General features: G+C 44.0%; 1 protein-coding gene and 1 non-coding gene across 8 annotated transcripts; one reads left to right on the top strand and one right to left on the bottom strand.

The window, feature by feature from the left end:
• Positions 1-12,814: 12,814 nt before the first annotated feature.
• GPATCH2L (G-patch domain containing 2 like) lies at positions 12,815-74,146 on the bottom strand. Of its 7 annotated transcripts, XR_011465760.1 has the most exons (12): positions 74,063-74,129; positions 73,326-73,698; positions 71,229-71,904; positions 56,170-56,234; positions 49,243-49,419; positions 47,207-47,286; positions 44,451-44,518; positions 43,233-43,287; positions 41,259-41,344; positions 24,469-24,563; positions 20,785-22,620; positions 18,085-18,217 (listed from the first exon to the last, which is right to left on the bottom strand). XR_011465760.1 is itself a non-coding variant. In XM_070378463.1 (11 exons), the coding sequence occupies exons 2-11, from the start codon at positions 73,696-73,698 to the stop codon at positions 18,057-18,059; spliced, it is 1,758 nt and encodes a 585-aa protein (XP_070234564.1). In that variant the 5' UTR covers positions 74,063-74,129; the 3' UTR covers positions 12,815-18,056. The 7 variants fall into 7 exon arrangements, 4 of the variants coding, with proteins under 4 accessions (XP_070234564.1, XP_070234562.1, XP_070234563.1 ...); XM_070378463.1 differs by lacking the exon at positions 20,785-22,620 and having other exon boundaries at positions 12,815-18,217; positions 73,404-73,698; XM_070378461.1 differs by lacking the exon at positions 20,785-22,620 and having other exon boundaries at positions 12,815-18,217.
• Positions 74,147-114,607: 40,461 nt separating this feature from the next.
• TRNAW-CCA (transfer RNA tryptophan (anticodon CCA)) lies at positions 114,608-114,680 on the top strand. The gene has a single exon. It is a non-coding gene; the product is annotated as a tRNA-Trp (tRNA).
• The last annotated feature ends 27,543 nt before the right edge of the window (positions 114,681-142,223 follow it).

Genomic DNA, 142,223 nt, shown 5'->3' on the forward strand with positions numbered 1-142,223 from the left:
TTGTTTTTCCATATGAATCTGAGAATCAGCCTGTGTAAATCTTTTTATTTTTAATCCTATTGGTATTGCTATTGGGTATCACGTAGATTAAAAAGAGGTGACATCTTTATGATACTGACTGTTCCTACTCAAGAACATGGGATGTCTTTCCATTTATTCAGGTCTTGTTTTATGTCCCTCATTAGCATTTTAAAGTTTCCTATAAAGTAATGTTTCTTAAGTTTATTCCCAAGTATTTTATATCTTATGTTTTTGGCTATTATAAAATGACCTTTTCTTTCCTTAGAGAATGTAATTGGACATTGTTCATACAAAGGCTATTTACTGAAAATTAATTTTGTATCAATTTATTAAATTCTGATTTTTTGGTTGGTCTTCCTTTAGTTCCTAAGTAAACAACCCAGGCATATCATCTACAAATTACAAGCCTGTCCTCTCTTCCTTTCTAATTTCTATACCTTTAACTTCTTTGGTCTAATTGTTTTGTCTAAGTCCTAGCGAACAATTTTAAATGATGGTAATGATTAGTAAATGTCTTTGTCTTATTTCTGACTTTAATGAAATTGGTTCTCTAATTCTCATTTAAGCATGATGCTGGCTTTGGGTTGAGATAAATATATTTTATCATATTAAGGAAACACTCGGTTAGTCTTAATATTAAATGAGCCTTGTTTTCCTGAAATAAGCCTCATTTTGTCATGGTGAACTACTCCTGGCTAGAGCCAGCTTGATTGGGTTCAAATTCTACCACCATTATGGGAAGTTGAGCATTTATTAGGACATTTGATCTCTTTTTGACTCAGTTTTATTGTCTGTAAAGTACGGATGTTAAGAATATCCACTTCACTCACTATGTTGCTATGAAACTCAAATAACTATGGCAAGTTGAGCATTTTTTCAAGTGCTTAAGGGGCATTTGCATTTTTTTCTGTGAACTGTTCATACCCTTTCTGTATTTTTCCATAGGATCTCCTCTATTTTTAGAAGCTCTTTATAAATTAGAGGGGTTTCCCTAGTGGCTCTGGTAAAGAATCTGCCTGCAATGAGGAAGACCTGGTTCGATCCCTAGGTTGGGAAGATCCCCTGGAGAAGGGAACAGCTACCCAATCAAGAATTCTGGCCTGGAGAATTCCATGGACTGTATTGTCCATGGGGTTGCAAAGAGTCAGACAGGACTGAGCGTCAGTTTAGCTATAAATTAGAGACTAGCCCTTAATCTTAATCAAGGAGAAGGCAATGGTAACCCACTCCAGTACTCTTGCCTGGACAATCCCATGGACGGAGGAGCCTAGTAGGCTGCAGTCCATGGGGTCGCACAGAGTTGGACACAACTGAAGTGACTTAGCAGTAGCAGCAGCCCTTAATCTGTGAAATAAATTGATGATGTTTTCCTAGTTATCACTTGTAGTTTATTTTACTTTGGTATATTTGAGATGCAAAAGGAATATTTTTGTTTTTGTTTTTTAGCATAGCCAAATATATCTCTGTTGTATCTAGATTTTTAAGTTATCCTTAGTTTGGAGGATACAGTAGCCCCAATTCTTCACCCTTTATCTGTATCCCCATGCTTTACCGTGTGAATTTACAATTCCTTCCACCAGATGGGTGGAGAATATTTTCCTACTGGTCCAAGGAGACTGAAAGACATGTAGTGTTATTACGCAATAACTAATCAGTACTGTTAGGAAAGTTTCCTCACTCCCAGGTTATAGAGCAGGGATGACAACTTTTAAAAAATATTTAAGTAAATATTTTAGAGTTTACAACCAGATATATTCATGTATTTTTCCTTCTCCTCATTAAACCCTTCAAAAGTGAAAAAAAAAAAAAAATTCTTACTTAGCTTTCAACAGTCCAAAAATAGTCTCGCAGATTTGGACCGGCCTGTCTACTGAGAAATTCATCTTATTTTTTCCAGTATGTCTTAATATTGTACAACTGAATCTCTGATCAATTTCAAAATTATTCTGGCACATAGTATGAGAAATAGATCAGTTTTCATTTTCATATGACTATTGAGTTATGCCAATACCTTTCATTTCTATAGTTCATCTTTCCTCCCCACTGACTTAAGGTACCACCTTTTATTTTCTTTTTTATTGTATAAAAAAATAAGTATAGTTGACTTACAAAATTATATTCCAGTGTACAGCACAGTGATTCAATATTTTTATAGATTATATTCCATTTAAAATTGTTACAAAATAAGGGCTACACTTTGCTGTTCTGAACAATATATCCTTGTTGCTTATCTATTCAATACATAGTATCTTTTAATCCCATCTGTTTTGAGCTCCTTCCCTCTTCTCTCTCTCCACTGGTATTAAATAGTTTGTTTTCTATATCTGTGAGTCTGTTTTGTTATATACATTTTTTTTAGATTCCACATATAAGTATAATATTTTCTAGGTCCATCCACATTGTTGCAAATGGCAGAATTTCATTCCTTTTTATGGCTGAATAATTTTCTTGTTTTTCAGTTGGTTGGTCGTGTCTGACTCTTTGCAACCCCATGGACTACAGCACACCAGGCTTTCCTATTCTTCACTATCTCCCGGAGTTTGCTCAAACTCATGTCCATTGGCTCAGTGATGCCATCCAACCATCTCATCCTCTGTCGCCACCTTCTCCTCCCGCCTTCAATCTTTCGTAGCATCAGGGTCTTTTCCAATGAGTCAGTTCTTTGCATCAGATGGCCAAAGTATTGCAGCTTCAGCATCAGTCCTTCCAACGAGTATTCAGGGTTGATTTCCTTTAGGGTTGACTGGTTTGATCTCCTTGCAGTCCAGAGGACTTTCAAGAGTCTTCTTCAGGACCACAATTAGAAAGCATCAATTCTTAGGGTCCCAGCCTTCTTTATGGTCCAACTCTCACATCCATATATGACTACTAGAAAAACCATAGCTTTGACTATATAGACCTTTGCTGGCAAAGTGATGTCTCTGCTCTTTAATACTCTGTCTAGTTTTGTTCATAGCTTTTTCCCCAAGGCTTCCCTGATAGCTCAGTTGGTAAAGAATCCACCTGCAATGCAGGACATACTGGTTTGATTCCTGGGTCAGGAAGATCTGCTGGAGAAGGGAAAGGCTACCCACTTCAGTATTCTGGCCTGGAGGATTCCACAGACTGTATAGTCACAGGGTTGCAAAGAGTAGGACATGACTGAGTGACTTGCACTTTCACTTTCTTCCAAGGAGCAAGTGTCTTTTAACTTCATGGCTGCAGTCACCATTCACAGTGAGTTTGGAGCCCAAGAAAATAAAGTCTGTCACTGTTTCCATTTTTTCCCCCATCTATTTGCCATGAAGTGATGGGACCAGATGCCATGATCTTCTGTTTTTGAATGTTGAGTTTTAAGTTAGATTTTTCATTCTCCTCTTTCACCTTCATCAACAGGCTCTTTAGTTCCTCTTCACTTTCTGCCGTAAGGGTGGTGTCATCTGCATATCTGAGCTTATTGAGTCTCAAGATTCTCCTGGCAATCTTGATTCCAGCTTGTGCTCCATCCAGCCCAGCATTTTGCATGATGTACTCTGCATATAAGTTAAATAAGCAGGGTGACAATATATAGCCTTGATGTACTCCTTTCCCAATTTTGAACCAGTTCATTGTTCCATGTTGGTTCTAACTGCTGCTTCTTGACCTGTGTACAGGTTTCTCAGGAGGCAGGTAAGGTGATCTGCTAGTCCCATCTCTTTAAGAATTTTCCAGTTTGTTGTGATCCACACAGTCAAAGGCTTTAGTATAGGCTGAGCAATACTCCATTGTATACATACAGAGAGCTACACATAGAGAGAGCTATAGATATAGACGGAGAAGGCAATGGCACCCCACTCCAGTACTCTTGCCTGGAAAATCCCATGGACGGAGGAGCCTGGTGGGCTGCCGTCTATGGGGTCGCACAGAGTTGGACACGACTGAGTGACTTCACTTTCACTTTTCACTTTCATGCATTGGAGAAGGAAATGGCAACCCACTCCAGTGTTCTTGCCTGGAGAGTCCCAGGGATGGGGGAGTCTGGTGGGCTGCCGTCTATGGGGTCGCACAGAGTTGGACACGACTGAAGTGATGCAGCAGATAGATACAGATATGCAACACATCTTTATCCATTCATCTGCTGATGGATGCTTGGATTGCTTCCATATCTTGGCTATTGTAAATAATGCAAGTATCATTTCAAATTAGTATTTTGGGGTTTTTTTGTTTTCAATAAATACCCAGGAGTGGAACTGCTGAACCATATGGTAGTTGTATTTTTAGTTTTTAGAGGAACCTCCATACTGTTTTTTTCAATTGAGGCATTGTAGATGTACAATATTAAGTTGCAAGTGTATAGTACATTCACAATTTCTAAAGGTTATAATCCACTTATAGTTATTATAAAATATATTCCCCATATTGTATAATATATCCTTGTAGCTTATTTATTTTATATAGAATACTTGGTATCTCTTCATCTCTTGTCCCTAACTTGCCCCTCCTCCTTTCTATCTCCCCACCGGTAACCACCAGTTGTTTTTTTAATAATTTTATATTTACTTTTGATTGTCCTGGCTCTGTCCCTGCATGCGGCTTTCCCCAGTTTGCAGCGAGTGGGAGATCCTCTCTAGTTCAGTGTGCGGGCTTCTCATTGTGGTGGCTTCCCTTGTTGCAGAGCATGGGCGCTTGGCTGCCTAGGCTTCAGTAGCTGTGGCGCACAGGCTTGGTTGCCCCAGAGCATGTGGGATTTTCCTGGACCAGGGATCGAACCTGAGTCCTCTGCATTGGCAGATGGCTTCTTGACCACTGGACTACCAGGGAAGTCCAACCACTAGTTTGTTCTCTATTATCTGTGAGTCTTTCTTTTTCGTTATATTTACTTGATGTTATATTTTTTTAGTTCCACAAATATAGTATTTGTCTGTGACTTAGTTCACTTATCATAATTGCAAATAGAAAAATGTCACTCTTTTTTTATGGCTTAGCAGTAGTAATAGTTCATTGTGTATATATACCACATCTTCTTTATCCATTTATCTGCTGATAAACACTTAGGCTGCATCCTTATCTTGGCAATTATAAATAATTTACACTTTACTGGTATATTTACTACTATATTTGAATCCTTTTACCATCTTGTATACTTTTTATTTTTCTTAACTTTCTATTTTCTTGTTTTACCTTTTATCCATTATTAGTTTAAATGCTATATTCTTTATATTTATTCTTTTAATAGTTACTCCAAATATTTTAACATATCTACTTACTAAAGTCCCAAATTAATAAGACTCTTTAGTCCCCTCTTGAACAATTCAAGGGCAGTACGACATGTTACCTCTCATCAACTCCTTTCAAAAGTATATGCTTTTGTTACCTGGTGTTTCAAGCCTCTCTTTGACTTCCTGAAATATATTTAAAACATGTTTAACATGTTTATATTTCATGCTAATAAATATCTAGGTTGTTTGTGAGTATGATTCTCCTGTATACTGTTTCTGATGATTTGATCTCACGATATCTTATTTCCCTCTTGGGTTTGTGGTTTTTAAGTGTGAGCTACCCGATAATCTTTGTGATTTTATCTGTGGAAATTCTTTTGGTACCTAGATTGGAGTTTCACTCTTCCAGAAGAGTGTGTGTTTGCTTCTGCCAGTCATCTGGGGTCACCACCTACCTTGGTCCACTGTAAATTAAATTCCTACTTGCAGTATTTTGGACCACCCAATTAGTATAAATTTGGGCCAGAAACCTCTATAAGGGACAACTTGTTAAATATTTTTAGGTTAAATTAAAAGTCCTTCCTCCATCCAGGGCTAAGGCCAAGAAAGGTATGTTCCCTTGCTGTTATTTCTGCTTGGTGTATTTATTTGGTATTCACCCTTACACTGCAAGTGTAGCACTTCCGAGGTCCTCACTCTGGGAGATCTCAGATCTTTCTCCCTTGAGCAGGCCCTCCTCTACCTCCTGCACTCATCAGAGTCATCAAGAAAGAGACTCAAGGAGACCAAGTCTCAGCAGACACCTGCAGGGTGGAAGATGGCTTCTGTCTTACTTGACTCCCAAGTTTTGAGCTTTCACATCCCTTTTGACCTCTACATATTCTTTCGTTTCTTGCCTCTGCTCTGTGCATGTAGAAAGCTATTTTTGACCCTCAATGATAAAGCTAACCCCAAAAGTACTAGGTAAGTTAGCAGGATAAAAAATTAGCATATAATAATCAACAGCCTTCATATATAAGAACAATAACCAAGTAGAAGACATAATGGCAGAGAGAACCCCACTTACTAGCAACAAAGATTAAATATGTAGGGAATAACCTTAACAAGAAGCACACTGAAGCTATTCAAGGAAAATTTTAAAGCCGTCCTTAAAAGGCACACAGATAGACTCGAAGAGTAGAAATACACCCCCTGTTCTTGGATAAGATGATTCAACATTGTAAAGATGTCAGTTTTCCCTGTTAGTTAATAAATGTAACATGATATAAAAAATACCAACACATTATTTTTATGGCGTAACATGGGTTGATACTAAAGTTTATATAGAAAAACAAACATGTAAGATTAGGAAAACACTGAAAAATTATGACGGGACTAGCTCTCCCTGTGCTGTAAGTTTTCCATAATTGAAACAGTGTGGGACTGCGCTCAAGTAGACAAACAGACCAGTGGAACAGAAGAGAAAGTTCAGAAAGAGACACAGATGCATGCAGATCCTGGGCTGAACCCTTAACCAGAGAAAGAACGCTATTGGCAAAAGTGGTGAAATTCAATGAAGTATGCTGCTTAGTTAATAGGGTTGTGTCGATGTTCATTCCCTGGTTTTGATACTCGTATCTTGCCTACGTAACATTAGAAACTGGGAGAAGGGCATACGTCAATTCTTTGTCCTATTCTTGCAATTTTCCTTCAGTCCAAAATTATTTAAAAATAAAACGTGTGTTTTTTAAGGTTTTGAATCCCGGACCTGAGAATATAGAGAGAAGACTGAGTCACAGTAACGTGGCACACTACAAAAGGGCCACTGGCCACCACTGTTGGCCAGAAGCACTTAACTGGCTTTGCTGTACACAGTTCCAAAGGGTTCAGCTCCCTTGATTTGCTTATAGCATGCTATCAGTAAGATGAAAATTACAGATCAGCACTTAAGTGTGGGCCAGATGTGTTGTTTCATCCTGTGGATGTTTTCTACAGCCTTGAAACTGCAAAGATTGTGAAGGTCCCTGATCTAAAAAGTGGGACAGGATCAACACATTTACTGTCACTACTGAGAAATAAAGCCTCAAATGCATAACTGGTGGTTGACAGCAACGACTCTTACTGAGGAACAGTACTAGGAATTAAGACCATCACATTGTGCTTTAAATTCTACCAAGATAAAATTTAAGTTGACTCAAGTTGAATAACTTCGGACCGGTATCACCAACAGAACAAGTAAGGGAACTGGACAGCCATGGTATAAATTGGTATTTCCAATTAGGTTCAGTCCTAAGTATGTCAGTAGCTCTTACAAATAGGGGGACCTGAACATATTTCCCAGAAGATTAATTAAGGAGGTGCAAAGCAGTTTGTATCTCAGTCCCAGTGCTTTGCTCACACAGTGGGCCCGGTGCTGCAGGGTTTCCATGACTGCACAGAGGACCATCACAGCTCTCCAAATCAACAAGCAAGCCCGTGTCCACAGAGCTTGCTTTTCTGTCTCCTGCCTACTGTTCCCTGCTCCTCTGTATGCTTTATATGTCAGCCTTGCCAAAATACTTGCAGTGCTCTCTACCTTTGGATGGCCTCATCCTCTCTTAACACTTCCTTATCCTTCAAGATCTGTTACAGTATTTTTTTAATCCTCCCTCTGTTCATTTTGAGTTGAGTCACTTGCTCCTTGCTGCCAAAATACCTTAATATTCTTATCTCAAAGTCACTCCACATTGTAGTATTTGCTTTCCTTGTCTCTCTTTCAGAAGACCACGAACTTCATAACAGCAGAAATGCCTTCCCTCTTTGCTCCCAGCAGAATGGTTGGCATACAATGTGTTCTATACACATCTATGGGGCTTCCCAGGTGGGCCTTAGTGGTAAAGAACCCACCTGCCAATGCAGGAGACGTAAGAGACAAGGGTTCGATCCCTGGGTCAGGAAGATCCCCTGGAAGAGGGCATGGCAACCCACTCCTGTATTCTTGCTGGAGAATCCCATGGACAAAGGAGCCTGGTGGGCTATAGTCCATAGGGTTGCAGAGTCAGACATGACTGAAGCGACTCAGCAGGCAGCAGGCAGGAATACACATCTACTGATTGAAAGGACGTGTATGAAGGCCAAGACTTTAAAGACAGCTATTTGACCAGCAGTTCCATAAGGTTAGCAAGATGTTACAGTCCCCCACTGCCTTTAACAACTCAAAGCCGTGCTCTCCTGGCTTAGGGATCAGTTTCGCTCTGGCACACACGGGACAGTACCTTTTTATAGCCATTGGTTTGTTAGGTTTTATTGACTTGTGCTCCTGTCACTTTCAAAAACAAAAGTAGGTCAGTGTAGGAGGTGCCACAGAAGCTGGCTGTCTTCTTTCAGGGTCATAAGCACAGAGGTTAGACCAGCTCGTGTACAGTTGCTCTCACAGAGGAACAGCCCACCAGAAGCAACACATAAGTGAAGTAAAGGAATCTCACCAGACACCCAGCCCTGGGCCCAGAGGCACAAAGTTTATTTCAGATGTACATGCCCACAGTTCATTGGTATTGAAAAAAGGGGCAGCATAGGGTATTGGTTGGGAATAGAACCTCTAGCACAAACAGACTTAAATTTGAATTCTGGCTGATACTTAACCAGTTATGTGACTGAGTAAGTTAATTAGAACTGTAAGTGTATTTTGCTGCTTTAAAACAGAGATAAAAGTCCCTGTCTTAGAGTTGCTGAGGATTAAGGAAGATGCTGTTTACAAATAGCACATAATACTCAGTAAACAGTCACCATTATTAGGAGGAGGGGGACAATGGGCTCTGAATAGTAGTCTACTGGTTTCCAGCAGAGTGTCCAAGGGACCCAGAATGTCCTGCTTTGTGGCAGCCACCCTCTTCTCCAAGAAGTCCCTGACGAAGCAGGCTTAGTGAGTTCTCAGTAATGATCGGTTCTATCAGAGAACAGGGCAATGATTCTAGTGGGCCTCTGTCATTCCTATCAGCTGTTCAGTATCTAACCTGCCCTCCTGTGTTTGGGGGATTCATTCATACTCAACAAAAGCTAAACATTGCAGATAATTTCATTCTCCCTTCCTGCAGTCAGGACACAGGCACCTGGCGACTCATCAGACCTACCTGTCCCAGACTTTAAATCAGAAGCTAGTGATATGAAGAAGCCAGAAACATACAGAGTCCCTTCTGGTGAGGGAGGAACCCCTGCACAGAGATCCAGAGGCATCACGCAGTGATGTGGAAAATCAAGTTCCACTTCCTCATTAGTAAGGATAATGCCTGAGACTCCAAAAAGTTGTTCTCTGAGAAAGGAAGCTCCAACAAGGCACCCAAGGTCAAAAAGAGGTGACGAAATGAGTCTGTCTCATCCCTGAAACTCAAACTAAAATCTTACCAACAGCAGCAGTAAAAATAGACACCTTGAGATGGCTTTCCTTATGGATGGTAATTATCACTGAAAGAACGTGCGTCCCTCCTATCAGTGCTTTAAGCCAGCACATTAAGGTGGCTTGGCAAAGGAAGTCATCAGCACATGACTATTCCTCAAGTAAAGGAGGTAAGGGCAGAGGCAGACTTTGAGTCTGTGTTGGATTGACCTACCGACCAGTCTGCCCGTCTGTGGAGGCTGAGACAGTACAGAAGTAGGAGAAAGATCAGGAGAGCAGGGTCAGAAAAGGCAGAATTCCAGAAAGGAAGCAGTTACGTGGTATCAAGACATCAAGAATGTCTCTTCACATGTACCCCAGCGTTCATTACAACACTGTTTCCAATAGCTAGGACATGGAAGCAACCTAGATGTCCATCAGCAGATGAATGGATAAGGAAGTTGTGGTACATATACACAATGGGATATTACTCAGCTATACTATACAGAGTGAAGTAAGTCAGGAAGAGAAACACCAGTACGGTATAGTAACACACATACACATATGGAATTTAGAAAGATGGTAACAAGGATTCTATATGCAAGGCAGCGAAAGAGACACAGATGTAAAGAACAGGCTATTATTGGACTATGCGGAAGAAGGCAAGGGTGGGCTGATATGAGAGAACAGCGTTGAAACATGTATTCTACCATATGTAAAACAGATGAACAGCCCAAGTTTGATGCATGAAGCTGAACACTCAAAGCTGGTGCTCTGGGACAACCTAGAGGGATGCGGTGGGGAGGGAAGTGGGAGGGGGTGTTTGGGATGGGGGAGGGGGTGCGGGTACTCCCGTGGCTGAGTCGTGTTGATGAGTGGCAGGGGCCACCTGAGTCACGTGAAGTGATTGTCCTCCAATTAAAATTGTTTTTAAAAAAGCGTCTCTTATGTCTCCTGCATTGGCAGGCGGGTTCTTAACCACTAGCACCACTCGGGAAGCCCAAAGATCAACCTAAGGACTAAATTTTGGCAACTAGAGGTCATTGGTGAACCAGGCAAGAACAATTAGAACTGTTCAACTGGTGAGGGTGGCAGCCAGGTTTTAACATGTTTGCTCTTAGCCCCAGGGGCACGTTGGCAGCACAACCTTGTTTTAAAAAGACTGTCCCACCACCACCCCATTCCTGTGTAACTGGCCTGTGTTTCAGTTGAGGGAATTAGGGTTTTTTTTTTTTTTTTTAATCTCCCCAGATGATCCCAGTGTGCAGCCAGGGTTAAAAACTACTGCTTCAGTGGATTGAGAATTAACAGAAAGTGCAGGAAAGGGCAGTACTTTTAGTGCTAGTCAAGAGGTTCAAAGAGTTGAGGAAAGGTATTTTTGTTTGAAGGGGAAGTCTTTGAAGGTGTTTAAATGCAAAGCTGTACGTGTCAGGAGTGAGAAGTTGTACTGAGCAAGGCATTTGATCTAGGGAGAGGCCCTGAGTGTAGGAGAAGGGATTCTTAGGGGCAGGACAGGCATTTCCAAGACAAAGAGGAGGTGAGGAAGGGTGTATGCGAAGGTGTGTAAGTGGCCTTTCCCCCTCTAATGCTCTACTATCTCTTAGGGGAAGGTGAGATTCCCAGCTGGGAGTGAAAGGTGGGAACTCAAAGGGTTTAAAATGGTCAGTTTGTGAGAGCTAGTGACAACAGGTGGGAGACTGAGTAAGACAAATATTTAGAGCAGTTCAAGTTGTCACCATGATTTGGCGGTGACAGATGTTTCATGGAGAAATACATGGCCCACTGTGGGCAGTGGTGGGGGGCGGGGAGGGGAGGTGCAGGGAGCAAGGTGTAGAATCTATACCCAGTGAAATGAGTTGACTTTCGTCATCAAGGCCGTTGGTAAGTTCTTGGATAATTCCTTTCCTTTTTCAATTAAACATTTGCATGAGGGATCTGCAAGGGTCAGAACTCACTTCTAGGGAAAGAAAACATTGATTTTCATAACTTTTTATGTCTTTAAAAATTTTTATACTCCAATACCTTGATAAAATCTAGTAAAACTACCATGTTTAGCCAGAGGTGCTTTTTAACTAGTTTTCAAGATGGAAAAAGAAAAATTATGTGATGCTTTAAAACACTACAAAAATTGAAAGGCGAGCTAAACAGTCTATTATGCATGTGTATTAATCGTGTTTTTTATTTTCTATGTATTATGATGTTTTGACATCTTAAACAAGGTTTCTGGATGGGGAGACTGCCCCTCCCAGGGCTGGCCAGTTCTTAGACCCAGCAAGGGACTCAGCATGCGTCTGATGTGCAAACTAACCAGGTCCATGGAGACATACCTCCTCCCTTTGACCTGCACATCTCAGGCTGCAATCATCCCAGGCCAGGCATCCAGCAACTGGAGCCTACAATGTAGCCTTAAGGACGGGGAATTATTGGGAATTATTCACTAGCCATTCCTAAACTGTTCTCCCTGCCCTGCTTTGCCTTTCCCAAGAAAACCCCCATCAAGGCCCTGGCCTAAAACTATCACTTGCTCCCATCCTCTGCTTCTGACCCAAACTTGGTCAGAAGTTTTGGTGTGGCCCTGCCTGGCAAACCATGCCTCTTGTTTCTAGGGAAACTAACATTAGACTTTTCTTTCAGTGGCACTGACCTCTCTCCATGTCATCACTCAGTTGCATTTATAAAGATCCAGGCACAAAACAGGAGCATCAGAGGAAATAGAGAACTCCTCCATAGCTACACATCTTCCCAGAAAGAACTCTGGTTCACAGGCTTTAGTAATAAAAGTCAGACCAAGGCCAATTCAAAGAAATAAAATCTAAAGAAAAAATGGCCATGATTTCATTTCAAAGCTTTAAGATTACCGTCTTCGGAAACACTGACTAGAAGTCAGCCAAAGAAAACATATAACACGCTGTTCCTACTGGTCCCCAAGCCCTGTGGAATCACTAGATGAAATGTAAAACAAAGACAACAGAGTGTGATTAACTGGGATCACTGAAAATTGATTTTTACATGCTCTGAAGTACTGAGATTAATTCCCAGCAAAAGACAACCAATAACCCAACAGGTATTTATTACACAATAGCTATGTATTAGAGGTGGATCCCCCCCTTTTTTTTCATTTTTGTGAGCCACACTTTAAAGGCTTCTTCATTATGATGCTGGAAAATACATGACATTTTCCCATGAAACCAAGATGTAATGAACAGGTATCATAAAATCATGGGTGGCACTATCTTACACAAATGTTTTACTGTCAATGGCGAAAAACAACTTATCACTCACAGACTAAAAATCCAGTTGTATTTTAATCCACTTTTTAAAAGAGCTGTTTTCCATCCATCTAAAAACGACCTCAATGACATTTTTCTCCACATCATCCTATCTCAGTATTTCCAGATCTTTTAGGACCTTGAGGGGAAAAGTATGGTAAATAAAGACATTTAATAGTTTCTGCAAAGAACCATACACAAAACATTTCTATACTTATGGAGGAAAGTATAAGAGCACCTCAGAGCTTAGGGGGGATACCAGTATATTAAAACACTTCTTTCCAACTACGGCAAAGCCTGCAGTTCTAACACATCATGTGGAATCCCCTGGAGGGTTGGGCCTCACCCTCAGCTTCTGATTCAGCCGATCTGGTTGGCAGAGAATGTGTGGGTGCTGTTGGTCTCAGGGTCCTAGTCCGCTTACCCCATGCGTCTCCTTCTCTTCTCCTCACCTTCTCACTCTGGATCTTGCCAATATCCTTTTCCTTGGTGAACATCTTCAGGACCTGCCCCACTCTTCAAATACTGTGCTTAAAAAATGTATTCCTCACATTTGGCAGTTTTACCTAGTGCAGTGGCAGGAAAATGTCTTCTTCGGGCCATCGAGTTTGTTTTGCTGAGCTTCTTACAAACTTGATAATCCACACTCTTCAGCCAAGATTATTTGATATCCTTGTTTCTTTTCAACGTTGCTATCTGTAGGCATTTGATGTTCATGTTTTGTGACCTCAACGTAGATGAAGGCATCACTGGACCACTTGTGTTCAGTGCTAACAGCTGCTGCTGCTGCTGAGTCACTTCAGTCGTGTCCGACTCTGTGCGACCCCACAGACAGCAGCCCACCAGGCTCCGCCATCCCTGGGATTCTCCAGGCAAGAACACTGGAGTGGGTTGCCATTTCCTTCTCCAATGCATGAAAGGGAAAAGTGAAAGTGAAGTCGCTCAGTCGTGTCTGACTCTTTGTGACCCCATGGACTGCAGCCCACGAGGCTCCTCCATCCATGGGATTTTCCAGGCAAGAGTACTGGAGTGGGTGGCCACTGCCTTCTCCAAGTGCTAACAGCAGAATCCACCAGCTTCCTCACCTTCCCACTCTGTGCCAGTTTTCTAATGGGGTAGAAACCCAACCCGAATGCTGTCATGTTGGTCACTCCACTCACTGTCATGACTACAGTGGGAGATCAGGAGATAAGGAAATACTGACAACTAAAATGGGCAGTAACCAAGGAAGCAGCTGACAGTAAGAGCAATCTGCTTCCACCACCCCTCCCACCATCATACGGACCATGATACAGTCTATAAACTACGCCCCAAATAGAATGTAGCCACAGCTGCCGGAGAACGTCACTCTGCTCTCATCCCAGCTCAAGGTAAGGTTCACCAAATATAGAATGCTGAATACGGATTCTAACACTGAGATTTTTACCTAGCCTGATCCCCAGGAAACAAAAGCTTGTGGCTCAGAATCATGTAGTAAAAGCCAAAATAAAGCAAAGACTTGACACGAATCATGCATCACCAGGAGACTTTGCCTTAAGCCAAAGTGGGGAACCCATCACACCAGCCATGACAGTGCTCACCTGGCTTCCTTGCTCAACACTGTGATTTGTTCGACTCTAGACGACTTCTGTGATAACTCTGCTCCTGTACTTGGAGCATCAAAACTTGCTGTGCTGTGGTCTAGACTGTACTTCTGGTTCCAAAATGCAGCGATATCTCAGATTCATCCATTTGGGATTCAGAAATAGTTTAATTACCTGTCCAAGGTGTTGAGCTGCACTTAGCAAAGGATGCCATAAACATCACCGATTAAGAATCTTTATTTCAGCTTTTGGTCATTTTGTTGCCAAAACAGGTCTTTTTGCAGCCTGTCTGTACAGCCCAGCAAAACAATGTCACCTGAAATTTCCAATTATGCTTGATTTCTATAGAATTCAAGGCCTATTTATCAAGAACACACCACTCAACAAAGATCATACTCTGCTCCTCCAAATTTGGCACCAAAAACCAGCTACTAATTTCTTCTGAATAGTTATCAAAATGCAACAAAACTTCGGATGCAAATGAAGTTGTTCCCTTTAAAACACTGAATCTGAAATATAATCTTAAATTCCCTTGAACCTGTAAGCAGAACTATCCTTTATGAAAGATGCTCAGGCAAGTAGACAATGTCTTGACTTTCGTCCATTGTGAAAAATACCCAAGACTAGGACCTAGACAGGCAGACTATAGCATGCTGGGATAAATCCGAAACCTGAAATAAGGAGGAACTGGGGAACTCTGCTTCAGTTATTACTTTTGAGCAGATCATACATATGTGGGCTCAAAAATTATCCTCAAAGGAAGTCAAGCTATTATCTGGTTTTCTTCCAAGAGATTACAAAACTTGATTTTGAAATTATTTTTTTGTTGAAAGGTAACAGATTTTTCTTAATTTGTAACATTACACACTTTGTTGTATAAAAAGGAAATTCAAAGCTTAAGATTCAAAATACACTTGATTCTAAGGTTAGTCCTCTGGAATGGACTCATACAAAAAACAAGCAGAGTAAATCAGTGAGTCTTCTATAAGCATGCTCATGCAGCAGCTTTAAAGAAGGAGCACAATTTACAACCCTGTGTTGGAATGTATTTGTGTGCTTAATGGCTATTCTCTTAGGCAATTAATTTTCTTTTCTGCTTATTACATAAAGGTAGATATGGCATTTTGGGACTTCCTGGTAGATCAGCTGGTAAAGAATCTGCCTGCAATGCAAGAGACCCCCGGTTCAATTCCTAAGTCGGGAAGATCCCCTGGAGAAGGGATAGGCTACCCAGTCTAGTATTCATGGGCTTCCCTGGTGGCTCAGACAGTAAAGAATTCAGCCACAATGTGGGAGACCTGGGTTCGATCCCTGGGTTAGGAAGATCCCCTAGAAGAAGGCATGGCAACTCACTCCAGTATTCTGGCCTGGAGTATCCCCATGGACAGAGGAGCCTGGTGGGCTACAATCCATGGGGTTGCAAAGAGTTGGACATGACTGAGCAGCTAAGCACAGCACAGCATGGCATTTTGGGGTGCTCCCTGCTGAAAGTATTCAAAATATTCAGGAAAGATTGATCAAGAAAGAGGATATACAGCTTGTCTGGCATACTGTTTCAAAAATATGAGTCTCAGAGTGACTCAGTTCTATTAATGAAAAACAAAAGATTATAACCCAGGACTAAGAAAGTCTGAAAGTCTGGGATTTTAGTCTTGGCTTGATTATGTGATTTGGGGCAAGTCACGAAGTTCTGTGACTATTCTTAACCCTATAAAATGTAAAAGTAGTAATCACCTACCTTTTCGTCACAGAAATATTTAAAATGTAAGTAAAGCTGTTCATATAAATTACTTTTAATCATAGGTAAAAAGGAGAATTATTAGGTTATGTGTCATGAAGACAAAGATGCTACCCAAACTACAGAGGTCTCAATAGGCCATTATCGCAAGACTGATCTCTGCATGAGCCATGGAGCTTACTGCAAAGAAAATACAAGTATTATGTTCGTGGATTTCTCCCCGAAATCCAACAAATTCCATTAGAGATGTGTGCCTCAGGACACTACTGGGACTAAGTAAGAATGCACATATGACAACAAAAAGCTACCTTCATCACTGAAACAACAGAGTAGAACCACTTTATAGTCAACAGACATTGTTCCCTATACTGATGGGTGCAGCCTAATGGCAAGGAAGTACACGCGCCACCACAAGGGCACCTGGGCGGCTCCCAGGGAAGCTGGGCTGGCTTGAGCACTACTCCTCACTCCAATCTCCACCTGCCCCTCGCTCCGCAGGATCCCTTGTTACGGACAACGGCCAGGTTCTCAGTCTTCGATAAAGTGCTGCGTAAACAGCTTCCGGTCCCCCTTTCCCACCAGATTCACACCCACCACACTGATATGGCCATTCTGTAGCTACCACTGGTGAGGAGGACAGTTTTCAAAGGACTACGAGAGCGCGGCCCACCCTTACGTTCTGTGTGAGAAGAGGCACAATGGCGCTTCCGGGAGAGGAGGCTCTGTCCCGCCAGGTGCCGGAGTGCGCGCTGCTCCAGAGCGCCACCAGAGCAGTGGGCACTTGAGAACGGCTCCTGCGTACTGCAGAATAAAAGCACTCAATTTGTACCGAAAAAGAGCCCTTCTGCCAACCAGGTCCCAGGATGACAGACACTCTTGATGATACTTTTTTAGAAAGGGTGGCTTTTCTCCAGTAGCTGTAGGCAGTCACGTATTCCTCATTTTGACAAAGGATCATCCAACTTCAGGCATGGCTGTATATATAACTCCACAGGCAGCTAAGCCGTCATAAACACGCCAAGTATAAAGTCATGTTGAAAAGACATTTTTCCTCCCCAATGTATGGCCCCAAGAAGCCATTATTATAATAGAGTATGAATTTCTGCTACAGGTTATTGACCTATAATACTAACAGTAAAAGTCTCGTTTAGTACATAAAGGCTTACACCATGACATGAAGTATTTAGACACAATCCACCGACTATTTTAAATTCGCTGTACACCTAAAGGACCTTCTTCATTACACCCATCTGTATGTATATGTATAGAGGTCCTCTTTGGGTAGAACACAGACTTTGGAGATGAGGCAACATACAGTGCAGCTGCTGGCGATGCCAACAGGCCATCTAGAAAAACAGAGTAAGTTCCCAAGGCCCGTGCTGCTGGTGGCTCTTCTGAGGCTTCAAGTTAAGAACTTTCTGGATTTATCTTATTGGCACTCTGCTTGAATAAAGACCAAGCTCAAAGGCAAGCCTTATCTCCTGCAAATTAATTCCACACACAGGTCTTAACTCTGTGTTTGGAACTGACTGCAAATTTAGAACTTCCTCAAATGGTATTAAAAGCACTACACAAAAAATACGCAAAAGCAGGTACTGGTTTTTCAAGAAAAACAGGACATATCTGCAAAAAATCAACAGCTCTGTAAACAGAGCTGTAGGTAACTGTTGGGACAACAACAGCAATTTAACATATACAGCATTGGATGGCCTTTTTTAAAAAAACTGCTGTCTCAATCCTTTATAATAATAATAAAAAAAAAGATTTGCACAACATGATTTTCTAAGAGAAAGAGTTCACTTCTTTGTTTGAAGAGGAGTCAGTCTGATGGTGAAAGGGCTGGGAATGTCAATTAAGATATGCAAGACAATATAATACAAAGTCTGATATTTGTTTCAACAACATCCAGTCAGCTCCTGGTGGGTGAAATACTGCGTTCTAGCTGTATCCAGGGCTCTTTTCCTGTGGCATTTTAAAAGACGTAGCTGCAGCTGAGTCAGTGGCTTTCTCTGCCGCAGAGGTCCTGACCAGCCACTCCGAGTCTGGAGGTCTGGGGGCCTGTGACGCTGCTGTAGCTGACTCCACTGCATCCATGTGAACTGGTAAGGGTGTTACGGTTAAAGTAAGGAGGAAAAAAGTCAGAGAGACAAATTAGAACAAGAGGCATGTCAACACAAAACTTTCGTAATCCTCATATTTTATGTCCTATTAAACCAAGCAGCTACATAGGGTTTTTTTTTTTTTTTTTTAACCAAAAACTAAAGGCAAGATTTAAGTATGATAAGTATTTCTCCACATCAAGAAATAGGTTTAACTGAACAAATGAATAAATTCAGGACTACAAATTCTTAATGTACTAATAACCACTTATGAAGCATTTATATGCCAGGAAGTATACTATATAAATACTGTATACTTACAATCTTATTTCTTAATGCAAACTCTTAGAAATAGGTATTGCCATTTCCCTTTTTTGGGTCAGAAAACTGAGGCATAGAGAAAGCAGATAATTCATTCAGAGACACGGCTGTTTAAGCAGCAAGACTCAAACTCATATACTAGACTCCAAGCCCTCTGCTCTTTTTATAATGTTCCATGCCTCCAATATGACAGAGTCACCAATGAACACTGAACAGTAAGGCAAATGGTAGAAAAATTACACAGCCGGGCCCTGTTTTCAGCACGGACATTAAGACATTCTGGACAGGATGACACTGCTTGTGCAGGGCTGTCCTATTTCTTTTAGGACACCTACCCTTCCGGACCCTGTCCTTGAATGCTCAAAGCATTCCCAGTCACTGTGACAACCCAACACTGCCCCCACATTTGCAAATGCCCCCTGAGCAGAGGAGTACAAACCACCATTACTCTACTGAAAACAAATATACACTAAAATAAAGCAAAATATTAAAAATTTTCATTTTTATCCTGTCACAATAATTCTACTCCCAGGAATATAATCTAGAAAAGTAATTTTCAAATTATGGGTCACAAAACCAATGTAGTAGGTCATGACAAATACTTTTTTTTCCCCCCTTAATGAAAAAGAACAGAAAATATCAGAGGGAACCCAAAGGTTTATTTCAGATTTTACAGGTACACCCAATATATATTCAAACAAATTTCTTACTGTGAGTTACCAAGAAAAAAAATCGAAAGCTATTACTCTATGGCACATATACAAGTTTTTTAGAGGGCAGTAGTTTTCAAACATTTCAGAACCTCAACCCCAGGAGCAAGAAATACATATGACATCACCACCCAAATCTCTCTTTTTCACACACAAGTACGCATGCTCATTCACTCTTATTTAAGTGAAAATAAATTTCATAAAAACTGTACCTACCATTACCCCAAGGTCATCAACCACAGGGGAAAAACTATCTGAGGAAAACTTTTTGTGTTGGCTACATATATATTTTTTTATTATGGCAAAATACACACAAAATATACCATTCTAATAATTTCTAAGCATACTCCCCAGTAGCATTCAGTACATCCACACTGTTGCACAACCATCACCACCACCCATGTCCAGAACTTTTTCTTCATCCCAAATGGAAATTCTCTACTCATTGAACAATAACTCCCCATTCTCCTCCTCCCCCAGCCCTTGGCAACCACCATTTGTTTTATTTTCTAAGAATTTGATTTGTTTTAGGTACCCCTTATAAGCAGAATCAAATCGTATTCATCCTTTTGTGTCTGGCTTATTTTCCTTAACACACTGCCTTCATTCATATTATAATGTGTGTCATAATTTCATTCTGATAATGAAAGTTTTCAGGTTGAATAATAACTTGTTGAATGTATAGATCACATCTTGGTTGTCCACTCATCCGGGGATGAACATTTGGGTTGCTTCTACTTTTGGACTGCTGTGAGTAACGTTGCTATGAACAATGTTGCTATGAACACAGGTGTACAAATACCTATTTAAATCCTTGCTTTCAATTCTTTTGGGTGATGTATATCCAGAAACAGAACTGCTGGATCACAGGGTAGTTTTATGTCTAAACTTTTGAGGAACCACGAGATCTTTACAGTGGCTGCACTATTTATATTCCCACCAGCAATACACAAGCTTTCCAATTCCTCCACATTCTTCAAACAACGCATGCTGTTTTTTGTCTCTGTTTGCTTGTTTTGATACAGCCATCATAAGAACTGAGAAATGGCCAAGAAAAACTTTTGCGTATGTTCGCCCACAGAATGGTGCAATACTTTCCCCAGTAGCACAAACCAGCATGAGAATAAGAATCTGATTACGATTATCATAAGAATATGATTGAAATGTTTATCAAGAATGACTAACTGTAATATATTCATCATGCTCAGAAATGGAATACTATACATATGGCAATAATGAATGGATTCTGGTAGGATAAAATGTGAATGGAATCAAGAACTAGGTGAAACTTGTAACATATAATATGACATTCCACTTACAGAAGCTTCAAAAACATGTAAAACTAGACAATATACTGCTTAGAGATACATGTATCTGTTGTCAAAACTATTTGAAAACAACCAAGAATGACAAATAATTAACCAAAAATATATATTAGGAAAATATATTCCCACTCTCCTTCATAGAGTGGGAAGAAAATTTTTTAAAAAGACATTCTTTTTTTTCCTAAGGGAATCTTCCTGTTTGAATACTTACTTACTTGACTGCGCCAGGTCTTGGTTATGGTACTTGGGATCTTGGGTCTTTGCTGCAGCATGCAGTATCTTAGTTGCAGCATGTGAGATCTTAGTTGCAGCATGCGAACTCTTGCAGTTGTGGCATAAAAGATCTGGTTCCCTGACCAAGGACTGAATCCAGGTGGAGTCTCAGCCACTGCACCACCAGAGAAGTCCTGATGCTCTTTTTTGTAAAGTAGATGGTGGGTACATGGATACTTGTTGTATTGTTTTTCTTTACACCACGTATATATTCTATAAACGTTCTTTTGCGGACATTCAATATTTATCTTCAAAAACATTTTTAACTTTAAAAAATATTTAAACCTAATTAAAAGGCATAGTAGGCAATAAGAATCTGCCCCATGACTCCTGAGACAAGGGCCAATCTAAAATGGAAGTACTGAATCCAATCCCAGGGTTAGAATAATATTGAGAATAACTCTGTTTTAAAGATTCTATTCACTTAATTCATACATTAAATATCTAATGAGATTGTTCTATGTGTGGAGTGCTGTTTTTTAGATGCTGGGGGTACAGCAGTGAGTAAGACAGGTGAAACTTCCTGCCCTGGTGAATGCACTGCTGGCATGGCTGGCCTGGTATCTGAAATCTTAGACAACTAATTAACAGGTTAACTGTTGGGTACCCTTTCAAGGACACATATCCTATCCCAAGAAGGTCAAAAAAAGGCTCTTGGAAGGGCCAATGTAGTCAGGGCTTTAGGGACTTCCCTGGCAGTCCAGTGGTTAGGACTCTGCACTTCCACTGCAGGGAGCACAGTTGGGAAATTAAGATCCCACCCCTCCCCTCACCCCCACAAAAAAATAAGTCAGGACTCTCAACAGAACATCTTGTCATCCCAATTCTCCTTTACCTAAAGCTATATGTTTACTTTTTGGGAAAAAAAAAAAAAAAAGGAATTTGCACACCCAAAGCTCTGATTTGCCACTCTAACAAAGAAAATCATCACAAGAAAAAGAAGTCTTGTTTCCATCTAAGTTCCTTATGCTTCTTATAACTACTTAGTCTCTCAAATTTTCAAGAAAATAACCCTTTTTTCTTTTCCAGTTGCATTCTTTAAGAACATACACAATAGCTGGTTCACTTCAGCATGGGGCAGACAGTACTAGAAGTCCCTGTTCTGGTGTATCAACCTTAAAAGCAGGTTAATACTCTTACTCACTAGGATCCAGGGTGGATCCCTGTGCACTAAGCACAAGCATGTTTTAAAGCCACAGAGGGAAGGGGAGTGGAGATGGATCTAACCAACGACCCCATGACAAGGTCCTTCTCCCTGGTCTTTGTTAGTATTAATACAAAAAGACAGGAAGGCACGTTTTTCCTTTTTGTTCTTCACCTTTCTAGTCTTATTAATATCTTTAAATCCAGTCAATTTCAACTCAAAACTTTCCACTAATGGGGGAGGGGGAAAGGGAAAAGATTTGTGGCTGCATGTTTAAGAAAGAAGCTGAATTCATCACGGTGACAGGGGAGAGTGTTGGCAGAGATCTGAGCTATTTATTCTTTTAGGAAAATCCTATAAAGAATGACACAAGGAAGCCTCTATCTGCAGTCTTGTTCATCACACTGGTGAAGAGTCCGATAACAGATGTATGCAGGAGCGTGATTTAGTGCCAGGAGCTGGCCCCTGATGTGTATTAATACAGCGGCAAAGCGGAACGCACCTCTCTTCATCACTCATTTCTATAAAAGAGGTGGAATCCGAGATGGCCCGATGTTAGGCAGAGCAAGCCCATTTGTTCTACTGACTGATGGCGCGGGCTTGGGCTATGTCCTTCACCTCCATGGGGCACTCAGGTTGTGGATAGGAAAAAAAAAAGAAAATATTCAGTGAAGCAGGCCTTAGTCAACAAGTGAGAGGAGCTGGGCTTAGCAGGGGAAATGTTTAAGGCTCAAGTCTTCTTAACACCTCCCAGTACTTTCCTGATTTGAATATGGAGTACGGATTGTGAACTCTTCTCAGCAGTTCTGCTCTTATCAGCAATTAAAAGTTAAAAACATAAGCTAGACATTAAGGGGGAAAAAAAGAGCAACAACAAAAAAAAGAACAAAAAAGAGGGGAGACTACATTTCACTGTCTCTACTAATTCCACAGACTGGATGAAGACCTGGGTTTTGACGTGGAGTCATGGTTTGGAAGCAATCCTGTCATATATAAGACCAAACGCCTGCAGTGTTTAAGAGGGCAGCTTGAGAGTCATAGGGAAACTGGACTGAATCTTGGTCTACAATTTATGAACCATGTAACCTCAGTGACTATTTTAACCTCTCTAAGCCTCAATTTTCCCGTGTGTAAATTGGGAATAAAAAACAGCATCTCCCTTATTAAGTTGTTGCAAAGATTAAGTGAAATAATTCAGACAAAATGTTCAGTTCATGGCATGGCCATGTGAAAACTCGCTTAAAAAAAAATCTTCCTACAACCATCAGAACTGTGATTGAGACTATTCAGTATGAACCACTATCAAGTAGCCATCCAAACAGAAGCTCACACAGGTCAGTTTCAGAGTATGCTGAAACTTACTAAGTTAGAGAGAGAGCAGTTTCTATCTGTCTGAGGTCTACTCTTTTACTCAGGTATCAAGTGCTCTGATCTATATATTATTGGGCTGGACAAAAAGTTCGCTCGGGTTTTCCCTTAAGCGATAATGGAAAAATTGGAATGAACTTTTTGGCCAACCCAATATCTATTTTCTGAAGAGAATAAAATAATTTATGATATACTCAATTCCCTCAGAGTGAATTCACCACCAGCAAGAAAATAACCATAAGTACTTCTGATAGGTCCTATAAGCAGATACGCTCTTTTTAACCAGAGTAATTTATCCTAAAATGTATTACAATGTATAAAGTATTTCCAATGATTACTAATTACATTTAATTATCTTAACTCCAAAGAAAAATATCTACAGACACCCAATATTCTTGATGATATAAATGATGATATAAATATATAATCATCTCCCTTTTTTCATCTAAGGATAACATACATACAGAGCACCTAAATCAATGAATCTTTATATGTGCATATACTCATGTAATCCCCACCAAGTTCATGGTATAAAGCATTTCCAGCATTGCAAAAAATTTTTTTATGTCATCCTCTGGTCCCTACCCTACACTGACCGTAACTACTATTTTGGTTTCTATAACTAGTTTTGCCCAGAAAACTTTTAAGTTTTAACTTGAAAACTTAATTAGGAATTTCATGACTAGAAAAATACGAGCACTCTACTAGACATTAGAACAGTGATACGTATTGTACTGTACACAAACATGAAAGTAAAAAACCCGTGCGGCTCCTTTACTACTGATTAAGCTGCCACCCTGCCAGGGTTTTCATTACCACACATCTAACTTCCTGTCTGTGCTGCAGCAGAAGTGCAGATGACTCCAGATTGCCGACGGTGAAACACAGGCATTCAAACTCAAGAAAGCAGAAGACAGTGAAAAAGAACAGACTTTAGGGTCAGAGAGACTTCAAGCAAATTACTTTTCACATTCTCAGTTTTCCCATAGAAAATGGGAATAAAATGACCTACTTTCTCATAAAGGTGACATGAGAAGGTGTACAGAACATATAATTTAGTGCCTGACACACAGCAGGTGGTCAATGAAGGATAACTACATATCTAATTACCGGCATTTGGGCTGGACAGCGATGCCGTGGCCACAGGTTTCCGTTTCCTCTTGATGTCACGTGAACATGGGGGCCCCAGGTGTATGTTTGCCTGTCTGCAGATACGAGGAAGAAAAAATACTGCTTAAGACATTATGTTCAGCCCAGATGAAACCCCTCACCCACTACACACATACACTAACAAAATGGGCACCACCCTTTGCCATCAAGTGTCAGTACAAGATTCAGAATTAATCCTAACTTATTCTTTACACACAATATATACCCATTTTAAACTTATTACCTGAATTCAGAACAGACATTCAAGATTAATTTCAATAAATATGTGCTTCATTACATGCTGGTTTTGTACAATTATTTTTCATAAAAACCACAATTGTTCTAAACTTGTTAATGAAATACTTACTCCCAAGTGGTAATATATTGAAAAGTTTAATGCTGCATGAACACAGATATTTGCATAGAATTTCAATAGCAGGTTTAACCCTTCTATCAGTATAAATCTGGATTTCTAATAGTGACTGTATCACAAAATTAGTTTCTGTGATTTTTAAAAATAATAATTTATGTGCTAATAATAGGTTCCCTGAAATAAATATTCAGCTTGTTTAAAAAAGAAAACAGTAAGAACTTCAAAGCTAGAAAAGCAAAAGATTCTCTGAAAGGCAGTGGACTTAACACTGAAATTTTTGGCAGGTTATTTTATATAATTTTTATTTTATATTGGAGTATAGTTGATTTAATATCTGTCAAGATGGCGCCCACCAGAGCAAGACCCAGTTTTACTCACAGCCAGTCCCTCCCACCAGGAAGTGTCTACAAGCCTCTTATCCTCATCCATCAGAGGGCATACAGAATGAAAATCACAATCACAGAAAACTAATCAAACTGATCATATGGATCACAACCTTGTCTAACTCAATGAAACTATGAGCCATGCTGTGTAGGGCCACCCAAGACAGACGGGTCATGGTGGAGAGGTCTGACAAAACGTGGCCCACTGGAGAAGGGAATAGCAACCACTTCAGCATTCTTGCCTTGAGAACCCCATGAACAGTATGCAAAGGCAAAAAGATGACACTGAAAGATGAACTCCCCAGGTCAATAGATGCTCAATATGCTGCTAGAGAAGAGCAGAGAGATAGCTCCAGAAGGAATGAAGAGGCTGAGCCAAAGCAAAAACAATGCCCAACTGTGGATATGCATGGTGGTGAAAGTAAAGTCCAATGCTGTGAAGAGCAATACTGCATAGGAAGCTGGAATGTCAGGTCCATGCATCAAGGTAAATTGGAAGTAGTCAAACAGGAGATGGCAAGAGAGAACATTGACATTTTAGGAATCTGAACTAAAATGGACCAGAACGGGCAAATTTAATTCAAATGACCATTATATCCACTACGTGGGCAAGAATCCCTTAGAAAAAATAGAGTAGCTCTCATAGTCAACAAAAGAGCCCGAACTACAATACTTGGATGTAATCTCAAAAAGGACAGAATGATCTCTATTTGTTTCCAAGGCAAACCATTCAATATCACAGTAATTCAAGTTTATGCCCCGACCACTAATGCCAAAGAAGCTGAAGTTGAACAGTTCTGTGAAGACCTACAAGACTTTCTAGAACTAACACCAAAGATGTCCTTTTTCATCATGCAAAATTAGGAAGTCAAGAGATACCTGGAGTATCAAGCAAGTTTGGTTTTGGAGTACAAAATAAAGCAGGGCAAAGGCTAACCGTTTTGCCAAGATTATGCCCTGGTTATAGCAAACATCCTCTTACAACAATACAAGAGATGACTCTACACATGGACATCACCAGATGGTCAATACTGAAATCAGACTGAATATATTCTTTGCAGCCAAAGATGGAGAAGCTCTATACAGTCAGCAAAATCAAGACTGGGAGCTGACTGTGGCTAAGATCATGAACTCCTTATTGCAAAATTCAGACTTAAATTGAAGAAAGAAGGGAAAACCACTAAGCCATTAAGGTACGACCTAAATCAAATCCCTTACGATTATACAGTAGAAGTGACAAATAGATTCAAAGGAGTAGATCTGATAGACAGAGTGCCTGAAGAACTATGAACAGAGGTAAATGACATTGTACAGGAGGCGGTGATCAAAACCATCCCCAAGAACAAGAAACACAAACAGGCAAAATGGCTGTCTGAGGAGGGCTTACAAATAGCTGAGAAAAGGAGAGAAGCAAAAGGCAAAGGAGAAAAGGAAAGATATACCCATCTAAATGCAGAGTTCCAAAGAACAGCAAGGAGAGATAAGAAAGCCTTCCTAAGTGATCAATGCAAAGAGATAGAGGAAAACAATAGAATGGGAAAGACTAGAGATCTTTTCAAGAAAATTAGACATACTAAGGGAACATTTCATGCAAAGATGGGCACAATAAAGAACTGAAATGGAATGGATCTAACAGAAGCAGAAAATATTAAAAAGAGGTAGCAATAATACATAGAAGGACTATTAAAAAAAAGATATTAATGAACCAGATAACCATGACGGTGTGATCACTCACCTAGAGCCAGACATTCTGGAGTGTGAAGTCAAGTGGGCCTTAGGAAGCATCATGATGAACAAAGCTAGTGGAGGTGATGGGATTCCAGCTTGAGCTATTTCAAATCCTAAAAGATGACGCTGTGAAAGTGTTGCACTCAATAGGCCAGCAAATCTGGAAAACTCAGCAGTGGCCACAGGTCTGCAAAAGGTCAGTTTTCATTCCAATCCCAAAGAACGGCAATGCCAAAGAATGTTCAAGCTACCAAACAATTGCACTCTTTTCACATGCTAGCAAGGTAATGCTCAAATTCTCCAAGCCAGGCTTCAACAGTCTGTGAACTAAGAACTTTGAGATGGTCAACCTAGTTTTAGAAAAGGCAGTGGAACCAGAGATCAAACTGCTGACATCTGCTGGATCATAGAAAAAGCAAGAGAATTCCAGAAAAACATCTGCTTCACTGACTACGCTAAAGCCTTTGACTTTGTGGATCATAACAAACTGTGGAAAATTCTTAAAGAGATGGGAATACCAGACCACCCTACCTGCCTCTTGAGAAACCTGTATGCAGGTCAAGAAGCAACAGTTGGAACTGGATATGGAACAACAGACTGGTTCCAAATTGGGAAAAGGAGTACGTCAAGGCTGTATATTGTCACCCTGCTTATTTAACTTCGATGCAGAGTACATCATGCAAAATGGTTGGCTGGATGAAGCACAAGCTGGAACCAAGACTGCCAGGAGAAATATAAATAACCTCAGATATGCATATGACACCACCCTTATAGCAGACAGAGAAGAACTAAGGAGCCTCTTGATGAGGGTGAAAGAGGAGTGTGAAAAAGCTTAAAACTCAACACTCAAAAAACGAAGATCACGGCATCCGGTCCCATCACTTCATGGCAAATAGATGGGGGAATAATGGAAACAGTGACAGACTTCATTTTCTGGGGCTGCAAGATCACTGCAGATGGTGACTGCAGCCATGAAATAAAAAGACACTTGCTTCCTGGAAGAAAAGCAATGACAAACCTAGACACTGTATTAAAAAGCAAAGGCACTACACTTAGCCAATAAAGGTCCATACAGCCAAAGCTATGGTTTTTCCAGTAGTCATGTATGGATGTGAGAGTTAGACCACAAAGAAGGCTGAGCGCCCAAGAATTGATGCTTTTGAGCTGAGGTGTTGGAGAAGACTCAGAGTCCCTTGGACTGCAAGGATATCAAACCAGTCAATCCTAAAGGAAATCAACCCTGAATATTCATTGGAAGGACTGATGCTGAAGTTCCAATAATTTGGCCACCTGATGCAAAGAGCAGACTCATTTGAAAAGACCCTGATGATGGGAAAGACTGAAGGCAGGAGGAGAAGGGGATGACAGAGGATGAGATGGGATAGCATCACCGACTCAATGGATGTGAGTTTGAGCAAGCTCCGGGCGATGGTGAAGGACAGGGTAGCCTGGTGTGCTGCAGTCCATGGGGTTGCAAAAAGTTGGACACGACTGAGTCACTGAACAAGAAATAGTTGATTTACAATACTGTGTTAATTTCAGGTGTACAGCAAAGTGATTCAGTTATACATATACATGTATGCATTCTTTTTCAGATTTTTTCCATATGGCTTATTATAGAATATTGAATTCTCTGTGCTATACAGTAGATCCTTGTTGATTATTTTATATACAGCAGTGTTTATATGTTAATCCCTAACTCTTAATTTATCCCTCCCCCCAACCTTTCCCCTTTGGTAACCGTAAGTTTGTTTTCTATGTCTGTGAGTCTGTTTCTGTTGTATAAGAATAGTTCATTTCCATCGTACTTTAGAGTCCATATATAAGTGGTATCATATATTTGTCTTTCTCTGACTTGACTCAGTATGATAATCTCTAGGCCTATCTAGAGATTATGAAATTATGAAATTATGAAATAATGCCTGCTACAAATGGCATTATTTCATTTTTTACGGCTCAGTAATACTCATTGTGTGTGTGTGTGTGTGTGTGTGTACTGCTTTGTGGCGCAGTACACACACACCTTCTTTATCCATTCCTCTACTGATATACATTGAGGTTGCCTCCATGTCTTGGCTATTGTAAATAGTGCTGCAAACAGTGCTGAACACTGGGGTGCATATCTTTTCAAATTATGGTTTTCTGCCCAGGAATGGGATTGCTGGACCATATGGTAATTCTATTTTTAGTTTTCTGAGAAACCTCCATACTCTTTTTCAGTGGCTGCAATAAGTTACATTCCCACCAACAGTGTTAAGAAGTTTCCCTTTTCTGCATGCCCTCTCCAGCATCTGTTATCTGTAGACTTTCTAATGATGGGCATTCTGACTGGTGTGAGGTGGTATTTCACTGTACTTTCGATTTGCATTTCTCTAATTATTAGTGATGTTGAGCATCTTTTCATATGCTTTTTGGCCATCTGTATGTCTTCTTCAGAGAAATATTTATTTAGATCTTCTGCTGATTTTTTGACTGGGTTGTTTATTTTTTTGATATTGAGCTGCATAAGCTGTTTGTATATTTTGGAGATTAATTGCTTGTTGGTCACTTCACTTGCAAATATTTTCTCCTGTTCTATGGGCTGTCCTTTCATTTTGTTTATGGTTCTCTATGGTATGCAAAAGCTTTTAAGTTGAATTAAGTTCCACTTGTTTATTTTTGGTTTTATTTTCATTACTCAAGGAGGTGGACCCAAAAATATATTGCTGTGATTTAAGCCAGAGTTTTCTATGTTTTCCTCAGAGTTTTAGAGCATCAATATCTTACATTTAGGTTTATAATCCATTCTGAGTTTATTTTTGTGTATGGTGTTGGAGGATGTTCTAACTGTACACGTAGTTGCCTAGCTTTCCCCACACAACTTATGGAAGAGACTGTCTTTTCTCCATCGTATATTCCTGCCTCCTTTTATCACAGGTTGATCACAGATGTGGATTTGTTTCTGGGCTTTTTATCCTGTTCCACTGATCTGTATTTCTGTTTTTGTGCCAGTACCAATACCGTTTTGATGAGTGTAGTTTTGTAGTATAGTCTGAAGTCAAGGAACCCAATTCCTTCAGCACTCTTTATCTTTTTCAGGATTGCTTTGGCTACTTGGGGGTCTTCTGTAATTCCATACAAACTAAAATTTTTTGTTCTAGTTCTGCAAAAATGCCATTGGTAATTTGATAGGGATTGCACTGAATCTATAGACTGCTTTGGGTATACAGTGTTTTGACAACATTGCTTCTTAAGAACATGCATATCTTTCCATTTGTTGTGTGTCATCTTTGATTTCTTTCATCAGTATCTTATAGTTTTCAGAGTACAGGTCTTTTGTCTCCTTAGGTAGGTTTATTCAGAAGTATTTTCTTTTTGATGTGATGGTAAATGGGATTGTTTCCTTAATTTCTCTTTCTAGTCTTCTGTTGTTAGTATATAGAAATTCAAGAGATTTCTATGTATTAATTTTGTATCCTGCAACTTTACTGAATTCCCTGATGAGCTCTACTAGTTTCCTGGTAGCCTCTTTAGAATTTTCTATGTATAGTGTATGTCATTTCCAATTTGGATTCCTTTTATTACTTTTTCTTCTCTGATTGCCATGGCTAGGAGGCTGGTATGCTATTTCATTTCCCTGCTTCCACCTTCCTCTCAACCTAGACAGATCCTATCCCTGATTAAAGGACCAAGCTGAGTCAGTCTCACATCTGCACACAGCTTTCCTTGAACACTCTAGGCCTCATCAGCCATGAATCATTATTTAACTGGTGTATATGTATCTGGTTTCTCTAAAGAGGCTAACATCCTTGGGAACAGGGACGCTGTTTACATTTATTTCATAATTTTCCAGTGACCTACCAACTTCAGCACAAGGCACACAGCTGACCCCCACTAAGTATCTGTTGACTAAAACAGATATGAATGAATAAAAGTTTAAAAAAAAACTTCTCAATTGTACACTTACGGGGGATTCAAACAGTAATTTTTTTTAGCCATGCCGCACAGTTTGCAGGATCTTAGTCCCCTGACCAGGGACCAAACTCTGGGCTATGGCAGTGGAAGCACTGAGTCCTAACCACTGCACCACCAGGTATTCCCTAAACGGCAAATTTTATGTTATGATATTTTAATACAACTTTAAAAAACACAGCCAGAGTACAAAGCATATACAAAAGACTCCAATAAAATTATATCAGATGAACTCCTAATTGGTAGTCCTAGCTGGGGAATCAAGTCTCATGGCTTAACAGCCTTAAAAATGAAACCTCACTCAAATCTAAGAGAATCTAGTTAGCAAGGCAACAAGACTACTGTTGAATAGGCAAATTTTCCTATCCAGAGGTCCCCAATCTGGCAACTTCCACAGTTTAAAAACATATGGGCATGTGCACCCACATGCTTCCCTCTCGCCCTCACACACACATGTATACTCTCTCTCTTTAAAACAGCAAAAGCTTAAGAGTCAATTCAACTTATAAACAAGAAAAAATAAGAATTTGACTGAAACCATAAGAAATACTTTAGAATGCAAAGAACTCTACAAAAGGCAGATATTTGCAATATAAAGCCTATGGTCCAAAAAATTCCACCTAAGTCACCTTTTATTGATCATTCGCATCTATATGGCAAAAGACTATAAGTTAGGTACTCCATGAATAATTAATCCTGAAACCCCAAGTGAAAGGAAAGTATAAATGTGTAAAATAGCAGAAATGATCCATTTTTTATACCTTATGGAGTTCTGGGAATAAGTCTAAATCAGCATGCCGATTTAATAATAAGAAACACATAAGACAGAATGTCAGAGGTAGACAGGTCTAAATGTAGACATATCAATTGCCTTTGAAGTCAAAGACACAGGCAGAAAAGAAAGTGACACTACAAATTTTGTTTCTCCTCAAAACAGAGAAGTGTACAGAACAGAGCTTCTATTTTTCCCACAAGCAAGGTGCTTGAGTAAATACTATCCAAGCCCTTTGTTCTAGTTCAATCAAAAGTGAAAGCGAAAGTCGCTCAGTCTTATCTGACTCTTTGCAACCCCACGGATAGCCCGTGGACTTCTCCAGGCCAGAATACTGGAGAGGGTAGCCGTTCCCTTCTCCAGGGGATGTTCCCAACCCAGGGATCGAACCCAAGTCTCCCACATTGAAGGCAGATTCTTTACTAGCCGAGCCACCGGCGAAGCCCAGCTCAATTGTGCTTCTCCTAAAGAGCCAGAGAAAGGGAAAAGTCAAGCAAAGGGAAACAGTTTACAGCCATGCTCCTTTCTTCTTTACCTTAAGCTCACTGAAGGACTCACTAAAATGTTTCAGATTAAACATTAACCCCATTTCTTCAAACTAAACAATGTTATTAGACATCAAGACAGTGGCTACCCTTGAGCTGTGGCTAGTGGAAGAGGGACAGCCACTAGAAAAGGCTCAGGCAACTTGCGGGATTCTTTCTGGGAATGTTCCATTTCTGGATCTAGATGCTGGGTTACTAGGATGTGGCTTCATGAAAATTCATCAGGTGTGTATTTCTTCGTACACTTCTCTGTACGTATATTATCCTTCAATAAAAACTTTTTTAATTAAACTTTTTTAAATTAAAAACTATTGCTTCTTCAAGGTCAATGTTTATGAAATGCTAAGTTTTGACAGATACAAAATAACAATGATAAGAAAAACACTCAAAAGGGCTTTAAGGTAGTAATTCTCAAAGTATCAACTTGAGCTAAACAAAGCAAATACTGCCTTTTATTTACACACCGTCCATCGTTTCACAGCTCTGTGTGCTTGATACATGTCAAGAAGATGGCTGAGGGCACGTATTATCACTCTTTATGGGCCTAGTCAGTAACATTTATCCCATATTTTCAAGGAATGACACATTTTGGAATAAAATTCTTTACATTTTAAACCATTTTAAATGGAAATGCAATGGTTTTTTAAATGCTTATTTTAGTAAAAATGAAAATAAGTATTACTTGCCTACTGTTCCGGAGAAGGCAATGGCACCCTACTCCAGTACTCTTGCCTGGAGAATCCTATGGATGGAGAGCCTGGTAGGCTGCAGTCCATGGGGTGGCTAAGAGTCGGACACGACTGAGCGACTTCACTTTCACTTTTCACTTTCATGCATTGGAGAAGGAAATGGCAACCCACTCCAGTGTTCTTGCCTAGAGAATCCCAGGGATGGGAGAGCCTGGCGGGCTGCTGTCTATGGGGTCGCATAGAGTCGGACACGACTGAAGTGACTTAGCAGCAGCAGCAGCCTACTGTTCTACACATAGTTATCCCCTGCAGTATATAGTGCAACATCCTGAGGAGGCCGCTGTGTGCTCAAGGTGGTCCTTGCAACACCTGCCCCCTGGGCCTTGCTTCCTGGATCCCCCACTGGTCTCTGCTCAGCGATGTTGAGGGCTTCGGGGTTAACTGTCCCTACGTTAGTTAAATGACTTCCGACTGCTAAAGCCTTCACCCTGTCACTTCTCTGCAGTAAACGGTCTACTTCTACCATCTCATTCCCACTCCTAATTGTTATACCTTCAAAATTCATAAATTCCTCTTAGGAAAGAACTGGAGGCTTTCTGAAACCAGACAACACAACTTATTTTGTCATAAAAGTATGTAGTTCTGTGTGGACTGTTTCCTTTCTACTCAGGAGGGGAGTTTTGCTCCTTTCACTGTTCACTGAGTTTCTACCTGGTGGGGGAGATGATATGGTGGTGAATGAAACAGTCTCTTCCCTAATGGACTTTATAGCCTGGGCCCACTTCCAGAAGCACAGCTTTCCCAGTTACAGAACCTGTATAGAAAGGAACTGAGGCAGCCCTAAAGAGACGTCACGCTCACTCCTAAAATTCAGGTTAGTGCTCCTTCCCTCTTAAAACATTTCTCTTAAGGCCATTTCCAGGTGGGAGAGTCATTTCATAAGAGGCAGAATAACTTCACAACTTAGGGCTGAGTAACAACAACAAAAATTGTGTTGTTTTCACTCTGACAACGTCGCTGTCTCCCAAAACAGGGACTGAAGAGGGCCAACACTCAGGTGAGGAGGCATCACAGAGGGCCAGGGAGCAGCAGGGGCTTCCCCTTCTCCTGGCACGCAGACCCCGATCCTTATCCACTGAGTGGCAGAAAATTTAACTACATTTCTTTTTTTAATTTTAACTCTTTTTTTCCTTTTAAAGAGCAGTGCAAGTTGCTTTTGTATGGTGAACCATGTCCTGTGCAAGGAGGGAGGGAATCTTTCAATTATGCAGAGGCAAAAAAAGGCTAAGTACTAGTTAAGCTAAAGCCACCACCAAGTTAAAACTCCCTTCTCAACTGAAGTGATATATGGTTATGTAAGAAGCTTTTACAAAATACACATCTCCCACCACGCAGGGATGGAAGAAGAATCTGTAATATGTTTATTTTGAAATTCTACCTCAGGTAATTCTGATAAGCTTCTACCTACTGTGAAAATTACTGAGCTAAAAAAAAAAAAAAAAAACCTCCCAAGGCCAAGCTAGTCCATAAAATAGATCTAAATATTTAACTTAAAGAATAAGAGAGTGATTAAATGAATATAAATGTAGATGAAAAATATATTTATTATTCCCCAGTATGCAAGCAATTAACCCAGAGGAAAGACAGGCCACGTTCGCTCTATTCGTCTGATCTGGGCCTCAGTGTTCCGGGCACTGCTTCTTTCACAGCATGAGTGCTGGGTCAGAACTTCTCCTAAAAGCATCACATTCAGCAGCATTTGCTGAAAAGCTCTGGGGGTGGTGTGGGTGGAACGAACATTAAAAACATTAAATGCACTCTTTAAAAATTCTTACTTCAGGAAAAAAAATCACTAAATTCACATTGTAACTGTGAAGGTGAATGCTGAAGATTAAAAATTAATTGAAAGAGTATTCTGTATATTCACACGTAAACACAACACGTCTATTTTATTTTTTACTGCAGGTAACTGAAAAGATCAGGTGAGTTGTTAAAACTGCAGTGTTACTTAGGAAACTGGGCAGGTCACTATGTCCTTGGGGCAGGAATGTACTTTTAGGGGAAGAAAAACTTACTTTGAGAAATACATGCATGTTTAATAGAACCAATGTTGGCAAAAAATAAATAAATAACTGAAGTGACTGCTTTAGATTTAGAACAAAGAGGTTTAAAGTCATTCCTAAGGAAAGAGAACAGTCTTCTGTCAACAGCAAGCTAATTTTTAAGGAATGGTTCACCTTCAAAAAGCACTCATTTTAAAAACTCACTGAAAAGTTCACGTTTTGGTATGAAATAAAAATAAAATTTATTTTAAAAAGATATTTATTTGCTGTACTTCTCCTTTAAAAACACACAAATAAGTAACATCAGGAAAAAACTATTGATATTTCTAATGACCAAAGGTCATATACATCATATATTCCAATTATTCTCCTCAATTACTAATCTATTCACCTCAATTATTTTTAACAAAAATTTATGAAGGCCTACACTGTGCTGGGTACAGAGGTTACACACAAAATGACTGAGCCAAGGGCCCGTCCACCAGGAGCTCACAGCAGAGGGAGGGAGGCCGACGCATAAGGCGATACGAGACACTGAGCTGTAATCAAGGAGCAAGGAAAGTGAGAGGGGAGAATGAGGGAGAAGAGGAGGAAACCTCAGGAGTACAGACCCCTCCTCACATGTGATTTTACCTTCAGGGTTACGTGACATTTATTAGACACCCAGTCGGGGAAATATATCTTCACAGACTTGCACATTTGACAGGACCCAGGCCTATGACACTAGAAACAGGAGTGTCGCAGTGAGGAGAGAAAACCACCTCCCGATCAGAGGACACAAAGGAGGTTTTAGGAAGAGATCCTGGCAATCCCACTCATGTTTTCACTCAAACCAAACCCTCAGCAGTTTGTGACAAACTGCTCGCCAGCACCTGAACATTCTCTGTAATCTACTTACTTCCCTTTGCTGGGCGAAGGCTGGCATCTCATGCCACCCACAGGAGTAGAACAGTTCCATATCCATTGGAAGGATGGGTATATTACAGTAGCAAAACAAGAGAGAGAGAAAATGCTTTCATCATTCCATACCTGGCAGTAAGATGCCAGCTGGCTGAGAGCTGCTATAAACAAGACAGTTCAACAGAGGACAAAAGATTCCAGAAGTGTTCACTACAGAATTCGAAGTCCCGGTAGGAGCGGGCAGCCGTGTGGACAACGTCACAGCACAAACACTTCCTAACACAGGACTGAAACCAAGCGCTGAAGAGGTGAGCGAGAGCTACTGTGCACCACAGCATCCCCAGCAGAGAGAGGACTAATAAAAGGTTCTTTCCCCTAAGCCCCGAGGTAAAACCTGAGGCTGTTTACTATGGCTCCAAAGGTCAAAATTAATAGCATGAATTGAGTCTTCTTTTTGCTCTTTGAAACTCCTTGTCAAGTGGCACAGCCAGCTGGGCACACAACTCTGATATGCAGATCATAGCGTTTTTGAACAGATAAAATGAATTACAATGAGTGCAGACTATCATATTTCAACTAACAGGAAGGTCTCTCTCTCTTTCACCCAAGCACTGTCCAAATGCCTTCTCTTATAGTCCACTTGGGGTCATTTTAAACACCTCAAGAATCTATACTAAATATTCATTAGCAAATGACTCTGGAAACCAACTCAAGGTTTGTAAAACTGCAGTTATCCTTAGAACAGGGTAGTGTAGTTAACTATATAACAAAAATAAGTATTAGCTACCAGTATGCTAAATATTCAAGTATATTATTTCATTTTGATCCCGACCAGCCCCCAAAATATTGATATTTTCATTTTCAAGGTGAGGAAATTGAAGTATGGGGAGGTTAATTCTTTTGCCCAGGTAAAAGCCAAGACTCCTATCTGAGTCTGCCTCAAACTAATATGAGATTAAAAACTTAAAAGAAAGAATAAAAGAAATGGTGATACACTACAAAGTGATCACCCAAAATAGAGGAAAGATCAGGAAAGTCAAAGAAACTCAAAACTGCCTCAAGATATTCAAAAACTACAACCGGCGACTTGTGCATCATACAAAGAGATGTAGCAATTTATAAGTTCCAGTTATGGTTCTCTAAGACAATAATGGTTTTAAAAAAAAACTACCTTTCAATCAATAAATCTCTCATTTTGGAAAAAGCTGCCTACAGCACTAGTTCCTTATTACCATTCTGGGACTGTGTCCTTGACAGCAAAACCAGCGCTTCTACCAGAACACCAATCACACCATCTGCTGTTTGAGCAGCAGCAATTCTTAGCACCGGCCCCCGGTCTTACTACTTTAATAGCAACAGCCCAATACCAGCAACCAAAGCAACCAAACCCAAACAGCTGGCTTACGAATTTTATCTATATACACCCTGCCCACGATCCAGCTACCCACACACTCACCCATCAACTCTGCCCATTTGCCCACCAGTAAGTGCTGGACCCTACTGCTCTCCTCCTCACCTGCAGCAGTTCTCCAATGCTAAGAGAACCCAGCATTGTCCCTTCCGTACAGAACTGTGCTCACAACACCCAAGCACAGGACAATTGTGAAATGGGCTTTCCTGTTAAGTAAATTACAAAGCATCGGTCGTAAAACCATATGCATCTCGGGCAACAGTTCCCAAGCCTGGCTGCATGTTAGAGACACCTGGGAGCTCCAAAGCACTGCCAGTGCCCGGCCTCATCCCAGGCCAATTGGATCAGGATCGTGCCAAGTGGGGACCAGCCTAGATAGACTTTTTTTTTTAAGCTTCTCAGGTAATTCAAAAGTACAGCCAGGGCTGAACACCAGAAAACTTCAGTATTTCTAGGGCAGTATTTCTGAAAACCTCTTAGCCCACAAATGAATCAGTGGTACAAAGACCACACAGGTTCGCTCTCACTGCACCCGCCATCTGGGTGGTATTAAAATGACACATTGATCACATTTCTCTTAAAATCACCTCCCCATTATGTCTTGTTTATGGCAATGGAAAGCTAACAAGAGAGTACCTTGAGGTCACTCACTGTCCCCCAGCAGCCCCCAGGCCTCACTTGGAGAAGGTGAGGAGGTGCTTGAGGAACCCTCCCTCTCTTGCAGCTGAGTGTTTGGGGGGAGTTGAACTGGTCCCATCCAGGCAGGAAGCAGCCTCAGCTCAGTAACCTGACAGGAGGAAACCTGCACAGTTCAGGCATGATCATCAAACTCTTTGTGCTCTTACAGGAGAGTAATTATAGGCATGTGAAAAAAGGGAAGCACTCCCCGAGGAACTCTTCCTCACATGCTTCCCAAGAGGCAGTAGGGCCATTAAAAATTCCATGATGAAGAGGAAAAACAGCCTGGGAACAGCCAGGAGGCAATACAGCAAATTAATACACCAGGCCTCCTCGGGGAAAGCTGTGATAAAACAGGAAACACTTCTCTCTTCGCAAAATAAAATTATACCGCTAATGATAACATAGTCACCACACACACACGCACAAATCGTTCTAATGATGGGTGTGAAATTCCCAATGCTGCCCAGATGCTTTGAAAGGAATCTTTACAGCAAATAAGATGAAACAAGAAAAAGACAAAATTTCCATTCGAAACAATTTTTAATGTGGTCACTCACCTGCCTCTTTCCTGCCACCACTGCTCTTTAACATCCTTCCCTAGGTGCCAGGTTTTGTTAAATGGTCCACTCTTTGCAAAGCCCACCATCCATTTCTGAATCTGATAGCACCCGTCAGCCACACTGGAGCTAGGCTGCTCCTTCTCTGCTGACCCCTTGCCAGGCAGGGACCTTGCTGTTAAGGAAAACAGGGAGCCCCGTGGGAAGTGACTCATCACCCACATTTCCTAAAACCTGTGGAGGTCACTTGTGCTGACCATTTCCCACAGATCGGGGGTTCCCAAACTTTATTGCTCGTGCGCCCTCAGTAAAAAAAATCTGAACACTCCTTATATATGTAATACATACACATAAAAATATGTGCTGCTAGACTAATATATGTATAACTTAAAAAAAATTTTAAAGCATAAGATAATAAATAAATGTAAGTTTAAAAATGTTCTTCCCGTGCCCCAAAGAACCTTCATGTTTGCAACCCCACTTTGTATCCACTGACCCAGGAATGATGCCAGGCAGGACAAGCATGAGCTGTAAGTGTCCACACTCTCTCATCCTGCTTTCAGCAATAGTCTGAAGCAATAAGCACTATTTCCACAGAGCTGAGTGCACCAGAAACACAGCCTCGGCTTCCTTATGTTTCCAAGTCTGCACGGCTTGGAAGAGAACCACAAGCACGGCCGGTAAGAGAACAAAGATAATGATGTGGATAATGAGATGCACAAAGAAACACGAAGCTCACACCCACTCCAACCAGGATGAGGCCTTAGAGGCAATAGGAGGCCTGACAAAGGCATGGATACACCAATCTCAGCACAGCTCAAGGCAGCAGAAGTCGGGGGAGGAGGACAAATAGTCCACTTTCAGTATCTGACATGACATGGTTTTACTCACAGAGTCTTCCTGAAGAGCACACGTGGACATTATTTTATTTGGTATTAAAACAAGTAGCTGGAGGGCTGCTTTCCTATGGACTGAAATTTCATCTTCCAAGACAGCCTGAGCACTACCACCTCTAAGAAAAGCTCCCTGAGCCTGAGTGAGGAGCTGCTCTTCTGAGTTGCTATCACTCTGGTGCACACAATACCTGTCATTCCTAACTGTAGTTGTCCATTTCTACACCTGACCCTCCCATGAGGATATAAGCTCCTTTAGGATAGTATTAAATATTTAAACAAAGTACCTGGCACATAATAAAGTGTAAGGAAGTGAAAGTGTACTCAGTTGTGACTGACTCTTTGCGACCCCAGGGACTGTAGCCCACCAGGCTCCTTTGTCTATGGGATTTTCCAGGCAAGGATACTGGAGTGGGTTGCCATTCCCTTCTCCAGGGAATCTGTCCCACCCAGGGATTGAACCCGGATCTCCTGCATTACAGGCAGATTCTTTACCATCTAACCCACCAAGGAAGGCTTCCAAGGAAGGCTTCCCAGGAAGGCACATAGTAAGGACTCAGCAAATGAATGAATGAATGATGGCTAAATAGCATGCGACTAAGAAAAGGCCTTACAGTAGTTTACTAATATCCCCTAATTTTCCAAGCTCTTACTTAACACCATGCGTGATAGTCTCTTTTTTCAAAAGATTTTTCCTACTGAAATACTACTTTTCCAGTAAGAGGTCAGGCAGGCGGTTATAGTGCAGAGTTCATTATTATAGGCCATAGCAAATATCCTAACTATATCCATGAAAAAAATCATTTCTTTGTGCAGCCTGCCCCCCAAATCTATGAATATATCCACTTAACAATGTGTTAGGAAGAATAAAGAAAAAAAAATCATTGGAACCTTGGGAAGAAATTCTTTGTGCCACGAGAAATAATAAAAGTTCTATGGTTCAGCCTATTAGCTGCTCCTTATGCACAATAACCCACTAGGGCATGCCATCATAGAAACCATATTTACTCTGCATTCACCCAACTTGAGAGAATGTATATTCAGAGGCACTGATCTCATTCTGCTATCCAAGTGCAGGATTTATCCTGACAAATTCATACTGAATGCCCTGTAAGCGCCAGACACTGTGTTAGGCGTGGGGGCCGGACGTATCAGGGAACAAGACAAGGTCCCAGCGCTCTGAAGCTTATAGTCTAGTGAGAGACAAGGGGAAAAGTAAGAAGAAAAACAAAACAACAATAAAGTCATTAGAGACTGTAATTAAAGCTCTAAAGCAAAGAGAGAACGAGCGGTGAGAGGTGCAGGCAGGCACTTTTACACAGGATAGCCGGAGGGGGTCCTCCCAGAGGAGGCGGCCCCAGCTGGGGTGAGAAAGAGCCAACCACAGGAAAAGCTCTAAGACGGCAGTCCAGCAGAGGGAACACGTGTCGAAGGTTCAGCGGCAGGAAAGAGTTGTGAATCTGAAGAATAAAACAGAGCTCCCAGGCACAGCTGGATCTCTCTCTCAGTGAGGAGGAAGCAGTCTATGAAAGGAGGCTGGACAAGAAGGCAGGAGTCAGATCACAGAAGATGAGTCAGAACTTAGGTCAAAGCTGAGGTTTTAAATCATACAGTAAGCCATGGGACCACAGGAAAGATAACTTCAACACTCTGCCTCAGTTTCTGCCTCTCTAGAACAACTCCTGACCTCAAAAAGTTGTTGAGAGATCAAAGTGGACAGTATACACTAACATACTTTAATCTGAAAAGGCTTATAAAAGGACAATAGTATCATCTAGAAAAGACAGTCACTAGGACACAATTACCTGGCAGAGCAGTGCGCTGGTGAACACCTTCGGTGAGAAGCGTCAGCAAGAACATCCAGGGAGTAAAGGGGAGAGAGAGGATTAAACTGCAGAATAAATGAGATTATTTCAGTAAGGCTTACATGAAACAGACCTGATCCTAAAGGGCTACCTGCTACTTGCTTACTTTTCCCCTTTGATTATTCAACTCTCCTGTCACACCACAGACACCGTTCAATCAATCTGTGCACAGTCAACAGTGTACCCACAAATGTAGCGTAACTAATCTAGCCAGCCTCAAAAACAGGCTAGTCCTTGGTAAGCAGCAATTTTTCAAAAACTTCTGATACATAATAATTACTTAAGCGGCAGAATACAGTACTTTCTAACTGACATAAAGGGAACTTATGCCTACTGATTTGCAGCCCTTGTTCCCAAGAATACTAGCATGAAATTACCTTGTCCTTATCCTGGCAGATGTTTCCAGTGAATAACTGGTTAGCACAAACCAGCAGCAGTGTAGTGGAAACAGAACTAGATTAAGAATTAGAATATCCAGCGTTTAGTTCCAGCCTACCACTGAGTTGTCATATACTAAAAACTACAAAATCTCTTTGGGCTTTACCATCCTCATCTGTAAAACAGATGTATCACTATCTGTCTTACCTATTTCATGGGATTACTGTGAGGGCTACATAAAATATTACTTTTGGTTTAAAGTAATTTCAGTTTCTCATCTGTAAAACACCTATTCACCTCAAAAGGGGGTTGTAAGGATCAACTGGGAACTACATAAAAGTACATCACTTTATGTCGGCTAGCCTTCTTTGGATTTTTTTCTACAGTAAATACTCCCCCCGCCCCCACATTTCAGAAATAAATATATATGAATACCAGAAGAACAGTGAATGGTGTTAATCATCTCAAAAGAACTTAAAAAGTACACAAATTAAGCAACTGTCTGTCAGAGGTTCCAGTTCCAGTGCTGTATGACTTTGGGCAAACGGTTTAAACCTCGTTTGTACATAATCCATCTCATCTGTAATTAACAGATCTGGATGAGATGATCATCATAGGTCTCTCTGCCTTTAGATTCTGATGCAAACACAATTAATACTCTAGCGTAGCAGTTTCCAAACTGTAGTCTCTCACATTCCACCTTAATGACTATCTACCAATCACCTGCTCTACTACTTATTTCATATTTTCCTGCATATTAAGCTTTACTCAGCATTGTCATCACTATATTTCTGTGAAATAACAAGTTTGATAAAATGATTACATTTTTCTAATATAAATTATTGTAACTAAAGTAAAAACTGTGGATCCACATGCCATCTAAAATTATATAAATTCATACCAGTTAGGTCTAACACTGTTCTAGTTCATTTTGAAATAGTAACTTCAAGGCGAAAATGCCAAGTCTAAAAAGTATTACCAACTTATTAACAAGATAATAAGCAGAAAAACCAAAAAACCTATCAGTATTCGTCTATTTTACAACTAATCATCAAGATGAAACAAACTCTCTCGCAACAAAACACAAAAGGCTAGGACATTAAAGGAACACACTGAGAGCCACTGTCAGCAATTTTAAAATCAGGACCCTTATAAAGGCCTAGATACGCCGAGGGCCCCTCAGGAGTAGCCAGAGAAAAGAGTAAGAGGCTCTAAGGCCTCAACCCCATTTCAGCCAAAGCAGCTCTACCTTCCTCTGCTTCAAGTGTTTAGGATTCAACATTGCATTTCTCAGCATGGGATGCTAATACTGAACTAAAAAATAGGCAAATGAAGTTCATTCTGATTTTTTACTGCAAAGTTCAAAACCAGAATAAAAACTGGATTCCTATGAAATACGTCACACGTAATAAACGGAAGACCACAGCTGAACCTAAAAAGGTGAAGGGACTCTTGTTCCTACTAGTGGATACTAAGATACTTGTGGAAAACAGTTCTCCAAGAAAATCAGAATAACATACGGAACACGAGCCTTACCTCATGTGCACAAGCAGAAATGTGAGGAAAACCAGAAGCCAAGGCTTTATTCTTTCTAAAGAAAAGGAAATCAAATGATGACAAAGAAAAATAATCTTACCTGATTTCGTTCTCTTTTCCCAGCTGATGGTAACCAGAAACTACAGAGAGGGAGAGAATAAGAGGAAAGAAAACAATAAAAGAAGTGGTGAGTGAAGTTGCTCAGTCGTGTCCGACTCTGCGACCCCATGGACAGTAGCCAACCAGGCTCCTCTGTCCATGGGATTTTCCAGGCAAGAATACTGGAGCGGGTTGCCATTTCCTTCTCCAGGGGATCTTCCCGACCCAGGGATCGAACCCGGGTCTCCCGCACTGTAGGCAGATGCCACCAGGGAAGTCAGAGAAGTGGTACGAACATTATTAGAGACGAGAAGATAAAAAAGATATTGGATTAATGAAGTGAAGAAAAAAGAAATGAGGGGGAAAAAAGGAATCAGAGGAGAAAAGGAGACATTAAATGTGTATGAACTTTTTTTTTTTTGCAGAAAATGACTCTTCAAAGTAAAAAGTCAGGATACAGAAGACTGGACACTAAAACAACTCAAGGCGATGGTGTGAAACCAATGCACTCTCAGCTGTGCGGTGAGAACAGGATCCCAGTTCAACAAGGGCACAGACCACAGCTTGTCAATTTTATAACAAACAACCAGGCTGGAACGATACAGGATCACAATTGGACACTGACCATGACACAAACTAGAGACACCAAAGAGCCAACTGTGTTAGGGGGTAAGGCTGTCACAAGAAAAGGCAGAACGCTACACACAGGCTCTCCAGTAGCACGTATCACAGTAGTTAGAACAAAAAGATATTTCTTTGTCTAGACGCCTAAACATGGGAAGTGCATACAGAAGAGAATACAGAAGCAATCACACATTTTGAACAAAAAAATTTTAAGAGATGGAAAAAGTGATTTAAAATACAACATTCTCATTAGAGGCTACTTTTACAATGTAGCACCTAGAGACATAAAATGCAAAGAAATAAAAACTAGTCTAGAAAGGAAAAACTAATCACTCTCATGAACTCAGCATGTTAGCCATGTTATAAAGTACCAATCTTTAAGATGACCTCATTCAGCTCTACAACAGAATTTCCAGGTTTCTTCATAAAATGTTCTTCTGCGCTCTCCTCCAAGGAACAGGCTAGGAGAGGACCGGTAAATACAGAAGCACTTACTCTTTCTGCCGAGGGTCACTAATAAGGTGGCCTATCCTCTCAGTACCCAGATTACTTATGCTGGACTCCTGAAAAGGCAAAGAAGGTAAAACAATCATTAAGTATGATCTGTCACCAAACTCACCCTTTCCCATGATTATACCAGCAACCCCAAAGCACATGTCAGATGTCAATCTTAAAATCCAATAGCAACTAGACAGCTTTTTGTGGAACTGTATTGTAAAAGTATTGCATGGTATTCTAGACTTAGTTTTCTTTAGTGCTCAGAAAAAGTCTTTTTTTTAAACTATGTATAGTATTTTAATATACCTCCTGGACTTACTAAAAAATGTCAAAATAGAAACAGTTTTTAAAAAAATCCAACAGCAGCCAATTTTTAACAGGCCAGCACACCAAATCCCTAGAGTCATTCACTTATAGCCTCAACAGCCTTCATAATGCGACATTTGTGAAGTCCTCACTAGGAACACCTAAGTATCTACTGACTGTATACAGGTCAAAAGATTTTTGTAACTTACAAAAATTGTCATCCTGTATTTTGTCTGTTAAACATCATCTCCTAAAGTAAAAATACAAGTTGTATAAACTGGTTCTTAAATTAGTGGTTCTCAAGATTGTAATACAAAATCATACCCATACCACCACAAGCAATTCAGAAACTAATCTCAAAAAAACTGGAAAATGGCAGAAGGCACTCACCCTTCATTTAACTTGAGTACACTTACAGTGAGTATCTATCACAGAACTTGGGCAAGCGTATTGACAGTACATGAGCAAGAGTTACACGCGTGTGAGGACGTGTTAAGATGAAAGAGCATAAGTCATGGGCATGAATGTCAAAAATGTCAAGCCTGTTACTCAAACACATTTGTTTCTGGGCAAACACTATTATCTGTACTCATCTGTGTGTGGATTAGCCTAAACATGAGGGTACACATTTTAGCAGAACTGACTGTAGAAAAATTAACTTGGAGGTCAGATTTTGGGTGGGAGTGGAGCTAAATGAAAAGGGTTCCCATACTGTATTCTTCCTATTTTTCACTCCTTACACCTACGCCTCTTGGTCACAGACACAACCATGGCAATGGGGCCACGAGAAAAGATAGGTGAAAAATGAGCTATTTGTTACAGCAGAAAAATTATTAACTTAAAGTGCCGTAATGTTTAAATTTACAGTTTATTACTGTGTAAATTACAAGCAGTACTTTGCGTAATTAGCAGCTCGCTGGCAGGGAGCTGTGAATGAAACTCATTATTTATGATTACAATTTAGAAAAAGAGGAGAGAGATAGGGGAGGGAGAAGAAGGGGGGCAGAACAGTGACCTCTGCTAGAAATGACAAATATCCCTTTAAGGTGATGAAGATGAATTAACCAAGTAAATATTATCCTATTCATTTGAAATCATTACAGACACATCCAACAGGCCCAGTTTTCCTTCCAGGCAAGCTAAAGGGGGTTCTCCAGGATGAAATTATTTACTTCCATGGGGTGGAAGGCTCTTATTCTATAGGAGCTGAAACAAAATAAGGTAGGTGTTAGGGAGAACACCATGTGTCAAGCCTAACCAATAAAGAAGAAAAGTCAAACCATTGCTCTCTTCCCCACTCCCAACATCCTGGGGCCTCCCTCCACTCCATGTATTCCTACCTGCTAGCTGTCCTGTTAGAATAAGCTCCCACAATAGAAAATGCAGCACTGTGTTGCCTATAAAATGAGTAATCCAGAAGAAAAGGTATTCTTCCAATAATCAAATATTTTTCTAATTAGAGATATGAAATAGAATTTAAAGACAGATAAAAATATGACTTCATCTCAAAATAAACAGACTCACTTCTTTTGCAGCTCCCTTAAGGCAGGAAGACTGTGGCTCTGATCACTGCATACCTGGCCGGGCACAGGGCCTGCCACACTCAGGCAGTCTAGATACTTACTGAGTGAACAAACATATTAATGCTCTAAAAATGCCTCTCCCACCCTTATTCTTTCTCCACCACAATCTTCTCTGACTGGTATTGAGCCTCAGCCTTATTTTCAATCTCAAAGCCAGAGTGAAAAGTAAGTAATTAATTAAATTTAAATTTTAAAAAGATAAAAGAGAAGTAGACCTGGGTTCAATTCTCTGTGTTTTGCCACTTCTATCTGGATAACATCAGACATTCGTTAACACCTTTGAACCCATTTTCCTCATCCTTTAAAGAAAATATCACCTTTTTAACAAGAGTTTTGGGAGGAATAAATGAACTGAGTACCTAGCAGAGTCCCTGGCAAAGGCAGAACTGAGTAAACGGTAGACAGTCCTCTCCTATGGCCAAGGAGGGACTTTTGGAATTTGATAACAGGTCTTGCTTCCCATTTTTTTTTTAATGAATTAGAATAAAAGACCAAAGTTAGAACAAAAGAAGCATTCGTGAATTCAAGAGGAGTCATAAAGAAGCCAAGAGCATTTCAACTTATACAATAATAATATAATCAAAAGAGTAGAAGGGACAGAGAGCGGGCCTCTAGGTTTACAGACCACCAACACTGTCATGACAGTGTTTGCTTTGTCAGAACTTCTGTATGAATCAAGCTTCAGCTTTCATGTATGTATCCACTCATGTCCTATATAATGTTCACTCTTGTGAATGTGCAAAATACATCTGGTTTAATTAACCCCAGGGAGTTCTTCAGCACCTTTGATTACCAATAGGATACAAATCTCTTGGGGAATAAATTATCCTCCCAGGGAGCCTAGGAAACAGTGAGAGCTATCACCTTCCCCACAAGCCTTCTTCGCCCTTTTCTGAGGCATCGAGCTGCAGCTCCAGGCAGACGATTAAAGCGAGCGTGGTACCCTAAATAAAAAAGAAGACAGACCTCAGTAACTGAATGCACAAGATTCATTAGCAGTGATATGCTTTTAGTACACAAAGGCCTTCCACCTGGGATCTTACTAGATTGATCCTTAAACCAGTATCATTAGGCTATTTGCCAAGGATTTACTATTCCTTTGTCTTTGTCACCAGTGGTATGATCTTAGGCATGTCATTTACCTGTGACCTAGGCATCCTTGTTTAAAAAGGGAACAATCGTTTGCTCAGTCCGCTTTTACAGGACTTCAAGACTCCATGAAACAGCACATGGAAGGTACTTTATAAACTGAAAACACTACACAAACATAAGGTATTATCAACAATTTCTAATTACAAATTAAATGTTAGCTATCATCTCAAAAACATTCTAACTCAGGGGCTTCCCTGGTGGCTCAGCGGTAAAAGAAATCGCTTGCCGGTGCAAGAGACACGGGTTCAATCCCTGGTCCAGGAAGATCCCATGGGCTGTGCAGCAACTGAGCCTATGTGTCACAACTACTGAACCTGAGCTCGAGAGCCCACGATCTGCAAATACTGAGCTCACGTGCCACAAGAACTGAGGCCGGCGTGCCCTAAAGCCCATGTTCTGCAACAGGACAAGAGAAGCCACAGCAATGAGAAGTCTGTGCGCCACAATGAAGAGTAGCCCTTGCTCACCGCAACTAGAGAAAAGCCCGCACAGCAAGGAAGACCCAGCGCAGCCAAGAAATAAACAAACAAAAGTATTTAAAAAAAATTTTAAAGACATTCTAATTCACGAAACAGGTTAAAAAAAAATAGCATGTATAATATAACCCCATTTTTCTAACTGCAGCATATGTTCTATGCACAGAGGAGACTACTGGGAGAATCCACATGAAAATATTATCAGCAACTCTGGCTGTGGGATTACAGGCCATGTAAAGCTTCTTCTTTCTAGTCTTGCTTATTTGTATGTACTTTAAGTGGTGCATAAAGAACTTTTAGAAATGGTCATTGACGTGTTTATGAAAACTATTAAGGTATCAAATGACGTGCCTCGGCCAGGCATCCTTACCAAGAACAGACTGCTTTGAGAAGGCGTTTCAATCACCCAAATTCATAATGAAACACTGCAGGACAGGAATTCACAACTCTTAGTGCAATGCTGCACCCACAGATGCTCAACATACACTTGGAAACTGGATGATTTTTGGTTTCTGGGGATCTTTTCATCACAAATTTACAGAGCTAAAAGAAACCTCTGAAACAACATTGTTCAATGTCACAATATCCTAAGTCATCACTCTGATGCCCCAAGGAAATGAAGTTACTACCAGTCACAGAGCTAGGAAGACCGCACCAGAGAGTATTCCCACATTTCCTTCCCCCGTCCTAGGCTCCACTCACTCCACTTTGTTACATCATAGTCAGTGGAAAAGCACAGGGAAAGAATACACATTTGTGTTAAAGCCCACAATAACAGAATTACTAAAATAAAATTTTTTTTTAATATTTTAAAATCACCCATTTAAAAATGTCATTACGCCTGTTGTTGTTATGAATGTTGTTACTGAAATCTGTTCTCTTCCAAGATCCACTACTTCAGGCTTCCACTGGGCACTCAGGAGCCCATCGGTTTCACAGGACAGGCAGCAGTGACACACTGCTGGGCTTCTTTGATCTGGCACAGATGGCAACTGCAAGCTGAAGGGATGCCCTGCTAATATAAATCCCAGGAGTCTCCGTGATCCCTGCTAATATAAATCCCGGGAGTCTCCGTGGATTGATTCAGGTAAGAATGGAGAAAACCTCAAGCTTTGAGACTGACCGTTGAACCTTCTGGACAACTCCCTGGCCTAGTTCTAAAATTCAGACAGTCAATGCATGCTTACAGGCATGAGTAGGCTGGCCATGGGCGGACTCCCCCCAGAGAGAACATAAAAGTATGAAGTATGTTTTGGTTTCCTCAGAACTCACCTCTTTGAGCTGGTCGAGAAGGTAAAAGGAATGTGGAATCGGAAAGTTTATCCAGTCCAGAATCCATTCTCTCTACCTCGGAGCAGTGGTCAGGAGCCCACTTGGGCAGCAGATTAGGGACAGTGAATCCTGGGACGCATTCTCCTTCATAGAACCAATCACTCTGCTCATCGTCCCCTAAAGGAAAGAGATTCTGTCATGGCTAGAATTTTTAACGTGCTCTAAGAGAAGCCAAGTGGGAAGATGATGTCTCAGTGATATGGGTCTGATTATATTTTTTTAAATAAAGTCAAAGTACAAAAAAAAAACGTTTGCTACTTCTTGATCCATATTATGACAAAAACCGGGACATCAGACTAGTTCCACATAAATGTCACACTGAAACTGGGAAGCTTTTGATAGTCAAAACTAACAAAGTTACCGCTTATAAGTCCTGTCCACCTACCAGAATCCATGCTAAAAAATCTGTAAATTTGTTATCTCTTCCAAACATTACACTAACTTCAACTTATCATTTAGGCAACTAAAGCCCAGAAAAATCAAGACAGAGTTAGTAACGGTGAAGCCACGGTACGCCTGAATGACCCCAAAGCCTTTCACATAAAAAAGAACCGCCGCTCGTGCACCATTCTAAGCGGCATAGATGAACCTGGAGGTTAAACCCACAAATACTACTCAATTCGAAACTGGCTATTTTTGCAGGATTTCTTGCTGTTATTTCTTGTACTAGGTGAGTAGAGAATGTATACTCGTCCCTTGTTTCTTCCTTGATATCTCATTGATGGGACAGAAAATCATCTTGACAGTAGCAACCCAAGCTACCAGAAAAAAAACTAACCACAAAGACAAGGTAACCCCAAGGCTTGTCGAGAAGCTACACCATTTGCCCGAGGCCATACTCAATTACTGACAAAGTCAAGACTAGAACCATACAGCCAGACTCTTGGTTCAAACTTCTTTCTACCAGCTACTATAATAGCATCTCAATTTCCAGAAGAGCTTATTCCTGCCCACAAAGAGTAAGATGGATAACTTTCTGTCTGCTACCTCTCACCCTTTTCAAAACAGCAAGGATGAAGGAAATTATTACTAGAACATCTAAAGAGTTCACATTGCATTCATTCTGATGGGCACTGGATCTCAGGGAAGCTGCTCAGACCTGTTAATCACAAGAAGTATCAGATTCATGGATCACTAAGGATAACTCTTAAATCACTGCAGAGATCTTTAAAAGGAAAAAGAAGCCACTAAAGAAGCTGCTCCAAATATTCTCTTATAAAAACACAACATCAACAGCTGTCTTTCAGAACAGTGGTTCTCAACCTTTAGTGTGCTTCAGAAGGATGGGGAAGGACTACCAGAACACACACTGCTAGGCTGCACTGCCCAAACTTCTGCTTCTGGCCTAAACAGGACCAAGAACGCACATTTCTAACAAGTCCCCTGGTGAAGCTAAACTGGTCTGGAGACCACATTTGGAGAACCATTACTCTAAAAGCATCTAACCTAACCAGGTATAAGAATGAATAAAAGATAGGCATCAGAATTAACGATGATTAGTTTCACTCCAAGTCAATACAGTGATTCCTTCCTATTCATAAGCATTCCTTGGGCCCTTTATTAATTAGTATATCATAATTTTCTAATAACAAATGGCAGATTAATAGGGAATTTTTTTTGTTTGTTTTGGTTCTCAAGCATTGACTCCAGATTTTCGATAATACAAGAAAGGACTCACTGAACTGGAAGGACCCTTGTGACATCATTTAGACCAGTAGTCTTCAACCCTGGTTCACTAGGATGCCTGATGCAGGAGCTCCTCAAAAGAGGGCTGCCAGAGAATAAGGGAGAGGCTGAGTGCGTCAGGCTCTGACCTCCTGCTCCTCTAGGAGCTTGCTTTAACCAGAGTGAGTTTAGTTGTTTTATAATTTGAGGTTCTGTGTACAATTTTGTTTCAGGAAGAGAAAGGAGAATTTCCCCCTTATCTGTGTTCCCCAATAATTATTAAGAGCTTATTATATGCCAGATAATGTGTTACTACTGTGGTAAAAAATAAAAAACAACAACAAAAAACTCCTGCCTCTGAAAAGCTTCCATGGAAAAGGCATGCATCTGTTACCAATAAAGTAATATGGTCAGTAAATAAAACAGTAAGTTCAGGGAAAGAAAAAGAGTTAAGGGTTCTAGGAGATGATGTGTACACTGACTGTATTAGAATCCCTTTAGGAAATATGTACATTTAAATGGGGTATTTGAGACTTCAGTGATTATTTACAAACATGTAAGCAGTATTAAGAGAAGCCAAAGGGATGCTGAAGCATCCCGGAGCCAGCAGAGCAGTGAGTCTTTACCATTCCTAGACCTGAAGAAGCAAGGGGAAATAATGCTTACCAGAACGTGGAGAACTGTGGTTATAGGAGAAGGGTCCAAACAGGGGTGGTAGCCTTCAGCAGAAGAGCACAAACAGGAGCAACCAGGAGAAGGGAGTCAGGGACGGTTCTAATCCAATGCGGTACCCTGCGTTATTGTTTCCATCTCTTCACTGCCTCCCCATAACAGAATGATACATTCACACCCTTTGCCCTTTGCCCTGGGATTCCACAGAGCCTACCCCTTGAGGAAGAGCACACTTTTTCATCCCACAGACATGGGGCTTACTCATCTGACTGGCTTCAGGTAGAACATTAGCAGATATGATTCAAGCAAAAGCTTTAAATATTCATATATGTTCTGGCTTGGTCACTTGGCATTCACGTCCTCTGCCCTGAGAAGTCCATGAAACGCAGAGCCATTGCTCCTTTAGCCTAGGTCCCAGAATAAGAAAAAAATGAGTAGATACAAACCTAACTTGAAGCTTGGAGACAGGCTGAGCCCAGGCAAGAGCAGCTGAACCACAGCCAAGCCCCAGCCCCACAGCAAGAAATTAATGTACTGGATTGACCACACAGTTTGTTTGAGTTTTCCCATAGCATCTTACAGCAAAACCTGAACGGACCGTGGCCAACCCAACAATAAACCACTGAAAGCTAGGGCTGCTAAACAGTATTATCATAATAAAAACTTGATACAACCAATCTCATTCACCTCCCCTGCCACACACACTTCCACTGCTGCCTCCTAAACAGCCAAACCCAACCAGAAGTTGAGAGCAAAAAAACCCATGGATGTAGTCCATAAATATGCCCCAGAGGAGCAAAATGAGCACAGTCTTGGAGGATGACCAGCCATTCAAGGCAAGGTAAAGACGAGAAATTCTGAAAGAGATGGGAATACCAGACCACCTGACCTGCCTTTTGAGAAACCTGTATGCAGGTCAGGAAGCAACAGTTAGAACTAGACATGAAACAACAGACTGGTTCCAAATAGGAAAAGGAGTACGTCAAGGCTGTATACTGTCACCCTGCTTATTTAACTTATATGCAGACTACATCATGAGAAACGCTGGGCTGGAAGAAGCACAAGCTGGAATCAAGATTGCCGGGAGAAATATCAATAACCTCAGATATGTAGATGACACCACCCTTTGGCAGAAAGTGAAGAGGAACTCAAAAGCCTCTTGATGAAAGTGAAAGAGGAGAGTGAAAAAGTTGGCTTAAAGCTCAACATTCAGAAAACAAAGATCATGGCATCTGGTCCCATCACTTCATGGGAATTAGCTGGGGAAACAATGCAAACAGTGTCAGACTTTATTTTTCTGGGCTCCAAAATCACTGCAGATGGTGACTGCAGCCATGAAATTAAAAGACGCTTACTCCTTGGAAGGAAAGTTATGACCAACCTAGATAGTATATTCAAAAGCAGAGACATTACTTTGCCAACAAAGGTCCGTCTTGTCAAGGCTATGGTTTTTCCAGTGGTCATGTATGGATGTGAGAGTTGGACTGTGAAGAAAGCTGAGCACCGAAGAATTTATGCTTTTGAACTGTGATGCTGGAGAAGACTCTTGAGAGTCCCTTGGACTGCAAGGAGATACAACCAGTCCATTCTAAAGGAGATCAGTCCTGGGTGTTCTTTGGAAAGAATGATGCTGAAGCTGCAACTCCAATACTTTGGCCACCTCATGCGAAGAGTTGACTCATTGGAAAAGACTCTGATGCTGGGAGGGATTGGGGGCAGGAGGAGAGGGGGACAACAGAGGATGAGATGGCTGGATGGCATCACCGACTCGATGGACATGAGTTTGGGTGAACTCTGGGAGTTGGTGATGGACAGGGAGGTCTGGCGTGCAATTCATGGGGTCACAAAGAGTCGGACGTGACTGACCGACTGAACTGAACTGAACTGAACTGAAAGATGAGATTTAAGGCAGAGAGACCAACATAAGGAAAGACACAGAAGCAGGAAGAAACATACCTTTGTGCTGAGAACTCTAAGCAATTAAATATCACCAGAATGTGCAAAGTTGATGCAGAGACAAAGGGCAAGGCTGGGGCTATAAAATATTCTATGACCTTCCATAATATACCAAGGATTTCTTGTCATTGGAAGGCTTTCCAAAGGCCCAAAACTTAATCTGTTGTAGTAACTCCACACTTTCTTACACCTCTGTATACACAGCATAACCTTTGAAAGATGCATTATGATACTATAGTAAAAGCAAAGAAAAAGAGCAAATATTAATATTAGTAATTCTGAATGTATGCTCCAGTTCATTTATGAAAGACCAAACTTTCCTGGTATGAGATAAGAGAATCAAAACCCTAGCTACAGACAATGCAGGAGTATATACGCACAGTCTCTAATGACACCTAGCTCCCTCAGAACCAGAAAGGGATAGGAACGCATTCACAGCAGCCTCCATTAGAGTGGGAAGCTCAACAACTCCACTTGTACCCACAACTCTGAGGCATGGGTGAGACACCTCCCCATGGTCTCTTTACAAAATTAGGATTTAGAACCTAAGTCTCACAGTCCTGGGATCCCTTCAGTTACTAAGGAGCCAATCTGGATCACCTAGACATATAGCCACCGTGCTTCTAGCCTTCAATCACTTAACCCTCGGAGAAAAATCACTGAATTTCAGAAGGGACTTTAGACATCTACAAATCACTCACTTAGATTAAGAAAACCACAGTCTACCCTTTATAAAATTACATTCTCAAACCAGTCAATCCTAAAGGAAATCAACCTGAAATATTCACTGGAAGAACTGATGCTGAAGCTGGGCCACCTGATACGAAGAGTCTATTCACTGGAAGACTCTGATGCTGGGAAAGATTGAAGGCAAAAAGGAGAAGGGAGCAGCAAAGGATGAGATGGTTAGATATCATCACCGACTCAATGGACATGAATTTGAGCAAACTCCGGGAGAGAGTGGAGGACAGGGAAGCCTGGCATCCTGCAGTCCATGGGGTCGCAAAGAGTCGGACACAACTGAGCAACTGAACTGAACTAGCAATAAAAGGGAACAAATTACTCATAAATGAAAATATCACAGATAAATCTTACATACTTTAGATGAGGAGGAAAAGAAGCCAAACACAAAGAAATGAACATTCTGTAATTCCATTTATGAAGTTCTCCAATTGGCAAAACTAATCTAAAGTGGAAAATAAAATCAGAACATTAATCGCCAGGGCAGGGAATGACAAAGAAGGAACACAAAAGAAATCCCTGGACAGATAGCAATGTTCTATGAGTTGGGAGGTTACAAGACTTCATTTGTTTGTCAAAATCATGTAGCTAAGATACGCACATTTCAATTCATATAAATTATAACAAAAAAAATGATAAAAATAATAAATGGAATGTGGGGTGGAGCGTGGGTGGAAACAAATGAAATAACAGCAGAAAGCTGGTAAGTGTTGAAACTATCTGACTGGCTCATGAGGTTCATTATTGTATTTTGTTTACTTTCCATACGATTGATATTTGTTTAGAATTAAAAACTTAATATATGTAAACAAATAAATAAATTGCCTTATACCTGACTTCTGGAAAAGATTAAAAAAAAAAGAAAACCACAATCTAAGGGAGCTATAAAAAATTCTTACTGTTACACACTTAGTGTAGCACAAAAGTGTATAGGACAAGATCAAACTACTGTTTAAATAGTAAAAAATAAAGAACTGATAATTAACACACACAAGCCTTCCTCACAAGAAGTTTCTACTAAACTTCAGAAAACAAGATCTTTTCTATCGTCTCTTCACCCAGAACACTACGATCATCTATTGTTGCTGTTTACTCACCCATCAAGTCCGACTCTTTGCAACCCCACAGACTGCAGCACGCCAGGCCTCCCTGTCCCTCCCCATCCCCTGGAGTCTGCCCAGGCTCCTGTTTATTGTATCAGTGATGCCCCCTTCATGGATCACCGCCCTGTCATGGCAAGGGGGCTTGCATAACTCAATGAAGCTGTGAGTCATGTCATGCAGGGCCACCCAAGATGTATGAGTCATAGCAGAGTTCTGACAAAACGTGATCCACTGGAGGAGAGAACAGCAAACCACCCCAGTATACTTGTCAGGAGAACCTCATGAACTATATAAATGGTCACTTATAAATAAGGTTAGAAAAGTATATTCTCTCCATGTGAAAATAAGAATGTCTTACCATCCACTAATACAATGTTACAAAATAACCTTATTGTTATTTTTTGGTTTTAATAAAAAGCAACTTTCCAAAGTTCTATCCTTGATACTGTAACACCCCTGGATCAATGATCCTCAAATTCTGAACTACCTGCATTAAAAAAAAATCACCACAGGTACTTATGGAAAATGCAGACTCCAGGGGCTAACTCCAGACCAATCTGAGGAGCTCAGGAACTTGCAGTTTTAACAGTTCCCCACATGGTTTTTATGCCCTAAAGTTTGAGAACCACTTTCACAGACAACCATCATACTCCCAGTAAGGCACTCCTAGAACCATCCAAATCCTCCCAGAAACGCTGAACCAACGTCCCAAAGCTAGGATCATGATTACCTTGCCGGCCTTCATCGTTGGTAAAGAGCCCCGTGTCGCTGCTGCTACACACACTGCTGGTTTCACTGAAAAAAAGAGTAAAACACAAGAGAACACATCAGGTCCAGTCAACACGAAGCTGTCCATTCATCTGCTGGTTTTCAAGTCGAAAGATCCCAAGTTTCCCTCATTTCATTCTAACTCATCAGAAATACAAATTTCACAGTTAAGTGTAGGGGTAAATTCATTTTCCCCCAAACAAAAGAAATGTAAGAAGAGGAGAATTGTAAAACTTTTACTTATATTTTATAGTATTTTCAAAAGATTGCAAGTCACTTTGTTAGTTTACCAAGAGGAAGTTATTTATAGACGCTCACAGAAGTAAATTTCAACCTGCTTTGGTATATTAAACAACACAAATTTATCAACCAATTTTATTTTTAAATATTGTCAACTATCAGTTTCAAATGAAGCCGTGCAACTTAAAAGATAGCCAACATGTTTCAAGTTTTCCCATTTACAAAGCAGCAAACAAAAATCCAGAAAAAAAAAAATCAGTATGACAAAAATTATATTTTCTAAATTTAATGTCTCTTGATATCAAGTGGATACAACAAAATTCACTTTAAAAATAAGGTTAAAAATGAAAACGTAAAAACAAATTCCATTTGAATTCACCAAAATAAAAACTCTGGCTCCACAGAATGCTGTCCAAGTCAGCTTCATCCTGAGCTACTTCCAACAACTGATTCTGCCTCTTCGGATGCTGCGTTTCTCCCACCTAATCATCAAATTTGATTTATCTGGCGCAAGAAAAATTTCTCTATTCTTTATAATACTAGCCATTTCCTTGATGGGGATGTTTCCTTCCAAGCTAGTCAAGTTCGTTCACGTGCTCTAGAAGACAGAAGAAGCATCCTCACCCTGCTGCATAAAGAACAGGCTTGGCAAAACCCCAGTCTGCATTTCTGGATCCAAACTCTGAAAATATTTTGTATTTTGCAACATTTCCAAATGTCTTGCCAGCACTAAATCCTAAAAATGCCAGTTAAATTATGTAGCAGTGTTTCCTCACTTAAGCTTGTCTCTGGGTAACAGATCCAGGAAATCTGTTGCAGTGAGAGCCAATAAAACATACCTGATTTCTTTAAAGTTTCTTTCATTTTCCTCTGCATTTATAAATGGGAACATTCTCCGGTGTCATTATGAGAAATGTCTCACAAAACTTAGCACCACTGGATTCTGATGGATTTAGATTCTTCAAAGCGCTCTGCAGTTAAATCCAGAAGACATCCTCACAGGGTACTGCATTCTTCCTACTTCTGAGTTTAAGGAACGGTGCCTGCTAAATTTATGGTGCTGTTTTTGTTTTTAGCAAGTTCCTGAGAGCATTAGTGGTATACTCTAAGTCCACTGAGTCTTACTACACATCCTCTCATATCAACTATTTTATTACTATCATCTTACCTCAAAGGTAAACCATATTTTATTTATTTTTTAGCTCCTCTACATGTTAAGGAGGGCTTAAAAAGCACATCAGACCATAAAACAAACATTCTCCTCCACCACTGTGTTATATGCATTCTTGGTTAGCATATCACTGAGATGTAAGGGTCATCAAACAACAGCCTGTCAACTATTTTTGTGTAGGCTGTGAGCTAAGAATGGTTTTTACAGTTTTAAATCACCAGGTAGAGGGGCAGATCAAAAGGAGACTATTTCGTGACATACAGACATGACACAAAATTCAAATTTCGGTGTCCATAAATAAAGTTTTATTGGAACAAAAAGTTCCTATACAGTTTTGCTCATTCGTTGACTATTATAGATTTTGGCTTCTTTCACACTACAACTGCAGAGTTGAGGAGTTGCAATAGAGAACATATATTACCCACGAAGCCCCCAAATACTTGCTAGCTGGCTTTTTACCAAGGAAATTTGCTGTTTCCTGCTCTATGGGTGTTTCAAGTTCTACCCTGCAATGTCTATGGGCTCCTCTATTTGAATATTTCCAATTAAGAAATTAAAACTAAGGCCTTATTACAAAGTCTGTGGATTCTGCCCCCATTTATCTCCGGCCACCTGTAAGCACTACAAGATACCATGTTTCTTTCATCCTTTTTTGCATGGATTCCATTATCTCCTCAGACTCTAAATAAAGGGAGTGATCTGCTGGATCCAGGAAGGTATGGGTAACCTAAAACCTTCCTGTCTTGTATATTTTCTATTTCTGTCAACAGTATTTAAAGAGACTCACTGTTCTTGAAAGAGCTTGCACTAAACTTGTCTGTAAGTTTTCTATATATAGTTAATTAGAGTAACGGCAATGATGTCATAGAAATACCACCAGGATTTTAAGACTGTGTTCTAGGGAGATATGTATTTTCTTCATTAAGAAAATAATGTGTGCCTTACAGAACACTTATTACATAAAAGTATCATCATTCCACCAATATCTGGAAATGATTATTTCATCTGATAGCATCTGCTAATTCTATCTATGTCTCCAGAAGAACTTGCATTGTGAAAATCTAACCACATGTAAAAAAAAAACTGTTTGCATAATTTACTGAGGACAAAGAAGGGAACTTCATGGCATTATCTGCACATAAACACTATGATACAGCATATAAAAATGTAGGGCTAGCTATGAAATAGAAGCAAATTTTTCCTTTTCCAATTTATAGGCCAAAGTCCGGTGGCCTTCATTCACTTCTGAATCAGAGATTACCATTTAAAAAAAAATCAGATTAGTAGGATTTTAATAATGATTCAGTCAACTGTAAAATGTTAATTCAGCTAATTAAACAGAATGTTTAATATTCTGTTAAAAATAAGCACTTATCTTCCAATAAAAACAACTGTCTTTTAGTACCTTTATACATCACAAGGTCAAAAAGTTCAAAGGTGGTAGACTACTACACATTTTTCCTATTACAAAACCGTGAAAAGAGTTTATACCTTTTTTTGCTATGGGCAATTTTACTAGGCAAGGAAAATAGCTCTGTTCCTCATTTTTATAAGAAAAAGAAAATGAGATACTACCTCTGTTATCCACTTCACTATAGTTCTCTGAAGCTTAGTCAGGAAGACAGAAACTCAGCCTTGATTAATCATCAGAAAAAGTAACAAGATAAAGCCCACAAAGATGCCAGGTAGTAAAAACCTTGTCTTTTCCTAAAATGACAGCAACTCCTAGAGGCACCACGCCTCCTGCCTTTGCCTTGGGAGCTGTTCTGTACTCCTTGTCTCACATGATTCTAATCTACAGAGAGCTTGCATATCAAAGTTTTCATTGAATATTTTGAAAATATTTGGGGGCAGAAATGTATCAATCCTACCATACAATATTCAAAAATATTCTATTGTAAATTGGGGCAATAAAAAGTCTCTAACAGAAGAAAGAGGAGGAAGGATTTCCCCCACTATTTCCCCTAAACTGTCACTCATTCACTTAGTAAGCGTTTATTAAGTTTTTCTTTATACCAGGCCCTGCTATAACCAGCACTAACACTAACAAGGAAGCAGGCCAACCACAATTTAAATCCATGTATTTTATTGAGAAGAAAAAAAACTTAGCCTAGTCTATGGAAGAAGAGTGTGAAAACACAGAAAGAAGAGTGCTTTCCAGTGAAGAAAATTCTCCAGTGAGGGTGGTGCAAGCTGAGAATTTAACCTTATAATACTGGGAAAATCACCTCATATTAGAAGCCAGAAAGTATCTCAAAAATATTCATATGTGAGTAAAATAGTAGTAATACCTCATACTTCTCTGGTTTTCACTGAAAAAAAAAAAAAATCCACAATTCAGCAGCATAGCCACTATTTAAAATAAGACCAAAAAAAAAAAAAAAAAATTAAAGCCTAGATTTTTGGACGACCAATTAATTGTATTAATATTACCTACTTTTTATAAAATTGTTAGAAGAACAACTGAACCATATCCAACTGAAGTAACATAAATGTAAAGAAATTCAACCTAACCAGCAGTTCCAAAGGCTTTCCTCTCTCAACATTTTATTATGAAGACGTCCAAGCAAACAAAAAAACTTAAAGCAGTTACCACTCACACTCTATCATCTAGATATTGCAATTAACATTTTGGTTTTTTTGTCTTGTCACACATCTGTCCGCCTATCCTTACCCAATCATCTTGGTAATTCAAGGCACTCTGGGTAAACCAGATGACTGGGCATGCCATCCATTTTCAGAGGGGTAGATTATTACAGGAATCCAGCCTAATAAAATACTATTGATATTTCTCATCCACTTAAATTGTTAATTCCAGGGTAGAGTTAGCTAAACATTGTAAATTTTGGTACAAGTTTTTAAATGCTTTCATCTGAACTGCTCTTCTTTCCAAGTTCTGAAAATGAATTGCCTGTCCTTTTCAGGAACAATTTTTAAAAGTATGGTTTTCAAATTAGGAAAAACTCTCCATTTTTAAATCACAGTATTTTTATTCTATAGAAGAAATCAACGTTTTGGTCTTACTGAGTTTTCTACTATGAAAGTCATGCTTGTTGGTAAAAGCAGCGTCAATGAAGTAAAAACTCCATCTCAGTACCAGAAACACTGAGAGCAGTGGTTCTCACCTGGAGGTAATTTTGTCCCCCTTCTCCTATCTTCCCGCCCCACCCCAGCCCTTGGGATCACTGGACAATATCTGGGAAAAGCTTTTTTGTCAGGACTTGGAGGCAGGTAGAAGGAGCTGGTATTCTACTGGCATTTAGCAAGCAGAGGCCAGGATGCCACTAACATCCTACAACGCACAAGACAGCCCTCACAACAGAGGGTCATCTGGCTTAGGACTGTCGGCAGCATCAGAGGTGAGAACCCACATCTAGAGAGATGAATAAAGTGGAGGGATGAAGGGGATGGGACATCACAGTTTAGGAGGGAAACCACTTCGGAGGAGGGGCAGAGGTCAACATCTTATAGAAGAAACAATGTCATTCTGTTGCCAGGACTGGGTGAGGGCCTCAGTCTGAGGTCTAGCAGATCCCACAATGAGCAGGTAGCTGGACCTTCAGGCTAACTGGTCTGAAGAACTGAACTCCTCACAAGTTGTACAGGTCACCTTCCCAGCTTAGCCCAGACAGAAAGAATATCCTACAGCCATGGACAAGAAAGATCCAGGCTGGGAAAGAAGGAAATACCTCGCTTACCTCAATGTCCCCAATGCCTAATACAGCACCTGGCACACAACAGGCATTCAGTAAATGTTGCGCAAATGAAATGAACTCATTCAAATCAGCTCTGTTGCCTCTCCTTGTATGGCTTTTGTGTCATGTCACTGCACCTCTCTAATCCTATTTCCATGCACGTTAAAATGTGGATGGACTGTTCTGAGGGTGTGCTACGAGGATGTATCACGTACGTTATCATGTATGGAGTCTAGGATGTATCTGTGGAGTCTAGAGCTATTATACAAAGGCAAAGGATGAAAGACTCAAAGGCTACTTCTAGGGTGATAATTTTTGTATGTTTCCCAATAATATTATTTTAGAGGCTAATAGTAGTAGTAATTTCCTCACTGGTATTCTTATTAAAATAGTCATCTAAATTCAATGGGACTCTCAATTATACCTCAATCTAAAAATTCTGTAGGACTCAAATCTATTTTCACTTTGAATGGAAAATTAATATGTGACCTATGAAACCTAGCATTTTCCCCACACTGGGTTTCACCCAAGAGAGGGAGACACTGCTCTCAGCAGATATTAGACAAGTATCCCAAGAAGAGGTTTGGCACTTGAATTATTAGGAAAACTATTAATACAGAAAGCTACTATTCTGTATGACTCAGGAACTCAAACTGGGGCTCTGTAACTACCTAGAGGGGTGGGCTGGGGAGGGACATAGTAGGGAGGTTCAAGAGGGAGGGGACATAGATACCTATGGCTGATTCATGTTGATGTTTGGCAGAAACCAACACAATATAGTAAAGCGATTATCCTTCAACTAAAAATAAACAAATCTAATTATAAAAAAGGTTACTATTACTTATTGATAGCAATAACATCATTTACTGTGTTCTACTATAGAACCAACAAAGTACTAAGTGCTTTATATTCATTATTTCATTTCTTTTACCCTAAAAGTCTATGGGATAACTATGTCAACCTCATAGTACAGATGAAGGAATGTGGCTTGGAAAGATTGAGCAACTCATCCCACACTGCACAACAAGCATTAGAACCAGGCTAGTGTATCTCCACTCCAGTACTCTTGCCTGGCAAATCCCATGGACGGAGGAGCCTGGTAGGTTGCAGTCCATGGGGTTGCTAGGATTCGGACACCACTGAGCGACTTCACCTTCACTTTTCACTTTCATGCATTGGAGAAGGAAATGGCAACCCACTCCAGTGTTCTTGCCTGGAGAATCCCAGGGACGGGGGAGCCTCGTGGGGTGCCGTCTGTGGGGTCGTGCAGAGTCAGACACGACTGAAGCGACTTAGCAGCAGCAGTGTATCTCCACAGCCCACTCACTGAATGGCCACTAAAACACAGGTGATGTAGAGTCATCTCATTTACTGAAAGTCAATTCAGGTTTATTCAGAACGTAATTATGAATTTCAGCACTTCTCATTTTCATTTACCTGAAAATGCAAACAGACTGACTGAACTAGGGAAAGAGTTTACTCTCTGCTTTTTGCTACTTAGAACATTCAGATACAGCTGAAATTCTACCTATATTTTGATGACTACAGCTTATAAGCTAAAAATGCATCATACATGCTGAATAGCATGAAAATGAATTACAAACTCAATTCAGAAAAGATCCTCTCTCCCTTTTGCTACATCTTAAAATTTAAAACATAAACAACCATTTTCAGTATACTGAAAATATAACAATGTATTCTCAGGAATCTACATCTTGCTTGCCTTTATAGTTCCTGAATGTCCTTTCTTTGAAATCAAAGTAAAAACATTCTCTTAGTAAGTTCTGGGGAAATAATTACTCTGAGAATATCATTCCTGAATTTAGCTTCATGCTAAGTAACGAAAATTTTCAGAAGACCAGTAGCCACCTGTGGTAACCAGATTCCCGCATGACTCCCAATGATGCCAGCCTTCTGGTATTTCACACCCTGGTTGGCCTGTGTAACCAACAGCACAGGCAAATCTCATGTCTGAGATTTGGATACTTAAGGGAGAGCCTGCTCTCTCCCTCTCTCCTGCTCTCTCTCTCTCCTCCTTCTCTGTCAGACCATCTGCTCTATGGGAGGCCAACGACTATTTCTCAAGGATGCTAACAGCCCTGTAAGAGGGGCCCAAGAAAAGGAATTGAGACTCTCAATCCAGCAGACTATTAGGAAATGAGATCTACCAACAGCCCTGTGAGTGAGCATGGAAGTGGATTCCTCAGCCCCAGCTGACCCTTGAGACGACGAGAGCCCTTACCAACCGTGAAACTGCAGAAGAGACTCTGAACCAGAATCACACAGCTAAGCTGCTCCTAGATTCCTGACTTCAGAAACTGCACTTGAAGCTGATGTTTTATAAAGCTACTAAGTTCTAGGGCAACTTTTTCTGTAGCAATAAACACAGCATCTTTATGAATTCTCCTTGCTTTCTAGCCCTAATGAGAAGCTTCTAACTTCGAGAAGTCAAATCTCTGAATTCCCACAACTAAGAGCTTGTTCTCTGACCTGTGCTGTTTAGTCACTCAGTTGTGACCCCATGGACTGTAGCCCTCCAGGTTCCTCTGTCCATGGGGATTCTCCAGGCAAGAACACTGGAGTGGACTGACATGCCCTCCTCCACGGGATCTTCCCAACCCAGGGATCAAACCCAGGTCTCCTGCACTGCAGACAGATTCTTTACCGTCTGACCCACCAGGGAAGCCTCTGACCTGAGAGCTTACTAATTCTATCATATTCCTGACCACAGAAAACTGTAAATTTAGACCTGAATAAGAGTTCTTTATACTTGTCACCATTACAGTAAGGAGGTACAGAATTAGTGCTATCAGTTATACTCAAAAGTTGTATCAGCAACTTTACCACCTCGGTTTCTCACCCATTTAAATTATTAACCAAGTAGCTTAAGTAAGATGTATCTTTTACAACTAACTTTAAAAGAAATAAGCAGGATGGAGTTAATGGCTTACAGTATCATGCTAAAAAATAAGGGGCTTCATTTTAATTTTTATTAAATAATAAAAAATACATTTAAAAAAATTTTAATTGTCTTAGAATTTACAAAAACAGAAAGGTTACTCCTAGACCTATCACCTGAAACACCTTCCCTGGATTTCCCTTCCTTGAAGTGGTGTATTTATAATCATATGTAATCAGAGTTCCGATTATGGAAGCCCTCATGACTGAAGGACGGGTTTTTCAGAGAAGTATCTCCCACCAACTGCAAAATTATTCCCACAGTAAGTTATGAGAATGTGTAATGAAGGAGGTTATTTTTTCAGTTTCTTCAGATGGCACCAAGAAAGAAGGCAGCAACCTCTCCAGTTTCACAGGTCAATTAACATGGCCACTGCAATCAGGTATACTTCGTGGAGATAATGATTTCTGTCAGGATTTTGCTACTGAGCTATGGCAGTGACTTAGAGAAGTCCACCCCCTCCTTTTAAGGCTTAGTTAACAGATTCATCCTCAGCAAGACGAGATGCCTTTTCAGAGTAAGTTTTTAAAGAGCATGTATTTTGAGACTTGGAATACCTGAGAATGTCTTTCTGGTGTCTTCCCACTATCTTAGCTATACATAAAATTCAGGGTAGGGAGGGAAGAGGAGGAGGGGAGCAACCTTTCCCCTCAAAATTCTACAGGCAAGTCTATTAGCCCCTGGCGTACAGTACTCTAGGGATGGACACCAACCTTATTTTCATCCCTTTGAAGATTTTCTTTGCAACTGTTCCACTCCCACCACCAAAGCAAAATGCAAAAATGTTGCTAGGATATGACTAGAGGTCTCTTTTCATTAGCTTTCCCTTTTAATCTATATACGCTTAATTGTTCAACCCAGGAACATGTTCTCTCTTCAGTTAGATTTTTTAAATCATTCTTCTATCCCAATGGTTTGGTTTCTTCCTTGGGAGTAATCACATACCTGCAGACTAGGCCTCCATTCCTGTGCTCCAGATCTATCACCTTCTCTCTCATTTTTATCTCCTCTGTGCATTTTGGGAGGGCTTCCAAAGTTTTCCACATCATCAACTCAATTTTCTGCAGAATGAATTGTCCTTCATTGTAACATTACATTTCAAATCTCCCTACACTCTTTCCTCCCACACTTCTGGGTTGTCAAACAGCTATCTTTCTGTCCTTATGACTTTCTGCTCCTGTTTCAAAGTGATTAGACTTCCTTGCATCCTTATGAAGATTTTCTAAAATGTTCTTCCGGTTTTCACGAGCTGTCATTTTCAAAGATGTGTTCTTCCTCTGAACACTCAGGAGGGTGTGCCCTTCTTTTTATTCTGCAGAACCTGCTCAAAAGCCCCTTGCTGAGAATTAGTTTACCTACATTTTGGTATCTGCCAACAGAAGGGGTAGCTAAATTACTCCTGGTCCCATTCTCTACTCCCTTGGATACAGGTAACACACTCTTTTCACATCTACAACAAGCCAGGAAGATAGAGCCCCTGGCCTAATTCACCCATAGATTTTTATCTCATACAGCTACGCGGGAGATTGAGATGGGATCTTCTTCTGATCCTCACTGCCTGATTCTGACCCCATTCCAGGAGTCTGCAATAAATGAAGGTATATAAATACTACAGTCTCCAGAACGCACTGCTACTACGAGTGCTTTTTCCTTCTCTGTCTACGCCAACAGTAAACTACTCTTGGAGACTCTTATTTCCCAGGACTCAATATGCTATGACTGCCTCCTACTCCCAAACATATATACACACAGAAAACACTACAATTCCCTATCCGAGTACATTCTGGGAGTTACAACCTCCAGACAGAAAATCAAGAATACTGACTGGGAAGTTAATGGTGCAACAACACTCGAGCTAAAACTACAGCTGCCCAACTTCCTGACTGAACTGAACCCTGCCTTTCTGAACCAAGGGCAGACTATAGGGAGAGAATGCAGGACCTCACTACCGACAGTCAGGGCGGGCTCAGCATGGCTGCGGGCTTCCCACTGCACTCTCCAGAGCAGGTCTATCAGCCTTGCAGTTTGACAAAATCTTGGCAATAAGTCAGCTTTAAGTCCTGGTCTCTGGCAATGTGACTTTGCAATGTTTCACATCTTCGTAAATATTTTAGGGGGTGGCTGAGGTTACTTATCAGATGCTTTTTAAGATGTGAAGTTATAATGATGTGAAGGAGACTGTGACAAAACAATTACAGAATCTCAGTGTTACAAGGGACCTTACAGATCATTCAGTTCAGCCTCTCCAACTCTACAATTCAGTAAGAGGTCATCAAGCCCAGGCTTGAAGTGATCTACCTGGTAAAACAACTCAATTTTTATGGAGATTTAATTTTCAGAATGCTGTATTTTATACTGAGGCAACACTTCACACTCTGCACTTTGTATCTATGGATTCTAGTTCCTTCCTCTAGAGTCACAGAATAATCAAAACATTTAAGAGACAGATCTTCAAATACAATAATGTAACATTAAATCCACCTCCCAAGTTGTTTTTTTTCCAGTTATTCCTTAGCATATAGCAGCAGAGCTTTGAATAAATCTATATAAGCACACTGTGCCCGCTATGCAATACCCTCAAATGTGACGGTATAACCGCAACAATGGTAAATACCCTCTTGGTCAGCATCCCTATTTACAGAATGGAAAACAGAACATCCTCAACCTACCACATACAGTTTTTTCCACAGCTCCAGTAAACCCCTGATTAATGACCTCCACTTGCAAAGGAGGCTACTTACCTTAACCATGAAATAATGAATGCTATTGATCCAACAAGCTACTGCTATAGAGTGTTATTGATCACCCATCTTTGGTTAAAATGGTCCTCATTTAGCAATTTCACTGTTGCAAACACCTGGAGCAAAGCATGCTCATAATTAAAAAGAGTTTGGGAGAGTTAAAGTGAGAGGTGATGGACAGAGATCTCAGCTTTCCACCACTTATTCTTGCTTCTGAGCTATTATTTGTGTCAGAAGGGATATTGATTTTCTATAAAAATAAGAAAACAAGAGGCACCAAGGGGCCGCAGAAGGTCAGCTTGGGCTAGAGAAGGAGGGGGGAGGTTTAGCACTCTATCTCTGTCATTTGGCTTCCAAGAGAAGAGAATATTTTCTTTCCTGTGAGATTGGCTTCTAATACATCACCTTAGGAAGGCTCCTGACTGCAACTTCAGGCCACCACCAAACCAATTCACTTACGAAAGAAAAGAAGCTAAATTATATTCAAGGGGAACAAATGAATGATGTTAGTGAAGAATAAAGCAAAATTGGACTATGACTCACCTAATTAATAGTCACTGTACAGACAATTTGAATAAAGATCAGTAGAAAGTAATTTTACAAAAGAGTTGATCTATTCTAGAATGGAACACACATGGATAGAAAAATATTAAAATAATAATTGAGCTTTTTACATCATAACCACTTTCAGTCCCTCAGAACTCTTGAGGGATTGGTTGGTACAGAATTGAAGGAAGAACAGAAACAGAAAAGCAAAAAGAATTATAGGTTAAATTTAAAACTACTCTATGTTTGTAAGCAGAATAAATTTTAAGGAAAGTAGAAATAAAGTTCTCTGATTGAGACATAGATTTTCAAACTGAAAACACCTAATATATGCTTTTTAAAAGAACTATTTACTAAGCAAAGTACAGCTTAATGATCAACTTCATCCTAATAATTTTACAAACTGGATCATATATTCTGCCAACCCTCAAAAACACTAATATCAAGTTCTACACTTTGATCTGTATGCAAAGTGGCACATCCAAGCAGATTTATGAAAGAGTAATAACCAAGAGAATTCTTAAAAGGATTTCTTTTAACGCAGAAAAAAGGTTGAAAAATTTTGACAGAATCAACTCATCAAGACAGTATAACATCTAAATCATGAACTACTGCCTCCTTAAAACATATGCTAATGTTAGTCCTGTTTATAGGGTATATTTAATAATCTAAGCTAGAGATTTTGGTTCCAATTTACTATTGACAGGCAAAACATAACGTGCAGTCAAGGAATAACTAAGAATCACCATGAGACTTTCCTGGTGGTTCAGTAGTTAAGACTCTGCACTTTCACTGCAGGGGACACAGGATCCTGTTCAAGGAACTAAGATCCCACATGTCACACGGCATTGCCCGCCCCCCCCCAAAAAAGAATCACCCTCCTTCCTCATAGAGTATATTTAGGGGGAAAAAATACAAAGCACACGTGCTTGTAACTAAGATGAATCAGCATCAGTCAAGGTGAGTTGAAGACTCCTAAATACACTCTGAAGAATTTTTCTCATTCTATGTCTGCTACTTCTCCACCCAATATTCCCTTAGCTACAAGGATTTTGGTGTCCACCAAAAAACTCTTGTTCTTTGAAAGAACTCTGAAGTTATGGGCCAGGAAGACAGCCCCAATGTGGGAACAGGTCTCCTCAATTTGAAAAGAGAAGAATTTCCTAAGAACCGCTGCCTACTTCAATTTACCCAAGCTTTCATATAACTAGATATGTATTATCACAATCTGACTATAATGTATGACAGATGTATCTGGGGTAAGAAGGACCTGGAAAGATTCAAGTGCCTCACTGCTAAGTTACAGGCTCTGTATCTGCAACCATACTTGGGCTGTGATCTTAGAGAAGACAGAGTTAACAGTCACACACACATACAATTAAGTCACAGTTTAACAAGAAATTCTGGGGAAGAAATACATATACCCAAAAATATCATTCCAAAAAGCAGTTTTTTTTTTTTAAATTGTCATTCTTAATAGGAAGATGATTATTATTTGGTATGTAAGCTTGATATTGAAACAAACTTGAACACCTCAATTGAGGGTTTCACCATTATGAAAGGATACAAGTTAAGCATTTCTTGTCTGATTAAATATAGCATGATGAGAGGAAAAACAAAAGGGTTTATAATCCAAAATCATACATTTAAATTGGGTTAAAAGGCCCTAGAATATACAGCAGAGGAAAATCAGGAAAGCCAAATTATAAGCCTGCCAAGTCTGACTCTCTGCAACCCCAAGGACTATAGCCTACCAGGTTCCTCTGTCCATGGGATTTTCTAGCAAGAGTACTGGAGCAGGTTGCCATTCCCTTCTTCAGGGGATCCTCCCGACCCAGGGATCAAACCCGTGTCTCCTGCATCTCCTGCAGTGGCAGGGGTGTTCTTTACCACTGAGCCACCTGGGAAGTCCCACCTAGTTGCACAGCCTGGCAAACATAAAGTTAGTAAGAAAAAATTTTAAAGCTAGATTAAAAACCACCCATGAAAGGTACAGGCATACAGACCTGAACAGCTTTTCCTATTCCTGACAAAGTCTCACCTTGAAGTTCCTAAGATTTACGCTTTTGTTTTTCAGACAAATCTCAGAAGAAGCAAAACCCTAAGAAAGATCATCTGTTCTATTAGTTGTAAAAGTTAAGCTGAGACAGAAAAGTGCCATGGGAAAAGCAAGCTCAAAGAGCAATCAAACGCAGTGGTTACCTATGAGCTATGGAATTAGGTTTGATTCCCAGTTTTGCTACTAGATGACCTTGGGCAAATTATCTCCACACCCATAAGCTCTATTTCCTCGTCTATAAAATACAAACAGTGGCCCCTACCAGAGAGGGGAGTTGTGAACATTCAAAAAGAATATACGTTCTGCACAATAGTACAGGGCCTGGCACACAGTTAGTGCTTAATAAATGCTAACACTGTTAAGGGATTCCCTCATAGCTCAGTTGGTAAAGAATCTGCCTGCAATGCAGGAGACCCGGGTTCGATTCCTGGGTCGGGAAGATCCTCTGGAGAAGGAAATGGCAACCCACTCCAGTATTCTCGCCTGGAGAATCCCATGGACAGAGCAGCCTGGCGGACTACAGTCCATGGGATCACAAGAGTAGGACACAACTTAGCAACTAAACCACAATAGTAACAATAATACAGTGGTCCTCAGTTGGGAGTACTCAACCCTACGAGGGAGCACCCATGAAGGCATTTGTTTTGATACTATGAAGGGTGGTGGGAACTGTGTAGGATGCCAAACATGGGACACCCCTCTTCACAAAGAGCTGCCTCACCCAAAACACCAACAGCATCAGCATGGAGAAACAGACACCACACATTAATATTCATAACAATATTAAAGCATCAAGCTGGGGAGTATTGATGTTTCTAGGACTATCTATTTGAGATGTAAAAAATTTTAAAGTCACCCAAAACTACACTGACATTTTAAGCATGCACCCATCAGAAACAAATTTTGCTGGCTCAATGACATCTGGTGTAAGACTAATGGGATTCAGTACTGTTATTTTCAAAGTCTACCATGTATTCTGACAACTTGAATGTCAGCCAATAAAATAAACTCAATACAGTTAAACTGAAAGAAGTAGAAAACACAAATAGAGCCCAGAAATATTACTATCTCAAGCCAGGATTCTTAATGGGTAAAGGCAGCTTACCAAGAACATTTACAAATTCCATATGCCTGGCACCAGCATTTTCTCTCCCACGCACGCATGCACACACACGCACACACACACACACACACACACACACACACACACACACACACAAATCTCTGCTGAGGCCCTGGTTCTAAAGAATAGTTATGTATGTATGAACTGTGTGGCATAAAGAGCAGCAAAATGTTTTTAAAATAAAACTCTCGGTTATGCATTTGAGGTACACATTTTAAATGACTTTCAGAAAACAAATGTGTTGCTATAAATATAGCCTTCTTGATATAGGGTGACAGGATCATTAAGCCAGAGATAAACACAACCTGACTAGTTAAAAGAAAGCTACAAAGTCAGTGTATCAGAGGCTGGTTTGAAAGAAAGTTGAAATCATCAAGACTGTGGATTTGTGCTTAATTTGTAAAATTAACCAGGAAAATCTTTTGACTTAGTAAGATCAAAATAGAATAGAATGGGAGTAGAATGGAAATAGAATGGGACATCTCACCATTCTGACATGTTCTCATCAGAGCCCTGTTTTTGTTCATCTGCTTCACACTCCATCCTTTCTTTCCTTCCCGTTTTGCTTAGGAAAGTCCTGTTTTCTGCTGATTCACACAACCCGTGACCTGATGAGGTCCAGGGAGTATTCTCCTTCCAGCGGGACAGACGCTGCTTCTTGGCCGACTTGAACCTGCAGCCTCTCTCGTAGCTCCAATCTGACACCTTGAGCTTCTGCTGAAGGCTGGCGGCCACCTCTGACGTCACTCGCTTCACCTTACGCCGGCGCCTGAGCGGTCGACAGGGTGCATTTTCAGTAAAGGAGTCAGATTCATGCCAAGAATGCTGCTTACTCTTAACAATGGCGTTGAGAGCTGGGTGCCGTTTGACTACCATTGTGTCATCAGAGTCACTGAAATTGGTGACCGGGGCCATTTCTCGACAGTCCTTGAGAGCCTCATCCAGACTGGACTCAGAGGCCTCACTGTAGCAGCAGGTATGCTCTGCCAGGTGAGTGAAGTCTGAACGGCGCTTCCGGCCTCTCCGTTTGCGAAGCTGCCGCCTCTGCTGCCGCGGGCTCAGGGCCATCTCCTCCCAGAGCTCACCAAGCTTATTCTGCTCAGATGTCTGCTCCAAGGCTGAGGCTAAGTCATGAACCAGCTCATCCATGAGGCCACATCTACCTAAAGGAGGTTCAGAAGAAAAGAAAACAAGAGAAAGACTCAATAGGATCTGTTGCTTTAGGATAATTTTTTAAATAGATCGCGGCACTGCAGAGTCCACTCCATCTACAGAAAATTCACCTGCGTTCACCTGGCTACACTTAAGATTCTATTCCTATCATCCATGCACTGTTAAGTCACTAAAAATAGGTGTCTGGCCCTTGTCAAATGCCTATAGCCGTCATGTTCTTGAGCACAAAAACTCAAAATACTCACCAGATGACAAATGGGTTATTAGTAAAAATAAGCAAACTCAGGGGAGTTATCGCTCCCTTTTCCCAATTAAACTTGCTCAACAAAATTACCTGATGATGAGATCTAAAAGGTTTAGAGAATGTCTCTTTAGACAGGAGCAGAAAAACACTCCACTTCAAAATCACAGATGAAAAAGACTGTTCTACAGTCTTGGGTCACTAAGAAGAAGTGTTCTGGCAGGAACAGAAAAACAACCTAGTGACGCCCTTACAGAGGGCTGCCTGCAGCTCTGGTGATCCGGGAATTTGTAGTGATGCAGGTTTGTGCTGTGCCGGGGAAAAAAAAGGACAGTTTGCACCCACTCTGGTTCCAGCTACCACCCAGAGGCTATGAAGCAAAGAGCTTTAAAGAGTATGTCATAAACTTGTGAATAATTAGCAACTTTTAAGTTCTTCTTCACTCTCCTTCAGAAAATAAAGTGAGCATCCAAATTCTGTGCTTCGGTGCCAGACAATCACACAGAAACAGGATATAACTGAGGCTGAAATGACAATATGTGGAGTCTCTAAGATTTCTAGGTAACAGCTTTCCAAAATTTCCTATTTTTCAACTCATTATTGTCAAACCATCATACTTCAGGGATCACTTCAGAGGCAAACCTTCCAGAGGCAGAGAGCAGGAGGAACAATTTTCAAAATGCCTTTTTTAAAAGGGAAATGTGTAATATACTTCGTACACCTAATTAAATACATGTTAAAGTAGCACTTTTTCCCTAGCTCTTAAGTTCAACCTATTTCAAGACCATAATTAGAGCTTAAAACTCTATGGTGCCACTCTCAGACCATATTTCCGTTCACCCAGTTTATATTTTGCAAAGGACTTTCTAAAAACCTATTTTCATGCGATCTCCATGCCAACCAACTCAAAGTCAGGAGGAGCAATAGTTGACACCTTGTTCCAAAACTACCAACCAAACAAAACTTCTCAAAGTGTCAAAAGCCACACTCACTTAAGCAATAAGCTATTTAAAATGCCATGACTGGGGTTTGGGGAGACAACTGTCCCTAGAAACCAAATAGGTGAATCTAAATCTACTTCCCTCATCTCTATGCTTAACTACTGCTTTAAAAACTCGGGCAAAACTGTACAAACTTTAACACGGAACAACTAGAAGCTGAATGCCTTGCCTGTGCAGTTGAATGCAAGCCTTTCAAAGACTGCAAAAATTGGGACAGCAGGTGACAGAAGAACCCTGGAACTCCTACCCTCCCTGGATGCACCGTCCGAGAGGATCCGGGGCCAGGCAAGCAAAGGCTGTCCGAGTTGCGCAAAGGATGGGACCAGAAACCAGTAGAAGTAAAAAGAAAGATGCAGGCAGGCGCAGGGTCGTGTAGGTGCAGACAGGGTTGGGAGGGGAGACGTTGCGGGAAGACAGGAGGGAACTTCCCAGCTGGGGCGACCCAGGAGCAGGGAGTCAGCTCTTCCAGGGCAGAATCTGCCAAGATGCAAGCCTTGGTGATCTAAACTCCCTCCGTGCCAGGGGTCGCAATGTGACCACATCTGTTGGGGAAAAAAAGTGTGTTTCGAAGGGCTCTCCCCACCACGACCCGGGGCCCATCCCCGAGGACGAGGGCGACCACAGCTTGGGATACCAAGCCCTTACGCTGTCGCCACTCCCTAAAGAATCAGAAAGTAGAGAAGACAAAAAGTGACTGTCACCTGGCAGATGGCCCGAAACCCTCATCCCCCACGGATTCGGGGGGAGATGGGTCCTGAAAAACAAGGCCCGCCACCCTCACCCGCTCCCGCCAGCCTTTGCCGGCCCCCTGACGCCCCCCGGTCGGTCCGCCGCGGCCCAGAGCCCGGATCCCCACTGGCGCCGACCCCCCCGGACCCCGACCCTCTCATTTCCAGTCCCCCTCACCCGCTGCCGCAGCCACCTCCGAAGGCCGCCGCTTGCGGGGCCGAGTCTCCCGGCCGGAGCTTTCCTCTCTGACCTCATTTCCGGTCTGGGCCGGAGGGGTGGGGCGGCGGCGAGATGGGAGGAACTTGGCGGCGCGGGAGGCCCCGCCCCAGCACGGCGCTTCCTGCCAGCAGCCCCTCCCACTTCCGTCCCGTGGGACGCTGGGGGCCACGAGAACCCAGAAGGAAGGCAAGGGGGCCAGGAGCGGTGGTGTTTTGGGGCAGACGAAGGACCGGGGCTGACAGGACCGTGGCGCTGAGGTGCCCATCTTGGGGAAGAGCCTACCCCGTGCAGGCCTCGTCTGCCTTGGAGACGTCAGGAAATTGGGCCCTAGAGAGGGGCGTGGGCCTTGTCCTTGCTTGCTGACCGGCTTTATACAAGCGCGTGGAAGTTAGGGAAATGAATCTTCATTTCCTAACTATGAGAGTTGTATAGCCTTTGGCAGGATAGCGTCGTAGTGAGAGTAACAAGTAGTACTGGATTATAACTTGAAGTATAGAATTGATGCTTTTGAACTGTGGTGTTGGAGAAGACTCTTGAGGGTCACTTGGACTGCAAGGAGATCCATCCAGTCCATCCTAAAGGAAATCAGTTTAGAATATTCATTGGAAGAACTGATGCTGAAGCTGAAACTCCAATACTTCGGCCACCTGATGCAAAGAACTGACTCATTGGAAAATTTCCCTGATGCTGGGAAAGATTGAAGGCGAGAGGAGAAGGGGAAGACAGAGGATGAGATGGTTGGATGGCATCACCAACTCAATGGACATGAGTTTGAGTAAACTCTGGGAGTTGGTGATGGACAGGGAGGCTTGGCATGCTGTGGTCCATGGGGTCGCAGAGTCAGATGCAACTGAGCGACTGAACTGAAAGGTAGCAGCCATAGTCAAACTGGGGTAAATCAATCACTTATACAAATAAATGTATAAATGGGGAAGGAGTAATGTCTTTGGTGCAGAATTCTAAACAATTTTTATAGATACTCCACCATGAGGCCTCACTCCTCATTCTAAATGTGGCCTGTGCCGTGACTTCCTTCTGAAGAGTACCATGTGAAAAGTGGCGGGAGGAGAGTAACTTCTATAGTGGAGAAACTAAACAAGCACTGCCTCAGTCAGGTGATCAAGGTTAATATTAACAGTGATTAATCATGTTGATAGTATGTGCACTAGCGAGGATATGACAAAAATGGCCTTTCCTTCTAAAACTCATAATCCCAGTCTCAATAAAAGGGAAGAAGTGGGCAGCCCCCACATGAGGGACATTCTACAAAATGTCTGACCAATATTCCTCAAAACTCTCAAGATTTTCAAAGACAAAGTCTGAGAAACTGCCACAGCCAAGAGGAGCTTATGGACACATACCAAGTAAATGTAATATTGTATCCTGATGTGACACTGGATTAGAAAAAGGATATTTGGTAAAAACTAAAGAAATGTGGATAAATTATGGGTTTTAGTTAATAATAATGTCCCAACATTGGTTCGGAGAAGGCAATGGCACCCCACTCCAGTACTCTTGCCTGGAAAATCCCGTGGACGGAGGACCCTGGTAGGCTGCGGTCCATGGGGTTGCTAAGAGTCGGACACGACTGAGTGATTTCGCTCTAACTTTTCACTTTCATGCATTGGAGAAGGAAATGGCAACCCGCTCCAGTGTTCTTGCCTGGAGAATCCCAGGGACGGTGGATCCTGATGGGCTGCTGCCTATGGGGTCGCACAGAGTCGGACACGACTGAAGCGACTTAGCAGCAGCAGCAACATTAGTTCATTAATTGTGACAAATGTTTACTAATGTGAGATGTTAATAATGGAGGACCTGAGGGTGGGGTTGTGGGAACAGTAGTACCTCTGAATTTTCCTGGAAACCTAAAGCTATTGTGAAATTAAGTTTATCTTTAAATAACTTTGACCCTGAAAATTCTGCCTCTATGAATTTTGTCTAAAGAAAAAATTAGAAATGGACAATGTAAAGTACAGGTAATTAATCCTTGTAGTGCCAACTTAAAAAAAAAAGCCTAACGTAAGATTTGTGAGTTAAGTTTTATTGGGGCAAAATGAGGGCTATAGCCCAGGAGATAGCATCTCAGATAGCTCTGAGAAACTGCTCCAAAGAGGTAGAGGGGAAGGTGTATATGTGGTTTTGGTAAAGGGGGAGCACATGCAATCAAGCACGTTCTCTTTTGTTTGGCAGAATGTTTCTCCTAGTCACCAGAAGCAGTCATCACCATGAAGGACTTTAGGACTTCTCTGGATATAAGGAGATACAAGAACTGGGCTCATAAAGTCGACTGTGAAATTATTTAACCATCTGAAGACTTGTTCTGCCAGTTTTTCCCAAAGCACAGAGTGCCTCTTTTCTGCCCTCCACCCTGAATTCCTTTCAGGGATTGTTGAAAGTCAACATGATTTAATCCTTGTAGAGGTAGATGGCAAGTGGCAATTTGTAGTTGACAGGAGCATTGTGGGAGGTAGGCATGAGACTACTAGAAAAAAGCCAGAAATCCTACAACAGGGGTTACTTATCTAAACTACTGTATGTCTATGGGATGGAATACCTTGCAGCCTTTTGACAGTGATTATAGAAGAATATTTAATTTCACAAAAAGTCATCAATTTCTGATTGTGTACATTTCTGTACAATGGTTGTACTTTAAAACATTCCTTTAAAGAAGAAAGTGGGCGGGCCGGGGCGGGGGGGGGGGGGCGGTTACGGGGAAAGTTTCTTTAAAACTGTAGAGTATGAGACTATTCATGCATAAAGGAAATTAAATCTATACTTGCATAGGAATATGACCAGAATAATACATTGCTTATCATCCAAAATAGTTCCATTATAAGTTATTGTATCTCCTACATGTTGTTTTTATGGGTTTTCAGAATTTTCTATAGGTGAAACATTGTATAAAGAATGAAGGGAGTAGACAAAGATGACTTTGAGCCAGAGTGACTAACAGAGTGAAGTGAAAATCAGTTGTGTCCAACTCTTTGCAACCCCATGGACTGTAGCCCCATGGACTGTAGCCTGCCAGGCTCCTCTGTCTATGGAATTCTCCGGGCAAGAATACTCGAGTGGGTAGCCATTCCCTTCTCCAGAGGATCTTCCCAACCCAGGGATTGAACCCAAGTCTCCCACATTGCAGGCGGATTCCTTACCAGCTGAGCCACCAGGGAAGCCCAAGAATACTGGGCTAACAGAGGGGTTGGTGCCTTTTGCACAACTAGAGAAGTCAAGGAGAGAAAAAAGTTTGGTAGAAAGATGATTAATTCCACTTTGGACATGCTGAATTTGTGACTCCCACAGGACAAAAAGATGGAAATGTTCAAGAGGTGTCTGCAGCCATCAGCCTCTTTTCTGCTTAAGTGAAGTTCTCTCCCATAAATCATATCAGCTCCCATAGTGTCACTTCCCTCCATCAGCAATGAATGCTCCTACATTTCTTGAAATCCAGCTTTTGGTTTCAGATTTATGCTAGATAATTTCCACTTATTTTCTCAACCAGCACCTCCAGGTTAAGATGTCAAAACAAATCTTAGTTTCTTCCGTAATCCCTATCATATTTGTCCTTCCCCCACTGTTCCCAGTTTGGGAAATGTCACCACCATCATGCAGTTACCCAGGTAAATTAGCCATTAGCCCTTTTTTTTCCCCCTTAATACTTCTTCATCTAAATAAATGCCAAGCTTCAAGGATTCTACTTTGATAGTATTCTTGCATCTCCCCTCCCCCTTTTGCTTTCTGTCTGCCATTGGGCATATCTGGGTAGGCAGCCTCTCTTGTGGATGGCATAGCAGCCTCCTTACTGGTCTTGCCACTTCCATTCTCTCCCCCAAAAGTCATTCTCTACACCGGCACCAGAGTGAGATTCCTGAAACACCATTTCACTTCATCTTCCACTATCTCCTGTGTCATGCTGGGCACACCAGACCGCTTGCTTTTTCTTGAACACCCCTGGGGTTTGAGGGGATTTAAAGGCTCAGTGTCAGTGTCACCTCCATGACGTCTTCACCGTGCTTGCCTACTCTTTGGGATCTCTCAGAACTTGCTGGCATCTTTTTTTTTTTTTCTTTACTGGTATCTTTATTACAATATTTCTTCACTCAGCCTTGAATCTGAGACAATTCTGTGCAAGTTTGCCTCCCCAGCTAAATTACTCTTACAACAAATACTCACTGAGTACCTATCACACATGTGGCCCTACGCTAAGCTCTGGAGATATAGCTGGGTGAGCAAAAATGAAGCCTACTGCACTGCCCCAGAGAGTCTCCTAGCCATTGTAGTCCCACCAATTCCAGGCACAGTCCTTTGTACTTGGTAGGTGCTCCCTAACTACTGTCAGTTGACAAAAGTAAATATTTGTTTACTATGCCGGAACAGGAAATTAGAATTGCTTGTCTCAATCTTAAGAGAAAATTTAAATGAAAACTAGTGACGGTGGGAGCCATGGGTAGGGCCACTCAAGGAAAGAGGATACAAGAGAAGAAACCCATGGAGGGCAAAGCAGTCAAAGGACAGAGAGCAGTGGAAAACAATCAGTGTGTAGAAGCCAGAGAAGGATGACATTTACAAAAAGAGACCAAGAGGACAATTAGAAACAGGTGTCAGGAAAGGCCATCACACTTGCTAAGTGAAGCAAGCACTGATTATAGGGTTTATGGAGACTTGGAGCAGGTAAAGTGGAGGCAGGAGAGAAACCAAGAGTGAAGCTCCGTACATGATAAGCTGTGTCCTGCCCTGACGGCTTAACTTCCTCATCTGTCTGTCACAAGAGACAACAACAAAACATACTCATCTCTTGGGTGGAGGTTAAATAATGCAAAATGTTTCATTTAGAGCCCAACACAAATTAACCACTCTAAAAATGTTAGTAATTATGGAGTAGCTGCTGCTGCTGCTGCTAAGTCGCTTCAGTCGTGTCTGACTCTGTGTGACCCCATAGAAGGCAGCCCACCAGGCTCCCCCGTTCCTGGGATTCTCCAGGCAAGAACACTGGAGTGGGTTGCCATATCCTTCTCCAGTGCATAAAAGTGAAAGTGAAGTCACTCAGTCGTGTCTGACTCTTAGCGATTCCATGGACTGCAGCCCACCAGGGTCCTCCGTCCATGGGATTTTCCAGGCAAGGGTACTGGAGTGGGGTGCCATTGCCTTCTCCAAATTATGGAGTAGAGGAAGTCAAAAAGTTTCCCTTAACTGACCATCAGGATGGAACTTCAAGTTGAATGAGCAAATCACCAGCTGAAAAGATCTGCACCCAGTAAGGAACAACAGGCTTCTTCCTTCTTTGTTTCCCACAGAGGAAAAAACAAGTACCTCCACTGGCTGATTCATCAGATTCCATGTAGTTATAATAACCTGAAAGTCCTCTGCATGCCTGCACAACCTAGGATATAGTCCCTGCCCCATACTCCTAGTACCAGCCCATAAACTCTCCCTCCATGCCTCCCCACTCCCACCCCAGGGCCTTGGCATATGCTTTCCTGAAACCAAGAATATCTGTCTTTTAGGGCTTTGCAGGTGAGGGTCATGGAATATCCTCATCTTTGAAGTTTTGGCTAAAATGTCACTTCCACAAACAAGCCTTTTCTAATACCATCTTAAGAAATCCTCCTCCCCTAAAGCCATTTTCTATCTCATCGTCTTCTTTATTTCACTTATGGCCTATTTCATAATCCAACGTTAACCTTATTTTGTGTGTATTTGTTTATGCTCTGTCACATCCCACTACACTATAAATATCATAAGAACAAGGAGATTGTCTTTTCTTATGCTTTTGTGTTCCTTCACAACTCATCTCATCAAAGCTATGGTTTTTCCAGTAGTCATGTATGGGTGTTGGAGAAGGAAATGGCAACCCACTCCAGTATTCTTGCCTAGAGAGTCCTGTGGACGGAGGAGCCTGGTGGGCTGCTGTCTATGGAGTCGCACAGAGTCAGACATAATTGAAGCGACTCAGCAGCAGCAGCAGCATGCTTTTAGAACTCATCGTATGGGATTAGTTAGCGACTTAGCATGCATGCATGATGTATGGATGTGGGAGTTGGACTATAAAGAAAGCTGAGCACTGAAGAATTGATGCTTTTGAACTGTGGGTATTGGAGAAGACTCTTGAGAGTCCCTTGGACAGCAAGGAGATCCAACCAGTCCATCCTAAAGAAAATCAGTCCTGAATATTCATTGGAAGGACTGATGTTGAAACTGAAACGCCAATCCTTTGGCCACCTGCTGTGAAGAACGGACTCATTTGAAAAGACCCTGATGCTGGGAAAGATTGAAGGCTGGAGGAGAAGGGGACGACAGAGAATGAAATGGTTGGATGGCATTACCGACTCAATGGACATGAGTTTGAGTAAACTCTGGGAGTTGGTGATGGACAGGGAGGCCTGGTGTGCTGCAGTCCATGAGGTCGCAAAGAGTTGGACATAACTGAGCGACTGAACTGAACAATTCGTCTCCTTGTTCAGAGCTTCTCTAAACTGATCCAAGACATTCTGAATCTTTCCCCCAAATATTCCAATAGCCACTGAAGGGATGTTGTTAATACTAATAGAAGCAGTGTCCACCAGGGAGGACAGGAAGTGTTTGCATTTACCTGAAAAATGGGTACCTCCCTGAAACTTGCCCTCCTCCCTGGCCCCAGCCCTTCTGACACCTTCTCTTTGGCAGGTGGCAGATGGCAGAGGCTTATCAAATTCTATCTATGGCCCAGCTCTCTTACTCTCTCACTCACCCTCCTCAACAACATTGAATTTGGGAGGTTGTCAAGGTAGCATTTATCAAAGGCTTCCTATGGGCCAGGCATTGTGCTGAAGACTTTAAATTCATTATTTCATCTTCTCAGTATCCTTTTTGATGTTGGTGTGTGTATTAATTTCCTGTTGCTGCTAAAACAAATCACTACATGGTGACTCCAAACAACACAAATTTATTATCTTACAATTCCGTAAGTAGGTCAGAAGTTCCACATGGATCTCACTAGGCTAAAATCAAGGTGCTAAAATCATGGCTTGTTTCTTTCTGAAGCCTCTAGGGGAGAGCACATTTCTTGGCTTTTTCTAGCTTTGCCAGGCCTGCCGAATTCCTCAGCTTGTGCCCTCCCACCATCTTCAAAGCCAGCAATGTCAAATCTCTCTGATCCTCCTGCCACCATGTCTGTCTCTGACCACAGCTGGGAGAGGTTCTCTGTTTTTAGGAACCCATGTGCACCCACATGAATAATTCAGGATAATCATTCCATCTCAAGATCCTTAACTTTAATCATACCTGCAAAGTATATTTGTTTGCCAGGGCTGTCATAACAAAGTACCACAGACTGGGTGCCATAAACAACAGTCATGTATTTTCTCCCAATTCTGGAAGCTTGAAGTCTAAGATCAAGATGTGAGGAGGTTTGGTTTCTTCTGAGCCCTCTCTCCTTGGCTTATAGATAGGCTGTATTCACTCTTATCTTCACAGTGTCTTCCCTCCAAGTATGTCCCTGTCTCAAGTTCCACTTCTTATAAGGGCACCAGTCATTGGATTAGGGCTCACACTGACAGTCTCATTTTAACTTAATTATCTATTTAAAGATCCTATTACCAAATATAGTCAAATTCTGAGGTACCAGGAGTTAATACATCAACGTATGAACCTGGGGATACAGTCCATAACAGATTTAAGTCTATTATCATGCTATATATTTTCAATTTGTCCCATCTGTTCTTTGTTCTTTTTCCCTCTTTTTCTTCCTTCTTTTGGATTAAGTGCTTTTTATTATTTCATTTTATATTCTTTGTTAGTTTATTGGTTATACCTCTTTTATGTCTTTAGTGGCTGCTTTAGGATTATTAACTTATTAACTTATTTTACTCTGCCTTCAAGTAATATTATAACACTTTATACCTTGTATACAACAATACCCCTCCATTTCCTCTGTCCTAGCCTTTGTGCTATTGTTATCACACATTTTACTTCTAAATATAGCAGAAATCCCCCAAAACATTCTTTTTAAAAAATTAATTAATTGGTTTTGGTTGCACTGGGTCTTTGTTGCTACAAGTGGGCTTTCTGTGGTTGCAGCGAGTGTGGCTACTCTTTGTTGTGGTGCGTGGGCCGTTGCAGTGGCTTCTCTTGCTGTGAAGTACGAGCTCTAGGTGCACAGGCTGCCAGTAGATGCCTGGGCTCGGTTCCAGCACGTGGGCTCAGTAATTGTGGCTGGAGGGCTCTAGAGCGCAGGTTTCGTAGTTGTGGTGCATGGACTTAGCTGCTCCATGGCATGTGCAGTCTGCCCGTACCAGGGATCAAACCCATGTCCCCAGCATTGGCAGGTGGATTCTTATCCACTGTACCACCAGGGAAGTTCCCCGCAGTACACTCTTACTTGTTTGCCTTAAACAGTCAGTTATCATTTAGAGATTTTTTTTTAATTAGGTCAAAGAGTTATAATTTCACAAATGCCATTTTTGGTGCTTTTCATTTCTTTGTGTAGATCCAGATTTTTATGTAGTATAAATTTTCCTTCTACCTAAAGTATTTTCCCTTAACATTTCTTGTAGTTCTGGTATGTTATTGATGATTCCTTCAGGTTTGTCTGAAAACATTTTTTAAAAGCTTTATATCATCTTCATTTTTGAAAGATGGTTTGCCAAGTATCGAATCTTAGGCTGATGGTGCTTTCAGTACTTTAAGGATACTGCCCCATTGTCTTCTGGCTTGTGTTATTTCCAGGATAAAGTCTGCTGTTACTCTTATCTTTGTGCCTTTTACAGAAAACACCTTTATGCTGTTGCTGCTACGTTTTTCTCTGTATCTCTAGTTTTAAGCAAGTTGACTATGATGTGTCTTAGTATTCTTTGCATCATGTCTATTGTCCTTGGGATTCATTGACCTTTTTGGATCTATGGGCTTATAATTTTCATTCAATTTGGAAAGTTTTTGGCTATTATTTCTTCAAATATTATTTTTCTCCCCTCTCTTGCTCTCTACTTCTGGGACTCCAGTTACACATACTTTAGATTGCTTCAAGTTGTTCTTTCGTTCTTTCTTTTTTGTTATTGTTGTGTTCTGTTCTCCACCACCACCCGCCCCGCCCCCCCCCCGCCGTGTGCTTTATTTTGGATAGTTTATATTGCTGTCTTCAGAGTCACAATAGTTTCTTCTATATCATCTAATCTATTGTGACTCTCACCCAATACATTTTTCATCTCAGACATTGTGTATTTTTAGAACTTAGATTTGGGGCTTTAAAAAATCTTCCATGTTTTTCCTTAATATGCTTATATTTTTTCTACCTCGTTAAACATCAAATATAGTTATAAAAGCTGTTTAAGATCCTCATCTAATAGTTCTGTCATCTGTGTAATTCTGAGTCCGTTTTTACTGATTGTTTTTTCTTTACATTGCAATTGTATTTTCCTGCTTCTTTGTGCCTGGTAATTTTTTAAATTGCTTTCCAGACATAACTAATTTTACTTTGTTGTCTACTGGAAAATTTTGTATTCCTTTAATTATTTAAGGTGGGAGTAAATACAGTCCCTAGCTGGTACAGTGGTAAAGAATCCACCTGACAAAGCAAGAGATGCAGATGTGATCCCTGAGTCGGGAAGATCCCGTGGAATAGGAAATAGCAACCCACTTAAGGATTCTTGCCTGGAAAACTCCATGGACAGAGAAGCCTGGTGGGCTACAGTCCAAGGGGTCTCAAAGAGTCAGACACACCTGAGCACACTCACATGCACAAGCATATACTCCATTAATGCCAGAAAAAGAAGTCCCAGGCCCTGTATTACATTGAAAATATTTTACTGGCTTGGGAGACTAGAGATTATTTTTCAGTTCAGAAAGCTCTCAGATCAGATCAGATCAGATCAGTCGCTCAGTCGTGTCCGACTCTTTGTGAACCCACGAATCGCAGCACGCCAGGCCTCCCTGTCCATCACCAACTCCCGGAGTTCACTGAGACTCACGTCCATCGAGTCGGTGATGCCATCCAGCCATGTCATCCTCTGCCATCCCCTTCTCCGGCCCCCAATCCCTCCCAGCATCAGAGTCTTTTCCAATGAGTCAACTCTTCACTTGAGGTGGCCAAAGTACTGGAGTTTCAGCTTTAGCATCATTCCTTCCAAAGAACACCCAGGACTGATCTCCTTTAGGACGGACTGGTTGGATCTCCTTGCAGTCCAAGGGACTCTCAAGAGTCTTCTCCAACACCACAGTTCAAAAGCATCAATTCTTTGGTGCTCAGCTTTCTTCATAGTCCAACTCTCACATCCATACATGACCACAGGAAAAACCATAGACTTGACTACATGTACCTTTGTTGGCAAAGTAATGGCTCTGTTTTTGAATATGCTATCTAGGTTGGTCATAACTTTCCTTCCAAAGAGTAAGCGTCTTTTAATTTCATGGCTGCAGTCACCATCTGCACTGATTTTGGAGCCCAGAAAAATAAAGTCTGACACTGTTTCCACTGTTTCCCCATCTATTTGCCATGAAGTGATGGGACCAGATGCCATGATCTTCGTTTTCTGAATGCTGAGCTGTAAGCCAACTTTTTCACTCTCCACTTTCACTTTCATCAAGAGGCTTTTGAGTTCCTCTTCACTTTCTGCCATAAGGGTGGTGTCATCTGCATATCTGAGGTTATTGATATTTCTCCCGGCAGTCTTGATTCCAGCTTGTGTTTCTTTCAGTCCAGCGTTTCTCATGATGTACTCTGCGTATAAGTTAAATAAACAGGGTGACAATATACAGCCTTGATGTACTCCTTTTCCTATTTGGAACCAGTCTGTTGTTCCATGTCCACTTCTAACTGTTGCTTCCTGACCTGCATACAAATTTCTCAAGAGGCAGATCAGGTGGTCTGGTATTCCCATCTCTTGAAGAATTTTCCACAGTTTATTGTGATCCACACAGTCAAAGGCTTTGGCATAGTCAATAAAGCAGAAATAGATGTTTTTCTGGAACTCTCTTGCTTTTTCCATGATCCAGCGGATGTTGGCAATTTGATCTCTGGTTCCTCTGCCTTTTCTAAAACCAGCTTGAACATCTGGAATTTCACGGTTCACATATTGCTGAAGCCTGGCTTGGAGAATTTTGAGCATTACTTTACTAGCGTGTGAGATGAGTGCAATTGTGTGGTAGTTTGAGCATTCTTTGGCATTGCCTTTCTTTGGGATTGGAATGAAAACTGACCTTTTCCAGTCCTGTGGCCACTGCTGAGTTTTCCAAATTTGCTGGCATATTGAGCGCAGTACTTTCACAGCATCATCTTTCAGGATTTGGAATGGCTCAACTGGAATTCCATCACCTCCACTAGCTTTGTTCGTAGTGATGCTTTCTAAGGCCCACTTGACTTCACATTCCAGGATATCTGGCTCTAGGTGAGTGATCACACCATTGTGATTATGTGGGTCATGAAGATCTTTTTTGTACAGTTCTTCTGTGTATTCTTGCCATCTCTTCTTAATATCTTCTGCTTCTGTTAGGTCCATAGCATTTCTGTCCTTTATTGAGCCCATCTTTGCATGAAATGTTCCTTTGGTATCTCTGATTTTCTTGAAGAGATCCCTAGTCTTTCCCATTCTGTTGTTTTCCTCTATTTCTTTGCATTGATCGCTGAAGAAGGCTTTCTTATCTCTTCTTGCTATTCTTTGGAACTCTGCATTCAGATGTTTATATCTTTCCTTTTCTCCTTTGCTTTTCACTTCTCTTCTTTTCACAGCTATTTGTAAGGCCTCCCCAGACAGCCATTTTGCTTTTTTGCATTTCTTTTCTATGGGGATGGTCTTGGTCCCTATCTCCTGTACAATGTCACGAACCTCATTCCATAGTTCATCAGGCACTCTATCTATCAGATCTAGGCCCTTAAATCTATTTCTCACTTCCACTGTATAATCATAAGGGATTTGATTTAGGCCATACCTGAATGGTCTAGTGGTTTTCCCTACTTTCTTCAATTTAAGTCTGAATTTGGCAATAAGAAGTTCATGGTCTGAGCCACAGTTGGCTCCTGGTCTTGTTTTTGTTGACTCTATAGCGCTTCTCCATCTTTGGCATCAAAGAATATAATCAGTCTAATTTCGGTGTTGACCATCTGGTGATGTCTATGTATAGAGTCTTCTCTTGTGTTGTTGGAAGAGGGTGTTTGTTATGACCAGTGCATTTTCTTGGCAAAACTCTATTAGTCTTTGCCCTGCTTCATTCCATATTCCAAGGCCAAATTTGACTGTTACTCCAGGGGTTTCTTGACTTCCTACTTTTGCATTCCAGTCCCCTATAATGAAAAGGACATCTTTTTTGGGTGTTAGTTCTAAAAGGTCTTGGAGGTCTTCATATAACCGTTCAACTTCAGCTTCTTCAGCGTTACTGGTTGGGGCATAGACTTGGATTACTGTGATATTGAATGGTTTGCCTTGGAAACGAACAGAGATCATTCTGTCGTTTTTGAGATTGCATCCAAGTACTGCATTTTGGACTCTTTTGTTGACCATGATGGCTACTCCATTTCTTCTGAGGGATTCCTGCCCGCAGTAGTAGATATAATGGTCATCTGAGTTAAATTCACCCATTCCAGTCCATTTCAGTTCGCTGATTCCTAGAATGTCAACGTTCACTCTTGCCACCTCTTGTTGGACCACTTCCAATTTGCCTTGATCCATGGACCTGACATTCCAGGTTCCTATGCGATATTGCTCTTTACAGCATCAGACCTTGCTTCTATCACCAGTCACATCCACAGCTGGGTGTTCTTTTTGCTTTGGCTCCATCCCTTCATTCTTTCTGGCGTTATTTCTCCACTGATCTCCAGTAGCATATGGGCACCTACTGACCTGGGGAGTTTCTCTTTCAGTATCCTATCATTTTGCCTTTTCATACTGTTCATGGGGTTCTCAAGGCAAGAATACTGAAGTGGTTTGCCATTCCCTTCTCCAGTGGACCACATTCTGTCAGATCTCTCCACCATGACCCACCCATCTTGGGTTGCCCCATGGACATGGCTTAGTTTCATTGAGTTAGATAAGGCTGTGGTCCTAGTATGATTAGATTGACTAGTTTTCTGTGAGTATGGTTTCAGTGTGTTTGCCCTCTGATGCCCTCTTGCAACACCTACCATCTTACTTGGGTTTCTCTTACCTTGGGCGTGGGGTATCTCTTCACGGCTGCTCCAGCAAAGCGCAGCCATTGCTCCTTACCTTGGACGAGGGGTATTTCCTCACCGCCGCCCTTCCTGACCTTCAACGTGGGATAGCTCCTCTAGGCCCTCCTGCGCCCCCATGCAGCCACGGCTCCTTGGACGTGGGGTTGGTCCTCCCGGCCACCGCCCCTGGCCTCGGGTGTGCGGTTGCTCCTATTCCCTCTAAATTCTGTTGACAAGCTAGTTGTTTCCTTTTGTAGTCCACCTCTTTCTTAGAAAGAGCCAGCTGATCATTTCAATACTCTACCTGGAAATTTCACTACTCAAATCCATAAGTTGATTAAGTAATTTTTCTACTTTCCAAATTACCTCAGACAAGTTTTACTAATTGTTTAACTATACATAATATGGGCTACCTTTTTTTCCTGCTATAGCAGTATCTTTATCATCTTTCCCAGCCTACCTACTTGCTTTCCAATCCCAAAGCCAGTGTTTGTATCTTTGCCTTGGGTTTTATTTTTGTTTTTGGCAGCATCAAACTTCTAAGTACCAATTTATGTATCAGTTATCTACTTCAGAATAATACTGCATAACAAGTCACTCCAAAATTTGGTTGCTTAAAACAACATCCACTTATTATTTCTCACAAGTCTATAGGCTGACTGATTAGGATTGCCCATCTGGGGAGAATTGGCAGATCTCGTCTGGGATTGTTCATGTACCTGCAATCAGCAGGGAGACGGTTGCTCTAGTAAATCTTCATCTGGGACAACTTGACTGTCTTCCACATGCCTCAAGCACAGTCATGTTCTCATGACCAGAGTCTAGCCCTGGTATATTTTCATGTGTGTTAGTTGCTAAGTCATGTCTGACTGTTTGCAACTTCATGGACTGTAGGTCACCAGGCTTCTCTGTCCATGGAATTCTGCCAGCAAGAATACTGGAGTGGATAGCCATTCCCTTCTCCAGAGGATCTTCCTGACCCAGGGATTGAACCCAGGTCTCCTGAATTGCAGAAGCGTTCTTTACAGTCTGGGAACCTGTTCTTTACACCAGGGAAGCCCATATCCTCATGACGGTGGTAGTGTTCTAAGAGAGGTATGCACGAAACTACACATTCTAAGATAGAAACATGCAGTGATGACTCTACTCCAGTCAAGCTTATAATTGAAACATTGGCCAAAGCTAGTGATGTGGCTAAGCCCAGAGTCAGCATGGAAAGGCATTAACAAAGGGAGGCATGAAACACCAGGATAGTAATGCAATGAGCTCTCCTACCCCTAAGTCTTAGCAGCGTCCGCATTTTGCATTTTACGGATAGGAAACCGAGGCATAGAGATGTTAAATGACTTGCCTAAGGTCTCAGGTCATGTGTGGCGGAGCTTGGGTTTGAACCCAGGTGATCTGGCTGTGGACTTCAGTGTACACAATGCTGAACTGCCTTCTGAGAACAGGCATTATGTGGGGTCTCTGCGCACCCCCCACCCCCACTTGGATAACGGGTCATCTAGCCTCCTCTTGGGGCCTTCCAGAGACAGATGGAAGCCACTGCCTCCCCAGAGGTCAGCCGGAAGTCACAAGGTCTGGCCAGCAGTGGTCCATGAGGTTGGCCCCGACCAGTCCCTGCTTCCTGCCCCCCCACCCCACCCCGTGCCTGTGGCAGCACGGTGAAGTGTTTCAGGGGTTAAAGGCAAGGAAGAGGGAAACAAAAGAAGGAATAAAGTCAAGAAATGTGCCATGAAGCTTCTTGCGGCGGCGGTGGCGGCGCAAAGCAGAGAAAGTCATTTCCAACTTCTTTCATCTCCTAGATGAAGCCACTAAATAAAGGGGCAAAAGCGGCAAACACAAGGGCTTTTAATCTGTCTCATCTCCTTCATAATAACTGCAAATTCTCCCCGGGCCCCTGGGAGTGAGCCTCTTCCCTCGGCTCGGCCTTATCTGCCCCCTCCACATTTCGCGGGCGCCGCGCCGCTCCCCGCGCGCGCTGCCCGGGCCGTCCCGGCGAGGCCTGGGGGAGCCGGCGCTCCCCGCCTCATTGTTCCGGCGGCCCGGGGCTCGGAGGAGGGATGAAGGCTGGTCAAAGGGAAGCGGGCTCGCCGCGGCTTCATTAACGGCGGCCTTTCAGCGGCGCGCATATCAGAGCCGGGCCTTTTCAGAGGCGCTAATTAGCAATTTGGATCCTTCCCCCCTCTGGAGAGGCGCCTTCAATCTAACAAGTGGGATCAGCGCGGCGCGCTCTCTCTCTCTTTTTCTTGCACTTAATATTTATTGTTTTCCGTTTCTCCCTCTCCCTTTCTTCCCCTTCCCCACCGGCCGCATTGTCCGGCTCCGCCACCAGATAAGGCCTGCGGGGTGGGAGGGGCGGGGGGAGGGATGCATCATTAACCGCTCTTAATTTCTCTGCGGTGATAACTTCCTCTCTCGCACGGAGAGAAGTTAATCTTTCTGGGATGTTGAGAGAAAGAGGAGAGTTGGGACAGGATGGAGCTGGGGTGAATGACCATAGAAGGGCGGAGATGACAGAAGGGACTACTCTCCTCGAATCCTCCCCACACACACGATTTCCCAACTTTCCTGTCCGACTCCTAGGCCTTAGAACTGGATACTCGCATTCTTTGGCGCCCATCCCGGCTCGACTCCGCAGCAACCTTTCTCAACCTATAGAAATTCAACTTACTCTCCAAAGTCAGGTCGGCTGCCACCGCCTGTATGACGCGCACCTTGATTGCCCCGTCCTGCCAGAATTTCCCTCCCTCCGCCTTCTGAAATCTCATAGCACTCGGGACACCAATTTTATATGGTGAATTCTGCCCACCTTCTGGTTGTTCACGACTCAAGTGTAGGGGTCACCAAATCTTTAAAATGTCTATATCCTCCATAGGATCAGCATGCAGTAAATGTTTGTTGAATGAATAGTCAGGAATAGCAAATTCCTGACTGCCACCAGAGCACAGGTTTGTCTCCTGTGTGTGTGTTTTTACTTCCTTCAGTTCAGTCCAGTTCAGTTCAGTTGCTCAGTCGTGTCCGACTCTGCGATGCCATGAACCACAGCACACCAAGCCTCCCTGTCCATCACCAACTCCCGGAGTTCACTCAGACTCACATCCATCGAGTCAGTGATGCGATCCAGCCATCTCATCCTCTGTCATCCCCTTCTCCTCCTACCCCCAATCCTTCCCAGCATCAGGGTCTTTTCCAATGAGTCAACTCTTCCCACGAGGTGGCCAGAGTATTGGAGTTTCAGCTTCAGCACCAGTCCTTCCAATGAACACTCAGGACTGATTTCCTTTAGGATGGACTGGTTGGATCTCCTTGCAATCCAAGGGACTCTCAAGAGTCTTCTCCAACACCACAGTTCAAAAGCATCAATTCTTCGGTGCTCAGCTTTCTTCATAGTCCAACTCTCACATCCATACATGACCACTGGAAAAACCATAGCCTTGACTAGATGGACCTTTGTTGGCAAAGTAATGTCTCTGCTTTTGAATATGCTGTCTAGGTTGGTCATAACTTTCCTTCCAAGGAGTAAGCGTCTTTTAATTTCATGGCTGCAATCACCATCTGCAGTGATTTTGGAGCCCAGAAAAATAAAGTCTGACACTGTTTCCACTGTTTCCCCATCTATTTGCCATGAAGTGATGGGACCAGATGCCATGATCTTCGTTTTCTGAATGTTGAGCTTTAAGCCAAACTTTTCACTCTCCTCTTTCACTTTCATCAAGAGGCTTTTGAGTTCCTCTTCACTTTCTGCCATAAGGGTGGTGTCATCTGCATATCTGAGGTTATTGATATTTCTCCCGGCAATCTTGATTCCAGTTTGTGCTTCCTCCAGCCCAGCGTTTCTCGTGATGTATTCTGCATAGAAGTTAAATAAGCAGGGTGACAATATACAACCAGTCTGTTGTTCCATGTCCACTTCTAACTGTTGCTTCCTGACCTGCATATGTGTTTCTCAAGAGGCAGGTCAGTGGTCTGATAGTCCCATCTCTTGAAGAATTTTCCATGGTTTAAAGTGATCCACACAGTCAAAGACTTTGGCATAGTTAATAAAGCAGAAATAAATGTTTTCCTGGAACTCTCTTGCTTTTTCCATGATCCAGCGGATGTTGGCAATTTGATCTCTGGTTCCTCTGCCTTTTCTAAAACCAGCTTGAACATCTGGAAGTTCATGGTTCACGTATTGCTGAAGCCTGGCTTGGAGAATTTTGAGCATTACTTTACTAGTGTGTGAGATGAGTGCAATTGTACGGTAGTTTGAGCATTCTTTGGCATTGCCTTTCTTTGGGATTGGAATGAAAACGGACCTTTTCCAGTCCTGTGGCCACTGCTGAGTTTTCCAAATTCGCTGGCATATTGAGTGCAACACTTTCACAGCATCATCTTTCAGGATTTGGAATGGCTCAACTGGAATTCCATCACCTCCACTAGCTTTGTTCGTAGTGATGCTTTCTAAGGCCCACTTGACTTCACATTCCAGGATATCTGGCTCTAGGTGAGTGATCACACCATCGTGATTATCTGGGTTGTGAAGATCTTTTTTGTACAGTTCTTCTGTGTATTCTTGCCACCTCTTCTTGGTATCTTCTGCTTCTGTTAGGTCCATACCATTTCTGTCCTTTATCAAGCCCATCTTTGCATGAAATGTTCCCTTGGTATCTCTAATTTTCTTGAAGAGATCTCTAGTCTTTCTCATTCTATTGTTTTCCTCTATTTCTTTGCATTGATCACTGAGGAAGGCTTTCTTATCTCTCCTTGCTATTCTTTGGAACTCTGCATTCAAATGGGAATATCTTTCCAAACATATAAATAGTACCTGCTACCTCTCAGGTACTATTCCAAGTAAACTATATTAAATTAAAATGTCATTAAATGACATTCAGTCATTTAATCCTCATACAGCCCTAGGAGGTAGGTGTGATCTGCATTTTACATATGAGAAAACCAAAGCACAGAGAGATTAAGTAACTTGCCTATGATCACAGAGACTTCCCCGGTGGCTCAACAGTAAAGACTCTGCCTGCAATGCAGGAGACGCAGGAGACATGAGTTTGATTCCTAAATTGGGAAGATCCCCTGGAGGAGGAAACCGGCAATCCACTTCAGCATTCATCCCTGAGAAATCCCATGGACAGAGAAGCCTGGCAGGCTACAGTCCATGGGTCGCAAAGAGTGGAACACAACTGACCAACAGTATTATGGTCACAGAGCTGTTCAGCAGAGTTGGGATTCAAACATAGGCTGCCTTGCTCCAGACTCTGTGCTCTTAAAACCACCTTGCCAGAATATGATCTTGGCTTCCACAGAGATGCCTGCCTCTCTAGCTGGATGGGAGGGAGGCCTAAGCCAAAAGTCCAGGCAGGCACAGAAGGGATGGGTAAAGGTGGTAAATTAGCAAGGCCTTCACCTGGAAAGTCGACACCACAGCCAGATTTGACACTTGGTATTTGGCGTTTGGCTACTAAGTCAGTGATATCGGTGATGCCCGAAGCCCGGGTCCCGTGGACCATACCGATACCGGCCCCAGCTAACCTGATCTTGCTCATCCCAGGCCCGCTCTGCTCACAGAGGCGGCAGGGCAAAATCCCCAACAAACTCTGGTTTCTGCTATTCCAAAGTGCACGGAATGGAGAGGGAGGGAGGGCAGGAGAGCCCCTGAAAATCCCCTCCGAATTATAAACATATCCTCTTTAAGTACATTTCTAAGGATAACATTTGTATTACTCTGTCCTGTGCCTGCAGATAGGGCCATGCCTATCTCCTCCATCTCCCCTCCTTTCTCTACACTCTGCTGGGAGCAGTCCCTATCTGAAACGACGCTGGCAATCCGCCTTCCCTGCAATTGTTTCGATTGAGGGAAAAAATTAATTTCTGCCTATCGTTAATTGAGAGAATTGTGTGGAGGGCGAGGGAAGGGGAGGGGGTAGGAGAGGAAGGAAGAAGGCGGAGGGGAGCAATCGTGTTATTAACCGTGTCCCTTTCATAAGCAAATATTCTGATTGCCATCAGTGAGATGAGAGGCTCATTAATGCAGGAAGCAGAGAGGTGATTAGAGAACTTTCAAGAGCTATTGAGCTAAGTGGAAGGGAGGGTGGCAGGGATCTGGAGGCCGAGGGAATTTGGGAAGAACTGGGATGTGAGGAGGAAAGCCACTGGCCTTTTAGATGGGCTTTCCTGCTCTTCTGCCCCCTCTTCCCCTCTTCCCTGTACTCACTTCCAAATGGTTCCCAAAGCCATCAGCCAGAGTTGGGAAAATTGCAAAACGGTGAGTGAAAACTTTGCAAAAGACATACCTTCTCCAAAGACTCATACATCCTGATGCTAGACTGGTAGTCCACAGGTCAAACTGTCCAGCCCGTTACAGGTTTGTCTAGTGGCCTGTGGTTTAAAAATTATGTTGTTATCTTTACAAGATCGCCTCTACTCTCTGATGCCAGTCCCCACCGATTCCTGTTTATTGCTCCCATTCTGCCTCACTTGTTTACATCCCTCACTTGTTCCCTGCTAGTCTGTGACAGCATTTCTGTCCCACTGGAGGCCCAGGGAAGTGGGGATTGAGAGAGGGGGGCTGTTGAGAAGAGGTGGGCATGTGAAAGGGTGGCAGGGGTAGATGCCATTGGTGTCACCTCCCATTCTCCTGCCCACCCCCCTCTGGTTTCAACCATAGCTGTGCTCACCAGATACATGTGAACCCACCCCAACCAAACCTACCTCCAGCCAGAGCCTCACATTTCTCTCCAGTTTCCTGTCTTAGGGACTTCTCCAGGAAGAAGGTGCTTAGCAGTACCTATCACCAACACAGAAGCATGGTGGAGAAGCAGGGGAGAGTTTAAGTGTATACCTGTGAATGACTGAGTCACTTTGCTGTAGAGCAGGAATTAACATTGTCAATCAACCATACTTCAATTAAAAAAAAAATTTTTTTTTTAAATCGTGGAAGAGTATATAGTCCCAGGGCCAACCCTTAGCCAATGGGGCACAGAGGCTCATGGACAAATACCCTAGCCTTTCCAGAAGCACAATTCTGGGAGGCATTCTGAACCCAGTACAGAGCGCCTGATGGAGCTGAACCCCGCTCCTCATAACAGCCCTCTCAATAATCACCCTTTCAGTTTCCTCTTTATCACTCTCGTTTTCTTCACCCTTCACTCCTGCTTCCTGACGTCATTTCTAAAACTATCTATTCCCAAGTCTACCCAAGCTCTGCTTTCAGGGGAACACAAACAAAGACGGTGGCCATGTGTGTCCCCAGCTCGAAGGACAGGAGATGATCACCAGGGAGAAGTGGCAAGTGCCCCATCAGTGATGGCTCCGCGTGGCTCTGGGCAGCAGTGGTATTAAAGACAAGTACGTGTGTGTGAGGCCAGAAGACCAGGAGCCAAGGAGGACGAAGAAGCTGTACACTGTGCTCAGGCACTGAGACAAAGCCACACGGGGACGCAAAGATGGGAGCACCTGGAAACTGACAGTCTGGTCAGAAAGAGCCATGTATGCAGCCCCATGGCAGCACAGCCCAGTGGCCAACCTCCCAGGCTGTGGCCAGCCACTGCACCAGGGTTCAGCATGCTTTCAGACCCTGTGTGATCAGCTCTAGGTGCTTCCCAACCCCTCCCAAACCTCCCTTCCAAATGTGGACATGACAAAGTCCCCATGACAAATAGGAAACCTGCCCATCCTTCCTCACACCGCGGCACTTTACCTCCCAGAATCAACGCCAATGCCTGTTTTCACAGTAAGATGGTCCCAGCTGGAGGTAGAGACAGGCAGAGGCTGCCTCTGGCCAAGGAATCTCAGGAAGAAACAACTGGAGGGTCAGACAGCTGTGGTGGTTCTGCTCCCAGCCTCCACATCCAAAGAACATTTGGATTCTCTTCCAGGAACCAAATGTTCTCTTCCATCATATTCTGACTCTAAAATCCACCAGCAAAGAGATCAAGACCAAAAAGAGGCCAAGGAAAGAACTGGAAAGATGAAAAGCAGAAAAGGGTGAAAAGTAGGGGAGAAGCAAGAGGGCCAGGCACTTGGAGATTTTCAGAACAATCTCCATTCTCTATGGTGCTTTCTGTTAAAAAAAAAAAAATGAAAAAGGAATGATGGAGAAGGGGAGAGAGTCAGACAAGTTTAATGATGTGTGTTCAAAGCTCAGATTGGAAAAATGACAGAGAAAAGCAGCCTGTTTCGGCACTAATAAATTGTTCTCTGCCGTAAGAAGCGCCTGTCGCGGCATTAATACAGGCCCCTAATACACGGGTCAGGGTTAAGTAATTCTCTCCGGCAACTTAAGCGAATAATGAAGCTGGCAGCGGCTGGTGGTGCGGTGGGAGAGATGGTCTATGCCGCCGGCACTTTGTCTTCATTTATTATGCCAGCGGCCGCCCGGACGGGAAGCCTCCGCCGAGGAGATATCGCTTCATTTCGGCAAGGTAATGAAAGCCGGGTTGGGGGGAGGATAAACCAATTTGCCGGCTGACACTGGAAGGAGTGATTTGCAGACTCAAGAAGGGGAGAGGAGGGCCCATGTACAAGGAGGCACAAGGCTAAACCAAAGTGGGCCAAGGCCCTTCCACTCTGCACAGACCAGGTAGGGCTGCTGAGTGGGAAAAGCATACCAAGCTAGGGGAAGGAGAGAGCAAAGTCAGGGCCCAGGTCAGTGGGAAGGTGGCTGGAAGAATCCACTAGGAATAAGGGGAAGGACCAGAGATCAGGCCAAGGAAAAGAAAGGTCTCAGACATACTGGGTGGAGGCTTGGGCATGAGGCATTGTGAGAAGAAAACAGAAAGTGGAGGACAAGTAGAAGTCAAGGCTAGTCTGGCACGGAAAGCCAGATGATAATGGCAGGGGGGGAAAGTGTTTTGGCTGATGACAAACTTGAACTATCTGGAGCTAAACTGTCTTTGAAGGGAGAGTCTGAAGACCACCCTGATGTTGAGTGATTGCTTCCTCTGTGGGCAGCGTGGGCCAGCCTGGCCATCAGAATCATCTTTGGCAGTTTCTGTTCTCCAATGATATCCTTAGGTGGCAATCTGAATTTGGGGACAGAGGGTCTGAGGTTGTTGTTAAAGAGGAGTAAGTTGGAGGTGCATCTCTTCGGAGCATCTCTTCGGTCTGCTGCTGCTGCTAAGTCACTTCAGTCGTGTCCAACTCTGTGCGACGCCATAGATAGCAGCCCACCAGGCTCCCCCATCCCTGGGATTCTCCAGGCAAGAACACTGGAGTGGGTTGCCATTTCCTTCTCCAATGCATGAAAGTGAAAAGTGAAAGTGAAGCCACTCAGTCGTGTCCGATCCTCAGCGACCCCATGGTCTGAGGGACTGCAGCCTTCCAGGCTCCTCTGTCCATAGGATTTTCCAGGCAAGAGTACTGGAGTAGGATGCCATTGCTCTTTGGTCTGGATGTGTCCAAATCACAGCAAAAGCCCCTCACACCCACACACCCCCCGCCTTCACTTCTGTCTTAAAAGTCGGGGGAAATCCTCCCCCGGGTCAGGTGTTCAGCTGAGTCTCCCTTGCAGTTGAGTACCTCCCTGGAGCAGTCTGGCCCAATTACAAGATGCCATTCTTCTCTGTCACTTGGGAGGTAGGCAAGAGAGCAGGGGAGAACTGGTGAAAAGACCCAGTCCTGCCAGTCCTCATGGAATGTTTGTAACTGGGTGTTACCAACTTGCACATGCTTCATCTGAGCCAGGTGAAATACCCATAGGAGCAGACATAATCCCAGGGATCTAGAAAAGGTCTAGGAACATAATCCCAGGGTCTAGTAACATTGCCCTGTAATATTCCCAAACATTATCAACTTTCTTTCATCCTTTCAGCACTAAGACTTTTGGACAGCTCCAGGCAGACATTCAGGTTACCAAACAGGCTTTCTGCCCCCTATATTAACTCATTTTCAAGTTACCGAAAATCTGTTCCAGGTTTTCCAGGTGGCTCAGTGGTAAAGAATCTGCCTGACAATGCAGGAGATGCAGGAGATGAAGGTTCAATCCCTGGGTCAGGAAGATCCCCTGGAAGAGGAAATGGCAACCCACTCCAGTATTCTTGCCTGGGAAATCCCATAGACAGAGGAACGTGGTGGGCTACAGTCCATGAGGTCCAAAAGAGTTGGACATGACTTGGCAATGGAGCAGGCATGCAAGATCTATTCCTTCTCCCTTTCCCCAAGATTAAGGTGATCGGTTCTTCAGCAATCATAAATGGAGAAGAATCTCAACTTCCCTGTCCTCCCCTTGCCAACATGCATTTCTCTCCCTCTTGCCCTACACCCAGTCCTCTTCCCCATCCTCCCACTCACACACTCCCAAGTAATGCTGCCACTTTTCTCCCCTGATGCGGGTTAAGGATTTCCAATAAGGACCAAGTATTTGAAGCTTAGCACTGCAGTCTCTGGAGGAGCCAGGCCAATTTCACACTAATCTAACCCATGAAGGGAGAGAGCATCGGAAGCAAAAATTACATCAAAGAGAAGTTAATGCTGAGAAGCAGGCGACATAAAAAGGAGCTGCTTTCAGTTTCAAATGACTACACCAATCTGGATTAAGAGATCAGCCTGCCGAATGCTTGTATCACCATTTCTGTGCCCGGGCACCAGGCAGAATTGAAGTCTTGTCCTCAGGCACTTCTCTGAACGGGGGTCAGAGGAGAAAATAAAGCTTCCAGCTTACCTGCACATTCAGTGAGATAGGCCATGCCCTGTGCTAGGCACTTTTGAGGGGAAAAAAGTTAAAGATATATAAGAAAAAAGACTAGAAAGAACCACACACTACTGTACATAAAATAGATAATCAACAAGGACCTATTATATAGCACAAGGAACTCCACTCAATATTCTGTAACAACCTATAATGGAAAAGAATCTGAAAAAGAAGAGCTATAGGTATAACGGAATCACTTGGCTGTACACCTGAAAATAATACAATGTTGTACACCAACTATCCTCCAATATAAAATAAAACATTTTTTAAAAAAGACTAGAAGGAAGCACACCAAAATGTTTGTTTTGGAGTGATTTTTTTTTTCCTCTCTCTATTGCTCCACATGTTCTGTAATGAAGTTACATTATTTTCACAGTGACAGAAATAGAGTAGATGTTTAAACAGCAATGGAAATGCAGTGTTTTTCTCTCCAGCTGGAATTTATATCTCCAGGTATTTTCCTTGGCACAGCACTTGACATAGTTATGCTTATATGTGAAAAAAAAAAAAAAAGCACTCTATAAAGGACCACACCGAGGTGGGCAGGGTGTGGTCAGTGACAGAGGGGAACTATAGGTTCCCTGACTAAGACAGAAGTGGCAACCGGAGAAGTTCTTAGCACTTTAATTTTCCCCTTTCCCATAGGATCTAGGGGCTCTGTGTTTTTGATTTCCCAGCATTTCACACAGAGCCTGACTGAATATCACTTATTAAATGAGCAAAAGAACGAATGAAAGGGAAACTAAAGATCTTTTCCATTTCATTTGACCACAGACAGAATTGCTCCAAAGTAGTCAATTTAAATCTATTCCCCACAAGGCCACGCGGCTCCCTCCCAAACACATAACCTGGTGCCCAGGACAGAATTCTTTTTTTGCCCTCAGATGCTCTCAGCCTGACAGAGTCCCTTGGGCAACCACTATGCCTGCCCCAGTGGGGTCCATCTGCCCTAATCTTCCCACCGTTGGGCTTCTTCCCACTCACTCCTTGAGCCTGAAGTCCACTGACCCCCAGGGGAATGACCCAGAGGGTGAAGTGGAAAGTCAGCAAGAGCCAGTGGACTCAGTCTGCCCGGCTCCCCAGGTGAAAAGCCGCCAAAGCCACGAGTCATCCCGTCTTAAGTAAGTGGACCTGAAGTGAGACCAGCCTGCTGCCCACCCCTCCTCCTGCCCACCCTCAGGCGGCAGCCTGACAAGTGTAAATCCCAGAATGAATGAAGGCGCCCGGCCTCGGGGAGCCGGTGTCTCCGCGCGCATCTCCGCGCTGATTGACTTGTCGCCTCTGTGAGGCTGACTCTATCAGCTCCTCGGCGCCTCCAATTCCAGGTGTGATTTAGTTTGGAGATGAGAGGTGACAGTTAACATTGGTACTCGTCACTGTAGATCAGACGCAGTCACGCTGTCTTCCCCCTCCTCTCCTCCCCGGCCCGCCCGGCCATCCTCCGAGGTGAGCGCACTGGCTCCCGCCGCGCCCACCCACCTCCCGGCCCGCTGGCGCGATCCGGATCCGCTGGCTCCCGCCTGACTCCTTTCCACCCTCTGCCCTCCCAAGGGTTTCCTCCAAGCCCGGGACCTTCCTGGAGTCTGACCCCCGGACGGCCCATATCCCCTGTCTACCCCGCGAAGCCTGAGAGGCTTTTTGGTTCTTTCACCTCCTCATCTTCTCTCTTTCCTGGTAACCCCAGCCTCTGGATGCCGTCCTTATCTGCTGGCATCATACTTATGACATCAAAGAGCCGGCCTGGCGCTCACAGCTAGACCATGGCGCTTTCCTGGGGATTGCAAACAATTTCACAGAACACCAACGTCAGACAAAGCCACTCCCTGGCCACGGTGAACCAGGGTGAAAACAAGACCACTTCAAGATCACGCCTGAACATAGATAAAAACAAGAACCTTATCCAAAGCACAAAATGACCAGCCGCCTCTCTAACCTAGCCAACAGGATGACTGCTGCTTCTTTACCAATCATAGCTTTAGCCTAGGTCTAGTCTTGTCTTCTGGGTAAGATTCATAAAAATACCCCAATCATAGAATTAGCCCATCTTCCTGTCAGCAACTAACCCAGAGCACAGTCCCAATTCCTTGAAGCCTCCCCTGTATCACCTAGCCTGAGTCCAAATCCTCTAATAGTTTATTTCTAACACCTCCTTATCCAGACATCCTACAGTGCGCCATGGTGTGCACTCTGCATCATGGCAACAAGTTAGTATGTCCAACTTTGCTCAACTGCAGGTACATTCCTGAGGGCTTTGGCTGGGGGACGTTGGCACACACTTTGTATTTCCCCCATTCACAAACCTTGATGCAGAGGCCCAAGGACAGAAAGTGATGTGCGTGAGTGAGGGAAGTTGGCAGGAGTATGTTATGTGCTGGGTCAGCAGGGAGCAGGGTTCAAGTCAGAAGGAAAATGAAAAATGTGTAAGTCTTCCATTTCTCATACGAGTGTTTCAAAGCTCTCCACACTCCAGAGAAGTGAGGGATGCAAGCCCCATTTTTACAGCTGAGGAGACAGAGTTGGAGAGTGAATAATAATTTGCCAAAGCCACATAGTAAATGGCTGGGATTCTAACTCAGGTGTTATATTTGTGACTCTCCAAAATTCATATGTTGAAGTCGTAACCCCCAGTGTAATGGTATTTGAATATGGGGACTTTGGGTTTGGATTTTGATGAAGTCATGAGGGTTGGGTCCACCCCATGATGGGATTAGTGTCCTTATAAGAAGAGAAAGATAAGCCAGAGAGCTCTCTCCCTTGTGAAGAGAAAGTGGCTCTTTACAAGCCAGGAATTGGGTTGCCACTAGGAACTGAATCTGTTAGCACCTTGATCTTGAATTTCCCAGCTTCCAGGGCAATGAGAAAGAAATGTCTGTTGTTTAAGCCACCCAGGTCACTGTATTCTGTTACTGCCACCTGAGCAAACCAAGACATTAAGGTCTACATCATAGAAAGCCATACTCCCAGGACTTCCCTGGTGGTCCGGTGGTTAAGAATCTGCCTGCCAAAGATGGGGACATGGGTTTGATCCCTGGTCTGGGAACTTAGATCCCACATGCTGTGGGGCACTTAAGCCCATGTACCACAGCTCCTGAGCCTAAATGCCCTAGAACCTGTGCTCCAAAACAAAAGAAGCCACTGCAATGAGAAGCCCACGCACCACAGCTGGAGAGTAGCTCCCACTCGCCACAACTAGAGAAAGCCCACGTGCAGCAACGAGAAGCCTGTGCACCTCAAGGAAGACCCAGCACAGCCATGAATAAATCAATTAATAATAAATAAACAAGAAAGCCCCACTCCCCGATAGATTCCCCCCATTTTAGTATTAACATTTAATTATAAAAGTAATACAGTAATAAATTATCATTGTAAAAAATATATATTGCTGCTAATGTTTGCCCAAGCTTAAGTCTTGATATCTTCTTGATCCTTCAGAGGTATTGCCATTAGCAGTTTGGTGTATAAACTTTCAGTTCTTTTTCTATGTACTTACATCCATATATAAATACCCATAGAAAATATATATCATTGTTTTGTGGTGTGACTTTATCTTTACAGAAAACCTTTCTACAGAAGCCCTACAAGCTCAGGGATTTTGCCCTTGATCTTGAACTTCCATGGTCATAGTTGCATCCCCAGGATCTAGAAGCGTGCCTGGCACATACTCGGTGCTCAGTAAACATTTGTTGGTTGGATAAATGGGTACAAAATCATGGAACCTTAGAAAGCCTCCCATGTGAAGGCTCTGGGGCTACCGCATTCTATTCACCGCCTCCTGGCACTCTGAGGTGGGCGGGGCAGGATGTGGTTCTGTCCTCCGGGCAGGATGTGGTTCTGTCCTCCGTGTGGCAATGCCCTGTTGGTGGACACTGTGGTTGTTCCTGGTTCATCACTACCTGGTGCAGCAGTGGACAGTGTGCACTTCTCAGCTGGTGCACACGTGCACAGGTTTCTCTAGAATAGACGTGGCTCCGTGGGTCACAAGGAATGCAGGGTTTTAATTGTCTCTCCCAAACAGTCCTTTCCAAGAGGCTTTACAACTTATTCTCCCTCCAGCAGTATGTATGCCCGAATTCCTGATAATCCTTGATATTGCAAGCGTGCGTGCTAAGTCGCTTCAGTTGTATCTGACTCTTTGCGACTCTGTGGACTGTAGTCCACCAGGCTCCTCTGTTCATGGGACTCTCCAGGCAAGAATACTGGAGTGGGTTGCCATGCCTTACCTTAATGGGATCTTCCAGATCCAGAAATTGAACCCATGTCTCTTATGTCTCCTGCATTGGTAGGTGAGTTCTTTACCACTAGGACACCTGGGAAGCCCCAATACTTGATATCATTACACTTGAAAATATTTACCTATTTGAAGGGTAGGAAATGGTACCTGCTTTTTTTTTCCCACATGATTACTTATACCAAAAGGTTCCTACTATAATTTCTGTGCAAGAAAAGTAGAGAGAAAGAGGAATCCCAGAGTATATTCAGGGAAACCTAGTGAAATTATAATAGCTGACATTGTTAAACACAGCTCTGTGTACATGCTAAATCCATACCTGGGAGGCAGACACATCTGAGTTTGAATCCTGGGAAAGCCCCATGCTAGCTGTGTGATCTCAAGGGAGTCACTTAGCCTTTCTTGGTCTTGGGCCTCCCTATCTGTTAAATGGGGGAAATAATGGTACACACATTACAGGGTTGTAAGAAGAATTAAATGAGTTAACATTTGTCAAGTTCTTAACATGCCCGCCCATCACGCTGTATAAGTGGTCATTGGATAACTAAAAATGGATAGTTATCCACTGGATTACTAACATTAGAGTCTACATTTTTTTATATGTATTGATTCATTTCAGTCTCCCATCAGTTTTAATGAGGCAAAGACAATTGTTAATCTTGTTTCAAGGGCAGAGAGGTTGAGAAATTGGTCCAAGGTCACATAGGGCAGAGCTAGGATTTGAACCCAGATTTCCAGCACCACTTAACCACTGCACTGTATGTCAATGCTGGGAAAGGAAAGAGGCAGATTTTTCTTTTTGTGGGAGCTGTGAAAAGTGGAGGAAAACTCTGAAGTGTTGAGGAAGAGGCCACCGCAGCCTCCATCAGAGGACACCGCAGCCTCGTCCAGGGGAGCACTCTTCCCTCCATCCGGACTAGTTCTGGTCCAGAGTCCAAAACCTGTGTCCACACGCAGCCCCAGCACTTCCTCGCTCTCTGAGCTCAGGCGAACCGCCCACCTGGAGAGCCTCCTGTATTCCTATGTCAAAGTGCCATCTGAACAGGCTTCCTAGGTGGCACTAGCAGTACAGAACTCATCTGTCAGTCCAGGAGACAAAATGCCAGCAGACTTCCCCTGAGGATTAAAAGCAATAATACCCACAAAAGCCCTGAGTCTGACAGAGGCCCAAGAAAACCTCATTGTCCTTCCTTCCTGGGGCTTTAGGGCCATTTCTCTATTCAACCTCTTCCTAATTCTCTCCCCTTGAGACTCACATCATCATGAGGGTGGACCAGCGACATTCCAGGGATGGGGTGCTGAGCAGTCTGCTCCAGGTACCGCAGTAAAGGGCTGCATTTTCATAAAGAATTTAAAGACACATCATTGAAAGTCAGCCTGCTTTTTATTATTAACATGCTCTAGTGATTTTAAACTATACCAGTGATAAAATCAGAGAAGGCAATGGCAACCCACTCCAATACTCTTGCCTGGAAAATCCCATGGACGGAGGAGCCTGGTAGGCTGCAGTCTGTGGGGTCGCTAAGAGTCGGACACGACTGAGTGACTTCACTTTCACTTTTCACTTTCATGCATTGGAGAAGGAAATGGCAACCCACTCCAGTGTTCTTGCCTGGAGAATCCCAGGGATGGGGGAGCCTGGTGGGCTGCTGTCTGTGGGATCACACAGAGTCAGACACGACTGAAGTGACTTAGCAGCAGCAGCAGTGATAAAATACTCCTCCTTGGGAAAAAAAAAAAAAAAAAAACTTTTGTTGATTTAAGTTCTAAATGCCTGCACTCAGGGTGAACCAGCTCCCTACCCAGCCCTTGGTACAACACTGGGCAGGAATTCTTCTTGGTGCAGGAGCATCTGCTCCAATAATGAGTCTTCACCTGGACTTCTTTGGGGGAGGGTAGCAAGAGGCAAGGAGCCAAGGGAGCATGACTCTATGGACCACAGATGAGAGCCCTTTGCTGCTGCTGCTGCTAAGTCACTTCAGTGGTGTTCGACTCTGTGCAACCCCATAGACAGCAGCCCACCAGGCTCCCCCGTCCCTGGGATTCTCCAGGCAAGAACACTGGAGTGGGTTGCCATTTCCTTCTCCAATGCATGAAAGTGAAAAGTGAAAGTGAAGTCACTTAGTTGTGTCAGACTCTTGGTGACCCCATGGACTGCAGCCCACCAGGTTCCTCAGCCCATGTGATTCTTGCTGCATAACAAACCATTTCAAAGCAACATGGCTTAAAACAAGCACCGTGTTAATGATTATGATACTGTGGGCTGGTTGGGCAGGGCTCAGCTGGGATGGCTTATCTCTGCTCCATGTGGTTCACCTGGGCTTGGTCTGTGGCTGGAATTTGGGCTGAAAGATACAAAGCCTTCCTCTCATGCCTGGCCCTTCAGTGGAGATGGCTGGGACACTGCAACTTTTCTTTACTCCTAATTTTTCATCTTCTAGACCCTTCTTTGCATGTGACTTTTCTAACAGTATGACCTAAACAGTTTTTACCCTGTGGCTCAGAACTCCAAGACAGTGAAAGTAGATGCTCTCAAGGGCCTCTTTGGACCTGAGCCTAGAACTTGTACAACCTTCCTTTGGCCACCAGTCATGGACCAGCCCAGGTTCAGTATGACAGGGAACTACACAGGAATGTCAATCAGAGAGGCTCAGTACCCCACCCAGCAAGGCACCATCTGGAAGCTGTGACTGTCCTGTAGTCAGGGAGTGGTTGAGCCTGGGTGACAGAGCTGTGCAGCTGAGGGTTTCCTCTGAAGCCTTCTATAGCCCCACCCCAGGACACACTTACCTTACTCTGGGTAAGGCCTGGTCTCCCCAGGACCACCCCTCCCCCTAAATTCACCCGCTGGAATATCCCTTTCCTACCCCCATGAAAACTTACTCTCGGGATTGACGTGCCCTACTGACCTGTGCTGACATGTCATGCTGTGTGTGAATAAGCCCCGGGCAGTCCTGGGCCTGGCCCTCCCACCTCCCAGGAGGCCACAGCAGTCTTCTGGAGCAGTGAGTGAAAGTGTTAGTTGCTCAGTCATGTCCGACTCTATGCAACCCCATAGAGTAGCATGCCAGGCTCCTCTGTCCTTGGGATTCTCTAGGCAAGAATACTGGAGTGGGTAGCCATTCCCTTCTCCAGGGGAATTTTCCCTATCCAGGGATCGAACCCAGGTCGCCTGCATTGCAGGCGAACTCTTTACCATATGAGCCACCAAGTTCCTTGGTAAAACTCCAGGCACTTCAGCAAGTGGGTGCAGGAGAGGTTCCCGAGCAGGTGGGGGTGTGGTATCTCCTGGTTGCCTGTGTCCCTGATTGACTATATGCCAGTGGGAATTGCCCATTTGTCTGGAAAATTAGAGCCCCCTCAGTCCAGGCCATTCAGGGGAGTTTTCTGTTCATTACCTTCTCAGCTTGTTCTCTGGGTGCCTTTCCTTAATCATTTCCTTCAGAGCTAACAGCAGTCACTACCACACGGCAAGTACTGCTTCTCTGTCCCAGCCTTTGTGTTGTGGTCTTGGGGAACTGCCTCACTGCGTGGAGGGAGCTGCTGTCTGAGGGGGTGGGGGAGCCCACTGATGCTCCTCCATCTCCTGTGCTCTAAGCCCAGGTGCGAGGCCCATTATCCAAGACCCCTTCCGGCAGGCCCTGCCAGTGCCTCTTAGCGTCTCGCCCTCCCCCTCTCTCTGAGCTGCACCCAAGTGTGTGTGTCTATTACAAGAAGGGGGAGAACAAGCCAGCAGTATGTCACGGGAGTAATAATTACATCCCCAACTCCCATCATGCCGTCTGCTGCTGACCTTTCACCCTTCCTCTCTTTTAATCACCCCCCAGCATCACTCACTCTGACAGAGCAGCAGCACGGGCCCTGTGACCTGTCAGCCCGGGGACATGACTTATAGGGCCTCGCAGGTGGACAAAGGGAAGGGAGATAGGCCACATAAATCTCCCTGGTGAATAAAGGAGAGTAATGGAGTGCTCTCCCCAAGCCCTCGATAGCAGACTTCCGTGGTCTTGTTATTCGGCGCAGAGTTTCGGTGATGAGGAAGTGGCCCCGGCTGACGTGTGGGTCCCAATCAACCTTGCCAAAGCCAGCAGCCTCTACAGGAGCCCCAATGTCACATCCACCCTGATGTCCCCGGAGGGGGCAGGACAGGGAGGGCAGCTGGCTCCCAGGCTGGTTTATTGCATCTGCAAGTGGAGGAGTGCTTAGTTGCTCAGTCGTGTCTGACTCTTGTGACCCATAGCCTGTAGCCTGCCAGGCTCCTCTGTCCAGGGGATTCTCCAGGCAAGAATACTGGAGTGGGTTGCCATTTCCTTCTCCAGGGGATCTTCCTGACCCAAGGATTGAACCCAGGTCTCCTGCATTGCAGTCAGACTCTTTACTGACTGGGCTACAAGGGAAGCCTGCAAGTGGAGAGGAGGAAGGGAACCCACCTCAAGCCAAGCAGCCCCTGGCCTGGCTGCTCCTTGGGTGGTGGTCCCTAAGCTTGGTCAGGAGCTTCTTCCAGGAAGGGGAGAGGGCAGGAGCATCCGCAGGCCTGGAGCTCGCTCTCTAGAGAGAGCCCGGAGTGGTGCCCCTTACCTGGTAAGAGGTTCCCTGGACAGAGAACATTGAGGGGGTGACTTGGCGGATTGTGTGCAGGATTCATCGGGATCCTTTCAAGCTTCACTAATTAGCATGAGAGAACCTGTTCTCACTAAGGCATCTGAGAAGGAATGGGTACCCAATGGCCTGGAACCCTGAGCTGGGCAGGAATATCCCCCTCCCACAGGCAAACCCTCGAGTGGGGATGAGTTGCTGATTCTGAAACTCACTCATTCATTACGACACCAGCTGCCTCTCAAGTCTTTCTTTACCTGTTCATTTAGCTGTGGGGCTGCAAGCTAGGGCCCATGGGTGTCTTTTGTTTAGTCTGGAGTTGTTTTATCAAATTAGAATTTGCAGTTCTTCAGACAGTACTGGCTCATTCCAGTCCACACTCCACAGACACCTGCCATCACACTTAATCATGGTTCCAGTCATCTACATCACCTGCCTCTTCCCTATAGATAGTTTGACCCCAAGGAACCCCCTGAAGCCCAGGCCTGATTCCTAGGTGGTCCCACTCAGACCCTCCATCCTTCTTGAGGACAGTTTCTGCCTCACCTCCTACATCTGTCTGGAGAGCACATTAACTTCCTTGAACCTTTTATAGCTTTTACTGCATTTGAGACTCAGAATAACTCCCTGAGATGTCAAATGGCATCACCCCCATTTGGACAGCTGGAGAACATGAGTAAGAAGAGTAACTGGCTTGCTTTAGGCCACACAACTGGTCAATGAAAGACAGAGGAGGACCCAGAGATTTTGATTTCAGATGTCTTTTTTTCCACCAGACCATCAGTTCAGTTTAGTTCAGCCTCTCAGTTGTGTCCGACTCTTGGTGACCCTATGGACTTCAGTACACCAGGCTTCCATGTCCATCGTCAACTCCTGGAGCTTGCTCAAACTCATGTCCATCGGGTCAGTGATACCATCCAACCATCTCATCCTCTGTTGTCCTTCTCCTCCTGACTTCAATCTTTCCCAGCATCAGGGTCTTTTCTAAAGAGTCAGTTATTCACATTAGGTGGCCAAAGTATTGAAGCTTTGGCTTCAGCATGAATATTATTAGCATGAATATTATTCACCTTGCAATGAATATTAGGATTGATTTCCTTTAGGATTGACTGGTTTGATCTCCTTGCAGTCCAAGGGACTCTCAAGAGTCTTCTCCAATACCACAATTCAAAACATCAATTCTTTAGCATTCAGCTTCCTTTATGGTCCAGCTCTCACATCTATACATGACTACTGGAAAAACCATAGCTTTCACTAGATGGACCTTTGTTGGCAAAGTACACCAGACCATAATTCTAATGAATTTTTGCCCCCACCACACTCAACTACACATTTATAGTTGGATCATCATATCTCAGAGTGCAAGGGCTATTGGGTCCAATTCTCTACCTTTATGCACAAACAGCCTTCATGATAACTCCAGCACAGAGAGTCCCACAGCCCCTGCTGACACCTTCTGGGGCCAAGGGACTCACCATCTCAGAGGGATGGTTTATTCCATCCTTGTGGAGTGTATTTGCCTTTAGAAAACTCTTTCTCATCTTCCTGGAGCCCAGATATGTGAGGTCCTCTTACCACCACCATGGACTCTTCTGCTGCTCTCAGTATCCACATGGAAGTGGCCCTCTCATTTGAAGGATTTGAAGACCCTTTGTCAGGTTCAACAGGCTCAGTTGCTGTATTGGTCAGGATCACAAGGGACAAAATACTGACCCTAAAGGGAATTTATTCATTCATGAAACTGGCATGATCCAGGATTAGGCATTAGGGGACCCAAGGGTACAAACAGTGTTTTGAGGTGCCTGTCCCCATTTCTCAGCTCTGCCTTCCTCTACACTGACATCGTTCTCAGGTAAGTGCTCCTGATATGGAGGCATCTGGGTAGACTCAGCCTAAATCCCACCAACTCAGTAAATGCCATGAAAAAGAGTTCCCCTTTCCCAAGAATTCCAGAAAAAGCCATGGGTAGGACTGTCTCTGACCGAGCTTGGGTCACATGTCCACCCATTAACCAGTCCCTGTGTCCAGGAAGATGGAGATCTCTGAATGGTCAGGCCCAGGTCATACACCCACCTCCGGGGATTGGCCCCACCTATATGACATGCCCAGTGAGTTGGGGGGAGTCCCTGAAGGAAAATCATGGAGCACTTTACAGAACATGGGAAGATGGAGATTGGCCCCCTGTAGTAGTCATGGTTTCAAGGCCTAGCCATCCTGCTCATTCTCTCTCTGTGCGTTCTCTGGTATGTTTCTTTCCTTGTGGGGTGTAGTTCAGAGAGTAGAACTGAGTCTCCCACAGGTGGTATCATCTGTGAAAAGTGGGTTCCAAATGTGTCCTACCTGACTCCTGGACACTCCACTTCTATCAGACATGCAGGGTCCCATTCGGGACCACACTGCTGTTCTGGCCCCCTGCGCCTGCAGGCAACTAACACACCCCGGTCTTGTACTGCCCTTTGTCCGCCAACCTCCACCTCTTGGTTATCACAATGAGGATTTTAAAAACAAAGGAGTAACACCATTCAAGGCAAACTGTTCAATATCACAGTAATCCAAGTCTATGCCCCAACCAGTAACGCTGAAGAAGCCGAAGTTCTATGAAGACCCACAAGATCTTTTAGAACTAACACCCAAAGAAGATGTCCTTTTCATTATAGGGGACTGGAATGCAAAAGTAGGAAGTCAAGAAACACCTGGAGTAACAGGCAAATTTGGCCTTGGAATACAGAATGAAGCAGGGCAAAGACTAATAGAGTTTTGCCAAGAAAATGCACTGATCATAACAAACACCCTCTTCCAACAACACAAGAGACGACTCTACACGTGGACATCACCAGATGGTCAACACCAAAATGAGATTGATTATATTCTTTGCAGCCAAAGATGGAGAAGCTCTATACAGTCAGCAATAACAAGACCAGGAGCTGACTGTGGCTCAGACCATGAACTCCTTATTGCCAAATTCAGACTTAAATTGAAGAAAGTAGGGAAAACCACTAGACCATTCAGGTATGGCCTAAATCAAATCCCTTATGATTATACAATGGAAGTGAGAAATAGATTTAAGGGCCTAGATCTGATAGATAGAGTGCCTGATGAACTATGGAATGAGGTTCGTGACATTGTACAGGAAACAGGGATCAAGACCATCCCCGTGGAAAAGAAATGCAAAAAAGCAAAATGGCTGTCTGGGGAGGCCTTACAAATAGCTGTGAAAAGAAGAGAAGCGAAAAGCAAAGGAGCAAAGGAAAGATATAAGCATCTAAATGCAGAGTTCCAAAGAGTAGCAAGAAGAGATTAGAAAGCCTTCTTCAGCGATCAATGCAAAGAAATAGAGGAAAACAACAGAATGGGAAAGACTAGAGATCTCTTCAAGAAAATCAGAGATACCAAAGGAACATTTCATGCAAAGATGGGCTCAATAAAGGACAGAAATGGTATGGACCTAACAGAAGCAGAAGATATTAAGAAGAGATGGCAAGAATACACAGAAGAACTGTACAAAAAAGATCTTCATGACCCAGATAATCATGATGGTGTGATCACTCACCTAGAGCCAGACATCCTGGAATGTGAAGTCAAGTGGGCCTTAGAAAGCATCACTATGAACAAAGCTAGTGGAGGTGATGGAATTCCAGTTGAGCTATTTCAAATTCTGAAAGATGATGCCATGAAAGTGCTGCACTCAATATGCCAGCAAATTTGGAAAACTCAGCAGTGGCCACAGGACTGGAAAAGGTCCGTTTTCATTCCAATCCCAAAGAAAGGCAATGCCAAAGAATGCTCAAACTACTGCACAATTGCACTCATCTCACACGCTAGTAAAGTAATGCTCAAAATTCTCCAAGCCAGGCTTCAGCAATATGTAAACCGTGAACTTCCTGATGTTCAAGCTGGTTTTAGAAAAGGCAGAGGAACCAGAGATCAAATTGCCAATATCTGCTGGATCATGGAAAAAGCAAGAGAGTTCCAGAAAAACATCTATTTCTGCTTTATTGACTATGCCAAAGCCTTTGACTGTGTGGATCACAGTAAACTGTGGAAAATTCTGAAAGAGATGGGAATACCAGATCACCTGATCTGCCTCTTGAGAAATTTTTATGCAGGTCAGGAAGCAACAGTTAGAAGTGGACATGGAACAACAGACTGGTTCCAAATAGGAAAAGGAGTACATCAAGGCTGTATATTGTCACCCTGTTTATTTAACTTATACGCAGAGTACATCATGAGAAACGCTGGACTGAAAGAAATACAAACTGGAATCAAGATTGCCGGGAGAAATATCAATAACCTCAGATATGCAGATGACACCACCCTTATGGCAGAAAGTGAAGAGGAACTCAAAAGCCTCTTGATGAAAGTGAAAGAGGAGAGTGAAAAAGTTGGCTTAAAGCTCAACATTCAGAAAACGAAGATCATGGCATCTGGTCCCATCACTTCATGGCAAATAGATGGGGAAACAGTGGAAACAGTGTCAGACTTTATTTTTCTGGGCTCCAAAATCAGTGCAGATGGTGACTGCAGCCATGAAATTAAAAGACGCTTACTCCTTGGAAGGAAAGTTATGACCAACCTAGATAGCATATCCAAAAGCAGAGACATTACTTTGCCAACAAAGGTCCGTCTAGTCAAGGCTATGGTTTTTCCTGTGGTCATGTGTGGATGTGAGAGTTGGACTGTGAAGAAGGTTGAGCACCAAAGAATGGATGCTTTTGAAGTGTGGTGTTGGAGAAGACTCTTGAGAGTCCCTTGGATTGCAAGGAGATCCAACCAGTCCATTCTGAAGGAGATCAGCCCTGGGATTTCTTTGGAAGGAATGATGCTAAAGCTGAAACTCCAGTACTTTGGCCACCTCATGTGAAGAGTTGACTCATTGGAAAAGAGTCTGATGCTAGGAGGGATTGGGGGCAGGAGGAGAAGGGGACGACAGAGAATGCAATGGCTGGGTGGCATCACTGACTCTACGGACGTGAGTCTCGGTGAACTCCGGGAGTTGGTGATGGACAGAGAGGCCTGGCGTGCTGCGATTCATGGGGTCGCAAAGAGTCGGACACGACTGAGCGACTGAACTGAACTGAACTGAACACTATTCAATTAAGTTAATCATTTCAGCCTCATCATTGCAGTTCATTGGAATCATTTAACAAAAGTTAGTTCTGGCAGTCTGAAACTCTGGTCATACGTTTTTTTATTCTAGTCCCTGTCATATAAAGCTTAGTAGGACAGGATTGAGAGCACAGCCCTATGGCCTCCCTCTAGAGACTTCATCCAGCCTGATCAGTTCAATGATTAGAGCTCTTTAGTGAGACTAACAATAGAACCAATCTCAAAAGATTGTCATGATGATTAAATGAGCTAATATTTGTAAAGCCCTTAGAACAGGACCTAGCACATGGTGAGTAATATGAAGGTGTTGGCTAAACAGACAGCTTGGCCTTGATTAATCAAGAGATATGAACTAGAGCTGTGCTATTATTCAACCCCCATTTTCTGTACCAGGCCCCACGCCTCTTGTGATAGGTTTTATCAAATGCCTTGACATACAAGAATGATATCTCTGCCTTTCCCCTCATCGGTATTATAAAACACAGAAAGTGAGGTTTGGCTGGTATAAACAATGATGACCCCTTGTGACCCACATTCCTTTCTATGAGCTCCAAATCCATCTACTTGATAAGTGTAGTGTTCTAAAACTGGGGACTATCAATCTTTCTGATCAAGAATGTGTGGTACCACCTATTGGAAATTTTGGACAACATGGTATTAGTGTCTCTGTGCTTGGAGTCAAAGTTATACTCAATCAAGAAGAGTAAATTCAGTTTCCTTGAGACCCGAAAAAACAATCCCCAAAGTCAGGACCCTGCCCTTGATCACTCACCAAACCAAGCTAAGCAATAAAGGAAGGTACTTGGATCAGTTAAAAATGCTGTGACCCGCAAGTAACAGAACACACAGACACCACAGCTTGATCGTAAGGATTGGTCTAACCAAGAAGTTCAGAGGTGGCAGGTCTCAGGACTGGTTGAGCATTGGTTAACCGTGTATTGAGAACCCAGACGCTCTCTGTTCAGTTCTGCCATCCTTAGCTTTTGATGCCTCATAGTTAGAAGGCAATGGCACCCCACTCCAGTACTCTTGCATGGAGAATCCCATGGACAGAGGAGCCTGGTGGGCTGCAGTCCATGGGGTCGCTAAGAGTCGGACACGACTGAGCGACTTCACTTTCACTTTCATGCATTGGAGAAGGAAATGGCAACCCACTCCAGTGTTCTTGCCTTGAGAATCCCAGGGACAGGGGAGCCTGGTGGGCTGCCATCTATGGGGTCGCACAGAGTCGGACATGACTGAAGTGACTTACCAGCAGCAGCTGAAGCTCCAGATATCATGGCCTTCAAAGAGGCACAAAGACAGTAGATTCTCTTCCTTTTCCTATGGGGTAATAAAATATATTAGTTACATGGTTTTCCCTAGCTACAAGTAAGGCTAGGAACTGGAGTATCTATATTGTACAGAGAGTGGTGGCAAGGGATAAGTGGGTTAGGAATGGCTGCTGGGTAGCCAATAAACAAGGCCTACCATGACTTTCTAAGCAGGACGGTAGCCCTATTTATCCACCACCACACCCCAGAGCCCCTGGAGGAGGGCATGGCAACCCATTCCAGTGTTCTTGCCTTGAGAATCCCCATGGACAGAGGAGCCTGCAGGGCTGCAGTCCCTGGGGTCACAAAGAGTCAGACACGACTGAGCCACTAAGCACGGCACAGCACCCCCTAGACCATATGTTAGCACTGGAAGTAACCTTCAATTCGTCTTGTCCAACTTCATCTGGCTACGATAAAACAGAGGCCCAAAGAGAAAAAGACTTGTCCAAGGTCACACAGCTAGTTAGTAACTAGTTAGTAGCTGAACAGTGTTTTTATACATAAATGAGGATAATAATGTTTTAGTCAAGGCTAGACTCTCTCTCAAAGAGAGAGAGAGTTAGGCTCATGTAATTCTGAGAGTTGACAGTCTGAAATCTACAGGGCAGGCCAGCAGCCTGGAAATTCAGCTAAGAGTTGATGTTGCAGTTTTGAATTCCAGCTTTTAAGGAGGGCAGCAGGCTGGAAATTCAGGCAGGATCTCTATGTTGCAGTCTTGAGAATTCCTTCAGGAAATTTCGGTCTTGAGATGTTCAACTGATTAGATGTGGCCCATCCACATCGTAGAGGGTAATCTGCTTTACTCAAAGTCTAAGTGCTAATTATATCTTAAAAAATACCTTCACAGCAACATCTAGACTGGTACTTACCCAAACAACTGGCTGCCAGAGCCTCACCAAGTTGGCACATAAATCAATCATCACACAGTAGCATCTATCCCATAAGGTTGTTATGATGATTAAATGAGTTAATACTTATAAAGCTCTTAGACGTAAAGAGTCAGTACTTGAAACTGCACTAAATAAATAGATGTGTAAATGAACAAACAAACAACTGGGACTTGCACCCAGGTCTTCTAGTACCATGGTTTTCAAACTGTGTTTCCACACTGAAGCCACATGCACAGGGGCATCAGGATGCTATAAACCTTCCCAGCAAACAGTCAGCATCTGCCGGTGTGGAGGAAATGCTTGCTATCTGCCAAACACGACGTGAATGACCAACCTGAGGTAGTTCACATCTTCAGCGTTGGCTCATACTACATTCTTTACAGTGGTCGCAAGAGGTTCAAGAAGCTGGATTTTCAGTGGTTGCTACAATAAAAGTCAAAGCAGAACTGGTCAATCTTATTCCAAAGTCTGAGAAGATGTGCGGTGTCCAACAGGCACATATATCCCATCGGTATGTGATTACAGTTAACAATGAAATAAAATCTTTTTAAGTTTACATTTATGTCAGGACTTCCCTGGTGGTCCAGCGGCTAAGACTCTAGGCTTCCAATGCAGGGGGCCCAGGTTCGATCCCTGGTCAGGGAACTAGATCCCATGTGCCTCAACTAAGAGTCAGCATGGCACAGCTAAAGATCCTACATGCTACAATGCAGATGGAAGACCCCACATGCCACAGCTAAGACCAGGCTCAGCCAAATAAATTACAATAACTTTTAACATTTAAGTTTGTGTGTCCTTTTTTTTTTTTCCCAAATGGCTAATCAGTTGTGAAAACACAAATGTTTCAGCTATTTAGACCTAACTACTTAAGAAAAACAACTTTTAGCTATTTCTTTTGACCCAGGGGTATCGCCAAAAAAAAAAAAAAAAAAAAAAAGATCGAGACCCTAAGAGTATGTTTAGGAAACTTTGTTCCTTCTATTTCATTACATTTCTCATGATTGCGCCTAATACTTGTCCACCTCAAACATCCTGAAAGACAGCAGGAAGGGTAAGGAGTTTGGCAAGGCTTCATTTACTCAGTGACTGAAAAAAGCCCTGGGTGGGGGCGTTCCAGGTAAAACCAGGAGCCTGGCAGGTGGGCCAATGGGTCGCCCTGTCTGGCCCTAGAGACAAACCCAAACCGCAGCCCCCTTTTCCTCTGGGGCAGCATCTGGATGCTAAGCCTTGTTCCCCCATCCCCACCTCCGCCAGCCCCCACCGCCAGAGTGAGGCTCAGCTGAATGGCTTCGTTCTTGCTAGAAAGGGCACTGCCATGCAGTCCTGGGGCAAGGGAGGGGAGAGAAGACCCTCCCTAGCCTCCCCAGCTGGGCGGGTACCTTGGAAGAGCCGCAGTGCACAGCACCCCTGCCCTCCCCCCATCTGCTGTTTAACGATGATGGAAGCTGCTGTCAGTGCGCGGCGACAGTAATAAACACTCTTCTTAATAACACAGGGTGTACCTCTTATTAAAATGAATGGACTCCCACAGCGCAGCCTGGGGCTGCACGGCTGGCAGCCAGCCGGGGATGGCAGCCCTCAACTGGAGCAGTTTATCTGCTGTAATTACTGGCAGGACAACACAGTGGGGGCTTCTGGGGGCAGGCTGGGAGTGGGTCCAGGCCTAGACTCAGCTTAGAGTTACAATCACACATTTGGAGATACCCCACACAGACCTCACACCCAAAAGCCCACCTTTCCACGTCCAGGGGTATAAAGACACACCTATCCAGAGTCACATGCACACACCTGGAGTTGACACAGGAACACTTTGATGGGATCTGTGTGCCGACATGGTAAAAGGCAGCAAGAGGGACGGCCGTGTTCTCAGGGGTGGCCCGATACCTCAGGGATGGGTGAGAAATGCGCGCTGTGCTTAGTCGCTCAGTCATGCACAAGTCTTTGCAACCCCACGGACCACAGCCCTGGCAGGCTCCTCTGTCCATGGGGAGTCTCCAGGCAAGAATACTGGAGTGGGTGGCCATGCCCTCCTCCAGGGTGAGAAATAGGGCTCTGCAAATAAATAAAGCTCAGGGATCACCCACAGGACTTCAAGGGGTGCAGGAACCAGGTGGTAAGCTGCTTGGCAATGCTCGGGATCAGAGAGATCTACAGAGAACTCCGGGCCTATGACATCACAGTAACATGGGCATGTGCTCTTATGGCACCACGGGAGGCACTTAACAGAATTAGAATTGACCATTTTAAGATTCGTTACTTAAGAGTGCTAAAGGAATGTGTGACTGGACGAGTGAGTGAATTAGTGAAGTAAACACAAGTTCTGCAGGGAATGTGATGAGCGTGAGGACTTTTCTGGGCACACGTACACAGACGCACATGTGAACACACACTCAGGCACAGACACACACACAGAGGCACACAGACACATACACATGTAGATGGACACACACACGGGAACATACAGTCACACATGCACACACCTGCAGACACACACACGTTCACAACTCATATCTGACACGCCCCTTTTTTTGGCTCAACCAGTGCAAGAAACATCAGTCAGTGCTAGAAACACACACTGTCAGCTCAGGAAGGTGACCTCAGACCCACCATGAGAGACTCTGCTTTTTAAGATATTTTCCTTTTGAGAAGTGAGAGAAAGGTGTTCTGTGAAGACCCAAGAGAAGGTGAGACAAAGGGACTTGGGGACCCACAGCATTCCTTCCTTGCAGCCCCCAGTTCAGCCCAGCCTGCCCGTGATGCAACTGAAGCCCCATCAAGCAGAGGCCTCGCCCTTCCTTCCACTGAGCCATGTTGCCCTGTTTTTACAGGGACCTAGACGTCCCTCCAGGACTCTCCACAAGGAGGGGTCTTCCCACAAGGTGAGTGAGTGAGTGTGTGTGTGAAAGTCACTCAGTCAAGTCCAACTGTATAGTCCATGGAATTCTCCAGGCCAGAATACCGGAGTGGGTAGCCTTTCCCTTCTCCAGGGGATCTTCCCAACCCAGGGATCGAACCCAGGTCTCCCACATTGCAGGCGGATTCTTTGCCAGCTGAGCCGTAAGGGAAGCCTCCCACAAGGTAGTGGTTTCCAACTCCATTCCTCCCCGGCCTTTGCAGGGGTTCCACTGGAGGAGGCCGTGGGGAAACTGAGAGAGAGAGAGAGATGGAGGGACAGACTGAGGCAGGGAAGGCACGTGTCTGTAGGTGGGTGTGCGTGCTCGAGGAGGGCCAGAATTTCTATTCCCCAGGAGGAGCGAATCTCCTTTTCCATCCTAGTATGAGGCTACACAAAAGAATTTGCCCAAAGGGCTCCATTCTTTACAAATATACAGAAATTGAAAACCACCAAACTAGCCTGGAAACAACTGTATCTTGCTTATCTCAGTTCAAGCTGGACCTCAGAAGCCATGGAGATGAAGCTTTAACCCATGAGATGCTGATAAAATCAGTCATTTCCGGCTTCTACCAAGCATTTCCTCTGGGCCAGGCCTGGCTGTGCACTTTAGAGAGGCCATCTCATCTAATTCCCACATCAACCCTGTCATCATCTCCACTTCATAAAGGAACAAGTAGATAGGAAGTAACAGTAGCAGGATTCACTCCCAGGCTGCCTGGTCCCAGAACTCAGGTTCTCCATCAGTGTACAGCACTGCCTTTGGAGGTAGCAAGTACGTGAACTTGACCTCAGGAACCAACACTGCAACCCTCAGCATTTTCCAGCTTCTTGGAAGCGATTCCTCACAAATGAGATGCTAGGTGGGAGGCAGCCTCTCACACTAGCCTCCTACAGGTGATCGTGGCTGCTGTAGGGGAGCTGTTCCTACACCTTATAGCCACGGGAGTTCACTGCTTCTGGATTTGGACGACTAGCTTGTATCTGGCCAACTCCAGCTTCCAAGAATAACTACTAAACCTGGACTTAAAAACAATACATACAATCACGGGTGACCCTTGGGAACATTAGACCAAGTGAAATAAACGAGTCACAAACAGAAAACACTGCAGCACCTTTTCTGATCACAACTGTGCGAAACTAGAAATCGATGGTAAGGAGGAAACTAGAAAAGCCACACACATGTGGAGATTAAACACCATGCTAGTGAATGACTAATGGGTTACCATTTCCTTCTCCAGGGGATCGTTCCGACTCAGGGATTGAACCTGGCTCTCTTTGCAGGCAGACTCTTTACCGACTAAGCTACAAGGGAAGCCCTTAATGGGTCAATAAAGAAATTAAAAAATACCTTGAGGCAAATGAAAACAGAAATACAACCTACCAAAACTTATGGAATGCAGTTATAAGAGGAAAGTTAATAGAAATAAAAATGCTTACTTGAAACAAGAAAAATCTCAAACAACCTAACTTTATACAAGGAACCAGAAAAAGAACAAATGAAGCCCAAAGTTAGTAGAGTAAATAAACAAGATCAGAGCAGAAATAAAAAAGAATAAAGAGGAAAAATATAACATCAATAAAACTAAGAGCTGTTTCTTTAAAAAGTTCAATAAAATTGACAAAACTTTAGACTCACTCAGAAAAAAAGAGAAAGGACTCAAAACCAGAAATGAAAGAGGTAACATTACAATTGTTACCACAGACATAGATGATGATCTGCAAGCAATTTTATGCCAACAGATTGGATGACCTAGACGAAATGGATACATTCTTAGAAACATAAAGCCTTCCAAGACTGAATCAAGAAATAGGAAATCTGAATAAACAAACTACTGGCATGAAGATTGACTCAGTAATCAAAATCCTCCCAATAAACAGAAGTCCAGAACCAGGCAGCTTTGTGGTGAATTCCATCAAAGAGTCGAGAAGAATTAATGCCAATCCTTGTCAAACTCTTCCAAAAGATAGAACAAGAAGGAACACTTACCAATCATTTTATGAGGCCAGCATTATCCAGACGCAGAAACCAGAAAAAGATACCTCAAGAAAAGAAAGTCACAGGCCAACATCCTTGATGAATAGGCTTCCCAGGTGACTCAATGATAAAAAATCCACCTGCCAATGCGAGAGACACAAATTTGATCCCTGGGTTGGGAAGACCCCCTGGAGAAGGAAATGGCAACCAACTTCAGTATTCTTGCCCAGAGAATCCCATGGACAGAGGAGCCTGGCAGGCTGCAGTCCCTGGGGCCACAAAAGAGTCAGACATGACTTAGCAACTAAACAACAGTCCCTGATGAATAAAGATGGAAAAATTCTCAATAAAATATTAGCAAACCTAATTCAACAATATATTTTAAGGATCATCACCTCAATCAAATGACATTTATTCCAGGAATACAAAGATGGTCCAACATATATACACACATTATTAATATTATTATGAATATTATTCAGCCATAAGAAGAATGAAATGTTAACATTTGCAACAACAGGATGGACCCTGATGGCATTATGATAAGGAAAGTGAGTCAGACAAAGACAATACACTCTCAATTATATGTGGAATCCAAAAGAAAAAACCAAGCTCATAGATGCAGAGAACAGACTGGTGGTTGTCAGAGGTGGGGGAGCATGAAAGGGGCAAAAGGAGTCAAAATGTATAAACTTCCAGTTAGAAAACAAGTCGTGGGGAGGTTGATATACAGCCGAGCGACTATAGTAAATAATACTGTATTATACATTTGCAAGTTGCAAAGAGAGTAAATCTTAAAATATCTCAGCACAAGAAGAAAATCTGTAACTGTGTATGATATGGAAATTAACTAAACTTGATTGTCGTGATCATTTCACAGCACATACAAATATTAAATCATTATGCTGTGCATCTGAAACTAATATAAAATTGTATGTCAATTATACCTCAGTAAAGAAAAAGAAGAAAAAAAAAGAAAGTGGTTAAAATGGTTAAGATGTGTATTTTCCCACAAATACAAATGGAATGAAGGGTTTGGAAGAGCTAGGCTAGCAGGAAGTGTCCTCGGAGAGGGCTGCAGGGGATCTAGATGTCAAGCCTTCAGCATCCGTCTCTGGTCCTCCTGCTGCTACTGCTGCTGCTGCTGCTAAGTCGCCTCAGTCGTGTCCGACTCTGTGCAACCCCAGAGACGGCAGCCCACCAGGCTCCCCCGTCCCTGGGATTCTCCAGGCAAGAACACTGGAGTGGGTTGCCATTTCCTTCTCCAGTGCATAAAGGTGAAAAGTCAAAGCGAAGTCGCTCAGCCGTGTCCGACTCCTAGCGATTCCATGGACTGCAGCCTACCAGGTTCCTCTGTCCATGGGATTTTCCAGGCAAGAGTACTGGAGTGGGGTGCCATTGCCTTCTCCAGGTCCTCCTGCTACCACCACCCATCTTGAGCCTTCCCACACTCCCCAGATGTTGAACAGGCCAGTCTTCAGCTGAGGGTGGCCCTGCAGCAACCTCTCCAAAATTAACCCCTTGCTCCCCTTTTCCTCCTCCTCTTTTCCCTTCTCCCCCTCCCCATGGTTTGCCCTCCTGACCTGAGCCACAGCTACAAACAGCTGGGATGCTCCTCTGGTTCCTCTGGTTCCATGTTTCCACTGTGCTTAACTTGGCTCCAACTATGGGAACCACAGTGAAAGAGGAGAGAAAAATGTGGCTTAAAACTCAACATCCAGAAAACTAAGATCATGGCATCAGGTCCCATCACTTCATGGCAATAGATGGGAAAACAATGGAAACAGTGAGAGGCTTTATTTTGGGGGACTCCCAAATCACTGCAGATGGTGACTGCAGCCATGAAATTAAAAGACGCTTGCTCCTTGGAAGAAAAGCTATGACCAACCTAGACAGCATATTAAAAAGCAGAGACATTACCAACAAAGGTCCATCCGGTCAAAGCTATGGTTTTTCCAGTGGTCATGTATGGATGGGAGAAGGCAATGGCAACCCACTCCAATACTCTTGCCTGGCAAATCCCATGGACGGAGGAGCCTGGTAGGCTGCAGTCCATGGGGTTGAAAAGAGTCGGACACGACTGAGTGACTTCACTTTCACTCTCATGTGTTGGAGAAGGAAAAGGCAACCCACTCCAGTATTCTTGCCTGGAGAATCCCAAGGATGGGGGAGCCTGGTGGGCTGCCGTCTATGGGGTCACACAGGTCGGACACGACTGAAGCAACTTAGCAGCAACAGCATGTATGGATGTGAGAGTTGGACTATAAAGAAAGCTGAGCACCAAAGAATTGACACTTTTGAACTGTGGTGTTGGAGAAGACTCGATGGTCCCTGAGACTGCAAGGAGACCCAACGAGTTAATCTTAAAGAAAATCAGGATTTCCCTAAATATTCATTGGATGGACCGATGCTGAAGCTGAAACTCCAATACTTTGGCCACCTGATGGGAAGAATTGACTCACTGGAAAATACCTTGATGCTGGGAAAGACTGAAGGCAGGAGGAGAAGGGAACGACAGAGGATGAGATGGTTGGATGGCATCACTGACTCAATGGACAAAAGTTTGGGTAAATTCTGGGAGTTGGTAATGGACAGGGAGGCCTGGTGTGTTGCAGTCCACGGGGTCACAAAGAGTTGGACACGACTGAGTGACTGAACTGAACTGAACTGATGGGAACCACCAAGTTAAAGCAGAGCCAGTTCAAAACTGCATTTACCACCACAGTTCAGGTGGTTCTAGGACCAGCTTTTGATGGTGGGTGAAGAGGAGGCAGGGTCTAGAATTTAATGATCATAAAATGACATGCCTTTGGTGCACACCATGTGAAAAGGGTTTCACAATCGTTGTTTCCTTTCATGTTCACCACAAAGCTATGGTGGTAGTGTGAGCCCATTTTACAGATGAGGAAACTGAAGCTCTGCGTGATTACACAAATTGCCCAAGGTCCCAAGCTTTTAATCACTGAGCTATGCTGCTTCTGGTGGAATCCAGACACCTCTTCCCCTCCCATGAGGAAAGAGGATGGCAAGTGCCTTCTCTTGGGATGAAGGATAGGGACTGTAATGACTTCCGTCATGCCTTTGGGCAGCTGTGATGACAGGAGTGAGAAAGTGGCTGGGCAACACCCACTGTCGAGGCCTCCAGTGACTAAGCTCATCAGACTCTGGGTCTAAAGACGTCTAATGAACAGGCTGGCCACTGGGCCACCCGTGGTGGGGCCCTGCAGGTGAGGCGTTCAATAAACCCCACTTTGGGCCCCTCCAAAATTTGTGTCCAGGTGTTCTCAAGGGAAACCTTAAATGGAACAGGAAGCTGTGAAGAAGGGCATGGTGCAGAAGGGGCAGTCTCACCTGATTTGTGTTGGCAGTGATGACATCACCATTGGCAGTGATGACAACACCATTGGCAGTGATGACATCACCATTGGCAGTGATGACATCACTACTGGCAGTGATGACAATAATAACCAAAGCACCACTGTTTGCGAACCCACCATGAACCAGGCACTTGCTCTGATCGTCTGCATCCTTGTTACTAAAATCACCTGGAAGCTAATTACAAATAAAGGCACTCAGGCCCTACCCCAGCCTTGCTGAGTCAGAATCTCCATTTTTCACAAGGTCCTCAGGTGATTCACAGGCACTGCCTCACACCTTGTCTTATTCAGTCCTTAGTGCCATGTTCCCAAGAAATTATGTTTTTTCTGTTCAGATTTTACAGATGAGGGAACTGAAGCCCAGGGGGGTGAATTTCATTGTCCAGGGACAAGAGGAGGAAAGAGTTGGAATCTGACCCTGTGGACAATGTGACTTCAAACCTACGAAAGAGGTGAAGGGAAGTTTATGAGCCGTTCTCTGATTTTGGGCTTTTGATTCTTGTCTTTTAACCAGGCTGCCCCCAGAAGGACACAGGAGGCTCCCTGCAAGCAGGAGGAGTTACTCGAGGCCTGCTCTGGACCTCAGCCTTGCCACTTTCTCCTGCACCCCAAGTGGGGCTTCCCTGAACTTGGGCACAGCAGCCCCTTGAGGGAGGCGCTTGGGAGGGCAGTGCTCAGAGGGAAACAAGGATGCTCTCTCACCTGCTGCTCCAGCTTGGTCCTCCTGACACTCATAGGCAGCCAAAGACATTCTCTCCCCTGCCCAGGAATGTGGCGCCCACTCCCTCCTTCAGGAACCCCACGAAGCCACGCGGCCTATGCCAGCAGCATCTTGGCCTGTGGGGCTGTGGCCCACGCCGTGTCTCATTCCAAACTCCTCAATCTCTCCCATTAGCTGAGATTGCAGGTTCAGAGCACAAACATCGCCACCTGTCACTGCAGCCGCAACTCCTCCGTCAGCCGAGAATGGTCTCGTCTCCTTCAATCCATCACGGAGGGTTTCTATCGCTCTCCCTCTGTGAGCCCTTCCCCCAGCACCTGGCCCAGGGGAGTTGCTTCACTGCCAGGTGGGAGGAGAGAGGTGGCAGGAAGCCCAGGGCAGGGACCTCTCAGGCCCTGAGCCTGGTAGTACCTGGAGAACCCAGCCCCGACCAAAGAGCACACCTGCTTCAAACCCAGAGGAAGCAAATGAGGTGGCGGGAACAGAGGAGTTAGTTGCTCAGTCGTGTCCGACTCTGCAACCCCATGGACTGTAGCCAGCCAGGCTCCTCTGTCCATGGGGATTCTCCAGGCCAGAATACTGGAGTGGGTTGCTATGCCTTCCTTCAGGGGATCTTCTTGATCCAGGGATTGAACCTGAGTCTCCTGCATTGCAGGCAGACTCTTTACCATCTGAGCCACCAGCAAAGCCCCCAGCAGGAGCAGAGGGCTTCCCTAACACTCCCCAGGCATGGGATGTACACTTGCTGCCCTTGGAGATGAAGTCACTGTAATCTGGGGGCCTCATCCCTGGGCTTTCTGACTCCGGGTATCTGGGGCAGAGCCTGAGAACCTGCATTTTTTAACAGAGCTGCTCCATGTGATTCTGAGGCCATAGGTCCCCAGATCCCAATGTTGAGCAACTTGGTTGATGGAGCCTCTTATCAGTAGGTTAGGCCGGATGGTGCTGTTGTAACAAACAACCCCCACACCCTCAGGGGCTTAATACTATAACGATTCATTTCTTGCATCTCCATGCCCAAAGCTAGCTGGCTGGAGGTTTCTTTCACTGAGGTTATTCAGAAACCCATCTGAGGAAACTCGTCTAGACCAGATTTCTGTGATTGCGGTGAGGAGCACAGCTGGGGGGTCCAGCGGACAAGTGCTCAAGCCTGAAAGCGACACAGAGCACTCCTGCCCACAACCCACTGGCCAGAACTAATGCTAGCTAGCACCCTGCCCAGCTTTGAGAGGATGGGGAGAAGTAACCACCCCCCGCCACGTGTGCCAGGGGAGAGAGAGAGGAGTGGGATACGGGGGAACCGTCTGGGCATTCCCCCTGGACGGCACTGAGGCTGAAAGCCCAGCCCCTGCCTCTGATGCCTGACCCACTGGCTGCAACCCAGAAGACACGAAGGAAAGCACGAGGTGAGTGCCTGGGCCTGCCATCTGTTTCCATGGCACTTAGTCTTTGCCAAAGTTTAGTCACATGCGTTATTGCATCAATGATTCTTACTGCAGCAGAATTATTTATACATGTATATTATTTGTTATGTTTGTGTGTGTGTGTGTGTGTGTGTGTGTGTGTTAGTTGCTCAGCTGTGTCTGACTCTGTGCAATCCCATGGACTGTAGCCCGCCAGGCTTCCCTGTCCATGGAATTCTCCAGGCAAGAACATTGGAGTGGGTTGCCATGCCCTTCTCCCATTTGTTACAGGTTACATCATTTCTCTTAGCTTTCAGAGCAGTTGAGCCTATAACCCTTGAGGCCACAGTTAGTTACAGGGGAGGACTGAGGTTAGTGCCCAGGTGTTTGGGCTCCTAGGCCAGGGCCCTTCCGATCAGGCTCAGGCCAAAGCAGAGCCAGGGCAGGCTGGTCCCATGAACTTCAGGCTTGTTGGTTTGGGCTGGGCTTCCCTCAGTGGACGGGGTCCTCTGCCCTTGGAAGTCTCACATTAGGTCTGCAAGGGTCCAACTCCGCTCTCCTACCACTATGATGCTGCTGTCAGCCCCAGAGCTAACCAACTTTCTTTCTCTGCCATCTGCTGGGAAAAGGGAGACTCCATCAGCCCCTGACCACCAGCAGTCTCCCTAATAATATTTAGGCCCACCTCTCCAAGCCTGGGGCTTCCCTCATAGCTCAGTTGGTAAAGAATCTGCCTGCAATGTAGGAGACCCTGGTTTGATTCCTAGGTCGGAGGATCTCCTGGAGAAGGGATAGGCTACCTACTCCAGTATTCTTGGGCTTCCCTTGTGGCTCAGCTGGTAAAGAATCCACCTGCAATGCAGGAGACCTGAGTTTGATCCCTGGGTTGGGAAGATCCACTGGAGAAGGGAAAGGCTACCCACTCCAGTATTCTGGCCTGGAGAATTCCATGGATACAGTCCATGGGGTCGCAAAGAGTCTGACACGACTGAGCGACTTTCACTTTTCACTTTCACTCCAAGCCTGGCAGACAACACGTGCCAGGATTCAAATTTAAGGGTGATGGGGAACTCGCAAGTGAGTGGTGTATCTGAGACTAGGTAGGTTTTTCTGTGGGAAGTCAGGGCAGGAGTTTGGGGGCAGGAAGACTTGTCCAATCATTTTTGGGAAATTAAGGAGATGAAAAAATTAGTCTAATCAAACTCTTATTTTACTGCCTAGCTATGAAATCCCGGCTAGAAAAGGCCAATGGAAATAGGAAAATCCGGTTACACAGTCCACATTCTCAAATGTTCCCAGGGCCCCAGGAAACCGTGGAGGCCCACAGAGGTCCTGAGGCTGTCTTCAGGCAGGGCTGAGTGCTCGCCACAGCCAGTGCAGCAAAGCAACTCTAAGTACTGAAATGTGGCCACTTCTGTACTTTTCATCTTAAAATAGGTTTGTGCCGCCTCATACATGCCTTTTATTTTCTCCTAAGAAAAATACAACATGGGGGCTCAGGGGTTCCCAGATCCCCTGAGAGACTGTGTGCTGTCACTGAGCCACTCCACGACCTTCAACCCATACCTCATTTTCCTCTGCCTCATCGTTTTGCACCCACTCTCAGCCCAGATAGTCAAGGGTGGGGTGGAGAAGAATGAGCCTGGGCCCGCTGACCCTCTGCTGGGGTATACTTATGGGGTGTATGGCCTCAGATCATGAAACTTCACAGAGACTGGGAGTTGGGGGACAGGGGGATGGGATAATTTTCAAGTTCAAAGACCTGGGACGGAGTTCCCGGCTCAATGATTTCCTATCTATGTGGTCTTGATAAATCTCTTATTCTTACTAACTTCCTTATCCATAAGATAGGACAATAATAACTGTCTGCTTTCTAAGACTTCAGTTCATTCCTCCAACAAATATTTATTGAGCAGGTGCAGCAGTTGGTGGGGGTGGGAGGGAGTGGACAATAACCAAGGGCACTAAGGAGGTGCTTACCGTGGAGGTAAGTGCCATGAAAGAGGCAATCAGGATGGTGAGATAAAGGGTAACAAGGTGAGGCTGGGAGACGGCTATTTAGACTAGGAGATCAGAGAATTTCTCTCTGAGGAGGTGGCATTTGATCTCAGACAAAAGTGCAGACAAAAGTGAAGACCTGGGGCAGTGCATTCAGACCGAGGGAAGTGCAAAGGCCCTGTGGTAGAAAAGGGCTTGTCAGGCTGGCAGGCACTGGGGCAGTGTTTTGGGAGAAGACAAAGTACTCAGTGAGGCCAGCCCTGGGAGAAAAGTGAGCTCCAATGCAGGCCACAATGAACAAGGCCTAGGGACTAGTCGGTGGAAGTCCAGGCTTCCTGCTTTGTGATTTCTCCCCTCAGACCTGTCCCTGCCTTGTAGCTGCCCCAGGGGAACCAGAAGTGGTTAGGCAGCTAGCTAGACTGCCCTGGGATCAGAGAAGCCTTCCCACCTCACCTGGGCAAGCTCAGGCACTCAGTTGGCCTGGCTCATAGGAGGGGAACAGCTCATGACCTCTCAGGCCCAGACAATGGGAAGGGCTGGTGTGCTCGCTCCTGGCCAGGTGGACCTGGATGAATCCTCCCAGGAGACGCCTGGGCACCCACTCAGCAGCCCTATTTCTGCCCTCCAGTCTACACACACAGAGGAAGAGTGACCTCTAGTGATGGATGCCCGGCAGAGAGCTCAGGTGCCCAGCTGGCTGCCACCAGGCCCTGCTTCAGAGCCCAGAGTGGGCAAAGGTGGGGCAAGACTTCGTGGGAACCAAGGAAGCCAGGGCAACTGCAGACCCAGAGCACAGGCTGTTCTCTGAGGGGTGAGAAACAGCCTCGCGTGCTGGCCAGGGCACTCAGCTGGGCTAGGGAGCCCTAAACAGAACCCAAGGCTGGGTGACCTAGGGGTCTGAAAGTCCCCCAGCCTCGGTTTCCCCTTCTAGGCTGTCCAAGATTCCCATGAGTCTCCTATTAAGACTCTACAGTAGGTATTGGTCTCTTCATTTTAGAGATGAAGACATGGAGGCACATATGGGGAAAGTACCAGAGCCAAGATTCAAGTCAAGATCAGTGTCATCCAAAGCCCACCCCTTTCTATTGTGCCTCACCCTCCCTCAGCCTGGACCTCACCAGGGGACTTCTCAGGACACTGGTGAGCTCCGGGGCATGGTCAGCCCTCTGGGCACCCATCTGGGGCTGCATAGTATGGGAGGCAGAGACAAGTCAGTGTGCATGAGCAGGAAGCCCGTGTGGGCAGGGTACTTGTGGGTGCAGGACCCCTGTGTATTCAGGGTCCACGCATGTGTGCAGGCTGTGTGTGCAGGAGATGGCTTGTCCAGCAAGCCCTGGGCCTTCCCAGGTCTACCATGCATCCTCCTTTTATTCTTACCCAGGAACTAGCTGAAACCCCCATCTCAGGATTGAGGGCAGGGGTGGGAGGTAGACTCTGAGGCTCCCCTCTATTGTGTCTTCCTGTTCATTTGCATTTCCATCCACACAGTTGAAGAACTTGACAGGAAGACCCTCAAAGGTCCTGATGTCTGAGTCTTCTCTACAACGTCCAGCTTCAGGAGGGATGCCTCCAATGGCAGAGACCCACTGCCTCCATCACCACATCCCATTCCAATCTGTAGCATCCATTAGTCACAGAAAATTCCTCTTTATGCTAAGCTGTCATCTGCCTCCAGTGAACTTTGAACTATCAAGTCTGGCTTTCTTCCTAGAGTCATATGAGATAACTCCATGGAGCCTTCTTACGATATCTTTGACAATTAAAAACTCTTCTAAGAAAGCTCCTGCAACTTGCAGAGGGATTCCCTCTGGTTATTGCATGAGAACTGGTCAGAACATGTGTGAGAAGCTACTAGAGGTTGAGAAAGAACCACTGCAAAGCAGTAAGTCCAACAGCTTCTCAACTTCACACCCGACTGGAACTAGTTTGTGTTCCTGCCAGCCCCAATGGAAAGACCTCATAATAAACTGGGCGTGGGGTAAAATCCCTGGAAGTGGGGACATGTTAGATCTAGATGACAGACTATTCTGGATCAGCATAATAAAGCACAGAAGTGATGACACCTCCTGGATGAATGATTGCAGGGAAGAAAAGGGGAGTTGAGGACCAGGGTCAGGGCTTGAAGTATATCTTCCTGTTCACTACACACCTTTTTTCACTGTTTGGAATTTTTTTTTTTTGGCTTTGTCCACCTCACAAAGCCTCCAAAAATTATGAGCAGCACAGCCTATATTTCTTCCGAGGCTTGGAATTTTTACTGTGTGTATATATTCCTTTTAAAATACTTTTTTTTTTAAAGAGGGCAGGCTCTGGAGTCAGACTGTTTGAGAATCTGGCTCCCTCTCTTGTAAGCTGGTTAAACTCAGGCAAATCACTGAAATCCTCCAAGCCTTGGGTTTCTCGTGGATGAACTGAATTTTGTCCTTTTGTTTCAGGTGACCATGACCATCCCTCAGTTCCAGAGATGGGCATATTACTATGGTCTTAGGTGGTGGGGTCTCTAGGGTGATTAGATCATGAGGATGGAGCCCTCAGGAATGCAGTTAGTGCCCTATATAAGAGCCTCTGGATTTGAAAAAAAAAAAAAACTGAAAAAGAAGAGATACATGTATATGAATAACCGAATCACTTTGTGGTACACCTGAAACTAACACAACATTATTAATAAACTGTTCCAATATAAAATAAAAAGTTAAAAAATTAAACTCTTCTGCAGGGAAGATCTAAATAGACATTTCTCCAAAGAAGACATACAGACGGCCAACAGACACATGAAAAGATGTTCCATATTGCTAATTATAAGAGAAATGCAAATAAAAATTACAATGAGAATTATACTCCAATAAAAAAAAAACTACAATAAGGGGTCACCTCACACCAGTTAAAATGGCCATCATCCAAAAGTCTGCAAATAATTAATGCTGGAGAGGGTGTGGTGGAAAGGGAACTCTCCTACACTATTGGGAATGTAAATTGGTGCTGCCAGTATGGAGAATAGTATGGAGGTTCCTTAAAAAACTACAAATAGGGTTACTGTATGATCCAGCAATTCCACTCCTGAGATACATATGCAGAAAAGACCTGACCACCAATTCAAAAAGATACATGAACCCCAGTGTTCATAGTAGCACCATGTACAATAACTAAGACATGGAAACAACCTAAATACCCACTGATGGCTTCCCTGGTGGCTCAGATGGTAAAGCATCTGCCTGCAACGCAGGGGACTCTGGTTTGTTCCCTGGGTCGGGAAGGAAATGGCAACCCATTCCAGTACTCTTGCCTGGAAAACCCCATGGACACAGGAGGCTGGTAGGCTAAAGTCCATGGGGTTGCAGAGTCGGACATGATATCTATCCATTGATAGATGAGTGGATAAAGAAGATGTGGCATATACATACAATGGACTACTACTCAGCCACAGGAAAGAGTGAAATAATGCCATTTGCAGCAGCATGGATGAACCTAGAGATTATCATATCAAGTAAGTCAAAGATAAAGGCCATATATCACTTATATGTGGGATCTAAAAACATTATACAAGTGAACTTCTTTATAAAATAGAAATAGATTCACTGACACAGAAAACAAACGAATGGTTATGAAAGGGGAAAGAGGGGAGATAAATTAGGATTGACAAATTCTGATTAACAGATATATACTACTATATATAAAATAAACAACAGGGATCTACTGTATAGCACACAGAAGTACATTTAATATCTTTTAATAACCTATAATGGAAAAGAACCTGAAGTGGTACTCCTGAAACTAGCACAGCATTGTAAATCAACTAAAGTTTAATAAATAAAATAAAAATGAAAACATGGAAAAGAAATGAAGAAGATTCTCTTCTGCAAGAAAAATAGTCTGGGTTCCTTTGAGCATTTCTAATTGTCTAGCTTCTCTCCCACTCTGGCCGCCTCCTGACAACTTGTCTCTTCAGAAGCGAGTCAAACACGTTGGGAAACTGTATGTGAAAAGGACTCTTTATGGTAAAGAAGCTTGGGCAAGAAAAAAACCCATGAACATAACCCAATTTTACTATATATGCTGTACGTTCCTACAAAATAGGAGGAAAGATCGGAATCAATCAGTTTAGAAAGAGCAGAAATAGTATAGTTTCTTGTTTATGTTGATTCAACAGCCATCCTAGAGCTATCAACAAAAACCCATATATTTAGTCAATATATAGTTGCTTAATGAAACCAGAAGGTAGACGAGAAGAAGAGAGAAACATACCATCGCCTTATTTTCCCCACCCCGTCTCCCTGCCATCAACCACTGGGCCCTAGAACATACCTTCAATTCAATAAATATTTACAGAGAACTTGGAGGCCTCAGAGCTCTGGCTCACCTTCCTGTTGGGGAACAAATCCTTTTTGTTTGCTTTGTTTTGGCTGCACTGGGTCTTCGTTGCTGTGCTCAGGTTCTTTGTTACGGCACGGTGCCCCGCAGCATGTGGGATCTTAGTTCCCCAACCAGGGACTGAACTCACGTTCCTTGCACTGGAAGGCAGATTCTTCACCACTGGATCACCAAGCAAGTCCATGGGAATAAGTTCTTGAATTGTCCTTATGTGAAGTGACCAGATATTCAGAGTGGAAAAGAAGCCATTGTGTGAGTGATAGAAAATTTTTTTTAAAAGGAAAATTTTTTTCTTCCAACTTGATACCTGTATCCCAGTTCCCTTCTGAGGAACTGTTTCTCCTCCGGTCTCAGCCCTCTGCAGCCCCAACTCAGAGCTGGTAATCTAGTCCAGAGCCAATTCCAGCTTCTGTCATCCTGTTCCCCCAGCTGATTTATAAACAGGGACCTGCCTCAGTCAAAGCCAATGGGACACAACGAGTCTATTATTTCGGGGAATCTGAAAAGAGGCTCCTCTAGATAGATCTGAGGACCTAGCGTGTGAGATGAGTGCAATTATGCAGCAGTTTGAACATTCTTTGGCATTGCCTTTCTTTGGGATTGGAATGAAAATTGACCTTTTCCAATCCTGTGGCCACTGCTAAGTTTTCCAAATTTGCTGGCATATTGAGTGCAGCACTTTCACAGCATCATCTTTCAGGATTTGAAATAGCTCAACTGGCATTCCATCACCTCCACTAGCTTTGTTCGTAGTGATGCTTCCTAAGGCCCACTTGACTTCACATTCCAGGATGTCTGGCTCTAGGTGAGTGATCACACCATCGTGATTATCTGGGTCATGAAGATCTTTTTTGTACAGTTCTTCTGTGTATTCTTGCCGTCTCTTCTTAATATCTTCTGCTTCTGTTAGGTCCATACCATTTCTGTCCTTTATTGAGACTCTTGAGAGTCCCTTGGACTGCAAGAAGACCCAACTAGTCTATCCTAAAGGAGATCAGGCCTGGGTGCTCATTGGAAGGACTGATGTTGAAGCTGAAACTCCAATACTTTGGCCACCTGATGCGAAGAGCTGACTCATTTGAAAAGACCCTGATGCTGGGAAAGATTAAGGGCGGGAGGAGAAGGGGACAACAGAGAATGAGCTGGTTGGATGGCATCACCAACTCAATGGACATGCGTTTGGGTAAACTCTGGGAGTTGGTGATGGACAGGGAGGCCTGGCGTGCTGCGGTTCATGGGGTTGCAGAGTTGGACACAACTGAGCGATTGAATTGAACTGAAAATCTGGAGCTGCTGCAGCTATCTTGTAACGATGAAGTGAACAGGCTGTAACATATTTAAAAATATAAAAATGAACGCACTGATTTTTCCCCAGAAGGCTCTTGCTGTCCTGCCTCTGTATGTTTAGGTTTATATGGTATGGGGGACAATCTCTGCTCCCTCCATCTAGCCCATCTTCCCTCACAGCCATCCACCTGGATCTCTGAGCTCCCAGACTTGGTATACATTCCAGGGCCACTGCCTTCTGCATTACCATTCTCTGTAGACACTTTCTTCCCATGGTGCCCAAGAACACTAGATCCCTTCGATGTCCACAACCAGAGTTTCTAGATCAAAAGTCAGCACCCACACCTGACCAGCCTGGCTGGAATGGCTCAGTTAATGAGACCAGGGATTTGCCACCTCTGCTTTCTGGAAAAATCTGGAAAATGTTTTGCCTACGAAGGGTGCTGGGTCTTGATTGAACACACACACACACACAAAAAAACCATGAGCATGGTCCTGGCTCCTAAGTGAGGAGAATCACCCTGAGCTTAAAGGGTCAGTTGCACAGCCCAAATGTAGGCGGCCCAGCATCACCACTGTCCACTTATTGTTCTTAGTCCTGGAGAAAAGAAGAGAAGAGAAAAGAGAAGGCAAAGTCTGAGGTCAAGTACCTTGGGACCTGGAGGAAGCAGTCTGTCGGCAATCCTTATACCCAGTGCTGGGAGGTGGCGTCCTGAGGGGGATTTTGGACCCTGGAAGGGACCCAGGCCCTGCCCTCTGCACTCCTGCCCCTGCCTTCTGAGTCCCACAGCCCTGAATATCCTCTCCAAGGTTGGCCCTGATCTCTGCCTCACCCTAACTCAGGTTCTGGTTCATAGGGTCTTCAGGAGTGGGGACCAAATCTCAACAGCTCCCTGGGGCCTCTCACAGCATTGAGCACACTAGAACCAGCCTTCCAGCCCCAGGGGAGGGATGGAGAGGATTTGCAGGGCTGGGTCAAAACAGGGAGAGTGTGGTTGCTGTGATGGTGTTTTGGGAAGGGCTGGGGACAGTATGAGGCCTCCAACATTTCTGGGGCTTGGAGACATAAGCAAAGGTCTTCCCACCCACTTCTCAGGTGGAAACGTCTTCTTCCCCATTTGCCCATCACAAGGAATGGCAGTGCATGACAGCCACGTCGGGCCGTTCTCAGGCTGGAATAGACCTCATGTGACTTCATTCATGTAACAAGTCAACGAGCTACTATGTGCCCCTTCTAGGAACTGGAGAGATGGAGCGCACAAAATAGAATCTCCATTCTTTTGAGGACTGTGTTCTAATGGGGAAAACAATGAATAAAGATGAATAAGAAAATATCCAATAGCAAATACATGCCAGGCAAAAAATTTAAATGGGGTGAGGTGATAGAAGACTGCTTCAGCCTGGGTGGCTGGGGAATCTGAATTAAAAGGAGTCAGCCTTGGATGTCCCTGGGGTCCGGTGGTTAAGAATCTACCTGCCAGTGCAGGGGACATGGGTTCAATTCCTGGTCCGGGAAGATCCCACACGCTGCAGAGCAACTAATCTCTAGCACCATAATTACTGAAGCCCCAGCGCCCCAGAACCCATGCTCCACAACAGGAGAAGTCACTGCAATGGGAACCCGAGCACCGCAACCAGAAAGTAGCCCTCGTTTTCTGCAACTAGAGAAAGGCCCACATGCACCAATGAAGACCCAGTGCAACCAAAAATAAATTTAAAAAATTTTTTTAAAGGAGTCAACCTTAGGAAAATCTAGGGAAGAACCTTCTGGATAGAGTGATGGGCTAGTGCAAAGGCTCTGGAGTGGGAAGATGCTTGGCCTGTTGGAGGAAGAGATGCCAAGTAACAATGTCTTGCCTTTTATCGAGCACTTATTAAGTGTCAGGCAATGTTCTAAGACATTTACATTTCATTTAATCCTCACAATCGCCCTACGGGATAAAGGACTTCAACACTGCCTTTTCAAAGATGGCAAGCCCGACACATACAAAGGTCGCCCAAGGTCTCATAATGAATAAATGGCTAAAGTGAAAAGTAAAGTCGCTCAGTCGTGTCTGACTTTTTGCTACCCCATGGAGTGTAGCCTACCAGGCTCCTCCGTCCATGGGTTTTTCCAGGCAATAGTACTGGAGTGGGGTGCGTTTCCTTCTCCAGGGGATCTTCCCGACCCAGGGATTGAACCCAGGTCTCCTAAATTATAGACAGATGCTTTACCATCCGAGCCACCTGGGAAGTCTAATAAATGGCTAAGTTGAGACCCAATTCCAGGCAGTCTGACTGCGGAGTCTGTCCTCTTGACCACCATGCAAGGCAGCCTGAGGCAAGGGCAACGCTGCAGAAATAGACGTGAGAGCCTCAGACATGGATGACACTTAAAGTGGCAGGGCTGCCCTAGGTGGCTCAGGGTCAAGTCGAGAGAGAGGAAAGAAAGAGAAGAGTGCCGATAGGAGCCCTCCAACCTTAGGAGGTGGAGCAGAGAACAGGGAACAGAGATGGAGCAGCCAAGGAAGCGGGAGGGAAACTGGGGCCTGTGTTGTCATGGCAACCAAGGAGGAGGCTGTCTCAGAAAGAAGAGTGAATTCAGTGGTACCTGTGTAATACACTGTGGAGAGGCCAAGTGAATTGAACACAGAGAAGTGACCATAATTTGGTATCAAGAGGGGTTGCTGTTGATCTAGAGAAGAACAGCTTCAATGCGGTGGAGGGGTCAGAAACCCCACTGGAGAGGTTGAGAGAAGAATGTAAGGTGAGCAAGTGGAGATGGCAAATTCAGTTGGCTCTGTGATGGAGGAAGACCAGGAATCCCAGGATTCCCCAAGGACTGGGCCTGTGGTCTTCAACCAGGGGTCTAACTTTTCTAAGCCTCAGTTTCCTCATCTGTAAAATGGGGATGACGGTGATGCCTCTTCTGCAGGACGGCAATGAGGAATCAAATGAAAGAGATGAAAATGCTTCAAAACCCACAAAGCCCTGTGAAGACGTAAGATGTTTCAGGGGTCTCGAATGCCTCTCTGTGTGTGAGTTGGGATTTGCTCCCTCCCCCTTTTTCCGGTTTAACCATCTGTCTCTCCAATCTGAAATCTGTTCTGCCTGACCCCTAGCTGACCAGAGCCTTCCTTCTCCCTCTGTCCTGCCACAGCCTCCTCTTCACAATCCTGGCTTGACTCTGGGGGGCTCTGTTGAATATGCAAATGTCTCCCCAGCCAGCTGGTGTCTGCCTCCCAGAAACACATGTTCCAAAGCCCCTCTGCCTCACCAGGGAGGGGGGCCAGAGCCTCTGCCGCCTCCCCAGCCCAGAGAGGACACATGGCCAGGCAAGGAACGACACAGCCAGCAGATGGGGAAGGGCTGCTAGGCACAGGCGAAGATGCCAGGAGAGGGGCTGGGGATGCACACCAGTGGGCAGGGAGGAAGGGGTAGAGCGTCAGAGGCGTGCCCACACACCACGAGAGCACGCTGTCCACCCAATGCATCTGTCCCTATTCATCCATCCATGGGGCTTCTTGGTACATTTTACAGCCTCCAAAATTCTACTGGGTTTTGCAAAATCAGCCTTGCCTAAGTTAAATACATATATATGGCATAAAATACTTGAGACCTACACAAATGTATCAAGAATAACACAAAAAGACAAGTATACACTGCGATATTTAACATGTTTAACTAATAAGGACCTACTGTATATATAGCACAGGGAACTCTGCTCAATGTTATATGGCGGCCTGGATGAGGAGGGGAGTTTGGGGGAGAATGGGCTTCTCATTGCGGTGTCTTTTCTTGTTGCTGGGAAAGACTGAGGGCAGGAGGAGAAGGGGGAGACGGAAGATGAGATGGTTGGAGTTTGAGCAAGCACCAGGAGATTGTGAAGGACAGGGAAGGCTTGCGTGCTGCAGTCTGTGGGGTCACAAAGAGTCAGATACGACTGAGCGACTGAACACCAGCAGTGCCTAGTAGGGCTGGAAGGATGAGCTGGCTGAACAGGGCTGCTAACAACCAGCAGCCCCACCATCACCCAGCACGACACAGTGTGCCAAGCGCCACTCCAGCACTTGTTCAAAACGTTTAATGTATTTACTTCCCACTGCACTGTGTCTTTGTTGCAGCGAGAGGGCTTTCTCTAGTTGCGGTGAGCGAGGACTACTCTACTGCAGTGCGTGGGCTTCTCACTGTGGTGTCTTTTCTTGTTGCAGAACGTGGGCTCCAGGTGCGCGGCCTCAGTTGCTCCGTAGCATGTGGAACTTTCCCAGACCAGGGATCGAACCCATGTCCTCTGCATTGGCAGGTGGATTCTTAACCACTGGACCATCAGGGAAGTCCCCATTCCAAGCCTTTTATATGCACTGATTCATTTAATTTTCATACAACCCCATAGGGTAAATACTATTATTTCCTCCATTTTCCAAGTGAGGAAATGGAGGTGCGGAGTGTTGAAATGACTTGCCCAAAGTCACAGTTATAGAGCCAGGACTTGACCCGACCCTGCATGCACCACAACACTGTTGCCCCACGTGTACCCCAAGTTTCACCATGTGCCCCTCCTCATCAGCCAGGTGATGGTCACATCTGGACCCCAGAAGTTGGTGCCCAGAGGCTAAGGTCCCGAGCCTGGGGACACAGCTAACTTGGTGCCTAAGGAGCCCCAGGAAAGCATCAGGCACAGACAACAATGGAGCAGGGTCCTTCTTTCCAGGGTATAGGTGGTTGTGAGCCTGGTGGGAGACCCACCCCCGAGGGCAGCCTGGAACAGCTGCTCAGATGCAATAGGCATTGTCCTGCTTATTTGGAAAATGGTGGATAGAATAAGAGAGAGTCAAAGTTTTTGACTGTAGTTTCTAAGATCTCTTTCATCTCCCAAGTCGCATGACTCTACAACAGAAGCTGGCAAATATATCTGTGGTATATGCATGTCTGACTCTCTGTGACCCCATGGACTATAGCCCATCAGACTCCTCTGTCCATGGGATTTCCCAGGCAGGAATACTGGTTGTGCTCGTGCTAAGTCACTTCAGTCGTGTCTGACTCTTTGCGACTCCATGGACCATAAACAGTCAGGCTCCGCTGTCCGTGGGATTCTCCAGGCAAGCCTACTGGAGTGGTTGCCATTTCCTTCTCCAGGGGATCTTTCTGACCCAGGGATCGAACCCATGTCTCTTCCATCTCCTGCACTGGCAGGCAGATTGCTTACCCGTTCCGCCACCTGGGAAGCCCATTTCTGTAAAGGCCCAGAAAGTAAATACTCGAGGCTTTGAAGACCGTACAGTCTGTGTCACAACCAAAAAGCTTTGCCAGTGAAGGGCGAAAGCAGCAGACAGTATGTAAACAGCTGGGTGTGGCTATCTTCCAATAAAACTACGAATATTAGGAAGTTAAATTTTATATCATTTTCACTTGTCCTTAAGTATTGTTTTTTTTCCTTTTCATTTCCCCAACCATTTAAAAATGCAAAAACCTCTCTTAGTACACAGGCCACGTGAAAATGGGTGGCAGGTGGCAGTTTGCCAACTCCTGCTCTCGAAGAGCCTGGATGGGGAGACTAGGAGTCCTGGGTTTGAATGGCAGGTCTGCCATTCTCAGCTGTGCCATCACGAGCAAGCACGTAACTTCTCTGAACCTGATACCTCCTACATACAATGGAGATACCACCGTCGACCCACCCCACCCCCAGCTTGGACTAAAATGAGAAGATTCGAGAGCATACAGTCAGGTCTTGGCAGCAGAGGTGGTCCTCCGGAATGTCAGCAGGTCCATGATTTATCCCCCTAAAGCTCTTCCAAGCTGAAAAGTTGAGGACACGGCTGGTCCCTTTCCATCCTTTGCTGCCACCTCTTCCTCCACCCCTAGCCCTGGGTCACCTCAGCTGCCCAGTGCCTGCTCCTCTGAAGGTCCAAGCCATATGTCACAGAAAGCCCAGGGTCAGAGCGTGCTCTGCTGGCCTCCATGAAGCCTGTGGCCACAGGCCTTCCCTGAGAGGGCAGTGTCCATTGTGTCAGGGTCCTTGGGAGTATTCACACACATTGCTCATATCAGACATTCAGACCTTGGAAAGCTCTTTATTCATGCCTCCTTTTTTTTTTTTTTAAACAACTCTTTGCCGTGGAACTTTACTGACTGGGTGATTCTAGTTATACCAGGAATCTGGCTTCTGCAAATGCCCTTGTGTCACCAACATGGGATACTGTTTTCTGAGGAATGGCAAAAAGGGATGAGGCCTAAGAGCAGGAGCAAGGGATGGAAGCTGGACCTCATAGATCTGTAAGCATCCCATCCCCAGGGCCTGAGAGTGGGCAGCACTGAGCCTTGGAGGAAGGACCTGGGCAAAGGCTGGCATGCAGAATCCCTTCTTGCAGTCACGTGTCATCTAGATTCTGCCCCATCGGGAAAGGGAAGCGGCTAGAGTTTCCGTCTTTGGTACTTTCAAGCCCACATTATGTATGTCTGGGCCAGGGAGGGAGGGGACCCAGGGCGAGGAGCATCACAGGCAAGGTTCCCCCTGCATCTCACCCTCTGTGTTAGCTTGCTAGGGCTGCCAGACCAATGTACCACACTGACTGGCTGGCTTAAGCAACCGGAATTTACTTTCTCACAGTTTAGAAGGCTGGACGTCCCAGATCAAGGTGCTGACAGGTTGGTTTCTCCTAAGCCCTCCCTCTCTGGCTTGCAGATGGCCACCCTGTGACCTCACATGGCCTTCCTCTGTACGAGCATCCCTGCTGTCTTCTTCTAGGGACACCAGTCATTTGGGCTTAGGGTCCCCTTATTGGACTTCCCATTACCTTAACTGCCTCTCAAAGATCCCCATCTTCACACACGGTCACAGTCTGTGGTACTGGGGGTCAGGACCCCAACATAGGAATTTTGTGAGGCCCCAGTTCAGCTCAGAGCACTGTCTCTCCACCTCCAAGCCTGAGCTCCTCAAAGCCTCCCCCAGCCCATGATGACGTGGGCAGTGGGGGAGCCCTTGAGGTCCCCAGCCCTCAGGTTCTTGCAGACAGGAAAGGGCAGCCTTACAAGGGATGGGGTAAATGTTTTTGGAGGTGGTGGTGGAGGTAGGAATGAACAGCACGTGAAGTGGGTAGGAAAGGCGGTCGTATTCGTGTAGAAGTGGCACATTCCTTGAGGACCTGAAGGAGGAAACAGACAGAACAGGCTCCTCCATCTTGAAAGCAGGACTCCATCTTGGGCCAGACTGTGGACTTTGAGCTATATGCCCAGTCTCTATGGAAACAACATACCAACTGGAAAACCAGACCCTCTGGATGGAAGAGCCCCAGGGCTCGAATCTAGACTCTCCGTGGCCTAAAAGAATACCCTAATTATCTATGTAACTGAATAGAATCATAAAGTCTATTATGCTTATTGGGGTATGACCACAGGCCTATTAATAATTGTCCACTGTTAACTACCTAGGCTTAAGGCATATGAATCACCGGTTAACTTTGATTGTATCTTTCTTTTCCTTTGTTCGGACTAGTTTCAGGGAATTTGGGGAGGTGGGTTTGGGCACATACACTTAGGGTATAAAAGGTTTTCACAAAAACTGGTCAGGGTCCTTGGCTAAGAGGAGGCTCTGCCTTGGGCCCGCGGGTGTAATAAACTGCACTCCACTATCTGTATTGTCCTTCTGAGTGAGTTTGTTTCCCGGGTCGCGTGGCTTCAACAGACTAACATGACCGTCTGTGATTCCAGGGACTAATGGGTTGGCGGGCTCCCAAAGGAAAGACACTCTTGACGCATGCAGACCCACAGCCTGGAGGCAGCATCGGCCCCTTGAAGGGCAGCACCGGCCCCAGCTCCACGTATGGCTGGCAAAACCGAGTAGCAAACCGAGGAGCAGCCCAGATCAAAGCGAGCCCCACTGCTGCCGGTTCAAAATCACTCCATGGCTCCCCTGAGCTCCATCCACCTCGCCCTCCAGTGGGCGGAGGGTGCAGCAGGGTGGGAAGGGAGGGCACCCAGCACGTTGGCATGGCCTTCACCTCAGCCTCTCGGCCCGCCCCAAGCCGTGCCCTCTCTCCCGCCACCGCCCCTTGGAGAAAACTTTCTCCAACTTGTGAGCTTCCTTCTTGAACTTTTCCCCGCTCGGCGGGGAACGGGGGGGGGGGGGGGGGTGCGGCGCAGGGGGGTGAGGCGCGGTGGGGGGGCGGTGCGGCGCGGGGTGGGGGGATGGCGCGGGGGTAGAGGCAGGGCGGCTGGGGGGCTGGGAGCTGCCTCACGCGCCGCCTCTCCCCGTGCGGCCGGCACCTTCTGGTACGATTATTAAACGCAAATTACAAAAGACGTGACCCACGCGATCTTTATTTCTTCTTTCAACAAGTGCTGCCTGCAGGGCCCTGATTCCGAATTCCGTTTCAATTATCTCGGCTATTTTAGACACAAAGCGCCCGGTGTTTGTGATCGGCCAGCGACGAAGGAGACGAGAGAGGAAGGTCCGGTGGCTCAGAAGGGTGATGCCTGCCTCTCCCGTCTGAACTTGCATTTGCGGCAATTAAAGGCACCTAAAGCCAAAGAGGAGACGGGCTGAAACAAGTCGCATCCCCGCAGTACCCGATGCCCTGGGTGTGAGGTTACAGACCCACAAGCCCCAGTGGCTCCCCGGGCAGGAGAAGGGGCTGGAGCAGCCTTCCTGGGGGCTTCCCTTACTGCTCCCTGTGCTCCTCCGTGCTGATGGCAACCTCAATACTCCCGGATGGAGGAGGCTTCCCCACCTCTCATCATTGGTTCTGGGGTGAAGATGCAACACAGCTCCCCTGTACAAGGCTGGTGGTGCCGGCAGGAGGACCCTCAGGAAGCAGAGAAGGAAACCAGTGGTGAATCCGTTATCTTCCAGCAGGACCCACAGTGCCCCCAGCGCGACATCAGAAACCCCGGAGGAGGATTACATCTTGCTCCCGGACATGCCCAGCCCTGGGCCACGCACACAGGACATGGTGACGAAGAGCCCCAGTTCCTGAGTCGCAGTCCCTGAAGAGCCCTGAGTCCCGGAAGTCCGCCCTCCCGGCTTGCCATTTACAAGCCAGATGACCTTGGGCAAGCTCTGTGACCTTGCTAGACTGACATCAGGGGTTTCATCTGTGAGAGATAGGGACGGTCATGGTAACTGCACCCCATAGAGTTTTGGGGAGGATTAAAGACAATATGATGGCGAGCCTCAGCGTGATGCCTGGCACGTGGAAGCATGAAGAGCGCCAGTGGATCTCTAGGCCAAAACCAGTGGAAGTCTGAGTGGCTCCAGCCAAAGCCACAGGTGTAAACATGTCAGGGGTCCCTGCCCTCCCACCGGCCACCCTGCCCCCTCCCAGACGCCTGTGATCCTGGGAAGGCCTGGGGGTGCTGGCCAAGTGCTGGTCCGCTGGCCGCCCATCCCTACTGCCCGGTTGCGGGGACCGGGCCTGCCCAGTCATGGGAAGGCCGATTTATAGCTGCGCTTAGATGGCTGGCGAGCCATCTGTCACAGGGGCTCGGGCACCTTGTTCCACCTGTGTTGAGTGTGTTTTATTGGTGTTGAGCAGAGTGAGGCCAGAGCCGAGTCGGGGATAGGAAACCCACTCAAGTGAAAAATGAGGAGAGCCAAATGGGATTGAGAGAGCGATAGGGGGAGAGCCGGCGAGAAGGAGGTGAAGGGGTGGATTGTAAAACACAAGACAAATGGGTGCTGTGGCCTTGGGGTTGCTGGAGACGGGTACTGAAGGCTGGGGCCTTCTACACCTTCCCTGCTCTCTCGGGGACCCATGGGGGCCTAGGGAGGTGCCAGTAGCTGCAAAGGCAGGCAGGTCAAAACCATCTAGAGAGGGAGAGAGACATAGCCACAGACAGAGATGCAGGAGTAGGGGCTGCAGGCTCTGGACTGATGGAGCCTCTGAGTCTGCAGGTCATGGTACAAAAAAAAAAAAAAAGGTTTTAAATAGAAAAGCAAACCCATCTTGGGGCGCAGGGCTCCCCAGTCCTCTCCTGGCAGAATCTCGCTCCCCAGCCTACTCTGGGAAAAGGAGGCCAGGCTGATCAGCTTCCAATTTTACCCCATTGCCTTATCGTCCCTCAGCACGGAAGTTTCAAGTCCAAAACCATGAAAAGGGGCTGCGGTGAGGCAGATTTAGAGATTTCCCTGTTAGGAACAAGAAAGGAAAGAGAGGGAGACAGGCAAAGGAAGTGAGGGAGAAAGAGAG

Source organism: Bos mutus, chromosome 10, assembly GCF_027580195.1.
Source record: "Bos mutus isolate GX-2022 chromosome 10, NWIPB_WYAK_1.1, whole genome shotgun sequence".
Classification (NCBI taxonomy): domain Eukaryota; kingdom Metazoa; phylum Chordata; class Mammalia; order Artiodactyla; family Bovidae; genus Bos; species Bos mutus.

Excerpts from the sequence above, each read along its gene's own strand:
- GPATCH2L (XM_070378461.1), bottom strand. The coding sequence starts at position 73,698 with ATGTGGTCACATTGCGACCCCTGGCACGGAGGGAGTTTAGATCACCAA. Across the intron at positions 56,235-71,228 it reads GATGAGAACATGTCAGAATG|TGAAACCAGCAGTGTGTGTA; the intron begins GTGAGATGTCCC and ends TCTTTTTTTCAG. Across the intron at positions 41,345-43,232 it reads TTTCTGCTTGTGCACATGAG|TTTAATCCTCTCTCTCCCCT; the intron begins GTAAGGCTCGTG and ends TTTATTCTGCAG.